A 144,179-nucleotide genomic window follows, 5' to 3' on the forward strand; every position below is an offset into this window, starting at 1 on the left:
TTTATTTATGATATATAATTTTGTTTTTGTTGTTATCTTCTTTTTTAAACAAAATTTTACTGTCTTTTGTTGTCTTTTTATCCTTTTTTGAATAAAATGCTCAGATTTTCTCTCTCTATTAAAGTGTATTTTAATAAATAAATAACTGGGACAAGCCAGGCAAAATTCAGATAGGCCCAGAAATAAGTGTTTTGGGAAATGCCTTGTCTTATTGCTAAGACACTCTGGCATGAATTGGGGTGGGGGATGGGGAATCTGTTGCTAGTTGTATTAAATCCCCAGAGTGACTGAAAATGTTCCTCAGGGTTTGGCAGTAACACCACTGTTTTTGTGCCACAGTTTTTGTGCCCCACTGGAACTTATGGTGTTAGGTTTTTGGCATAGAGACTAGGATAGGCCCCATGTGGTCCAGAAGTGAACTAATTTGTCACACTAAAACAACAAACCCCAGTTTCTACAAAACTGAGGACCGCAAGGAAATTATTCAAATCAACTTTATGTTATGGAACATGAGATCTAGACATGTATATTGCTCTTACAGTATTCACAAAATTGGAGGCACCATTTTTGTTTATCAAGGAGGACAGTGGTGGTCCAAGACAATTTTATGTGGGGGCAAATATTCACATATTCAGTGCCTGCTTCTGCCTATCTTCAATATCAAGTTGCCAAAAATAACAAGCAGCATGTTTTCAGAGCATCTTGAAAAGCATGTCTATTTTGTGGCTAAATTATGCAGAGATTGACTTTTTATTCATGATGGCAACAGCCCCATCAGAAGGCACAATTTTTTTTATTTATTTACATTTGATGAATGCTGAAAATCATAATGAAAATTATTGTGTAGCCCCTACTTGAATGGCATATGTGTTGTGTTACGTTAAGTAATGTTCACTCTGAACATAGGAAGTATTTGAGCAGCCACACCTAAACTGATAATGGAAATAGTGGGATGACATTAGTCACCAAGTGCAATCACTCAAAGAAGACCTCATTACACATAATAGTCCTTTTGCCGTATGGAACTATGAATAAATATTTTTTCCCTATTAGCGATTCAGCGGACACTGTAAATCTACCCAGCTGAGTACATATGCTAAGTAAATTTCCCTTGGGTAATAAGCAGATATTATTTCACTACTATGTCTTGAAAATTGCACTCAGAATGGCACAAATTTGAAGACAGGCTCATTGTCTTCCTGGTTTTTATTTTTATTTATTTGCTAATTTCCGTTGCTCAATAACTGTTAGCTTTCCCATATCGTTGGCCATGCAAAGCCTTGGTAACTGACTTACAAAACAAAAAAGAGAGAGGAAATGTTACTCTTTGTATTATTAGAGAGTAGCTGGATGTAATTTCAACTCCTAGCATTTCCACTCCTCCCCAATACAGTCTTATGGGGCACAATCCAGCCAAAATGAAACACTTTCCAGACCCATTGATTTCACCGGGAGAGAGTTAAGCATGTGTTTATCCCTCCCAGTGAAATCCATGACTTGTTGTACACTCTTATTCTCCCTTTTCCATTTTTGATCTTGCGCAGTCTGGGAACTTGGCATAATGTATGTAATTTATAACAAATCTGGCACACAGCTTGCCCGGTTTAAAGCAAATACGTGTCACAGTTTGTCAGGTTCTTAAATACCACAGCTAAATAATACACAAATGTGCATTAGTGAAAATGCCAACAACTGCGGTGAGAAAAATGGGGAAAAGAAGGTGGGCTAGCAATGTATTAAATGGGCTGAATTTTCAGTAAGGTCCTGAATTATACTGTAGGGGGTGTAATAAAATCTTTCTTCGATGTCCTTATTTATCATTATCTCAAATCCTCATCTATTTTTGTAGTTATCAAGCATTTCAGAGGACTGTGGAGGTTAAATAGTTCTACATATGAAGGACAGCAAGTTCTTCTCCACAAGTATTGGCAACAATCCTGTGGAAAATATCTTTTTTTCCTCAAGGACCCAGATGAGACCTTCATCTTCTGAATAGTTTGTAATTATGGAATCTCCAACTTTGTGGTCTCCTGCCAATGCTTCTTTACAAGAAAGGCATACACACCATACACTTTCTGCTGGAATGACAAAGAAAGAACATGTTGAGATTCAAAATAATTTGTTAAAAAAGAATACTGAAAACCAAAAAAGAGACAGTAGAGAATTATCTATTATGGATGAGGACTCTAAGATGATTTTCTAAGCAGAGACTAAAATCAATTCCTCAAGAAAAATGCTGAAAGTTTTCCCGCCTAGCAAGCAGGGGTGTGTGTGTGTCCTGTACCGCCCCTCCAACCGCCAAATATGGGCTTTCTGTCTTCCGTAAGAGAAAATAGATGAAAAACGCAAGTAACAAAGAAGCCCAACTCTTGTTATGTTCCCACTTAGAATGTAACATGTAAAGAAACAAAATGATTTCAAATGTGTGGGTAGGTATAGGTTGTCTTTTTTTCAGACTGAAAAAAATATGCATCCCCTCAAAAGAAAATCATATTTAAATGGTATGCACTTTGTAGACCATTTCTATGGATTTGTACTCTAAAAGACTATTTTCAAATGTTTTTAATGCACCCCCCATGTATGCATTTTTAAGTTAAATACACATTGTGGCGTACTTTTTTTGAGATGTGCATTATCCATCTGATAGCTGGATCTTGGATCAGGAATATTATGTTGTTTTGCTTTAAAGTTTGAACTGTGCAATTTTTCCCTCCATTTCTACTTCACTGAAGCAAACTGCCCGAAGATTTCGCTTTGGTAGATGAGATTGGTTTTCCTACTAAAGAAGGGTCAATAAAACTTTCAAGTTATGAAAAAAAATATGCACTCCCAACATCAGAATGGTCAGAGGGAGTCCTGTGCAGAACAACCACTGGATGGTTTTATGTGCTATAAGCATAGTTTTAGTAGTTCCAATCAGAGATGAATGATTTTTTCCTAGCAGATGTGCAATTATAAAGATGATTCACTGGGTTTAAGAATGTTTCTCTGTTTAATTTTTGCAGAGCACCAAAGACTCCCCAGAGCATGATAAAAATTTTAGATAGATCCTAGACATTTGTCAGACAAGTGAAATAATGTGCTTTTCAGCACCCACATGTACTCTTTACTTCAAATGTATTTGTGCAGGTTAATAAGGCATCAGCTCCATATTTTTACAGAGGTTTCTGATTCATAATATTTGTAGGTTTATTAGCTTTGAGTTGACTGTGAGGAAGCAAGAAAGAGAACACGGCTGCTGCAGACTTTCCTAGCATGATGGGGAAAACATCACGCACCAAATCGTTGTCTGTGGTGTGATTTTTAAAGCATAGTGGCTTTGTCAGGAACAAAGGCATGAGGGGCAGCTGAAGACGTAGAACAAAGAGGTCATCTATGGGTAGTCTTTATGACCCCAGTGGCAGTTACCTTACAGCAAGTAAACGTAGCACTTTCTAAATTGAAAGGCTTACTTGGATGTGTTGAGAACCATTCAAGGGTAATTGGAACCCCTGACAATATCAAAGTTTTGAAGTGAAAATGGTGGTCCAAAGGCCTTTCACACTAGTATTTCTTGACCTGGTTGCCCTCCAGATGTTTTTGTATTGTAGTCCATGAATTTAATCCTGTTAGCATAAGGACTCCCATCTGTAATGGGACTTCCTTTTCTTTTCTTTTCTTTTCTTTTCTTTTCTTTTCTTTTCTTTTCTTTTCTTTTCTTTTCTTTTCCTTTCCTTTCCTTTCCTCTCCCTGTGTGCACCCCACATACCATGCAACCGTCCCGTTTTGAGCAGGACATTTTGGATTGACAGAAACCACCCCAGCTTCTGATCCCAGTCCTGGACTTTTGGCTCCCATGCTCTGGCTATGCCGGTTTCTACATAGGCCGCGCTGACCAGCGCAGCTTCTCCCAAGGCTGTGGGAGAGGAAGGCCATGGGTGAGCGGGTGAGGGGGCAGTGAGTGAGCAGGTCAGTGAGGGAGGGGGTAGTGGCGAGGGGGCAAGGGAGGAGCAGAGAGCAGCAGCAGTGACAGGATGGGGTGCCTCAATTTACCCTCCCAAAATGTTGGATGGCATGTTCCCCATAGGCAGCAGGGCATGGTGGGGGCACAGGGAATGTACAGGGAGAGGAGGAGGGAAGGAACTCCTGTTATGCAGGCAGATCTACTTGCGCTAATGGGAAGACTTTGTTGGCTACAGCTCTGTGGACTTCAACTCCCATCATCCCTGACCGTTCAATACATTAGCTGGGGATGATGGGAGTTATAGTCCAAAACATCTGTAGGGCACCAGGTTGGGGGAAGCTCATCTACAACACCCCCGTTGCCTTCATAATGGGCATTCAAGCGATTCTTCATGTAGAATCTTTATCTTACCTCCTGGCATAGAGCAGGAGCAGGAGGAACAGGAACAACAACACCACCACCACCAACAACAACAACTTATTATTTGTACCCCACCCATCTGGCTAGGTTTCCCCAGCCACTCTGGGCGGCTTCCAACAAAGATTAAAAATATATTAAAACATCAGTCATTAAAAACTTCCCTAAACAAGGCTGCCTTCATATGTCTTCTAAACATCAGATAGTTGTTTATCTCTTTGACATCTGATCGGAGGGCATTCCACAGGGCAGGTGCCACTACCGAGGAGGCACTCTGCCTGGTTCCCTGTAGTTTGACTTCTCACAGTGAGGGAACCGCCAGAAGGCCCTCAGCGCTGGATCTCAGTGTCCGGGCTGAATGATGGGGGTGGAGATGCTCCTTCAGGTATACTGGGCTGAGGCCATTTAGGGCTTTAAAGTTCAGCACCAACACTTTGAATTGTGCCCGGAAATGTACTGGGAGCCAAAGTACCAGTGTTATGTGGTCTCGGCAGCTGCTCCCAGTCACCAGTTTGACTGCTGCATTCTGGAATAGTTGTAGTTTCTGGGTCACCTTCAAAGGGAGCCCCATGTAGAGCCCGTTGCAGTAGTCCAAGCGGGCGATAATTAGAGCATGCACTACTGTGGCGAGACAGTCTGCGGGCAGGTAGGGTCTCAGCCTGTGTACCAGATGGAGCTGGTAAACAGCTGCCCTGGACATAGAATTGACCTGCGCCTCCATGGAGAGCTGCGAGCCCAAAATTACTTCCAGGCTGCGCACCTGGTCCTTCAGGGGCACAGTTACCCCATTCAGGACCAGGGAGTCCTCCACACCTGCCCTCCCCCTTTCCCCCCAAAATAGTACTTCTGTCTTGTCAAGATTCAATCTCAATCCGTTAGCCGCCATCCATCCTCCAACCGCCTCCAGGCACTCATACAAGACCTTCATCGTCTTCACTGGTTCCGATTTGAAAGAGAGGTAGAGAGACTCAAGCCAATGGCCCATCTAGTCCAACATCTTTTTCTCACAGTGACCAACCAGATGCCTGTGGGATACCCACAAGTGGGACCTGAGCCCCAGAGCCCTCTCCCATCCTGCAGTTTCCAGCAACTGGTGTTCAGGAGCAGACTCCCTCCAACCAGGGTGAGGAGTCAGATTTTCCAAGGTTGCACCAAAAATGTGATGTCTCCATTAGCAAGGAGGAAGAAAACCAAGGACTGGGTAGAATTTCTAAAGAACCCCATTTAACGGTATCCATATTTATCTCCCTATAGGATTCCATTCCTGAGGGCCTCAAAGGGCATCTTCACTAGAGACAGATTCCTGAAATGTTAAGCAATTTGATGCAGTGCCAGCATTTTCTACCGTGCTATACAAAAGCATGTTTGGTGGTCAAATTTATGTGGTGTTTGAAAACTAAGTATTAGCCATTAGGGGATTACAAGCATATGCTTTCAGGGATTTAATAACACTAATATGAGTTATTATTGGAACAGCAATATTTTTTCATGACAGTCTGAAAAAAACCTCAGGTTTGGCATCTCATATAGAGGTGAAACAGCTTTTCACTCAAGCCAAGGTTAATCTGTGACTATAATTGTTTTTCTCTCCCTTAGCTTTGAGTGTTGCAATCAATGGTTGAATACAGATCTTTATATCTTGAGAACGGTAGCCAGGTTTATTATAAAAGATGGAATTCTATATATCTAGTGTAGGTGAAATTAGAACAACTGTCCTTGAAAGAATAAAAAAAATCCTTCCAGTAGCACCTTTAAGACCAACTAAGTTAGTTCTTGGTATGAGCTTTCGTGTGCAAGCACACTTCTTCAGATACACATGTGTGTATCTGAAGAAGTGTGCTTGCACACGAAAGCTCATACCAAGAACTAACTTAGTTGGTCTTAAAGGTGCTACTGGAAGGATTTTTTTTTATTTTGACTATGGCAGACCAACACGGCTACCTATCTGTAACTGTCCTTGAAAGGTTGGAGATGTCCTTCCTTTGTCCACCTTGCTTGCCTGCAGGAAGAGTTTGCTTTTTAATCAAATTAATTAAGGGGGGGAAGTGCCTTTTCTCTGTCTAATCAATGAGCAGAGGCTTGGTGTAGGGGATGTATCCCATCTCTGCAGTCTTTTCAGTGCTCCTCAGGGCTCTATTGAATTGCATTTAAAAAACTCATAATGGGGATCACTCTCAGTACACTGTCAACATAAACGGCATGTATGACTTTCATTCTCGTGTCCCCGATAATCCTTTGCAATATGAATGCTGGATGGCTTTCGAAAAATGTGATATATAGATAGATTTATTCCCGACTGTTTCCCTAACTGTGTTCCTCCCTGCAGTTCTTAACAAAACAAGCCAGTTTTTAAAATTTGTGTCTCATCCGTGGTTCTCATAAGTCAAGAGAGTTGCAGTAATGTGCAATTAAGGTAAGGGCAAGTGAAGTTGACTTCCCCCATGCATCTTAAGAAATGGATTGGAAGAGGCGCATCGAAAATGAAAGCCTGTCCTCTGCGTGTAATCACTTGCAAATCATTCCATTGCAATGTGTTTCTTCAGTATAGATGGCTGGCTAAAGTCTCCCTGGCTGCTAGCCACATGCCTTCTCAGCCCTTGCGAGGCTGTTTTAGTACACAGTGACAAGGAAGAGCTATGAAATGAAACAGGAGCACGATTAGTGGTGCCATTGCGTTTTATTATTATTAAAGATGCAAAGCCCTGGCACAATTTGATTCAAAAAAGAAAAATGTAAATCGACGTCTTCAGCTTTTTCCCTCTCTTTTCTTCAGCAGCGCTTTTGCTTTCTTTTTATTCATTTCCTCTTTGCCACTTAGGTTCCCTAATAATCCTCAGTGGAAATATTTTGTTCATAAGTATTGGAAATTAGACGTGATCCTGGAACAACCACTTAGTTAAAAAGCAGCTTTGTACATGTTTAAGTTGTTTTAAGAATGCATTACAAATAGGGAGTGGTTTTGCCTGGTGTTTGGTGGGTTGACGGGAAGGCGGGGACTGGAGAGAATCAGCTGAGGAGCCCAGAGCTTCCATTTGGGCTTACTCTCTTTCATTTTGCCAGTATAGGTTGCCATGATCCAGGGGTGGTGATGTATGGATGTGGGCAGCAGGAAGCTGTAATGGGGGCATCTTTTTAATTTTTTAAAAAAATCAGAATTGCAAAAATTCAGAGAATTCTAGAATGGATGACAGCAGGTCATCAAGGCTAAAGAGGAAATAATGTACATCAATATATACATACGACATCCATGGAAAAATATTGAAGAAAAGCAAATATCTATAATAAAAGTATAAATACATAATAGAAGAACAGGAAATAAGGAGCAACACAAACAGGTATAAATATAATTACGCCAAACAAATTATTTGGTTTGGGAACCCCTTGTACAGAGAACACTGTCAGCTTTGTCCCTTTGATAAAAGAAGCGAGAAAGCTTAGAATAATAGAATTGTAGAATTGTAAGGAGACACAAGGGTCATCTAGTCCAACCCTCTGCAGTGCATGAATCTTTTGCCCAATGTGGGGCTCTAACCTATGACCCTGAGATTATGAGTCTTATGTTCTACCAACTGAGCTAGCAGTCAAAGCAGATAGGTGTCAGAAGATAGGCATGTGCCTATACATCTATGCTGGATCTCTGGATAAAGCCATATGTGGACAGTCAAGGCCCAGACCACCCATTCTTAAGATATCCAACCCTAAGTGATTGTTAGTTTCCTGCATTGACAGAACAGTTATCAGTTCATGAACTTCATTGCCTTCATGGGTTGAAAACCTGCCATTTGCAGTCTGTTTCCCAGTATTGTACTACCTACAATAACCCTAAGTCAGTGATGGCCAAACCTGGCCCTCCAGCTGTTTTGGGACTACAACTCCCATCATCCCTAGCTAACAGGACCAGTGGTCAGGGATGATGGGAATTGTAGTCCCAAAACAGCTGGAGGGCCAAGTTTGGCCATCACTGCCCTAAGTGAAGGGAACCAACCTAATCTAGAGTGGCCACCTGAATTGAAAGATATCTAGGTATTCTGGTTCAACTGCTTTGTGGGTTTGGTTGTTGTCGAGGAGGAGAAAGAGCAGGGAGAAGAAATAATCACCGCATTGCCTCTACGGGTGAAATGGGAGGACTTGCAAAGTGGTCCTTATGACTTGAGCAGTTGCTGAGGTCAAGATCCTATCAAACAAGAGCTGCCACTACAAGTGCTATTCTTTTGTGGGTATAGCAGTGTCAAAGACAGCACATGGGACTACCAGCCTATGAGTCTTGCATCATTAGAGTGTGCCCAACCAATGGGCATCCAATTTCCACAATATCACTCCCCTCCCCTCCCCACTGTTATTTCCCCCAAGTCCAGTTAAGGAACCAAGTTGCTCAAGGGCCCTCAAAGAACTAGAACTAGCCTTTCTAATCTTAAGCATGCTTTCTCGCAAGTATGTTTCTCCAAAGTGTGCAGAGAATTGCAACTTCAGATTTCCACGCACGGTGTTGAGACTATACTCTATTCTCAAAGTTCTTTCCTGCCAGCATCCTGAACAACAAGTCCCTGCCTTTTAGTTGAGATGCTTATTTAGGATGTTAGTTTGAGGTCTCCCATGCTATTCTGCTTCCAATTTTAAGTTCTAGATAAAACTCGTACATTCCCTGAATATGCCTACATTTTAATTTCCAGAGCCAATTTTTAAAGATATGACATTGCAAATACTATCTCCTGGAAAGTTGAAGGAAGGCAGTAAACGAGCATTTGGCACCGGGGGCTGGATCTGAAGAAGTGCAACATGTCCCAATAAGGTTTGTTTCTCAAATGTTACTGCAGGGAATCTTTTGTGTATGGTTGTGTATTCTAGCTGGAAACATATGATGTCAGTTTGCTGGCAAACCCCAGCTGCAAGCAGTGATTGGCCTTTCTTTTGGCAAAGTCCCCTGTGTAAAATCAATCACATCTTGGAGATCAGAACACATGCAGATCTCATTAAGAGAAAATCCATGTATAGTCTACAGCTGTACACATCAGTATTCTCTTATGTGGTTTTAGATTAGCAATACGCATATGGCTGCATATGCGCCAGTCATGTTAAGGGAAGAGTTTTTCATATTGTTACACACTACCCCAATCCCCAAGCAGTGAGAGACTCCAGGGCTTCCAAGTGCTTTTCCCAGGGTTCGGTTTCCTTGGAATGAAGGTCAGCAGAGATGGTGGTGCTTTACGATATATGCTTTTACTTTCACATACATGCAATCTGATCATCAGAGGGAGAAGCATTAACACCACAACTGAATTTGCTTCTCCATTAGTTTTCTAGGGGAGCCCCAAACTTAGCTTTGGCTGCAGCACAGAGCAATACATGTCTTTCTATCTATAGCTTTCAGCATCAGCCCGACTCACATACACAAACTCACATAATTAACGCTGAACAACTTTTGCAATAACTGAACTTTGTAAACCTTTCGTGGAATAAGCATATTTTTTTTTTAGGAAAATGAAGTTGTAATGTTATTCTTAAAAAAACCACGGGCGAAGGCCAGGGCGGTCTCCCTCTTATATACCAGCTGGGTTTGACAAGGCATCTGACCCTTGCCTGAATCTCATAACTCTCCTGACAGGTGATTTGGTCTGCAGCTGCAGTGTGGAAATAAAGGATGAGAATGCCCACCAGACACCAGACACTCTACTATTCAAATTAGGCCCCAGTGTTTTTGTTACAATCCCCTTCTCAATTAAGTAATCAATTTTAATCTAGAATTTAAATTCTCAAAACTTTCTTATTTGTTAATTCGAGCAAGTAAACTACTGCTTTCACTTCCTTATAAACAGTATTTCTACCTGCAACATACTTGAGCAAATCTGCTCCTCTTCCTTTCACAGATATTTTGTTGCCATTTGCAAATGTAGCCATTTAACTCTTTGGGGAAATAATTAGCATCACACGTCATGTGCATGGAAGTTGTCAAACCAATTAACCAACTGGAAGGATTACTGTTAATAGGACCAATTTTCCTATAACTTGATATTGCTGGATAGTTTTGATGAACTGCAAAAACATTTTTAGTTTGCTTTCTGTTGCCACCCTGGAACTTTTCTTTATTAGTGCCACTTTGTTTTGTACAATTCCTTGCAAATGAAGGAAAACAACTTTTCTGTTTGTATATGTTGATAATATAATTTTGGTTACTGAGAACAAGCAAGATTGTACAAAAACAAGTGGGTGCAGGCCTGGTCAGGACATAGATGTCCTGACTGTGACAAAGGTGACCTGTGTGCTTGCTTGCTTAACAGCTGTTGGGAACTTCAAGTGAGTTCAACTCAGAAGTGAGTGTTCCAGTTTGTGAACGTTCTTTTGAACCGAACATCCAACGGGACTTCCGAGGCTTCCGATTGGCTGCAGGAGCTTCCTACAGCCAATCGGAAGCCACGCTTTGGTTTCCGAATGTTTTGGAAGTCGAACGGACTTCCGGAACGGATTCCATTCAACTTCCAAGGTACGACTGTATTTAACATTCCGGTATGTGGTGTCAATCACTGGGCTCTATGCAAGCAAGTTGTTGCCTTTTTACTACGGTTTAGGATTACTGTTGAGCAGTATAACCTTAAGTAATTCTAATTCTGAAAGAGACTTGCTCCCAAATGCATAGGATTGCAACCTGCAATCTGGCAAAAGTTGGGTTGTTGTTGTTGTTGTTGTTGTTATTACAGATGCACGAAATGAGAAGTGGTAACACTTTCACAAAATAAATGGAAAGCCTTGTTACTTCTTAACCCTCCATTCTTTATATGTTTCTCTAATACAATGACAGAACCGTGAGGAGGGGGGGAAATAATTCATCATGGCAGAGGCACCAATTCTATAGGGCTGAGGCCACCTCCAGACCTCCTGGTAGTGGCGGAGGGCCCTTCGCCTCCTCCCATTGTGTGTGGCCTCACACGTGTGTGTTGCATGTGTGACGTCACATGCACACAACTAGCCCTCCGCCCAATGTCTGGTGGAACTCGGCATCTCTGCATCATGGTTTGTTGTGCTCAGGTCTTGCTTGTGGGCTTCCAATGGGCATCTGGTTGGCCACTGTGAGAACAGGATACTGGATTGGATGGGCCGTTGGCCTAATCCAGCCTTTGAACTGATCCAATGAACTTTTCCTGTGTCCTTATATCACACTCCAGGACAGGAAGAGCAGCCGAGCTTCTGACCTGTGATGGTTGGAATCATTCAGCACTGAGTGGGAGAGGGGATGGGAAGGGAAGGCTATGTTGCCACCTGATGACACAGCAGCAGGTAATCTTCAGACTTTGGGTCTCTCATCCTGGACTCCTCCCATCCTCTTTTATTTCCCACAAATGCTGTGGCTTCTTGACTTTTCCCTCATCCTCCATATCTGTCCCCTTTCTCACTTTGATCCCTCCCTTCGTGGGCCAGACCTAGTCCAGAGTCCCCTTCCTCAGCCAGGCTCCAACTTGCTACCTCCTAAATGCCACCAGACTGGGACTCTCCCTTCAAACTGAGCAACTGCTTTACTCACCATTTCAGCAGTGAAGAGTCCCTGAAAATGCCTGGGGCAGGATGCAGTTAAGTGAAGGGCTACATCTGGCTCTCAGGCCAGAAGTTACGCACCTCTGCTGTAGTATTGTGAACTGGGCCAAAGAGATATTGCAGTGTGATTTTTTAAATCCAAACTTGCTTTCTTTCCCCCAGTTTATTTAGAAGGTATGGGGAGGATGATGGGACATCAATTAAACCATTCTACAGCTCAGACACATTCAGGTGTCTTGATATTTTTCAGCACTACCAATTAACTTTTATTATCTTTGAAAGACATGAATTTAATATTGCGGCTGTAACAATTTGCCTTTAATATACCTCTAAATTATATTTAAGCTATTATACATGGGACACATAGCACAGCAATCTAAATCTCAATAGATGGAACAGATTAATGTAAAGCCCAGGACTGAAGTTGTCTCCTTCACCTGTTGAAAATGTTTCCCACAGGGTCTCCCTAAGAGGAAGAAAAAAACCAAACTATTATTTCACATGTGCTCATAAAAATGTTATCCTTCATATCTTCATGGGGGAAAATGTCACTCTTGGGAAATTGTTTTTTTATAGTGTACCCTACAGAGGGAGATAATCTGTGTATTACTTCTGAAAGAGAGGAAAGATTGCTTGCCACGTCTCGATAGCTTGAGATACAAACCCTTTCTTGGAAATACAGAGACAGATAAAAAGAAAATAAACAGGTGGATAATGCAGCCTTCCTAAAATAGCAGAGCCATCTTGCATTTTGCTTTTTTTGCCCAAACAAGGAATTTTATAATATTTAACTGGAGTAAACATAATACTCTCTTATTAATGCTTCCCAGAATTACTGCTAGTGCACGAAAATAACTACGAGAACTACACAGAATGAATGAAAGATGAGCAGAAAATGGGAAGAGGGTTGGGGTGGATGAAAGACAATCTCAGCTTTCTTTGCCATCACTTGCTTGCTTTGGGCTGCGTAACATTTCTTTGCGTTGCATTTTAGTCTGCAATATTTTGTGGAATGGCCTCCCCCCCCCTTCTGCCTATCAAGATGTCCAACTCAGTTGATTTGCTTGCTAAAAACCATCAGTCCACACAAAACTAAAAACCATCATGTTCAGAGATACATTTTAACATACATGATCCCCACACATTGAGCCCCGTGTTGTGCGATATTCCCCCCCCCACCATTGAACTGAGAGAGAAAAGATAGAAACCTTACAGCTAACATATGTAGCCCTATCAACTGGTAAGTACAGGGGGTTGCATTCTGGGCCATAGTGTGAGACTGTGGAGCACACATAAGCCTCCTCTACCCCACTCCACCCCCTTTTCTGGCCACTTCTGGGTCACGCATCAATAGGACACATGTAAATTGGTCGTTGCCTGTAACACATGGTCTCCCTACTGTTCAAAGAGGAAACTGTCTGGAGAATTCTTTTCAAATTAGACCAGAGTACTCTGCACCTGTATATATTTGAATCTGAATATCATTCCCATTCTTATCAGTAGGTGCTTCCTTTGTGTCCCCCCAGCCTTTTAATTTGTTATTCTATTATGCCAATGAAGTATCAACAGGGCAGGCATGCAGATATCTGCATGCGCACCTCTCCCCGCCCTGGAAATGCGGAAAAGCACACAGGGGGCAATGATAGATTTGCTTGCGTAACTTTCTGGCTTTGCGCAAATCTGAGGGAAAGCTGTATAGCCAGGCTGCTTTGTTCAGGAGCTGATTGGAAACAGTTACAAGCATGGCTAGAAAAGAAATGAAAGCACTGAGGAAGTAGTAGGTATTGAGAGGGGAATAGAAAGTGATGATTGACCCACTCACACAAAAACATTAAAACCACAAATTGTCTGTGATTCTGAGCAGAGTGGTTTGGAGCCTGATCTCTCCCTGTGCATTGGACTACGCTCATTCAATTTACAGAGGGAAAGCATCAAGTTTGTGTTGTTTGAGGGTAATGTTATGAGGACTATGCAAACAACCGCAAACACGCAGTAAATTCCAGTGTGGAAAAGTCCGTTGTAAACTTAACAGAATTTGCAATGACAACATGTCGTGACCAAGAGAGGGCTATTGTCCTCTGTGAAGTGCCACTGGGACTTGCTCCACTTTCCTACATCCAGACTCAGATGTCAACCAAGGACATTGGCGAGAAGGGTGCCAAGCAGAAATGCCATCTCAGAGTGCTACTCTCCCACCTGCTGAGTAGGAAAATGAGCAGCAATTGGAACAAGGGGACTAGAGAGAAGAGAAAGGAGAGATGGTGGGGAAGAGAGGAAAGGGCAAAGCAAGGTAAATACAGAAAACAGACTGAATCTGAGAGATATATTACTTGAATATAAAGGCAAAACATAGGTTCTTTTGAATGCATGAAGAAGACTCTTGTCTTATCTATTTTTAATACTATAAATTCATCATGCAATGCACAAAGTAGTACTTTTGTTTAAGGAATGCTCCTGAGCTTACCCATGCAAATTTCAGTGGGGGACGTAAGGAACATGTCTGTATAAATAGATACAAACTACTTATGAATATGTGTGAATAGCTATTGTGGAGATGCAGAAGCAAGTATCCTGGCAGATAATTTTTTTCATACTCTTTCATTCTCAGAATGCATATGGTATACATTTTACTTTTAAGGAAAAATAATATTTTCATTGCTCTTACATGTTACAGACCATCAAAAACAGTAAAACAAACAAAATCACTACAGCACCCTCCACAGGATATGAAAATGGTATAAATATTACAGTGAGCCATTCCCATGACTAGATAGACTCTGATTCTATTTGATATATACAGGAAAGGAGAAGCAAAGTTAAGGCTGAAATCCTAACCCTACGGAACTAAGTCTAACTGAATTCAATAGGGCCAATTTCTCAGTAGACATGGATAGGATTATGCTGTAATTGGATGAAGGATGTGGGGAGCAACCCTTTCTTGGTCTTATTACCCTAGGCCATCTTAGAGTTTATGATTTTTATGGATGACATTTCTGGACATTCCCATTAGTCTTTTGGTGTCTGGGACCAACAGGGGCACAAATTCTCTGAGCAGGTACTAAGGGATTGCCGGCTCTTGACCATCCCAATCCAAGCTATTCAAAAAAAAGCATAGACTTCTCTTGCAGAGCCAGCAGATGTTCACTTGTGTGGCAGGAGAGTCTGAAACCAGATATGTTAGCTTTCTGAAACTTCAGGAAATTGAAATATTCTGAAACACTTGTTTAAACAAAGTTTACAGCAGCTGCCGCACAAGTGGTTACTGTAACGAATTACTGTTCCAAACTCCATCCTATGCACACAGCCACCCAGAGCTCCAGAAGGAGCCCACGAGGAGTTGGGAAACATTGGGAAGAGCAATTGGGTGGACAGAGAAAGTAGACCGAATATTCAAGCAAGAGGCAAGATGTAATGTGGCAAAAAATTCAGTGGACTTTATTTGTAGTGGTAGAAGCTATTTCCCATGAAAATCTAGAAAAGTCCCACAAAATTATCATGTGTTATTGGATCCATAAATGCATAATGTGGAATTGATTAGTTAGTCAAGGTTTGATCAATGGATCACTGACCCTTCCAGAAAAAAAGAAGCAGCAAGAGGGGAGTGAAAGGACTAATATGTCAGTGTACTGTGAGCTATTGACCACCGGGGCTTCACTTTATTATTATTATTATTATTATTATTATTATTATTATTATCATCAATATTTATTCACATGACACTCTCAAGGTAACTCAGCAACAACACAGAAGCTTACAATCTAAATACATGCTGGCAGAAAGCTGCAATTTGCAATCCATTCTGCTTTAAGGTCTGTAAGGGTTTGTTCTTCTAACTCACAAGGGGGCAGCCTATGGGTCACATGCACCCACTGGCCCAATTTAATGTGAGTGGCAAGGGAATGGCAGGAAGAGATGCACAAGGGGATGACCTCACCAACCTTTGGCTCTGTATCCATACACATCCATAATTTGACTGCGACCCAACCCAATATTGATTTCTGTCCCCTCCCCCACTATCAGTATGCAGCTCCCATCACATTGAGGGAATGCAGCCCTTTAAAAATAAACAACGAAGATGGTCCACCTCTGTGCCAATTAAAAATAAGAGGGGTGGTTAATGAGTCAAACCACCGGATGCAGGGATTTTGTAATGTGTAAAGAACATTTGTGCATAGGAACCTGTTTCCATGTGCAGAATGTTCTCATTAGCTTGGGGTTCAAGTGTAAGATGTGTTTCGAGGTGAGGCTGTGTGTGAAAGAAGAAACCAGAAACTTAGTACAATGATGCATGAGAAAAGCAACACTCATCTGAAAATAATATTGGGCAGAGGCTTCCTATGAATCCTATTAGTTTGCCATTATATTTCTCCCTCACCGCTGATTCAGCTCATCACACTTGAGCTAAGGGGATGCAATATCACCTTTACTTCTGACATTGATGACTTCACTGTGCTTCTCCCCACCGCAGTGTTATCTATCAACCAAACACGTCACTAAGAACAAGCAGAGTGTTCTTATACTGGCCATTAATTTAGCCATAATAGTTATGGAGCTCATATTAAAAACATGGCAGATGTCTTGCATTTAAATAATTACGTCTACTAATCATGTCTCTGGCACTTTTAATTTTCACATTGCAATCTGTCGTGTTTGCTCCCATTATAGCCATGGCAGGTCAGCTCAAATTAGTCCCGTTTGATGGGAAACTGAGAGTGAACGATAGCGACTTGCTCAAGTCCATAAAGTCAAGCCCACTGAAGAGGAAGGATATGAATCAAGATCCCCAAAGGCCGCCCAGGCTCACTGAAGAATGGTGGCAGAGTGACACTGCAAAAGGCTCAGGTGCTTGCAGACGGTTCTTTTTTTTTTTTTTAATGATATTTATTGAAAAAAAATTTAAATTACAGAGAAAAAACAAAGCAGAAAAGGGAAAAAAAAGAAACAAAGAGAAAACAAACCACATCAAACAATACAAATTCAAAAAACAAAAATACGCCGCAGACAGACAATAATAACTCCATCATTCTCAAATCCTCAACTTTCATTACCTTCTTTCTTTGACCTCCTCCTCCTCCCTTTTTTGCTATCCTAGTTAATAATTATCGCAGCAAATCCTTTCCATATTTCATAATATTCTGTCTTTACATTACCTTAATCTATTTTCATCTTATCTTATAGAAAACCTTAAAAACTTAAAACTTAAATCTTATTTTTACCGACTTCTCACAACCATAATATTCTTACCTAATTCTTTAAACATTTTTACTAGAGCCAAGTAATTTCATTCCAGCATTTTTCTAACATTCATCAGTTTTATAAAACAATCCTGGTAATAAAAAAAAGAGATAAAAATAATCGAGTCGACGGTTCTTAACTACCACACACACAAAATAAATAAAAGAAGTTCCACCTGTCCATACAACAAGAAGCTTACCTGCTTAAAATACTGTTGGACATTCTGTAGCATAAACACCGACAACTGGGAAACACTGGCCTGCGAGCGCTCCAGTTGGAGAACAACCTTTATCAAAGGTGTCATGGGTGTCAGGACGAAATGGAGAAATGTGCTAAGAGGAAGGCATGCTTGGCAAACCCTCACCATGATAAACTCCCACCCGAAAACCTATGTCCCCACCGTGGAAGGATGTGTGGATCCAGAATTGGCCTCCACAGTCACTTACGGACTCACTGTTAAAACCGTGTTCATGGAAGACAATCTTACTTGGCTACTAGTGATCACCAAAGGAGAAGAAGGGCGTTCCGATGCTAGCAATGGTGTGTGGATGCAGCAAAATATCTGCATGCATGAGGAACATCCGTCCAACAATAAAATTAAACACCCATCTGGAAGCGCCCAGAGAAAGACATTTTTATGTGGAATTTTTCCAGTCGTTCCCCTCCCCCCCTGGTCTCCCAACCATGTTAATTTGCTGGGAATCGCAAGTGGGGAGAGTGCTGCTCCACTCTGGTCCTGCTTTCCTCAGTATCACCACCCATACTAAAATCTCAGACCGGCTCTTTGCAACAGAATGCAGGCAGAATTATGAAGTGGAAGGGTGGACTGTACCATTTTGGGATACAGACACATTTTGAATCATCTCATCTCATTTTATTTTATTTTTAAATGATAACTCTCTACATGGTACCTCAATTAGAAGGCTTTAGCCTAGCCTGCTCCCAACTGCACTAGTTTTTACTTGTAGGAAGATCTTTATGTAGGAAAGCATTACAAATGTGACACACACACTCACACATCTGTAGTCTGAAGTGGTACGGTCTCTTCTATTGCCTCAGGGTTTCCTCGCTCATCTCACTCTCTCCTCATTCTGCTGCATGTGTAGACCAGGCCTTGGTGCGGTGCCTTAAGGGAGATTCCTTACCACCATCCCTTCGTCTACAGTAATCTGAATCTCCAGGGCGGCAAAAGCAAGCAAACAAATAGCAAACAAGAATCATGACCGCAAAACCAATACGTTGATTGCCTGTTTGGAAAGGAATTATGCACCTCAGGAAACACTGTGCCTTTCTTTCCCCTTTTCAAACCAAAATGTACTGTCAACAGCAGGTACCTTGGCCTAAGGGCATTCATGAGTCAGAGATGTCGGCTGCCTCGAAAACATAACATGGAATATGGAGAGAGAACACACAGAGGAAGTTTCAAGGCATTTTATTAAGCTATACTATAGCATCTCAGGAAAGGCAAGTTGTTTGCCAGACCTCACAGAAATAGTCACCTGTGCAGCAAACAACAAAGGCCTATACCTAGTTGCCAGGTTACCAGAAAGAACGGGCAGGAAAAATCTGTTTAATCACGAAAGACTTGTCTAGAAATGCTATTCTGCAGCTGTTTAAAAGTTCTGTGGCTGCTATTCTCAGACATTAGCAGAGGTTGCCTCAGAAGTTGCTGCTTGTACATCCTCTTCTCTTTCCTAGTGCAAATGGGTATTATTAATGGAATTTGGTATCAGTCAGGGTGTACCATGGTGCAACTCTAGAATGCACTTTCTGAGCTCAATCCAAAAGCAAAGGGTTCCTCTCTTGGAATGTACAGAGTGACTTTCTTACACAGATTTCAACTCTGAGGGAATGGCTTACAGGCAAGCCTGAGATCCAGTCTCTTCCCCATTATTAAATACCCTGCTGGTAAAATGTGCATGCACTAATGAATGGACTACTTCCCACACCACCTGCATGCTTCCATCAGGGCTCTGTTGGCACTGGTTCAGGAAGCAACAACATGAGCCAAGTAACTGCTCCTTCACACATGAACTCTTCCCATTCTGGGATCTCCTGGTGCTGCTTCACGTGGACAATGTACACAAATGTATCAATGATCTGGATGGGGCTGGTTGCACATCTGATCAGTGCCATCTTGGAAAAAGAAGTTGTGGAAGACCATGAAATTTACCTGTTCTTTGGACTGTAATTTCTTCTCTTTGAACTTGAGTCTCCCTAGCCCTAGTCTGACACTCTAACCACTACATCACACTCCCTTTCATATACATTCCACAGTGGCATAGGATTACACTGAGGGTGGGGGAATGGTTTGGTGGGGATGTGCAAAGAGGGGGATGTAATCTGTGTATGCTTAACTTGTGATATGGAGTGAAGGGGCTTTTTGTAGTGGTGGCTGTGTCCCATTAGTAAGGGATGACAAAGATTGTCTCACCACTTAACCAGGGGAGGAAAGTTTACCGCAACTAGCCTTCCTCAATACCTAGAGCTTGCTGCAGAAATACAAGGAGAGACTGTTTCCTATTTTTCTGCCACAAGTATGGCAAAATATTGAAGTTCAAATTCCATCTCCCCCCTCCTTTTAGTGGTGCACTTCCCAGCTTTCCAAACTCCTTCCTGTGTGTAGCCTGCACACAGCATGTGGTTTTCAATTTGTAATTATTCTTGTTAATTTTTTGTTTGTTATTCCCTTGCCAGGCCTCCCTCGCTCATGTTTGTCTCATTTTAACTTGGCAGAGGCAGGATTCACCACAAATATTAAAATGCATGTGTACATGCCTTTCACAATTGCTGCTGGCTTCAATCACACTGCAAGAGACAGAAATTAAGATTAAATGAAGTCAGACAGACAGGACAGACTGTTAAAAAACCGCAAAGTTCGGTTCACTAATATTTTACAGCACAAGTTGCTGTAACCTCCCAAGAAGTCATGATTAGAACATTTGTTCATCGTTCCCTCTTTTTGTATTCGCCTGCCAGTTCCTGAATCAGCTTTGCTGTATGAGAGCCTTAGTTGTTTGCACAGAGGCACATCTGCTGCCCCAACTGAAAAAATGAGGTTACCAAGGGCTAAACAAGATGGGATGGTAGTAAGAACTGTCATCTCCTCTTGAGAGCAAAGGACTACATAGGTGAAAAGTGCCAAAAGCTTGTGCTTCCTTTTCCTTTCGCAGGTAGTACTTAAAAGTTTGTGCTGTCTGCTCGTTTCTCCAGGTTTCATAGAATCACAGAACTGTAGAACTGGAAGGGACCATGAGGGTAATCTTGTCCAACCCCCTATAATACCGTCTCCTCCTTTAAATTCCTGGGAGTTTACCTTAGTGAGGACCTCACTTGGAAAATCAACATAACTCAGGTGGTCAGAGAGCCCCAACAGAGACTCCATTTCCTCAGGGTCTTGCGAAAGAATAATGTTAAACAACAATTGATGAACTCCTTTTACCGGTCCACAATAGAAAGTGTCCTTTCATATTGTATCACAGTGTGGTATGCTGGCTTGACAGCCATGGACAGAAAGCCTCTACAGAGGGTGGTGAATACAGCACATGATATCATGGGCTGTCCCTTGAGTCCGCTAGATGACATCGCAAGGGATCGTTGCCTTAGGAGAGCGAGAAAAATTCTCAGGGATGATTCACACCCTGGCCAGCACCTCTTTAATCTTCTATCCTCGGGCAGGAGATATAGAAATATAATCAGCCGTACCAACAGGCTAAAAAATAGCTTCTATCCATGGGCTGTTAGGCTGTTGAATGGAAAATAACACAGCACAATTGACTTGTGAAGTGATGTGTTGTTTGATAAGAGATTGAGTGTTCGGGGGGGGGGGAGGCTCAATTAATTTCATTGTACACAGGTTGTACAATGACAATAAAAGTATTAATATTATACAGGAATCTTTTGTCCAACCTGGGCTTGAACCCACAACCCTGAGATTAAGAGTCTTGTGTTCTACCAAACTGAGCTATCCCAGATTAAAGGTTCTTATATGAATTTACAAGGCCCTTAGCAACTTGGGTCCAGGATATCTGATTCCTTACAACCCTGCCCAATCACTGATATATTTGGGGGAGTCTCTTTTGGTTACTGTTGGGTACTGAAGTGTATACAGGATAACCTTTCATGCATTTAATGACAATCACCAATGAAAGTTTAGGTCATATGTGGGACATAAGTATACCTAAATTGCTGCGTTTACAGATCATATTCCAAACAGTGGTCAGGAGCTTGTGGGATTGGGTGCACAAAATTTGGTCAGATCATGGTTAGCACAAGCTGTCTCCCCTCCTCGCATAAGTGGCCATCATGTCGTGAAGTGACTATAGGAAAAGGGGCAAGACAGAGTTAAAATTAAATCTGGGGAACCAGGATTTGAATGATGCTGACCAATGTTCCACATTTTACCTTTTTAAGGTGTGCTTGTATAGTGTTTTACATGTACACATAAAGAAGCAACCAGAAACATGGTCTTGAATGCGAATTCCAGATCATCTACATTTACTGTAAGTGTTATGGCAGCTAGCATTAAATACTCTGCTTACTAAATCAGATATCTGAGCTAATACTGAAAAGTTAGTAGGAAAATGGTCCAAGTTATGGTAAGGTAAAGGTAAAGGTACCCCTGCCCGTACGGGCCAGTCGTGACCGACTCTAGGGTTGTGCGCTCATCTCACTTAAGAGGCCGGGAGCCGGCGCCGTCCGAAGACACTTCCGGGTCACGTGGCCAGCGTGACGAAGCTGCACTGGTGAGCCAGCACCAGTGCCGCACACGGAAACGCCGTTTACCTTCCCGCTATAAAGCGGTACCTATTTATCTACTTGCACTTAGGGGTGCTTTTGAACTGCTAGGTGGGCAGGAGCTGGGACCGAACGACGGGAGCTCACCCCGCCGTGGGGATTCGAACCGCCGACCTTACGATCAGCAAGTCCTAGGCACTGAGGTTTTACCCACAGCGCCACCCGCGTCCCTCCAAGTTATGGTAAGGGGTGCTAAAATACTTGCTAGAGCAATTCTGTCTACCTATTAGATCTATCAGCTACCCAGCACATCATCAACATGATATTGTTTAATAGGATTTGGAAATGCAGGATAATCCATCTCCCAATATAACATTTGGAATGACTTAGTATTTCCACATGTTGAGTGGAGCCAGGGTTTAAAATCCGGTATCATGCTTGCACATAGCACCACCACTGCTGAGCAGCCAAATGACTATTTACAATTGTACTGCCTCAGATGGAAAGATTTTGGATAAATTGCTTGCCCTGCGTACAGACAGATGAGCAGTTCGGAACAAAAACAAAGAGCTGAGCCAACATGCTTGCTGGGAAACCGTGTTGCAAGCTAGAAATGTCCAATACTACTTTTTCTACTGACAATTTTTTTCTGCTGAGAAAATTTAGTTTATGCATTCTTCCAGTATCAGGATTCTGAAACTGTGAGAGAAGGATCTGTGAAAGATAGACGAGGCAATATGAAAAACGACTTTCCCGGTCTCACAGTTTTTGCTGATATTACTCTTTCTTGGGCAAAGAATTTATTGCTTTAAATATTTTTTATTAATATATAATAAATCAATAAGATTTAACGTCATTGTGTCATGAAATATAACATCCTCCGCAATGTATTTAAAATAAAATATACAATTGAAAAAGGGGAGAATGGACATATCTATATCTTTCAAGTTCATGCCACTTTTTCCATGTGTTCGTTTATAAGCGTATTCTATCCCATTTCTTCATTAATCTCTGCATTCACACCCATGTGCATTTAAATATGTGTTTAAATGGCATTCTGAACATATTTTCTCACAATGTGTACACTTAGAAATGTATTCTCTCTCAAAACCCACGTTTCAAAGTGTATTCTGTCTCAAAATACACATTTTTAAAATGCACATTGACATAGCTTTTGAGCAAAGAACTGCATCACAAAATTCAAAGATGTGCATCACAGCAGACAGCTATGTCATTTTTCACCCTGTTTTCTGATCTGTACTGACAAGGGAGGAGGAAAATGGGTGGGGGGTTTTTTGGGTGGAGGACTTTGTGTTACAACTTTTGCCACCTCTGGACTGGCATAGCTCAAGGGTTGCACCCTCAGAGAGTCCATAAATCCAGTGAATCCAATTATCAGCAGTGTCCTGCCCCTACTCCACTCCCAAAACGCCCTGTTCCTACCTTCCACTCTCAGTGGGAGAACCATTAGCAATACCTTCTCCTACCCACCCCAAAACTAGTTGTCCAGTGCCATCACCATGGAGGAACAGAACTGCATTACTAATTATGCACTGTTGAATGAATTCCTTTTTAGGCACTTGAGAGTACTATTATTGGCACTGGATATTGTTAACTCACTTATTGGTGTGTTTGACACTCATTTAACCTTTCAGTATATCTTAAATAAACTGGATTTGTTAAACTTGCAATGCTATAATGTTGTAATCTGTCACAATTATGGTGATTGTCTTTAAATCACCTGTTCTGTTATCATCTTTGAGCACAACGCCTGTGCAGAAAATGCAGGATGTAAATAAATTAACTATGACTTCCAGATGTAGGAAATTGGAGTCAAACCCTGATTTATTTACTATTTGTGCAATTTCAAATTTCTGCTCAATTTCATTTCAGTTTTTTGTTGATCAGTAATCCAGCCATCTTGGGTAATAAATAAACAAATAGTCATGGCCTCATTCAGAGGCTACTAGAAAGAGGATAAATGCCAAGGATCCTGGAAATTCCTAAATCGTCCTGAATCCGTCCCCACCAACTAGATGGGAAAATGGTACATTTAAAAGCTATTATTAAGTAATTCTTAGCTGCTGTGGATTTTGAGAGGAAAAGCTACCTTCACTTTTTTTATTGAATGCAGAAGGCTAAGAAAAAATACTGTAACACAACATCAGATGACAAAAGCATACATATAGGAAATAAATAAAATGGAATATAGGAAAAATAATAGTATATAATTTAACTGCAGCTATACACAGCACCTGTCAGAAGCGTGAGGATCTTATATTTGGTCAAAAATGGCTACAGTCATTCATGAAATAGGTATAGCTAGGGACGGACCCACTCCAGTCAGATGATAAGCTAAGTTAGATGATAGATATTTAGTGGGTGGGCACTGTGAATCCATTAGCTTCAAAGCCTTCTGCATGTGCACATTAATATTTTGAAGCAATTGTAGCAGCACAGATATGTTATGCAAGAGGCTGGAGGATGTCTGCACCATACTTCAGTTGTCTGAAGAAGAAAGCAAGATTTAAGAGTCTGTTGAAATGTTGAAATGTACAAACCACATCTGCATAAAAGAAGGAAGGCAGAAATATAACAACTTGGAACTACATTAGTCTTCACTTATTGAGCTTTGGAAAAAACAAGCCCCATTCATCAGCTCAAGTGTCACATACTGTAGATTGTGCTGCAACCTTTAATCTATTGTGATTTTTTCAGATTTGGCTGCTGATGTAGAATGATTTAATATGGCAAGATAATATATTATGGCAATTTATGTCTTTGTTTACAAAGATAATTTTTGGTTTGTATAATATGACGTCTCTTTCTCTGTCCCTTACCCCTTCACCAATCTGTCTGGTAATGTTGGTATTTCACCAGTTGGCATAATACTTGAAAACTTGCTGCATTTATTGACTCAGTTCTGTACAACTCTCCATTTCTGTCCCTGTGCCGACAAGGATGTGTGACACTGACCTGGAGATTCTGCACATGAATGGCCCCATGAAAGTTTGGGGTTTCCAGATACTGTACTTGCTACATCACAGGTTTTCACATAAATGGTGGTGGTGATGATTGTGATGATTTATATATTGTCCTTCATCACAAGATCTCAGGGCGGCTCACAAGATAAAAATACAGTGGTACCTTGCTTCCCGAATGTCTTGGCTCCTGAATAAATTGGCTCCCAAACACAGCAAACCTGGAAGTAAGAGTTCCAGTTTGTGAACGTTTTTCAGATGCTGAACGTCCGACATGGCTTCCGCGGCTTCTGATTGGGTTCAGGAAGCTCCTGCCGCCAATCAAAAGCTGCGCCTTGGTTTTCAAATGGTTTCGGGAGTCGAACTGACTCTCGGAATGGATTAAGTTTGAGAACCAAGGTACCACTGTACAAGATAAAAGCACAAATTAAACAGAAACAGCAAAACAATACCACCCACCCCCCCTACAAACACAGGCTGTAGAATATTAATCAGCCAAAGTCCTGGTTAAAGAGGAACGTTTTTGCCTGGTGCCAAAAGAAGGTGCAAGGTGAGCCTCCCGGGAGTGAGCATTCCACAAACAAGGAGCCACTGTAGAAAAGGCCTGTTCTCATGTTGCCACTCTCCGGACCTCATGTGGAAGAGCCACACAGAGAAGGGCCTCAGATGATGAACACAGAGTCTGGATCAGTTTATATGTGGAGAGGCGGTTCTTGAGGTATTTAATTCCTAGGAAGCTGCAATTCACTGTGTCAAACCATTGCACCATCTCACCCAGGGGCTCTCCTAGGTTTCAGGCAGGAATCTTTCCAAGCCTTACACAGTGGTTGAACTTGGAGCTTTCAGTGTCCAGGGTATGGATGCTTCTACAAGTTAACTCTGGCCCTTCAGCTCTACGGATGACTTCAGAACCTTTCTACCACCTCAGTAGGCTCAGAATGTATTTTCCTGGAGACAGCCTTCTCGCACAATGGGGCCTTTCTTCCAGCTAAATTTCAGATTAATATTAGTAATTTCATAAATGAATCACAAATTGGTTCCAAAGAAGTGGTTAGCAGATACCATTTATATAGAGGGGGCATATTGGGTTTGGCATATGTTTGCTGCTCTCTATCAACACACCTGAAAGTATTTAGTGCTTTTTCTTCTCGGTGTGCCATATGCATCAACTCTAATTATTGCCGATAATTTGTCAGCTTTATTACAGCAAGAATTAATTATGCATCATAAATGTTTAACATTACAAATATGCCAAATGTATAAATAAATGTGGTTTTATTACCAGGCAATAAACATATAATGAAGAGTACGCAAATACATCAGTTCTTAATATACGAGTTCTGCCATTCCGTAATGACATCAAATGCAATAAAGCTATCAAAGAGCTCAAAATCTTAAAGTATAATAAGGCTTGACCAAAATATTTACGACACTTGCAGCTTCATATTTGTCCTGGATAATAGAGGTTTATGTTTTCTGTCCAATCTCTGCTCTAATCAGATTTTAATCATATGAACTAATCTGAAGATTCACCAGACATTTCTTTCCTATGATGGGATGTTCTGTGGGTCTGCCATAAAACATACATTTTGTTTGACATTATCTTGTGTTATTAATATCCACAAATCTGCCTTCAGCAGTTTTTTTTTCAAACCCTGAGGACTGAAGGGCAATAAATATACATCCTTTTCTTTATCGGTCAGCTTAATTACAAATAGATGCATGATCTGATCTTTGGTTTACAGACAAACCCTTTGCTAAAAGCACAGAAATGCTTTTATTTAAATGCTTTAAGAGCAGTAAACTGGACCAGAGTGGGGGCAGGACCTTTAGACAGCAAAGGTATGAAAAGATTAATGAAGGCAGACAAGGAGATCGAAAAAAGGCTAAGGAAGGGAACACAAATGAGAAATGGCCTGGTTCAGATTTTTAAAAAATGGTTTTCAACTGTGTGAGCCTCAAGATCATGCACACACCTGCTTTGTATAACAAAGACTGGAAGTATCTGCACCAGGTTTTACGCTAACCAATGTTTCCCATGATGTCAAAACTCTGGGAACTGTATCTTATTTAAACTATAGTTTCATGACAAGCCAGGATCTGAAAGAATTGTGTGATGTTGGCTGGGTCTCATTAACCATGTTTTAACCCAGGCTGGCTAACCATTTTTTTCAACCTGAGGGATTCATTATCACCATTGAAAGGCACATTCTAGCCTGGCAAAGGCACCTGAAGAGGGCATGGAGCTATATGGGGATGGGTGTGACCCGGGGAGACTCCTACAGCCCAGGTGGCGCAGTCTAGAGGGCTGCATTTGGCCCTCAGGTCCAAGGTTCCGTTCTCCTGATTTAAACGCAGAATAATTTACTTGGAAGGGCCTCGAGTATGGCATTCCACCCACAGGCATGCTATCCTTGGGCAAGCGGGTGCTTTCCATGGGTGCCAATCACAAAATGGCTTTGTATTAAACGCTGTCATGGGGTGTGTTGCAGAACACAAAATGGCTGCTACATCTAGAAGAGCAGAAAAAGAGACAGGGCCACAAAATGGTGCAAGTGTGCCTTCCTTCAGCTCCCCAACTGACTGCTACGCTCACTCACAGAGAGAAGCTATTTGTATCTCTCTTCAGTTTAGAAGGGAAGAAATGGTGGGTGTCCAATCCTGGTATCCAATGAAATGGAGGTGTGTGTGTGTGTGTGTGTGTGTGTGTGTGTGTGTGTGTGTTGGGTGCTGGGGGAAGGGTTGTTCAAAGTAAGAATGCTGAGCCAGTGGAAACAGGAAATGAGCAGGAAGAGCAAACACTGTCCTTTGCATTGCGGATTTTTGAGGTGATATTTCCTCAGACCTTTTGCCAGCACCATAGTGGCAGACACACCAATGCCTGTTAGTGCTACATTAGCAACCCCTATACACAGCAAGTGAGCCAAAAGCTCACAGGTTGTTGGTTAAAAGCCACCCTGTGCTTTACTTAAGTTTTTAAAGCAGGCAACTAATTCTTGCCAAATCCCTGTACTCTGTTACCTATTTTGATACAGCGTATTCTCCTTCATGGACAGCACGTGTTGCAGTGGGGGCTAACAAGATACCCACTGTTGCTGGGCAGGAAAAGAGTTTGGCCACCATTATCACTGAGCTTCCTGTTGCTGGGGAGATTTAAATGTTGCCATTTCGTGACTTGACAGCCATAGCCTTTAAATACCCTATGCGCAGCATTGAGCTTCCTCTTTTCGCTGCGTGCATCGGATCACCCACCCTCCCTTCCTATTTTCAGGTTGTTCGCTTGACCTTACTATGCCTGTCATGGGGTCGTCTGCTTTTAGGGAAGGGGCCCGGTAGGAATTTAGTCAATTTGGCTGATTGGCTGGTGCCATTTGGTTTTTGCCTACTGTGTAGCAAATCGTCACAATTTGTAAGGTTGCGGTTAGGCATTGGTTTAGGAATTGGTTGGTGGAGGGGTATGGATTGGCTCTGCCTGCCCCTCCAAAATGCTGCTGCTGCAAGGGTTTTCTGTTAAAGGAACCCAGGGGCTCGCCATGCTTTTTTCTGAACCCCTGTCAAGGGGCTAGGGCCATGCAAGAGCCCCTGGGAGCATTTGGGGAGAGGTGAGGCATGGTACCCAGTCCTGTCTCCCCAAAATTTTTCCCTTTTTGACTTCGAGGGCGTGCGAATGTCAGTCTGTCCCCATCCAGGGTCAGATAGTCACAACCAATGCCTAAGCAACCACTCACATTGCTTGTAATTTTAATAAAGTTGTGGCCAATATTATGCCAAAAACCTTAAACTAAAAATCATGTGTCAATTGTGTTTTATTGGGGAGTGTCTTGGGGACCTCGACACGCAACACATACCATGTTTCATTGTGATACAAGAGCTCTTTAAAACAACACCCACACTGTTTGTTGAATGAGATGTCTAGAATCATAAACAGGTTATAGATTTTAGCACAAAGCCAATGGCACAAAGCAGAAATATTTTTAAAAAAACTTCGTTTCATTGGTATGCATTTACCACCGTCTTGCTGGCTTGCATTCTAGCCTCCAATCAACTACAGAGGAGGTGATTGTGGGTAGAAATCAGAATGCAGAGATTGCATACTGATTAAGGTTTCCATACGATAGCATCTTATTGAAGAGGGAGTGTGAGAATCCAGGGAGTGATCTTTAATGCAAATCATTAGACTCTTGATATTTTATTTATCATACACTTCCAGCCAAGCAAAGGGGCTGGGGGTTTACTTCTGTTCAGGCTGCATTCTAACACTTGATGGAGCAAATTTGCCTGAATGTGAAGTTTGTTCACAAAGTTCCAAGGGATGTGATTATTAGCCATTAATGAAATTAAGATTCTGCACAAAGCTTTTTGTTCAAATCATGATAATGAAAGCACATTACTTACGAATAAAAGAATTATCCCTTGTTCAGCTGGTTTGAATGTGCCAACTCTAATGTTTTATGGGGAGAAACCAAGGATAGCTTGGGGCATTGACCTACATATCCCTGTTGGTTAATTTATTTGTTCACATCTATTATCTATTACTAGACATACACTGAGATCAGTACATCTGATATTAAAAATGTTGCACAATGCCAACTTCTGATAAATAATTACTTGGCTTTCAAACTGCTTTTCAAAGCCATCTCACAAAACAAAATTCCATAGGAGGAACCTTTGTATGGCTTGGCCAACTATGCAGTAACTTTTATCAGTTTCCTTGCAATGCTCATTTGTGGGGAACTGAATGGGTATTCACTGCACTTTTCCTTAAGATGTCCCTATTTTCATTAAAGAAATGCTGGAGGGTATGGCGTTATCCTTGCGGGAGGCAGTGGAAGACAGGAGTGCCTGGCGTGCTCTGTTCCATGGGGTCACGAAGAGTCGGACACGACTAAACAACTAAACAACAACAACAACAACAACAACAACAACAACATGGCATTATCCTACCCCTGTATAGGGAATTTTTTATGTTTAATGTTTTATTATGTTTTTATATATGTTGGAAACTGCCCAGATTGCACAGGGCAACCCAGTAAGATGTGTGGGGTATAAATAGTAAAATTATTACGGGATGTCCCTATTTTCATTGGAGAAACTTGGGAAGGTATCTCCCTGGCTCGAGGATCCCATAACTCCACACTCTACAACATTTCATCTGATGAAAATAGGGACATCCTAAGGAAAAGTGAAACATTCTGGGATCAAATCAGAAACCAGGACTGCTTCTGTAAATCTAGAAAATAGGGACACTTGGAGGGTCTGCTGCTCCAGACTATCACCCCTGATTAGGGGCAGAGGTCCTTCAGATCATAGGCAGGCTAGGGCTCCCCAGACATTCCCTGTGTGGGGGGAAAAGACCTCTAAAGGTCCAGTGAGGCATTGCCTCCCTAGTCAAATCTGTACTTCAGGGTAAATCAGGCTGGGGAAAAGGAGAGGGTAGGACAGGAGAAGGTGCAGGATAGGGCTGCCATACGTCCAGATTTTCCCAGACATTACCAGGATTTCAAAGGCAAAATTGATGTCCGGGGCGAATTTCTGAAATTTGCCTTTGTCAATCGAAAAATCGCAGGGTTTTTTGGCATCAACAACTTTTGGGCTGTTCTTTTTACTTGTTGAAATATGGCAACCCTAGTGCAGGAGAGCATGACAGCTCACCTCTGTCTTCCTCAGCTGAGCTCACTCTTTCTCAGCCTTAAGGGGTTGCTCCACCATTGCTGGAGGGGAGGAGCGCCAAATTTTGTCTTCACCCAGAGCACCATATTGCCTGTCTGCCCCTGTTGTAAGGAACAGGCAGTCTTTTGGATATTTGAGGCCTAAGTCATTGAGGGCCTTAAACACCAACATTTGAATTGAATTGGGTCTATAAACAAACTGGCAACCAGTGCAGCTGTTTTGAAACAGGGGTTATAAGATTTCTAAATGGAACCCCAGCCAGAAAATTGCCTTCTGGGCCAGCTGAAGTTGTCTTCGACGGCAGCCCTACACAGAGCCCGTTGCAATAATACAGTCTGGAAGCTACCAGAGCGTGGAGTGCTGTGGCCAAGTCATCTCCGAATGCCTTTACACTCTCAAGCAAATGCCTTTCAAATCTCTTCCTGTAATCATGATTCGATACAGCCCATGTTGAAGTTTTATCAAACCATGCCATCATGTGAACGAAACAGATGGATGGCTGAGAAATGGGCATGGGAACTGAGTGGGGTGTTGAAAGTCTCCGGCTTCACATATTTATAATATCAACTTCAAAATCGTTTACAGCATTGCAATGCACACCACAGCTGCCAAATTCATGAATTAATGTAGCATATATTTGCAGCTGGATGGCATGAATCTATTCAAATATTCACTACAAGCTGTACACATTCGCGGCACATAAGGATTTATAACTTGCTCAGAGAACTCCCCGGGCATGGCATTATCAAATGGGAAGACACTAATATTTACTAGTTTTTAGGCTGCAGTCCTTTACACATTTTCCAAGCAAGTTCCACGGAACATACTTGGATTTATTTCAAAGTCTACATGTATAGGATTGCCTTGAAATTGTGGCACTTCCAATATCCCAGACACAAGCTCTATTGCTTTTAATGCAGCATGCACAAAGATAGACGCAGTTCAACCTCTTGATCTGCATAGACTTAAACATACTTAGCTCTATATAAGATCATGGTGAGAAGTATGTTTTGGGCCTTTGTGCTTCATCCCAAACTTGTTAGGATTCCGGGGTTTGATCAGAGTGGATTTGTCCAATATTTCTCACCATAAAAGTCCCAAGTGTCAGAGATCTCCAACATGTGTTAGCTCTAGCAGCATTTGATACCTCTCTTCCAATAACCATAAATCTGGCTGTTGACCAGAAGGTTGGTGGTTCAAGCCCACCCAGGGACAGCTGTGGGCAGGATTACTGCATTGCAGGGGGTTGGACTAGATGGCCCTCAGGGTCCCTTCCAGCTCTACAGTTCTATGATATTGATCCTGCTTGCTGACTGCAGTAAGTTTTAATCGTTTTATTATTAGTTATTGAAATTTTCAAAACTCAACCTAATTGAACACAAGTGCGGCCACATACAGAATCACAAGGCATTATTGGCCTTGTTGATACAGTGGTACCTCGGGTTACATACGCTTCAGGTTACAGACGCTTCAGGTTACAGACGCTTCAGGTTACAGACTCTGCTAACCCAGAAATATTACCTCAGGTTAAGAACTTTGCTTCAGAATAAGAACAGAAATCGTGCAGCGGTGGTGCAGCGGCAGCAGGAGGCCCCATTAGCTAAAGTGGTACTTCAGGTTAAGAACAGTTTCAGGTTAAGAACGGACCTCCGGAACAAATTAAGTACTTAACCCGAGGTACCACTGTATACTGATACATTGTATATCTTAAAAAAAAAATCCTTGTAGGTATAACAGGGGTATTACCATGCTGTTCTGATAAAATAGTATAATAATAATAATAATAATAATAATAATAATAATAATAATAGTAAATGCCACCCATCTGATTGCTTTGCCCCAGCCACTGTGGGTGGCTCCCAACAAAATATTAAAAACACAATAAAACCTCAAACATTTAAATAATTCCCTTTAAAAGGCTGCCTTCAGGTGTTTTTTTAAAGTAGTAATAATAATTTCACAGTCATATAGTGCAAATCCTTGTATATGTTGTGTGTTTCTTTTCTTTAAGGTTTGGGTGTGCTTTCCACTTAAAGCCATTTGTCATCATTTGGCACAGGAATATTCCAAATCAGCACCCTTTCCAGTAACAAGTGACCGTGATTCTCACTGCCACTAGCATATGAGCATGTTGCAATTGTTTTTCATTTGGTTTGTAAGCACTGCAAAAGCCCCTTTAAGAGATGAGCTCTCTGAGATGATATGCTCTTATCTCTCCTGCAGCAATGTGTTCTGCATAATTTCCTTTCGGCTCCCATGTCTCACATTATTTACACATTTGGATTTTTCCCTTCTCCCCCCACCCCCAACCGCCCTACCCTAAAAACGTGAGCTACTATTTTGTCACCACCTGGAGAGAAAAAAACAACCCCTCCTGTATCCTCTGAAGAGATTGTGCAAATGACATGTGTTACTGGGATGACCTAGCTAAAGACCTCAGATGCATTCAAGAGTAGATAGACTGGCCAATCCAGTGTGTCTAACTGTCAAAACAATCTCTCAGCCCCAGCTGCAGAGCTGGGTGTGACCGTGACTTTAGGGAAATCTAGGTGGGACACTGGATCTTGCCCAGACAGGAATCCTTTTGTGAAACCACAGCAGAATCCCATTTCAACAAAGGCAGTCATGAGCATATCAGTGCCAGAGGGGCTGAAAAGTGTGAATTAAGTTATTGTTCTTGTGTGTGTGTTTAGTATAGCTGCTAATGTTCTGAATATTAAATATGGAGCAAGGTGCACACCAATGCTTTTGAATAAATGTAAAGAAGAAGAAAAACATTTGCATGTGCCAGAAAGATGTTTGCTGCATCCTATCCAACTGATACTACTTTTTGCACGAAGCATCATGCAACCCTATTCTCTTTTCTTGGTTCAATGTCTCAATGGAGCCACTTCTTAATAAGTGCCTTGGATTATAGCTTTCCAGTCCTTATCTCGTCGATTTTAAGGTGGTCCTGAGGCTGACCAGACACTGAAGTCCTTCTCCAAGAGCCTTCTGGAGGTTCCCTCACTGTGAGAAGTGAAGTTACAGGGAACCAGGCTGAGGGCCTTCTCGGCCATGGTGCCCTCCCATTGGATGTCAAGGAGATAAAGAACTACACAACTTTTAGAAGACATCTAAAGGCTGCCCTGTATCGGAAAGTTTTTAATGTGTGATTTTTTAAATGTTTTTTTATGTGTTGGAAACTGCCCAGATGGGCAGGGTATGAATAATATAATTGTTGTTGTTGTTGTAACATAAGAGGAGCCAAAGATCCCACTTCCTCCCTCCCCCTTGAGGTAAAACTCCACAGGCTTCTGCCATACCCCTTAGCACCCTTTCCCTTGGGCAGGAGTGCTTTCTAGGGATCCAGAGACAGCATCCAGCTTGCTTGCCCCACCCTGGAGGTCAGCACAACTTCCCTTTCTCTGGGACCACATCTTTCAGCTTATTGCAACCAGTGTACATGTCCCTCTCAGGAAACCAGCGCAGCCAGGTTTTCTCTGACAAGCCCACACTTGCACATAGAATCACAGAATGATAGAGTTGGAAGCAACCCTGAGGATCATCTAGTCCAACACCCTGCAATTCAGGAATAGGGAGCTGTCCCATACGGGGATTGAACCTGCCACCATGGCATTATCAGCAGCATGCTGTAACCAACTGAGCTATCCAGGCTGACACAGGAACATAGTATGGACCAAGTGACTTGGATCCCTTTAGCCCCCTAGAGATGGCACGTCTGTCAGTATCTGCTGGTTGGTGCCCTAAGGTCAGTGGGGGAAGCCTTGGACAGTAATCTACTGATGATTTCCACCAGGACAAAGATTTCTGCTTGTGCAACAGGAATTCCTCACTTCTCCCCCTGCACCAACCCTAAATCTGTTCCAGAGGCCTGGGAGCCATTTCCAGGCTATTTCCATTCTATTTCCCTTTCTGACCTAATTCAGGATTTTCCTCTCTGTCACTCAACTTTCCATGCCACTGCGTTCCAATGGGTCTCATTTTGGGGTGCCTCTCATCATAGCTGTCAACTTTTCTCTTTTTTAAAGGGAAAATCCCTTATTCCAAATAGGATTCCTTGCAAGAAAAGGGAAAAGTTGACAGCTATGCTCTTAGGGCTTTCCCCTACTTTTTATTTTTACTGATTTTGCTGATACCTCCCTCTTGTACATGGATGTCGTGGTTTTGGATACATAATGACAGTCGGAAGTTTGCAAATAGAGAATAAAATGAGGAGTATTACTTAATTAACTAATTAGTTATAGACCATAATTTTTATAAAAAATAGAGCAACATACAAAATTAGAGTAACTTTGATTAAAAAAAACAGTAAAAGCTACAAAGCATTACTCCCAATATATTCATTATTGTTCCTAAATGGAAATCATAAGTATGTTTTGTGATCTTACAAAGAACTCTCTACTTTTTAACCTTCCTTTTCAGACATGCATGAACAATTATCTCCTGCCTAAATTATATTATTTGCAAATTTTAGCAGCACATCAACAATAAACAAATTACCCCCTCATTTATATCTCTCATTAGTGTTTCCACCTCAAAAAGAAATATATTGAAATTCTGGAGTTCAGGCAGTTGTAAAGGGAAGCTTGAATAGAACAGCTTACCAAAATCTGTCAGCAGTTGAAAAACTTCCAGGCCTCTTTTCTTTGAAATAATCTGGCTCTCATTTTCTAATGAGAACAGCATTCCCATCGGAGCCTCATTGATGCAAATCTGTCAATTTAAAGTCTTGGAGCTATAGTGACAACAGAATCAACAAACAGCAAGTTGATACGGAGAAAGAAAATACACCTGTTTTACACTTGCCATGATAAACTGCTCAGTTGTTCGAGGGTTGACAGGTTATTTCTGATTATAGCATGGGGGGGGGGGACTGGAAAAAATGGGGTGCACACAAAAATACCAGTGCTAAGAGCTGTCAAAGCCTCCAATTACAGAATCACATTCAGGGGCTTGGAATGCAACCTTTCCAAAACAAATGAGTTGAGAAATAAATTCAGCTGTTTGTAGAGAAGCAAAGGATTGCTTTCTATTAGGGATGTGTGCACCGACCACAAGTTTCCATTTGGAGTCTGATTGGGGCCTTCTGTTCTGCTCCGAAGTGCTCCAGAGGCTGCCTGGTTCAGCTTGGAGTTCAAATCTGAACCGTGATTTGGAAAAAGCAGTTTCACACCTCCTCCAATCACTATTATGGGGAAATAAAAAACAGGGTCCCCCCCCCTTTTGACAGAATTGGACATCTGCAGGCACCATAGCCTTACCTGGATGGATAACACCTTACATATTCCAGGCAAATAGGTCCAAGGGTTTTGTACAAAGTACCATTATTCTTTCACTTCTTCAAAAAGGAATTGCCTTGAAATAAAAATAAAAATACTGATTCTTGGGGGGACACCACTTTCTACATCTGTCCATTGGAGAACTGTCCCATTATTCCTGCTCTCTGTGTCCTGCTTCTTAACCAGTTAATAATCCATAATAGGACCTCTCCTCTTATCCCATGACTACTAAGCTTACTCAGGAATCTTGGCAAGTGACTTTATCAAAAGCTTGTTAGAAGCAGGGCATTTTTTCCAGCCGGAACTCAGTTCTGGCACCTCTCAGGCGCCTTCCCATTCTTAGAGAACAAGGGAGGTGTTCGTGGTGAATTCCAGCACTTCCTTTTCTAGAAAAATAGCACTGGTTAGAAGTCCAAGTATACAATGTCAATTGAATCACTCTATATGTATGTTGATACGCTCAAAAAACTTTAAAATAGTTTGTTAGACAGGTTTGACCCTTGCAGAAATTCCCTTAATAGAACTTCTACTTACAATGGTGGAATACTAGTCTAATATTTCTTCCAAGGATTCTTCTAAAACACATTTTTTTAAAAAAATTCTACATAATGTATACATTTTCCAGGACTGTGCCACATATGAATGTACAGTGGTACCTTGGTTCTTGAACGGCTTGGCTCACGAACAAATCGGCTCCTGAATGCTGCAAACCTGGAAGTGAGTGTTGCGGTTTGCGAACGTTTTTCGGAAGCCGAACATCCGACGCGGTTTCTGATTGAGTGCAGGAAGCTCCAGCAGCCAATCGGAAGCTACGCCTTGGTTTCCAAATGGTTTCAGGAGTCTAATGGACTCCCAGAACGGATTAAGTTTGAGAACCAAGGTACCACTTAATGCCATTGGGAAGCAATCCAAACTCAATATCTGCTGGGGTAAAGAGGGTTTGGAATAGGTAGACATCTGGCTGAACAAGCTGAGCCTGGGCTGAGGCAGAGGCAGAGCCACACCAGCTGGCATCCTCCAGCCTCTCCTGAAAAAGAACATCCCAGGGACATGACAGGTGGGACAGGACAAGCAGAGACTTACCCCTGTTCCAAACTGTTTTCAGCTTGGTCACAAGACCTTGCAATCCAGCAGAAGTTACACTAGCAAAAGCTGTGTGAGTCAACCACTGTTATAAAGATTTGTTTTCCATCTGCTAGACTTAGGGCAACTCAGCCAGCCAACTCCTGACAGGCCTTTGGAATACATAGGTGTAAGTTACACCGTCCCAATTTACCCTAGTATAAATGATTCTGGCTTCCTACAGTTTGGGATCGCTCTGACAGACCTTCATCTGATATGCCGAAGGTTAACGATAAAAGACTCCTTATAACTGGAAGCGCTTTCATCCAAACCGAAACCAATTACTAATCACCAACGCATACTAGCATGCCTAATTACATGAACTATGAATGTGTGGGTAAAGGAAACTTGGGTTCAAATACCTGCTTGTCCATTAAGCTCGCTGGGTGGCCTTGGGCAAAAAACACGGTCTCATTGCCGAAACCTGCTGTACAAGATTGTGACGATTATGTTATCGAGGTAAATAAGAAATTAGGCAGCACCTTTTAATAGGAAAAACAATTGGCAGTAAGACATAATTAAAAAAAAGGAATCACTGTTGATTTAGGGAGAAATGTCTTCCACTGATCAATGTACTTTAAGATGCATACAAACAGCTTAAACATAGAGATGCCAGAGGAGTTTGAAATTCACACATTCTGAAGTGATCTGAGCTAATTGTGCAGATTGGAATGCAGCTATTTGCTGGATTTTGCACTGGATGTTGCTCGTGGCACAGTTTTCGGCTTGAGAAATGTATCAAAAAGTATCTAAAATGCATAATCTGAGGTAAAGAAAAGTTCAGGACTGCATTTTAAAAGTTTAAATACATTTAGACATGCATATCACAAGCGAATATACATTCAAAAATATATTCAAATGTATTAAATGTTTTTTTATTATTATTATTTAAAAATCCACAGATGAATGCAGAAATGGGACAGTCTTGTGAACGAAAACTGGCTAACGTGATAGGGAGTAGAAAGAGAATGATTTTCCCATCCCTAGTTAAAGAAAGGGAGAAAATTCGAGTTCCTCAAAGGTAGGACACCTGTGGTATATTTTTATACTTTGGTTCTATGTCTGTTTGCTAAAAGCAAATTTGCCAGATTTAATGGCTCACGGTATAGAGTGTACCAGTGTATTTAGCTTCTGGGTTAGAAAGCCAGAGGAAATGGTCACAGAGGATTTTGTTCAGAGCACTGGAAATCTCATACCAAACAACTGTACAATTGACTGTATCAATTTCAGATCTTCAGGCTTTGCAGCTAAGATATGTTGAGTCCCACCGCCCAGCAATGCTATGAATTGACCGCTTTTTCTGGGGTTTCCTTTTTTTTTTTTTTTTTTTTGGAAGCCACTAAATTACTGCAGGGGGGAAAAATATTCCAATTTGCCTCACATTTGGAAATGTATTTGCTTTAAATGATCTACACTGATATTTTTAAAAGGGTTCAGGAATGATAAAAGGAACTTCTGGGATGTAATTATGTTGCACCGAAAGCAGCTTCATAGAAATTACTTCTTATTGAACAAGAATGTCCCAGGGAGGTAGCAGCAATTTCCATCAAAATAAACCACAGCAACATTATAAATTGCATTGGCACAGAATGTAATGGCCAGACAAATAAGGTTTAGACTAACATTGGGTTTGGAGGGATTTTACAGATGCAGACACACTCAATTCTGGCCAAGGGAACGGATTCTGCTATATATACACCCGCTGTGTGCAACAGCTGCTGCTGAGTTATAGCAGACATGCTCAACCCAAGGTCGGATACAGAGAGATGCCACATAAATCAGAGACAGCCATCTTACTTGTTCTTTCCTTTTGGAAGAACAGCTGCACTATTTACTGTAGCATCGCTAGCAATCATGTATGTTAATCTCTCATTTCTGAATTGGGTTTTTTTTTAGCCACTAAAATGTGTGTAAATAAAGGTTGTGGGTTGCTGTGACAAAGTTGTGATGTTTCACTCCTTGCCCCTCCTAAGTGGTTACTTGGTTTAAGTGAGAAAATCTTTCTGTTTATACAGTCTATTGTCTATTGTCCCATGGCTTGGGGCTTTGTAATTTAGACGAGGGATGGCCAAGTGGGGCCTCATAGTCTTCATCTACCTGCCCCTGGCATTGATATTTTGGTCCCAACCTCTCAATGTACAGGGATCTCCAGGGCATCCATTCAGTTCCCCATGGGAAGGTTTCTGCCAGTTGCAAGTATGCTTTAGATATGGCATTGTAGCTTGTGCTGTGCTAACCCCTAGAGTTTCACTTGGGGAGGAAGATGCAAAAGAAGCTGGCTCCTGGCTTCTCTGAGTCCTGTGATTGAAAGTAGTGCTCTGTTGATAGTATATCAAAGCCTCCAGCATTCCTCAGATGAAAACAGGAACATTTCTCACTTGCCCCAACCGAGCTACCTCAAACCCCCCCACCCGCCACAGAGCATTTCCTATCAGAAGAAAGGCAAGGGACACCACCATTAGGTAAAAAAGGTAAAGGACCCCTGGACGGTTAAGTCCAGTCAAAGGCGATTATGGGCTTGTGGCGTTCATCTCGCTTCAGGACAAAGGAGCTGCTGTTAGTCATGTGGCCAGCATGACTAAACTGCTTCTGGCATGATGGAACACCATGATGGAAACCAGAGAGCACAAAAACACCGTTTACCTCCCCACTGCAGCAGTACCTATTTATCTACTTGCACTGGTGTGCTTTCAAACTGCTAGGTTGGCAGGAGCTGGGACAGAGCAACAGGAGCTCACCCCGTTGCAGGGATTCCAACCGCCGACCTTCTGATCGGCAAGCCCAAGAGGCTCAGTGGTTTAGACCACAGTGCCACCCGCGTCCTTTACCCTTCACCACCACTACACCAATGGGACACAGAACACATGTCCTCCCACACCAAGAAATAAATTTTAGAAAGTGGCAGGATTAGATGTGGATGCACAAAGCATTATTATTATTATTATTATTATTATTAAAAACAAGACTCCTCATGCTCCCCCTTTCTTCCTGCCTGTATTCTCCTACATGTAGGAGAACAGAAGCAAATGAAAGCAAACTACAAACTAGTTTCTATTACCCACAACTTGGTGTACTATTTTTCCTTCAGGTGGGGGTGGGGGTGGGGGTGGATTTTTATTTTTATTTTAGAAAAGGGGAGAAAAGAATCCCAAATCCCCTAACATCTGCTGCTCATCAGTTTCAGTCAAATATTTCTAATAGTGGAAATATAAAGATCCAGCTGTTAGTATTCATCATGTTTGCAATCTTGAGTACAATGAGGAAAGAAAAAAAAATCCTCAAGGAAATGCAGTTATTTCAGGAGGTTTGGGAAGATGGTTATTTCAGGCAGTTTCATCTGCTTAATTTAAGGCACAGGTGAAAGGAGGCTGTTGAAAATCTCTGTCCTTTAACAAGCAAAAAGAGACCAGACCAGGTCATTTTCTTGGTGTTCACTATTTCTTTGTTACTGCCCCCCCAACACAGATTCTATAATCAGATGCTTATATTCCAAAGACAAAGTAAGCATTTAGCAAGCAGTGAACCATGTTGTTTTTCATTACAGGAGATAATTACATGCAACTAGAATGCTTATTTGTTAGCTGTAACTGCTTGTGTTGCCATCTTTAAAGACTTCCTGCAAAAAAAGTTTCGGATAGTCATTAAAACATACAGCACAATAACATGTGATGAGACCCAATGGCAATCAGTGGGACCTCCTAAGTCTGGGGGGGGGGGGTGAGGGGGCAACCTAAGGCCCTGAGGCTGCATATAACCCTGAGAAGAGGAGAGCAGAGAAAGACACAGAAAAGGCTGTGCCTCACCCAATTTCGTCCCTGGCCTTGCCCACTATTGGTACCAGCTCTATTCAGTGTCAACATGCAGCCCCTGACAGATTTCCCCCCTGCTAAAATGCAACTTGAACAGAAAAAAATGCTTTTCCATCTCTGTCCTAAGTAAACATCTGAATTGAGATGTAGCTAGACTTCTCTAGCTCCTGGTTGTGAAAACATAGGAAGACAGAGAATAGAGAAATCTTGCTCATCAGAAATGAGATTCAGGTATATTGTCCTTTGTAGAGACTTACCGTAGTTGCAAGTTATTAGTGAGGGAAAGAGTTAAGCAGAATGGCATTAGGTATGCCAGTCACAGTTGACAATATGGATAGAGATAGAGGAATAGGAAGAGATGCTCTTCCTATCTAAGAAAGTATGACTTGTCTTCCTAGATTAGATCAATGGTTCGTCTAACTGAGGGTTTCTCAAACTTGGGTCTCCAGCTGTTTTTGCACTACAATTTCCATCAAACCCCAGCTAGCAGGACCAGTGGTCAGGGATGAAGAGAACTGTACAGTGGTACCTCGGGTTAAGAACTTAATTCGTTCTGGAGGTCTGTTCTTAACCTGAAACTATTCTTAACCTGAAGCACCACTTTAGCTAATGGGGCCTCCTGCTGCCACCACGCCACCACCGCACAATTTCTGTTCTCATCCTGAAGCAAAGTTCTTAACCCGAGGTACTATTTCTGGGTTAGCGGAGTCTGTAACCTGAAGGGTCTGTAACCTGAAGCGTCTGTAACCCAAGGTACCACTGTAGTCCAAAAAGAGCTGGAGACTCAAGTTTGGGAAACCCTGATCTAACTGGGAAGGCGGACTGTTGGCTCATCTATCCCACAAGGTTTGCTTGGGGAAATGTGCTTGGTCTGACTCAATTTAGAGAAGCTTCATATACCCATTTGAGAGCAGGTCTGTTGATGGTCAAGATTGCTAAAATAGGAAATCAGTATTGATCTACAGTGAGCTGCTTATTGAAAGAGGTTGGAATCATCTTCATCATACTTGCATTTTAGCTTTCCAATAGCTTCTTCACTGGCTATCCCTTAGCTATCATTCACTACAGTTGGAGACTGGATGATCGACTATTAGTCTGATCCAGCAAGACAATGCTCATGTTAATAATGGGAAATAAAAACATGGGAATTCTAACCAAGAAATAGTCAAATAGAAAAAGAATTGCTACATGTTAGGTAGCAATATTAGTAGTCAAGTTTAGCGAGGTGGCCATACCAGAAGCAAAACTGATTCACAAAACACATTGAAAATGCTGAGAGAGCTTTTCCTTCCCCATACAATCCTGGTGGCCCAAAAGGCAAATATAATCCTATTTTTAAAGGTTCAGAGGTGACCCACTGTTGAAACTTCCTGTCCATCACTGAATCTGTTCAAAGGTAAATTCCTGCCCACCACAGAGATGTATTTCAGTTCTTTTCCAACAGTATTACCCTTTATCTTCACGATAATTTTCACAAATCCAGCTATATGTAAACAGGTTGGGATGTCAGTAGAAGTCAAAGCCGAAATAGGAATCAGATGGTGGTGGCTCCCTTGGAAAGGGGCAGTCTTTCTGTCCAAAATTAAAAGGGGGAGTTGTTCAAGCTGTCTCCTTTTCATTATGTCTCGCACAGTAGGATGAACACTTTCTGCCATCCTAAAAGAGGGTGAGAGAGGGAGGGAAACAGGTGCCCTTTTGCCAAAGGAACAACTTACATTGCAGGGTGGGGGGAAGAAGCAGAAAGCTGCAGCCTGAATTCCCATTCCTCCAGCTTGAGTTCTGCTCCAGTCCTTCCCTGTGGAGAGCAAGCAATATACCACAAATTCACAGCAGGGGATCGAACAGCATATGCGTAGCTGCCTGAAAATCACTCAAACCCCACTAAGAAAAATACCATATGGGGATGCTTTCTTCATCTGCAACTCCAAAGGTTTTAGTTATGTGCAGATCTCAAAAAGTTTTTCTGTTCTGTTCTGTTCTTCTTTTTTTATTTAAAAAAATAGACTTCGTGATGACAGAGCCAGTGAGATGTTCTTTCCACTTGTTGTTGTTTAGTCGTGTCCGACTCTTCGTGACCCCATGGACCAGAGCATGCCAGGCACTCCTGTCTTCCACTGCCTCCCGCAGTTTGGTCAAACTCATGCTGGTAGCTTCAAGAACACTGCCCAACCATCTCGTCCTCTGTTGTCCCCTTCTCCTTGTGCTTTCCCAACATCAAGGTCTTTTCCAGGGAGTCTTCTCTTCTCATGAGGTGGCCAAAGTATTGGAGCCTCAGCTTCATGATCTGTCCTTCCAGTGAGTACTCAGGGCTGATTTCCTTAAAAATGGATACGTTTCATCTTCTTGCAGTCCATGGGACTCTCCAGAGTCTCCTCCAGCACCATAATTCAAAAGCATTGATTCTTTGGCGATCAGCCTTCTTTATGGTCCAGCTCTCACTTCCATACATCACTACTGGGAAAACCATAGCTTTAACTATATGGACCTTTGTTGGCAAGGTGATGGCTCTGCTTTTTAAGATGCTGTCTAGGTTTGTCATTGCTTTTCTCCCAAGAAGCAGGCGTCTTTTAATTTCATGGCTGCTGTCACCATCTGTAGTGATCATGGAGCCCGAGAAAGTAAAATCTCTCACTGCCTCCATTTCTTCCCCTTCTATTTGCCAGGAGGTGATGGGACCAGTGGCCATGATCTTCTTTTTTTTGATGTTGAGCTTCAGACCATATTTTGCGCTCTCCTCTTTCACCCTCATTAAAAGGTTCTTTAATTCCTCCTCATCAAGATTGTGTCATCTGCATATCTGATATTCTTTCCACTATACATTTACAATGTCCGCTTCATCCTGACAGTCACCTTCATCAACTGTATTGTTGCAGGCCACCCCAATCTCTGAGCAGTTATTTATTATTATTATTTATTGCATTAATATACTGTCTTATACCTGCAGGTCTCAGGGCAGTTCACAGTTCAAGATTCCAGGGGTTCCAGGAGCTTATCTAGGGTCCGTGTTTCTTTTTGGAAATGAAGCACAGTGAAGAATGTGGGCAGAGATTGCTCCATTTTTTTAAAAAAAATGCTTTTATTTTTTATCTATGTCATTTTAAATCGTAATTGATATTAATGCTGTATATTCTTAGTTTTAGATTTTATGATTTATGTGGAAATTGTTTTCCATTTGGTTGTGTACTTTTTGATGTGCTTTATTTATTGCTTATGACATGTTAGGTAGCAGTACAGTGATACCTCAGGTTACATACGCTTCAGGTTACATACGCTTCAGGTTACAGACTCCGCTAACCCAGAAATAGTGCTTCAGGTTAAGAACTTTGCTTCAGGTTGAGAACAGAAATCGTGCTCCGGCGGCATGGCAGCAGCAGGAGGCCCCATGAGCTAAAGAGGTGCTTCAGGTTAAGAACAGTTTCAGCTTAAGTATGGATCTCTGGAACGAATTAAGTACTTAACCCGAGGTACCACTGTAATTATGTAAATATTGTCATGTTGTAAGCCGCCTTGAGCATTGTTTTAACTGTGGAAAGGCGGCATACAAATAAAACAAGGATGATGATGATGATATTTATGATATATTGGTTATTTACACATGTATACAACCTGAGCCTATGATGGAGGGGTTCACTGCATAAATACCCCAAAGGGTCTTGTTTTTCCCATAGGCACAGCCTTGGAATCAATCAGAAATCAAACACCATGCTCAGCGTCTTTGACTTTCAAGCCTGCAGCTTTGCCTCTAGGTCACATCACAGCAAACTCTGCCCTCCAACTCAGGCTCTGTCCTTCTAACTATCTAAAAGCTAGAGGAGGGGTCCTGCCTAATTGTTGTCTGGTACAGATCCCCCTTTCCTTTATTCTCTTAATGGCTCATCACCCAGGCGATCACCTCAACGCAGGAAGCTAGCCTGGCTTATATTTGGACACTTGCTGGCTTGATTGGATTTTAACACTCACAAATTCATGACAGCATCGATGGCAAAAGACCAGCATGGTTTCCAGGCTTTCATCACTTATGAAAGATATTTGCGTGCTGAGGTCCCCCAAAACCCCTACCCCAATAACTCAGACATCACACGTAATTTTGTTTAAGGTTTTTGGCATAATTTTGGCCACAACTTTATTTTCATACAAATTGAGAGTGGTTGCTTAGGCATTGGTTATGACTACCTGTCCCCCCCCCCCGCCTTGGGGGGGGACAGCACTGACTCCCTAGTCAGTCCCGGAGGAAACATGGTCAGAGTCAGATGGAGCTGCGTCACAGGCCCTCATCTACTCCGCGCATGTTCCTTGAAGCTTACGCGGCCCGTACCCTGCCGTCAGGGTTTGGACGAAGGGGATGGTAAGCTTCAGAATTCCTTTAACGGAATACCCGTCAGCAGCAGCATTGGAGGGGCAGGCACAGCCAATCCATACCCCTCCACCAACCAATTTTAACCAATGCCTAACCGCCAACCTTACAAGTTGTGACGATTTGCTAAGCAGTAGGCAAAACCCAAAAGGCACGCACTAATCAGCCAATTGGACAAATTCCTACTGGGCCCCCGCACCAATGCGAACGACCCCATGACAGGCAGAGCAAGGTCAAAGCGCAAGCCCAATCAAGGGAGGGCGGGCGGGAGATCCGGTGTCCACAGCAAAAGAGAAAGAGAAAGCTGTGGACCCTGCTTAAATAAGTCCAATAACCCCACCCCTAAGATGGCAACATCAAATTTACCCCAGTAACACATCATCCAATCTGCTCCAGCCCATTGCCTTCAATGGCCTGGTCACTAACTGGGGGTTTTGTTCGGCCCCATCCGCAACACGTGCTCTCTCTTTTATGAGAACACGCTTTGCGTGCTGAGGTCCCCCAAAACCCCTACCCCAATAACTCAGACATCACACGTAATTTTGTTTAAGGTTTTTGGCATAATTTTGGCCACAACTTTATTTTCATACAAATTGAGAGTGGTTGCTTAGGCATTGGTTATGACTACCTGTCCCCCCCCCCGCCTTGGGGGGGGACAGCACTGACTCCCTAGTCAGTCCCGGAGGAAACATGGTCAGAGTCAGATGGAGCTGCGTCACAGGCCCTCATCTACTCCGCGCATGTTCCTTGAAGCTTACGCGGCCCGTACCCTGCCGTCAGGGTTTGGACGAAGGGGATGGTAAGCTTCAGAATTCCTTTAACGGAATACCCGTCAGCAGCAGCATTGGAGGGGCAGGCACAGCCAATCCATACCCCTCCACCAACCAATTTTAACCAATGCCTAACCGCCATTCGAGCCCTTACGCTCGCCGCCAACCACTCACAAACTAAGCCACACCCTCAGCCTGGACACCATAGCATCCAACCACACATCATTCCCAACTGGCGAGAGATGAACCCCGTCATCCCTATAAAATTCAATCGCCTTGAATGAAATGAGAGGGTGAGGGATCACAGACCCGCCCAGGTTCACCACCAGCTTGCTTGCCGCGGAATTAATCCGCTTCCTTACGCGTTCGGTGGCAGCTGGGCAAGGAGTACCTCGCCAAATGCGGCGTTGCAGAAGCTGCGACCAAAATAACTTAGTTGTCGGCACCAGTGCCGCCAGCTCTCCAAGGTCCTGTAATATGGCAGCACGCAGCCCGTAGCAGGAAGAGGAAACCATATCGTTCTCCCCAAGCTGCACCACGATCGCTGAAGGAGGGCCACACTGTAGGACACGCCTTCGCATGAGAGGTAAGAATTCCCTCCACAGCATCCCCCTTCTGGAGATCCAGGACACATGTACGTGCTGTGGGAATCCCAGGTCTTCACCCAGTCCGGACTGGCGAGCTCTGTCCGCAGCCCAGTGCACAATACTGTGCCCTACTATCCAGATACGGATAGCAGCCCGACCTAGGGTTAAAACACACACATGTAAGTACAACAACACATTATTTCCGCACGTAGACTTTGAATGCATCCGAACTCCACCGTCCCAGGTCCTTTATCCTCTTTACTGACAAACCCCAGTGGGCGGCAGTTGTAGCAGCTCCAATCCTAAATGAGTGAGGGGCAAACTCAGAAGCCGGAAGGCCGCAAGCCGCCACAGCTTTACGCAACACGCCAGTAAACTGGTGTCTCACCAGTGGGCGGCCATTTTCGTGAATGAACAGGGGCCCTTCACCGCCAGGACGCAAGGCTAAATACTTCGTAAGGTCTTTCACCGGGCAAGGGCCACTTCCGCCAGTCGCAGGGAGCTTAATAACAGCGCCCCTGCCTAGTTGGTCCGTCTTTGAATTCCTGACATTAACCTGCAGGTCCATTGAAGACACGCTAACGTCCTGCATAAGCAAGCCCCTTGAACCTCCGTCCCGTTTGGGCTCAAGGACCACCTCTCCGACTCTCAGGGCCCCAAAGAAAGCTAACGAAAAGGCTGCTGAAAATAGCCGAGCCTCAAATTTTGACCAACAGATGCTCCGCAGCTTAGACCGCATCTGCGCCAGCAATTCAAATGTAATGGGCCGTCTGGAAATGGGTCTGGAAGGAGTGAGTCGCCCCCATCCCTCCAGGGCCCTACGCACTACAAACTTCCCGCATGGATCTTTGTTAAAATATGCCTTATTAAAAAAGGAAATTGCTGCAGAATGCAGACGTAGGGTCCTAGCAGCCCGACGCATCTGGAATAGATGTGCCAGATACCGGAGCACCTGAGAGGTGGAATGGGAGGTGGTAACTTCCCCCGCAGACTGCCCGCTAAATAATAAAAAGTCCGCCCAGGCCTTTTTATAAGACCTCAAGGTAGAAGGTGCAACAGATGCAGCTACTCCCTGTAAGACTAAGTTCTGCCAAGGTTCCAGAGATGATCCGGGAAAATTTCCGGACGGTCTCGAGCCACTGGCACCAGGGACCTGAAACGCTCCATCTGAAAACGGGACAGAGCATCAGCAATTTCATTAGAAATTCCCGGGACAAAACGAGCAGAAAACACAATGTTAAAACGCAAGCAATGCAAAACGAAGGCCCGAAGAAGGGCAGATACCCTAGGGGATCGTGAAGACTGCTTGGCCAGTACATTCACTACCGCCTGGTTATCGGTCCAGAAACAAACTCGATGATCCCTGAACTGCTCGACCCACAAGTGCACTGCCACTACAATGGGAAAAAACTCAAGAAAGGTTAGGTCCCGAGTTATAGCCTGTCCCCGCCAAGCAGGAGGCCAGCGCTCAGCACACCACCTGCCGTCCCAGTACAAGCCAAACCCCAAGGACCCAGCAGCATCAGACTGCACCTGGAAGTCGTTGTGGAGGTTCAAAGTGTCCTGCCACAAGGACACCCCGTTGAATTCCTTCAAGAATTCCAACCAAATAGCAAGGTCAGCCCTTACCTGAGAAGGAAGGCGGACCCTGTGATGCGGGGCCTGTAAGCCCGAGGTAAGTCTGGCCAAGCGGGAGCAAAACGGTCGCCCTGGGGAGACCACCCTGCAAGCGAAATTCAAATGGCCCAGCAACGACTGAAGCTGCCGCAGGGAAACCTTCTTTAAGGGAATCATATCCTCAATAACCTTTCTCAGATTGATTATTTTTTCAGGCGGCAAGCTGGAGGTTTGAGCCACGGTATCTAACAAGATACCCAGATAAGTCAGCTGCGTAGAAGGACCCTCAGTCTTTTCAGCCGCTAAAGGGACACCCAGATCTTTCGTTAAGGAAGCAAAGGCCTGCAATAACCCTACGCAGTCCCCTGAATTGCCTGCCGAGGCGACCAAAAAATCATCGAGATAATGCGTGACTCCGCCTAGCCCGGTCTTATCACGCAAGGCCCACTCCAAAAATGAACTGAAACACTCAAAAGCTGCACAGGCAACTGAACAGCCCATGGGCATAGCCTTATCGAAGTAGAAACCTCCCTCAAACTGAAATCCCAGCAACCAAAAATCTTCGGGATGAATTGGAAGCAGCCGAAAAGCCGATTCAATGTCGCATTTCGCCATTAAGGCGCCCGGCCCAAATTTCCGAATCATCTTGATCGCGTGATCGAGAGAAGCATATTTTACTGAGCACAGCTCCGGGGGAATCACGTCATTTACTGACGTGCCTGTAGGATGAGAGAGGTTATGGATTAGGCGGAATTCCTCCGGTGCTTTTTTGGGAACTATACCCAAAGGTGAAATGTGTAAATTGGGGAAAGGGGGGGCAGCAAAGGGACCGGCCATACGACGTAAAGCCAATTCTTTTTCAATTTTCTTGCGCGCCACCTCTGGCATATCCTTAATCGATTTTTGGTTTGCAGGGTTCCTAGCCACCGGGGTAGAAACCACCGGGATTCTAAAACCTGAAGAAAAACCTTCACGCAAATAGGACGCCGATTTGGTATCAGGGTATGACTCTAACAATGACAATAACGGTTGTAACCTTACAGGGGTGAAGGCTAAAGAGGACAGGACACTACTTTCCTGCTCCAGCGGCAGGAACCTGGGCAGCGGCTTTTGGGGGCTGCTGAGAGCCCCCCCCTTTTCGAAAGGGCCGGCGGCCCCCTGCACACGTGGATGCAGAATGGTTCCCAGAACACTTCTCGCACACGTGCGCGTATTTACATGACTGCCGTGAGCAGGCACCCTTATTAAAGTCCCAGCAGGATGGCTTGCGGCCCAACCTTGCCGGGGCGGCCCTGAATTTCTGCGAGTCGGGGACCTTCTTATCAATGCGGGGGGCCACGTAAGTGGTCCATACATCCAAATCTTTCCGATCCCAGCGAGCTGAAGGGATCTTGGCTGCCCTACGTCTGAAATTCTGGTCGTAGGCCAGCGCAGCAGTCTCCCCGGCCATCGTGAAGGCCGAACGTACAATGGACAGATATACCCACAGATGCAGGGATCTCCTGGGATAAGCTGCAGACACAACTCCAGCAAAAACTTGGAAACTATCTAACCATCGTTCAAAAGTCCTATCTGCTTTTGACAAGACCGTCCGCTTCTTAGCCACAGGCAGACCCTTGTCTAAGGGCTCCTGACCCTCAAGCGGAGGGGCAAGGCAGAAAATATCAACATAGCGGCCATCCAAGATCCTGGACCGCAGTTTAGCAGACAGGTGGGCCCCCGGAATAATATCCCTGGCCGAATTGGTGGAGACTTTTACATCAGGCACCAGAACCCCATCACGACAATCTTGCACCGCCCCATACTTGGCCCGATGAGAATTGGCCCTCCGCTCCCACACCCATTTTGGGAGCCCCGAGGTCTCCCCGAACCCCCAATAGAGCTTAAGGGCCGTTTCTTCGTCACTACTAGAACTCTGGGAGGAAGTACCTGATGAAGAAGACGAGGTGCCTCTACGTCTCCTCTTGGCACGCCTCCTGGAGCTTTTCTTGCGGCGGCGGAGCCCACCAGAAGATGCCTTTGGAGGTAGAGGAAGGCTGTCCTCTACAGAAGACTCCGAAACATCACCTCGCTGCACAGCGCCTGGAAGTGACTGACAAGAAACAACCTGTGAATGACCCACAATAGAACGCGGCACCACGGAAGACTGCACAGGGGAACCTTGACCAACCTGGCTCCGCGTCGATGCCCTTCTCCTGGCCCCGACCCTAGTACGCCCCCGCCCCCTTTGTGTGACAACCTGTGGCCCGGGCAGGACAAGGGACGGGGCCGGTTGCGTGTCAGGTAATAAACCATCGGCTGACAAATATACTCTCTCGTCTTGACTGGATGACGATGCTGGAGAAGAGGCACCCGCAGGAGGAGCCGGCATCGCTGATGAGGTCGACGGGGTTGAGCAACGGTGCATCAAGCCATCCATTTCCGCCTCCACCCTCGCCAGTGCCAAGGGGTCGCCAGCCAAACTAGAAACCATGGACTGGATGCGTTTCAGCGACTGGCCAGGCTCGGGAGAACGTAAGGCCTGAGACGGGCCCTTAATAGGTCGCTTTGCAGAGGTGGTGGGACCAGGCCTCCTCGTTGCCTTCTTTGGAGCCATACCTACTACTGGAGTAGAATTAAAATAGAATAAAATTAAGATCAAATTGGAAAATTAAAGTTACAAATTAATCAAATTAATAACAGGAAGCAGGAACTAAAGTGCTGAAATAAAGATCGGACAAATAAAGTAATTAAATAATTAAATCTCCAGCAGTGATTGCAAACCGGTGAAAATATCACAACCACCAGGAGGCAGAGTGAATAATTTAAGAATTTAAGCGCTGCCTTTACCCACCGCAGCCACCAGAGGCCGCCAGTCGATTTCCAGCTAGGCCTGCAATTGCAAGGCCTGGCCACTAGATGCCAGCACTTGGCCTAACAAGGAGGCAAAATGGCGCTCCCGCCGAAAGCCACAGGCTGCAAGGCCTACAGGAGTGCGCAGGAGGAGGGAAAAGGGGCCAGAGAAGGCCCCAGCCAGGCCGGACCAGGCCGCGGGGCGATCCCCGGCGGCCGCGGGGCGACCCCCGGCACCAGCAGGCCCCCGAGTGGCGGGCCAGCGACTCTGGGTCAGCGCGACCCCCAGGGACCACCAGCACCGCGCGCGCACCGCGCACGGGGATCAGGGCCTCCTCCGGCGCCCCCGGAGGCCGAAATGAAGCGCGGGGGAGGCCGGGAGATAAGCAGGCCTCGGCCGGGCCCAACCAAGCCGCGGGGCTATCCCCAGCGTCCACGGGGCGATCTCCGACGCCCGCAGGCCCCCGGGCGGCAAGCCAGCGACTCCCGGTGCAGCGCGGTCACCGGGCCTACCAGGCCCGCGCGCGCACCGCGCCCGGGAATCGGGGCCTCCTCCGGCACCCCCGGAGTCCGGGGTGAAGCGCGGGGGAGGCCGGGGGGCAAGAAGGCCCCAGCCGGGCCCGACCAAGCCGCGGGGCGATCCCCAGCGGCCAAGGGTCGATCCCCAACCCCCGCAGGCCCCCACGCAGCAAGTCGACGACTCCCGGCGCAGCGCGGTCACCGGGCCTACCAGCCCCGCGCGCGCACCGCGCCCGGGAATCGGGGCCCCCCTCGGCACCACCGAGCCGGGGCGAAATGCCGGGGAGGCTAGGGGGGAAAATGAAGGCCCAGCCGGGCCAGGCCAGGCCGCGGGGCAGTCCCCAGCGGCCGCGGGACGATCCCCAGCACCCTCGGGCCCCCGAGCGGTGGGCCGGTGATTTCCGGCGCGGCGCGCCGCGGATCGGGGCCTCCCTGGAAGCTCAGTCGACCCGGGTGATATGCTGGGAGGCAGGAGGAAAAAGGAAGACCCCAGCCGGGCCAGACTAGGCCGCAGCGATCCCCGGTGCCCTCAGGTCCCTGGTGGGGAAGGAAAAGGGGGGCAAGGGGTGTTTCCCTGGCCCGCGTCCTCTGGCTCGGCCGAGAACCGGACCGTAAGCCGACCCTGGGCCAGGAGGGACTGGTGACCAATAGGAGGTAAGTAAATGAAAATTAGGATAAGGAAGAAAATAATTAATAAAACTGGGAGAAAAGAGAAATCAGGAAAGCTAGGAAAAGTATACGACCAACTCTTGCTGTATTCACTCCGGTGCAGATCCGGTGTCCACAGCAAAAGAGAAAGAGAAAGCTGTGGACCCTGCTTAAATAAGTCCAATAACCCCACCCCTAAGATGGCAACATCAAATTTACCCCAGTAACACATCATCCAATCTGCTCCAGCCCATTGCCTTCAATGGCCTGGTCACTAACTGGGGGTTTTGTTCGGCCCCATCCGCAACACGTGCTCTCTCTTTTATGAGAACACGCTTTCACAGCCACATCACATTACAACAGTTGTGTCTCACACCAAATGTAAACCAACTGTGAGAAATACTCTATTAATCAAATGGGGAGACGCTATATGTACTTTTCCTTGTTTATTTGTTTGTTTTGTAACACAAGAAAATCTTTAACAAAAACTAAATAAAAATAAAAATAAGAACATGGCAAAAAACAGCCACAGCACATAACTCGACTGCTGCACAGTGGCGGGATGGATCGATCTCTCACTTTTACTTTCTCTCAATTTCTCATTTTTCAGAACTTAAGTTCAATTTGCACATATTCACATCAGATTGCATTATAGTCTCACACTATAGGGCCAATGTGCATTTATCCTAATATACTTTTTTGTATGTAAAGGTAAAGATAAAGGGGCCCTGACCATTAGGTCCAGTTGTGGACGACTCTGGGGTTGCGGTGCTCATCTCGCTTTATTGGCTGAGGGAGCCGGCGTACAGCTTCCGGGTCATGTGGCCAGCATGACTAAGCCGCTTCTGGTGAACCAGAGCAGCGCACGGAAACACCGTTTACCTTCCCGCTGGAGCGGTACCTATTTATCTACTTGCACTTTGACGTGCTTTCGAACTGCTAGGTTGGCAGGAGCAGCGACCGAGCAACAGGAGCTCACCCCATCGTGGGGATTCAAACCACTGACCTTCTGATCGGCAAGTCCTAGGCTCTGTGGATTAATGCACAGCACCACCTGCATCCCTTTTTTGTATGTATTACCCCCTAAAATTCTTGTTTTTACAAGCAACTTCCCCTAATATAATGATTTTTTGGGTGACCTTTACATTAATATATACATTTTTAATTCCTGAACACATTTTTCTTTGGGGAAGAGGTGCACTGGAGAACTGCATCACAAAATCCAGAGAAGTGTAAATTTTTAAGGACGTTTGCTTTTTGGCTGGCATATTGTTTCGTGCGAATCGGGTAAGTTGGCGTTAAAATGTGAACTGAACCAAATTTCTCCCCCAATACAGAAAAGAAAAAGGGAAGGAATGTCTCTCACATGGAAACAAGCTAAGCTCAGCAACCCGTTGTTTAATGTTTGGGACTTTCTGGAAAATAAAACAAGCGGCCCAGGCTGGAGTGACAACAAAGACGCCTTGGACACAATCTACAGAGCAGGCTGTTCCTTTGCTTTGCTGAACTGATATTGTGTGACTCTTCGTCGTGTGTGGCCAGCTGACCACATCTCTGGCATCCCCACCTGTTCCTTCTCCACTGTGCATTCCAGAGACCCACCGCAAAGGACTCTGGAATGCACACAAGGTGAGATGTTGTCCTACAAGGTGAAATAGCTGTCGTTTTTGTACCACTGCTGCCAAGTGGTTCAGCCTTCTGTGCCTCCTGCATATCTGAATAGGAAAACTGAAGGATAAGGATCCGAGCGGAGGGCAGCTATCTCTAGGTGCCCGTTTCACATATGCTAATGGGAAAGGGGGGAGCTGGTGCAGCATGCCGCAAAGATAATGCCACCTGATGTGATGTGCCATCTAATATTTCAGAATGCATAGCCGTGATCTGATAGAGGATCAAGTTTACTAAATGTTGCTTTCCCTAAACTCTAGTTATTGAATTCTACTCTGTCTGTCAAGGAATACTCATGCCAGTGTAACTGCATTTAAATGACACTCCAGCTTATCCAAGCATCTGATTATTTCAACAGTCCCAAAGTCCTCTGAGCCGTTTAGATAGATGCAGCACTAATAATATTTTCTGTGTTGCTAAAATCCCAGTAGTTAGAAAATGTGCTGGGAAGTTAAAATGAATTCATTCAGAATTCTCCCTAAAGTGCAGTAGTAAATCTAAGCACCGCAGTACAACTACAGGAAGAGGAGTAGAAGCCTGTAAATATATAGATTTGAAGGATTCCTTTGCTCAAAATAACTTTTTGAAAATCCAAAACACATGCCAAGAGCGAGCCAATAAATGGTGGAAATTCCTGCATGCTAATGAATTTCTGGAGAGAAGTCATGTGTGTCATCCATCAAATGACTAGGAGTGGCTCACTCAGAGCTGCAGAAATCGCCTCCCAGCCAGAGTGGCACTGATGTTTAACCGGAAGGGTGAGGGAGCAGTGAGGCTGGGATTGTGGAGACACAGGACAGCCCTGATCTCACGGCCACCTAGCCCCTCCTGGTAGGGGCAATGATACCTTTGGTGGGAAGGTATTGCTGCAAGCCCTCTCCCCCCAAGGCAAGCTGATCCAACAAATGACAGACAGCAGGTTGAGTTTTTTATATTTTGGGGTCTTATTGAATTAATTAGAGAACACTTAAGCATAAGCTGCTGTCATTGAAAACCTGCTGGTAATGGCAAAGATTGCAATAACAAAAGACTGTAAAGCTACAGGTACGCTCCATGAGTCAAACTGGTTAAGGAGAGCATGAATAGTTGCAGAAATGAGTAGGGTGCCTGACATAAGACAATTTTCAGAAGTTTTCAGGACAACTTTTGTATTGTGTTTTTAATATTCAGTTGGGAGCCGCCCAGAGTGGCTGGGGAAACCCAGCCAGATGGGCTGGGTATAAATAAATTATTATTATTATTACTATTATTATTATTATTATTAACTTTCAGAGTAGCAATTGCATTAGTCTGCTGTAGTAAAAGCAATAGCTACACTTCTGGTAGCTTAGAGACTAACAGATATATTGTAACTGTGAATGCAGTTAACAGTGGTTATCTAGAATTCATCAAGCAACGACTGCAGTGAGAGTCATGCAATCTGCAAACATGGTCACGCTCACTTTAAAGCACATAGCTGCTGTATGCCCATCGGCACGTGGGCTCTCTAGAAATGTAGGGCATGTTCATCTATCCTGGATGTTATTCCTAGGTGAAAAGAAAGGTTTGTTGCCTAGATTTTTTGCATCCATGCTTGTCTGCTTGTTAAAGTGAGCAGTGTGCATTGTATGTGTTTTATAACTCCTGCATGGGCAGTGGCATAGCGTGGGTTGCCAGTGCCCAGGGCTGCAGGGGGAGGATGGAAGAGAGGGAATGGTGTATGCATGTGCATTCAACTGCCTAACAGCATCTGTGTCACCCAGAAGATCACAGCCACAGAGTTAAGAAAAGAAGAGTTGTGTTGTCTGAAGAGGTCGCTTCCTGGTTCGCATAGAGAAGCTGTTTTCAATGGAGCCCGATGACAGAAGCACACAGCACTGGGTGTTGAAATTTTGCACTCCCTAACAATTTTGCATCTGGGGCAACCGCCCCTGGGGTCCTCCCCCACCTGCGCCACTGTGCATGGGCGTAAAACTACTTTCGGAATGGTTACAATGCTCTGTCTCCTAATTTCATTTTCTGGTGAAATGGGTTGATCCTAAATGAATGTTCCAAATGTTCACATGAAGGAAGATGGACTTGAAGGCAGCATGTGTGGGATTGGCATCTCTTCCATCTGGCTTCTCAACACTGAGGAAAATAAGGTCATGCAGGTTTCTCCTCAACTGTATGGTGCACAGAGCCCTTTGATGGCAAAAGAAAAAGGAGCCATTCCCAGTGGCCAGCAAAGGACCACCCACGCAGCTTTAAAACACACGGACCACTGACTGATGTGTTTAATGAGTACACAGTAAATTTTTGAGCTGTACAGCTACATGAGCAGGTCTCTGAAAGAGTCCTGTGTTAACAGCATATATTTTTTTCAAATACTGCTCTGCTCAGCCTGTGCCTTCAGAAGAAAATCACCATGTGTTGGAATGGGAATAAAAAGACCAGGTAGAGAGGAATTGAGGACAGAAACTCTGGGTTTGAGTTCTTTTTTAAAAAGAAGAAGCTATAACTGAAACGCATATTACATCCTTTAGGCTACATTAACTGTATTTCTTACTTCAGTGCTTTAAGCTCCGTAAAATGCTTACTGGCAGAAGCATTCATCCGGTTTTAATTTAGGTTGCTTGGTTTAAAAACCAGTCTGCAGTCTTCTATACACTTGTCAGGAAGTAAGCCCCACAGAACTCAACAGAACTTTCCTCTGAGTTGACATGTATAGGATTGTACTGTAAGATGCTGTGTAAACTCTTCAAAAAAATCTACAGATTTGATGACATTGGTGATCTCTCAGTCTCTTTAGGCTGAGCACATCAAATCTGGAAAGTTAAATATTCAGGTTCATGTCATATTCAGTGTTCTGATATCAGAGGTATAGGATTTAGGCCCCACAATTCAGGATTGTGTAAACAAACATCACTGTAAATGTGAGTCAGGGGAAATATATTAGCAGATCAAATGCAGTATGGACTGCTTTTCCGTTTAGGAGTGTCATTTTAAGTTGGATTAAATTTGCAGAGTACAAAGATAAAATAACCCTTCCTGGAAGCCACGGTGGTATAATTAGAAAGAGTGACATTTTGGAGATATTTGCTGTTGGTTGCCACTGTTCAGAAGAACTTTGAAACCCCTCCAAAATAAACCTTCACAGCTCACTGCATGATGCTAAGCACTGCTGTCTTCTACTTATTGGGTTATGGATAGAAAAATCTCCGGTTGGCAGAACCTGAAAGTAGAATTTGGTCAGGAAATGGTGCAGTTTTAGTTTATAAGCATTTATATATTACCCAAATTAGGAGCAAGGAGTAAAGAAGGAAAATACTTTAATATATTAAGGGGAAAAGAAGTCCAGATTAATGATGGCCATAAATATGAAGCTATTGATATTCAAAGACATATCCAATTTTACGGTGACTTTTCAGGTATTAGCATCATTTGGATGAAGGTTTAATATTTCAACCATTGCTTTAGATTTATGTCAAAACATTCATAAAGCAATCAATGGTGCTAGCTCATAAATGTAACAGAGAAGATGGAGCACCTTGCGAAAAACATTCAGAAATCCGCATTTGGCTTTGGGGCGCATAGTTGTTCTTGACTCCCTGGCTGTTCATGGAAGTGGATTCAATTTTGTGTTTCAATTACAATGAGAAATGGCCAGACCAACGTTCATGTTTAAAATAACATCCATTCTACAAGTCCGTCATTCCAGTGGACTTGATTTTGTGGTACATATGTAATGCGGCAGACCAGTGTATGTTCATTACGGCAACCTCTTCCGTGCAATGGAAGAAACATGGTAATAGTTTCAGAATGGCTGTTATTACCATGCTTCAAGAGCTCTTACAGAAAACCCATTTCCCACTTCATCCATTAGAATAAATTGTGGAAACCTTTCTTTTGTTTCCTGAACTATTACCGCATGCTTTGGTTGGGCAATAAAAAGAACACAAACCCTCTGAATGCTTCTTATTCACTCTTTCAACTATATATTGGCCTGCTTAGTGCACGGGGAAAATAAAATGCAATATGGAACTTTAGAAAAGCCGTACCTATGTCCCAAATAGCAAATTGCACGCAAAGTAAATGTCAGGTGCTGTGGTTCATGTAACAGATTGTGCCTTCATTATTCCATATGGGCCCAATGGCCCGGTACTTCCTTTCATCTTTCATGTAAACCACCATATTATATATATTTATATGTATGTGTGTGTGTGTGTGTGTGTATATATATATATATATATATATATATATATATATATTCCATTTAACAATATACATTCACATCATTATTATCCACTTTACCTCCCAGGCTCTTTAGAGCCTATCAACTTCCTTCCCTCCCACCTCATGGCTTTCAAAATTAAGCTTTATATCATTGCATTTTGAATGTTTTCCAATTCTAATTACATTCATTACAAAATAACTCAAAATTTGAATATAGAAAGGTATAAAGCTTCTCCTTGCAAGTCTTCAGATAACGCTAGTGATGTTAATTCCTTACAATAATCTTTTAGGTATCATATAAATTTACTCCAGTCCTTTTGGAATACTTGATCATGCTGGTTTCAGATTTTTCCTGTCAGCTTCGCCAGTTCTGCAAAGTCCATCATCTTCTTCTGCCACTCTTCTTTTGTTGATACTTCTTGTTGTTTCCATTTGGGGGCTAAAAGAATTCTTGCTGCAGCTGCTGCATACATAAAGTCTTTTATCTTCCCTTGGTATCTCTTCACCCACCATACCCAATAAAAAGGCTTCTGGTTATGTAAACCACCACATAGACTTGTCCTGGAACTTAGACTCATGAAGAATCATAAGAGATTCAACCATTCTTCTCCAGTCATTTACAAATATGAACCCAAGCCAGAAGGTGATTGGTTAATTAGCTCTGAACTCAGCATGAATTGGCTGCTGTTATGCTCGCTTTACATTGTTAGGATGACAAACTATTGCCATGTCATAGGGTGTTCAACAGATTATATGATTCTTGACGTCTGTGGCAAAATTCCTTTTTTAAAAAAAACTCCAGAAGAATATTATGTCACATGGAGATGCTTTCAGTGTGTGCATTATAAATCCAGCACCCCATATCAGTCATAATAAAACATCATGAAAGTGGATAAAATTCAGTGCAACCTTTGTACTGAAAATCAGAGTGGCTGGAATTGGCACGGGGGAGACGGGGGACGGACAGCGATGGTTGTTGCTTTCCTCACCTGCTTGTGGTGAGAGACTGGAAGGAAGACAGAAGTCTGGAAACCTGGGGCAGAAACCTGCCCACCGCTTTTCCACTAAGTCTTCTAGGAGGATGGCAAATGAGAACAGCTTTGTGCCATGTGCTCTGGAAAGCAGCACTCTGCACTGAAGCTTATTCCATTTAAAATAGCAACAACTGCAGCAAAGTAATGTACAACTACAGGTAGGGCTGGAGTGTGGGGGGTAGAATTAATTCAGCTTGCATTTAAATGTGAATTTACCCTATCTGCACTTTCCCGAACAATATGTGAACCGAAACACTTGTCTGAATGCAAATTTTCACAATGCAAAATTATCCAGTCAAGCAATGTGTACAAAAATGCACATGCTGGGGTCAAGTGTGCATTGAAATGCATATGTTGGTGAAAACAACATACTGACACTAAGGAAAACTGCTTTGCAAAAATGTGTATATTAGGCAAAATTGCATACTGGGAAAAATTGCATACAAAGATTAGGAGAGATTCAAACTAAGATGCTGGTGAATTTTCATGAGGACTTAGAATTTTTCCGCAAACCTATGTGGAAATGTGGAGAACTGAATTTCAGATTGAATCATAGAATCATAGAATCATAGAATCATAGAATCATAGAGTTGGAAGAGACCACAAGGGCCATCGAGTCCAACCCCCTGCCAAGCAGGAAACACCATCAGAGCACTCCTGACATATGGTTGTCAAGCCTCTGCTTAAAGACCTCCAAAGAAGGAGACTCCACCACACTCCTTGGCAGCAAATTCCACTGTCGAACAGCTCTTACTGTCAGGAAGTTCTTCCTAATGTTTAGGTGGAATCTTCTTTCTTGTAGTTTGGATCCATTGCTCCGTGTCCGCTTCTCTGGAGCAGCAGAAAACAACCTTTCTCCCTCCTCTATGTGACATCCTTTTATATATTTGAACATGGCTATCATATCACCCCTTAACCTCCTCTTCTCCAGGCTAAACATGCCCAGCTCCCTTAGCCGTTCCTCATAAGGCATCGTTTCCAGGCCTTTGACCATTTTGGTTGCCCTCCTCTGGACACGTTCCAGTTTGTCAATGTCCTTCTTGAACTGTGGTGCCCAGAACTGGACACAGTACTCCAGGTGAGGTCTGACCAGAGCAGAATACAGTGGCACTATTACTTCCCTTGATCTAGATGCTATACTCCTATTGATGCAGCCCAGAATTGCATTGGCTTTTTTAGCTGCCGCGTCACACTGTTGGCTCATGTCAAGTTTGTGGTCAACCAAGACTCCTAGATCCTTTTCACATGTACTGCTCTCAAGCCAGGTGTCCCCCATCTTGTATTTGTGCCTCTCATTTTTTTTGCCCAAGTGCAATACTTTACATTTCTCCCTGTTAAAAATCATCTTGTTTGTTTTGGCCCAGTTCTCTAATCTGTCAAGGTCGTTTTGAAGTGTGATCCTGTCCTCTGGGGTGTTAGCCACCCCTCCCAATTTGGTGTCATCTGCAAATTTGATCAGGATGCCCTTGAGTCCATCATCCAAGTCGTTGATAAAGATGTTGAATAAGACCGGGCCCAAGACAGAACCCTGTGGCACCCCACTAGTCACTCTTCTCCAGGATGAAGAGGAACCATTGATGAGCACCCTTTGGGTTCGGTCAGTCAGCCAGTTACAAATCCACTGAGTGGTAGCATAGTCAAGACCGCATTTTACCAGCTTCTTTACAAGAATATCATGAGGCACCTTGTCAAATGCCTTGCTGAAATCAAGGTAGGCTACATCCACTGCGTTCCCTTCATCTACCAGGCTTGTAATTCTGTCAAAAAACGAGATCAGGTTAGTCTGACATGACTTATTTTTCAGAAATCCATGCTGACTATTGGTGATCACAGCATTCCTTTCTAGGTGCTCACAGACTGTTTGCTTAATGATCTGCTCCAGAATCTTCCCTGGTATTGATGTCAGACTGACTGGGCGGTAATTATTTGGGTCCTCTCTTTCCCCCTTTTTGAAAATAGGGACAACATTTGCCCTCCTCCAGTCTGCCGGGACTTCGCCTGTTCTCCAGGAATTCTCAAAGATGACTGCCAGTGGTTCTGAGATCACATCTGCCAGTTCTTTTAATACTCTTGGATGCAGTTCATCTGGCCCTGGAGACTTGAATACATCTAAACTAGCCAAGTATTCTTGTACTATCTCCTTAGTTATTCTGGGCTGTGTTTCCTTTGCTGAATCATTTGCTCCAAATTCTTCAGGTCGGGCATTGTTTTCTTTATCGGAGAAGACTGAGGCAAAGAAGGCATTGAGGAGTTCAGCTCTTTCTGTGTCCCCTGTTTGCATTTCACCATCTTCTCCTCTGAGTGACCCCACTGTTTCTTTGTTCTTCCTTTTGCTACGGACATACCCATAAAAGCCTTTTTTGTTGCTTTTAACCTCTCTAGCAAGCCTGAGTTCATTCTGTGCTTTAGCTTTTCTGACTTTGTGTCTACACGTGCTGGCTATTTGTTTGAATTCCTCTTTGGTGGTTTCCCCCCTTTTCCATTTTTTGTACACATCCTTTTTTAATCTTAACTCAGTTAAAAGTTCTTTAGATAGCCACCCTGGCTTCTTTAGGCACCTTCCATGTTTCTGTCTCATTGGTATTGCCTGACGTTGTGCTTTTAGTATCTCCCTCTTAACAAACTCCCAGCCATCATGAACTCCCTTTCCTTTTAGTATTACTGTCCATGGGATCTCACCCAGCACTTCCCTAAGTTTTATGAAGTCAGCTTTCTTAAAGTCAAGAAATTGAGTCCTAGATTGGAAAAATGAGAAATTAGAGGAAGCATGATCAATGTCCTGGAAGCCCTGATTGAGGACTGAATAGAATCTATTCCTTAGTATTCTTTGTAAACCAATTCAAACAACTTATTTGCTATACTGTAGTGTGTCTAAACCATGTGGGTGGTGCTGTGGTCTAAACCACAGAGCCTAGGGTTTGCCAGTCGGAAGGTCAGCGGTTCGAATCCCTGCGACAGGGTGCTCTCCCGTTGTTCGGTCCTAGCTTCTGCCAACCTAGCAGTTCGAAAGCACGTCAAAGTGCAAGTAGATAAATAGGTACCGCTCTGGCAGGAAGGTAAACGGCGTTTCTGTGCACTGCTCTGGTTCGCCAGAAGCGGCTTAGTCATGCTGGCCACATGACCCAGAAGCTGTACGCCTGCTCCCTCGGCCAATAAAGCGAGATGAGCGCCGCAACCCCAGAGTCGTCCGCGACTGGACCTAATGGTCAGGGGTCCCTTTACCTTTACCTAGTGTGTTTAAACAGTGGGGAAGCCTTAAAGATTGTTAAGCAAGAAAGTGGATGAAGATCACTGCCTCTTAGTAGGAAGCAGGATCATAACGGATTGGAGGAGGAAGTCAAGTCACATTCTTTGGGAAGCCTGTGAAGAAGGGCAAATCAGCATTTTAACACCATTGAGAGAGGAGAGAACCCAGGGGTGAACTTAGTATGGAGCAATTTCGTGACTGGGAAGAAGATTTTCACAGCATCTTTTTGGAGAGATGGAAGAAGGAAAGGGCATGGGGGCACTCAAGGCAGGATTCCAATGGTCACACAGAGAATATAAAGGCAACAGTTAGAGATTTCCAGAACAAAGAGCAAAGCACGAAAATGTTCAGTTGAGGTTTAAACACTGCCAGAAAACATCCATTGGAGAGCTCAGAGCATTGTCTGCTGCTGTTCCAGTAATATCTCTTTTATTCAGTAATGACCCAGCTGGGGACAGTGATTTTGGGGCAGCTCATCATTACCCACAGCAGGCACCGGCATTGCCGAGGCTTTTATTTCAGGCTGCTTTTTTGCTCCCTAAACACACAAAGGAGCTCATCTTTCTTCGGCAGCTAGACAATAGCTTGATGCCACTGCACTGACACGGAGTGGACAGAGGCACCCTGATCTTTGCTGATGCTTTGTTTTGTTTTGTTTTTTTCCTCTGGACTTTACCCAAACAGGCAGAGGGAAGGCAGAGGCATGCAGAGCAACTGAAATGAAATGTCAAGCGCTCTCTTGCTGGTTTGGTTTTGTACAGTCAATGCAGAAGTAAAAAAGAAAGAAAAAGGGGGAAGTTCACTACAATATGCAGACAGGGGTTGGAGCGTTTGCGTACAAATTGGCAATAGTACCCAACCCCCGCTCCGTAGAAAGATTCCTAGCTTCAAATGGAGAATGCAAAGCTGCCTCAAACTTCAAATAACCTGACTGTGAATTGAAGGGCATTCCACAGCTGGATCATGCCATGAAAGCATCCCCATTTGACTGCGCTGATCTCTCCACCAGGGACCCTAGCTTTCAGGACCTTTGATGGTTAATCTCTCCCCTTCAACTTGAGCCCCAAAGTCCACAGAAACTGACTATAGGTTATTCTCTATTGTGTTGATCCACCATCATTAAGATGCAGGTCACCATGTTATGCTTCCAGGGGGATGGTCAAGGACAGCCTAACCAGTAAGGATGATCTTATGCGGGCAGACACTTGGTTACCAAGGATAAATACAGAATCTTTTTTAATCACATACTGATATTTTAACTAGGTCTTATATATTTTAAGCTGCTCACATTTATCGCAGTGCAAATTTGCATATCGGATAGATGGGCATAAATTTAAATAGCAACGCTCAGTGAACAGAGGCATGAATATTGCTGGAGACAGATGAATACTGAGACCTGAACCTTGCTCTTGGCAAAATAATATGCCAAGGTCCTTCAGTCTCAACCAGTAAGAATGATATGTTCAGCCCAACTACAACATGCTTTTTGTAGCTCTGAAAAAAGAGAAAGGCAAAAAGGAAATGAGGAAATGGAATAATATTGCCAATTTTAATTCCACCTGCTCCAGCCAAGTGCGAGGTTCTGGAATACATGAAAAACATTTGATTTAAAAATTAAAAAAGATAATCCTACTGATCATCTCTGTGTGGGATGGGGTGTTTCTTTTGTTTATCTAGACCACACACTTCCACCATTAGGGATACTTAGGGTGGATTGCTCTCCTGTGATAATTCTCACCCTGTTTCTTTATGCACTGTTTATGGGAACACTCTGGAAGAAGCAACTATGTAGATGAGTAAGGAAGAAAACTGGATGCATCTGTGTCAAGGAATGCAATATTTACTGATGTAATTAATCCCCCCATTGCTTCCCCCCCCATTTAATTTTTGATAACCTGATGCTTTGACTCTGTAATTAATATATTATTTTCTTTTGCGCTAAATTCTTTTAAACTATCAAATGTTAATAACATAGGTGGACCTTAGAAGCAAATATCCACACACAATGCCTCCTTTGAAATGAGAAGTATTATCTTGCAGATCCTAACCCAGTTCCTAATCCATTTTACTAAAATGGAACCCGATAGACAAAACATAAGAAATGAAGTAGAGTGATGATACACCACTTTGTCTGGGGTGTGTGTGCAATTTTACAGTCCTTGTAATGATTTTTTAAAAATCGTTTTTTGTAGTTGTGGGTGATCAGTACACTATTTTGCTTTGGTTTACTAGGCAACAACTTCCATTACCAAAAAATTGACCTATTTCTAGGAAAGACAATGTTTTGGCTAGAAACCACAACTCATGCTCCTTCCACATGGGTCAGTGGTTCTCACATTACCCCCACAACACAGAAAGTATTAATATTAGTCACCTGCACAACATAGAAAATAGTACTAAAGTCTGTCAACCCTATCAAAAGTGAGGCTATGACAGGAAGAATGCTGGCCTAGTTGACATGTCTGCATTGCTTTCTTGCTTTACATGCATGCAGTAGGAGTAATACCAGTTTGTCCAGCCTCTTGCGATTAACTGAATTTGAGGGACGCGGGTGGCACTATAGTCTAAACCACCGAGCTTCTTGGGCTTGCCGACTGGAAGGTTGGCAGTTCAAATCCCTGTGATGGAGTGAGCTCCCATTGCTCTGTCCCAGCTCCTGCCAACCTAGCAGTTCAAAAGTACGCAAGTTCAAGTAGATAAATAGGTACCACTGTGAAATGGCATTTCAGTGCTCTCTGGTTTCTGTCATGGTGTTCCAATGTGCCAGAAGCTGTTTAGTCATGCTGGCCACATGACCCAGAAAGCTGTCTGTGGACAAACAGCGGCTCCCTCGGCCTGAAGCGAGATGAGCGTTGCAACTCCAGAGTCGCTTTTGACTGAACTTAACAGTCCCAGGGTCCTTTACCTGCCTTTACCATTTTTTATTGACTGAATATCTTTCATGAACCAGCTGTTTGCCTGAGACTTCCTCCATATGTAAAATTCAGGGTGAATGAAAGCCTTGTGCATTATGCCACCAAATTTGGAATGGAATAGAGCTTGGGCAGGGTGGTGGTGCTTGGAGAGATAGAAACAAAGCTAAGCAACTGAAGGAAGACTGATAAAGCAATCTGCTTGTAATAGAGGTGGCTGTGTATATCAGGCATAGCGCAGAAACAGAGAAGAGAGAGTATGTTATGATACAGAAGGAGAAAATGAAAGGGGTTTAACAGACTGGTGTGGATTGACACACAGGAAAAAAACATGCTATAAATAAGTCAGAAATTAAATCTTTGTAACAAGAGAAAAAACCCCTATGTAAAAACACTATAAAAAGGTTTTGTGCTCTCTGGTGCCATCTGCTGTTGCATGTTTATAACACATTCAAACCACTGTTTTTTTGCTTAATGTATCTGAGTCCTGGATCAAAAGAGACCTGTGGTTTTGCAGACAGAAAACAGAGAACATAATACAGAGCAAAGAAGGGGAGGTTAATACAGAATGGGTTAAACAGAATATCCCACTTTAAAATTGTAGCAAATCAAACATAACTTTCAGTCGTTAATATAGTGGTACAACACTCAGTTAATAAAAACGTAAAAAGTAACCCCACCGGGCCATTTGAGTTGTGCACCTGTGTGAGGTTTCTCTTCGCACTTGATGCTGGCAGGGAGCCAGCTCTTATCTAAACCACCATCTCTCTCTCTCTCTCTCTTTCCTCTCTCTCTCTCTCTCTCTCTCTCTCTCTCTCTCTCTCTCTCTCATTCCTAACTGACATCCCACAGAAATCCAAGTCTCCATGGTTTCTCTCAACTGAGCATGCTCTGCTTTCGCACAAACTCATTTCAATTAGCTGGTGACAGGCCTTTGGCGGCACTCGCCCTTCAGACCTTGTGTGGTTGATGATAGTAAGAGTTTGCCACACGCAGCGATTTTTCTTCCGACTATCTACAGAATGTGCACTTTCTCCTGAAACAGGCCAGTGTGATACCACTAAGAAGTTTAATATTGAAACCGCATGCTACCTGACAAGTTGGGAAATAGGTTTATAAATAACACACGTATCATCTTAATCAGAGAACCAAATAAACAATGTTATATTTTATCCTTGCTTTATTTGCATTATCGCTGTGTTTCATGCGACACTGTGAACCTTGGCATAAATATTACTTTGAACACTTTAGTATCCTTTTGCTTGCAGAGGGGAAAAAAGACTTAACCCCCCCCCCTTTTTTGAGGGGGTAGACTGACTAGAAGGCTTATGTAACCCTAGGGAAGGAAGAAAGGTTGTTGCTAGAATGATAAAAGTTACATTTATTGCTTATTCTTTTTCACAGTAAATCATACAATTTTCAAACTCACCTGAGAGTTTCTAGGCTCTGCAAAAACCTCTTCTCTCCTAGAAACTTCACAGGTCTAATACTTTTGGTATAAGCCAAACACCTCTATATAAAAGTCAAATAAAATTCTTCAGCATCAATAGATTTTTTTCTTCGAAGTTTTATCTTGATTGGAAACTCGATGCCCTTTTACTCTTCTCCCCAGTTATCTGCTCCCTTTGACCTTCCTAGTCAGTTCATCTATTAAGAATAATGCATGGAGAGAGCTTCACCTCTCTGCTTCTGCATACGATTCACAGGTAGTATATTTCAAAGTCCTCCGAGCACAGTTTCATTTAGTTATTTATTTAAGGAATTTATAAATTACTCTCCATCCTATTCATCTTAGAGGGATTTCTAAAAACTGTTGATTGATGTTTTAAACCATATTTTTTTTTTTACCCTGCTCTTCAGTGGCTTACAAAGAAAAATAAAACAGGCAGGGCAACCAACTTTTACACAAGTAGACCAACTGAAATCCATATTCATTAATTTCAATGTGCCCATTCTAAAGAACAGTTAGTGGGAAATGGACATTTTATGTTGTACTTTTATGTTGCGAACCTCCCCAAGATCTATGGGAATAGGGCAGTATACTACTACTACTACTGCTACTACTGATGATGATGATGATGATGATGATGATGTACCAAGCATGAAGGCTCTCACCTTCTGTAAGCAAAACCAAATTTCAGGGATTTACTTTCTTCTTTTTGCCAGCTACTTAGCAAATTGAACCCATTCCATAACAAGGACTTGGGCAGCTATCATACTGCTTCCAAGTTTCATGTCACTTTTAGGTGTCCAAACTTGATTACTGTCTTCATTTGTTAGAATATTTGCTGCACCCTTAATTCTGATTTGTACATAACATCATTCTTGGCCATCTTCCAAGAATAGGAGCCAGAAAAACCCCTCTTTTGTTGTATGGAGATGATGCAGCTATCCTCTCTCGCTCTCAACCTGGCCTGAAATGCCAACTAAGGAAGTTCTCAGATTATTGCTCTGCCAATGGGTTATCCATCAGTTATGAAAAATCAAAAATACTGGTTTTTGAGAAAAGATTTCCCACATGTAAATGGGCACTGAATGGCCATAACCTAGAGCAGACCAAATGCTTCCTGTATTTAGGGCTCTTATTTCATCACTCAAAGTCCTGAAACTGCCACAGGCAGACCGCCTATCAAAAGGTGGAGATAAGCAAACTCGCTATACTCTGATTCTTTTTTACAAGAGGAGGCCATGATGTTCCATCAGCCATAAGGGTTTTTAATGCAAAATCTGTTTCCCAACTTCTCTATGTTTCAAATGTCTGGTACAACGGTTCATTTCCCAAGTTAGATGGGTTCCAGGCAAAGTTTCTTCGGTTTCTATTACAGGTCCCAAACTGTGTCCCAAATTCAATTCTATTTCTGGAAACAGGTGAATGCCCACTCTCCAGCAAAGCATGGTGGGCTGCCTTGAGATATTGGCTCAAGATCTCAGTATTTGGCCTGGGGAAGGGATTATTAGTACATTTAACCAGCGAGAAGTTTGTCAGCCCATGGCTGAAAACTATGGCCAGAAAAGCCACCTCGATTGGACTGCCATCATCCCTCATATCATCTGGATTATGACATTGCCCTTGAATCACTGAGACAAAGGCTTTGGGACATCTCACATAGCGACCTGTGATCCCAATCTTATGTAATTTGTAGCCCAGTCACAAGTGGAATCCAATACGGGTACGACTTTCAGATATCCTCATACCTTAGGAATTTGTCTGTACATACCTATTGGCATTTATTTACCAAAGCCAGACTTTGTTCATGTTCCCAGGACGTTGATTGTATGAAGCATATCCTACTGCATTGTGGGCAATATGAGCAAGCAAGGGATCAACTGATCAAACCCTTATTGGCAAATTTGCCTGGAAAATCCAAAACCTCCCATATTAAATATCTTTTGGAAGACAGGTCAAATGATATTACACTGGCCATGGCAAAATTTCTTTTGGACGTTGTAAGAAACAAAGATCATTATGCCCTAGATAAAATAAAATGACTACCTTGGTTTGTTCCATCTGTCTGTCTGGTCGTTTTAACTGTATCTAGTTTTGGAATTGTTTTGTGGGTCTTTGGACAGCAATAAAGTTTTGATTTGATTTTTAAATATATATGCAGTATATAAATTTGAGTAGACTATGAAATTATGCATCATTACAGGGAGGGAGCAAGTGATTTCACAGATTATGAAGTTTTGAACTATCTCAGAGCTATAACATTCTTCAGAAGAAGTTTATTTCAGATCTTTAGCTCCTTTTTATGCCCAGTGTTTGGAGAAGTGGTCTCCTAGCCTTTGAAGTTTCCATTTCTGTTTCGGGGATGAATTTTTTAAGGGCTTCTCAAATGAAATCGCTAGTCTTCAAGAATTCTTTATGCATGTGATGTAATTAAATTGGGATTTCAATCACCCACATGACACTATATTCCATCATCTTTTTACAGAAGTCATTAACCTTCATTTCATCTGATGTGATCACTGAATGAGACCATATTACTTGGATTTTTTTTTAATTTTGTACCGGCAAGAGGACAAATGACATCAGCAAGGCAGTTTCACTCTTATAATATTTTTTTGGGGAATGTTTTATGGTATTTTGAAAGAATTAAAATAAATACTGCACTGCAGATCCATATGTGCTAACTATCCATCTGATTTCATTTATGATCTACAGTGTTTGGGGGTATTGCTCCCTGCCCCAATTTTCTTCCTGCATTATCTTTTTACTCAGCTTCAGGGATTTAAATCAATAGCATGCTATAAACATTTTTAACACACAGCATCCATGATCCATTCTTTTCTCCTGTTACTTATGCACACACACAGGAACATAAGCAGCTAGCACAATGGGATGTTAGGGAGAATGTGAGGTCCGTGCTGCACACAGGGATGGGGAATAAATTAGTTTGGTTTGCATTTTAATGTGAACATAGCAAAAAAATTTACTTTCCAAACTAATAGGTGAGCAGCCACCCTTTGAAATTTGCATGACTGCAATCTTCCAGCTAAATAGTGAATGCACATAATAATATTGGTATTACAGGGAAGTGAATCCAAAATTGTATATATTAGTAGAAATAACACAATTTTTTAATGGGGAAATTCCTTGCGAAATATGTATATTAGGCAAAATTGCGTATAAATAAGGACCCCTGACCATTAGGTCCAGTTGTGACCGACTCTGGGGTTGCGGTGCTCATCTCGCTTTATTGGACGTGGGAGCCGGTGTACAGCTTCCAGGTCATGTGGCCAGCATGACTAAGCTGCTCCTTGTGAACCAGAGCAGTGAACAGAAACGCCGTTTACCTTCCCACCGGAGCGGTACCTGTTTATCTACTTGCACTCTGACGTGCTTTCGAACTGCCAGGTTGGCAGGAGCAGGGACCGAGCAACGGGAGCTCACCCCATCACAGGGATTCGAACCGCCAACCTTCTGATCGGCAAGTCCTAGGCTCTGTGGTTTAACCCATAGCGCCACCCGTGCCACTGCATATAAAAAGACAGTGACAAAAGAGCAAGGAAACATTTTCGCTTGCTATTTAAAGGGCAACAGGGAACAAAACTTCTCAGTCTTTCTCGGGAGGGAACTGCAAAGAGCAGACATACTTTCCCAAAAAACAGGTCACTGAGAGCCTTCATACTTGAAATGTGATGCCAGAAGATTATTGAAGTTGATGAGGAGGTTTCATATGGGTGAAAGAGTCACTGACACCAGCTCTACCTCTCTTTGAAATCAGAACAAGTGAAGGTGGTGAAAGTCCTGCCTGGAGGCAGTTGGAGGATGGATGGCGGCTAATGGATTGAGGTTGAATCCTGACAAGACAGAAGTACTGTTTTGGGGGGGGCAGGGGGCAGGCGGGTGTGGGGGATTCCCTGGTCCTGAATGGGGCAACTGTGCCCCTGAAGGACCAGGTGTGTAGCCTGGGAGTCATTTTGGACTCACAGCTGTCCATGGAGGCACAGGTTAATTCTGTATCCAGGGCAGCTGTCTACCAGCTGATACACAGGCTGAGATCCTACCTGCCCACGAACTGTCTTACCAGAGTGTTGCATGCTCTAGTTATCTCCCGCTTGGACTACTGAAATGCACTGTACGTGGGGCTACCTTTGAAGGTGACCCAGAAACTACAACTAATCCAGAATGCGGCAGCTAGACTGGTGACTGGGAGCGGCAGCTGAGACCACATAACTCCGGTCTTGAAAGACCTACATTGGCTCCCAGTACGTTTCCAAGCACAATTCAAAGTGTTGGTGCTGACCTTTAAAGCCCTAAACGGCCTCGGCCCAGTATACCTGAAGGTGTGTCTCCACCCCCATCGTTCAACCCGGACACTGAGGTCCAGCACCGAGGACCTTCTGGCGGTTCCCTCACTGTGAGAAGCGAAGTTACAGGGAACCAGGCAGAGGGCCCTCATGGTAGTGGTGCCTGCCCTGTGGAATTCCCTCCCAGCAGATGTCAAAGAAATAAACAACAATCTGACATTTAGAAGACATCTGAAGGCAGCCCTGTTTAGGGAAGTTTTTAATGACTGATGTTTTAATGTATTTTTAATATTTTGTTGGAAGCCGCCCAGAGTGACTAGGGAAACCCAGACTGATGGGTGGGGTAGAAATAAAATTATTATTATTATTATTATTATTATACCTGAGAAAAATATTTGGGAAATAAATCCTAACAGCAGCTGAGGACTGAACATGGAACACCATTGAATCCTTAGTGTGTGTGGTTTTTGGGGTGGGGGTGGGTGGAAAGCTGTTGGGGAAGGGAAATGCATAGTGAATTTCAATGGATCAGAATGTAGTCAATTATCATTTGAATTTCATTCTTTGAATGTTGTGATACAGCTCTTGACTTCTTCCTTTTTAGCATGCCTTTAAAACTGCATATTTTGGGTGGGTGATAATGCTTTTAGAAATGCATTCTTTTTTTTGTTGGAATTATTTTCTAAAATACATGTTTAAATTATTGGTTGGCATCCATCTGTCTCGGGAGACTTTGCCTTCAGGGGCAAAGTCAAACCTCTGAAATGTAATTTAACTGAGGATTATTTTAAAAATTCAAGCATAAAGTTGAAATGAAACAGACTTTAAAATATACATAAATGAAGGTGGCGCAGAATGGAAATAAACTGATCTTATGCATTCCTAGGAAATGGAATGGAGTATCCAAGGGAAGGGAAGGGAAGGGAAGGGAAGGGAAGGGAAGGGAAGGGAAGGGAAGGGAAGGGAAGGGTGGCATCTTGAACAAGAGCACTCCACATTGATTGTTTAAAGTCACCCTCGTATAATGATACTGTAACTTAAAAAAACAAACCTGCATGATCACACAACATTAAAAACCAAGGTAGACATTCATGAACTGCACACCTTTTCCTGCCAAAATAAAATACACGTGGCTAACCCATTTGACTATAATTTCCACTTGTATCCAATCTTAGAATCTATTCAAAAATCCTTTATTTGAATGGCAAATATGATTCGTCTAAATTTACATTATGTCAAAAGTAGTAGAGAAGTCAAGACATTTAAACAGTAGAGAAATCAAGATGTTTAAACAGCCAGAAGTCTACCCGGATAAACCTTACACCTGGCTAGAGGAAATGTTTTAAGATAAATAATGTAAAGTAAAAGTTAAATTTGAACATAGCGATTTGGATATCTCCAACACTAAGCTTTCCTTTTTAGCTTTTGCTTGGCATAAAGCAATATGAATGATTTATTCTCCTGTACGTTTTCTCCTACCATCTCTTACTTTCCTCTTTATGATGTTGCCACCACAGAGGTAAACTTCATTCAACCTGATTTAAGGCACTAAAAATAAAGTGTTTGGAGTGGGGTTATATCAAGAATGAAGACCTCAAAGCTGTTGGATAAATTCTGTCCTGGGCTGCACTCCTGTATATGGAATTAAGAATCCTCCAATGGGTTCCTTAATCCATAATTTTGAGAGTCTACAGCAAACCACGACATAGTCAAAAAGTCAGGATTTTGGTATACATAAATAGTTTGCAGTGAAAACAGATAGACACGCCTGCACTTGTTGTTGTTTAGTCGTTTAGTCGTGTCCGACTCTTCGTGACCCCATGGACCAGAGCACACCAGGCACTTCTGTCTTCACACCTGCACATAGAAAATAGAAAATCCAATCTTAGTCAATTGGCATTCATTCTTTGGCCCTGATCCAATCAGAGTTAAACATTCAAACCCCACTGATTTCAATTCAAGTCTTAATCTTTTTCCCACTGAAACCAGTGGGACAAGGTTATAACCCTAAACTCACATTTTAGGCACATTTATGAAGGATTAAGCAATCAATGGCTACTTGTCACGATAACTGTATGTTACCTGAATACCAATGGCTGGGAAACAACAATGGGAGGCTATGGCCCTCGAATCCTGCTTGTAAGCTTCCCAAGAGGCATTTGTCCTTAGAGAGCAAGTCCCATTGAGCAGAAGAATTGAGTCCTGAGTAAATGCAGTTAGGATCACTCTGCACAGTACTTAACTCTGGGTAGGTCATACTCTTTATGAAGTCACACTCAGTCTTCCTGAATCAAGTAGAAAGGTCTGAAGGAGGGTGAAAGGTGTATCAGGTTGAACATACTTACATCACTTCCTGCAACCAGGAGCTCACACCTAGGGATGGGAAACTCTCTCATTTTCAATTTCTCTCCGTTTTGCGTTTTTCCCAATCTTAAATTCAGTTTGCCATAGTTCTTCATTAGTTTGATAACTTTTTAATAAAGCAATCCTTATGGAAATTCACCCTCATTTTAATGCAAATTTCTCCAAATATGCACATTTGTGTACAATGCCCCTAATATACACGTTCTCCTAATACACATAATATATCTATTTTTTTTGTATTTTACCCAAGTATATCCATTTTTGTACACATTACCAGGCAAGCAAAGTGCATTGCAAAATTCAGAGCAGTGCAAACTTCAAAGGATGACTGTGTTTCGATTCACTTCTTGTTTCAGAAAGGTGAATGAGGTTGGTTTGTTTTAAAATACAAACTCGATCAGATTTCTTCCCTATCCCTACCCACACCTCTTCCATTGATACAAATTCAGAATTCCCAAAAAGGACTAAGGGGAAAGCAGGCTATAACATAGCCTTCGTTCCCCTCTCGTTGGCCATCCTATTCCTCTTGGTCTGGAGGTCTGCAATCTTAGAAGCTCAGGTTTATTACTTAGCCTGTACACGTTGCTGCTTTGAAAACCTGTGGACATTACTTAACTTCCCACTGCCAATGTTTTGTCATCTCGAAATAGGAAAGTTAGTAATTATAATTATTAATAATAATAATTTCCAGTGTCGTCGATTAGGATTCATTAATGGGTTTTAAATACCTTGACAATCTATTTTGGTAAATGCCTTTGTGTAATTAGTGAGAATGACAGCAGTAGAGGAGCAATTCTTTTCGACAGTGTTTCCTCCAACATACACTATTAATTTTTCTTGTGCATCACACTCCAGAGAGGTTGCTGTTCTCCATTTTAGCCAAGGATGCCTGTGGCTGTAAAAAGAAAGGAAGGAAGGGTGAACTTTAAGCTCAGTCACATGGCAGTACCAAGGCAGTGGGGATCATAGGCCACAGTCTCCATGGATCGGGGCATCTGGCATGGGCAGATTTCAAATGAAGAATGCCACAGCGGTCTAGCCAGGCAGTCAGTCTAGCATATGGCAAGGGAGGGAAAGTGATGAAATTTCCAGGAACAGGCAAGCATGAGCCATGGAAAGGAGCCAAGCCATAGTGACTAGAGCCAAGCCTAGTCAGACCACAGCCTGATTGTTCAGAACAGAGAAGAGCAATCAGCTAATGCAACTAGGAAAGCCAGCTGTTTAAATTGCGTTAACTGATTTTAGTTCTTTCAGTACTGCATTTTTCATATTGTTGTAACTGGGAACGTTATGCTGAAGGACGGTCAAATCCAATAAAGAAATAGGATCTGTTAGTTGGTCATAGTTTGGTCACCAGCAGGCAATATTCAACCCAGGGTGCGTACTGCAGAGAGTTAGGGTGGAAGCAGATGATCAAGAACTGAATCTTCACTATTACAGCTGCTGTAACCACATTTGTTTAGGGGGTGGGGGAAGGCGGGTGTTGTCTGGCCACATAGAAAGGTCAGAATTACCACAACCCAACACTGTGGATATGAAGAGTGTTCCTTTAACACAGCACAGCCCCTCAGCCAGTCTGTGTAAAGTACATAGCTTCTGGCCATAGACCCAAGTTCAAATCTTTGTACACTTAGATTTCACTCATTATTATTATTATTTATTAAATTTGTCTTCATCCATAGGTCTCAGGGCAGTATATATTCTGTGCTTCATGAACGACACACTTGCTGGGGGGGGGGTAACATTCCAGTGTGTCTGATCACTATAGCCTCCCAGAGGAGTAAGTTTTTCAGTCAATTATACACACCTGGACATCTGTTCTACAAATTTGCTTTGTGCATCAGTGACAGAATTATACATGACAATAAAGGGTGCATTTGCAAAGTTCAAGTGCATTCCCAGGATAGATGTCTCTGCTTGCCTTATTTATTTATTATTTGGGGTCTTCTTTTTACCCCTTCATAAAATCTTGTCCCAGGGCAGGTTACAGTACTATTTAAGACACCCAGTAACAGCTAAAATAACCAAAAGACATAGGTGGAATCTACACAAATATAAAAAACATTTTTTTTAAAAAAGCGTTTCTAAAAATACCTTGAATTTTCCATAAGGCTCACCATCACATTGTATCTTGCAGTTAAAACACACTTAAAATGTTTTATTTTCAGCTGTATAGCTGAGTCCTATAGAATTGTACAGTCCAATTCAAAAACAGTAAAATGACCAAGTGGAAGAATTGGTAAGAACACAGAGCTTAAAATATATAACATTTCAACATATCTGAGAGAATAATCTTGGCTACGGGTCCTGGAAGACCTGCTCCTTGCCTTGCAGGCCTTTTCCGCCTGACCTGGGAGGGAGGGGCCCTTATTGACTCCAGCTACAAAAGCTGAGGCTGCTGGGCAGACTTTGGGCTGAAGTGTTTTGTTGGCTGGGTTGTCGTTGCTGCCGTTGGTTTTTTGTATCTTTATTTTAGATCTTGTGATTGATGTGGAAATCGTTCTGTTTGGTTGTGCATTTTTTGATGTTTTATTTATCACTACTTTTGTTATGTTCCAGTTACGTACTTTTTATGTGATAAGTTGCCTTGAGCATGGCTTGAGCTTTGGAAAGTTGGCGTACAAATAAAATTGTATGCATGTAATAAAATAAAAAAATATTGTAAAGTTTGCACCAGACCAGCTTCTTTGGTGAGAGTGTTCCACAACCAAAGTGAAACAGATAAAAAATGCATTTTATTTGTTGCCACCTACCTTATCCCTGAAGACAGGAGTGCCTGGCATGCTCTGGTCCATGGGGTCACGAAGAGTCGGACACGACTAAACGACTAAACAACAACAACCTTATCCCTGAAGTTGAAAGCACTTTAAAAAGGACCTCCATTGTAGATATCAACTTTTAGGGAAGTTGATGTGGGAGTTGATGTTTCTTAAAGTATCTGGTCCCAAGCCACGAAGATCTTTACAGATCAGTTCATTGAACTGAGCTCAGAATTAACTGGTTGACAGTGATGCATATCTGTCATATATATTACTAATGATATTTTGTTCCTAGTGAGCCTTTCCTATTAAAGTCCTGGCTGCTGCATTTTGAAAAACTTGTAGCTTCTGAACCACCTTCAAAGGCAGCTACACACACAACCCATTGTTGTTGTTGTTTAGTCGTTTAGTTGTGTCTGACTCTTTGTGCCCCCTTGGACCAGAGCACGCCAGGCACTCCTGTCTTCCACTGCCTCCCGCAGTTTGGTCAAACTCATGTTAGTAGCTTCAAGAACACTGTCCAACCATCTCGTCCTCTGTCATCCCCTTCTCCTTGTGCCCTCCATCTTTCCCAACATCAGGGTCTTTTCCAGGGAGTCTTCTCTTCTCATGAGGTGGCCAAAGTATTGGAGCCTCAGCTTCAGGATCTGTCCTTCCAGTGAGCACTCGGGGCTGATTTCCTGAAGAATGGATACGTTTCATCTTCTTGCAGTCCATGGGACTCTCCAGAGTCTCCTCCAGCACCATAATTCAAAAGCATTGATTCTTTGGTGATCAGCCTTCTTTATGGTCCAGCTCTCACTTCCATACATCACAACCCGTTACAGTAATCTAACCAAGATGCTACCAGAGCATGGACTGTCTTTGCTACAATGATGCATTGATCACTGTATTAAGGTATTGCTATGTGCTAATACTGTAAAACACACTTCCACTCACTTTATCCAGCCACGTTAAATGTGGGGATCTGCTTTGGATCTTTATGTAACGACATCATTCCACACTCATATTCTTTGAGCCATATTTAAGTGCTGCAGGAGAGCCACACTTATATACAATTTCTTCTTCTTCTCTCCTCTTCTTCACACTTGCATTCCAGGAGACTAATCAGTCTCCATCCCTCAAGGAATCAGAGTTTCCAGAATGTTTCCTTCGCAAGCCTTCCTTTCTTTCATTTCCCTTTAGAACAACCCCCGGGTACAAGCAATTGCATGCCTTATTTTAACACTACTCCATTTGAACAGAAAGAGCTCTGCATTCTTGTTGTCGACACCAAAGTCTACAGAGATTTTCAAACCAAATGGTGTTACGTACAACAAAACTTGCTTATATTTCCCAAGCCACATACAGCTATTAAGGAATAGAACATGAACTAATGAATATGACTCGCATTTTCAAAGTTCAGGTCAGAGCACTTGCCAAGAACTGAAGTGCTATGGTGCTTGCTATTTTTAAGGACATTGTCCTGGATTTCCCTTGTTCTCTTCTTAAGAAATCATTGAGCTGAGTAGGAGTGGCTCTATAGTTAAATTCTGGGGCATCTACCCCTTACAAAATCAGGATGTTTTGTCCCATCAGCCTTTGGTCTGGATGATGAGGGAGAAAGCTGGTCAACATTCAAACCCATTGGATGATAAATGGCTGAATAGCAGCTTGTTAGAGGCAGATCAAAAGGGCTTTAATTAGCTTTCTGCACCATTTTTGTTGACTAAACTTACTCGTCTGAAGGTGTAGATTTTTAAAAAATTCTTTTGTGTGTCCCAGGTTTGCTTTTTGTGTAATGTTTGAAATCCTTTGCATACTTTTGAAATTATGGTGTGTTTCTGTTCCTGTGTCATTCAGTAGAAAGAGATGGATGTGCAACTTTGATCACACAGGCTCATTGGTGGGTACTATGGATGTAAGTAATTAAGGAAGCAGCACCACTACCTCTTCCATTTTGGTGGAGCAGGTACAGAATAAAGAGTGGACCTCTCCCCACCAACTTCTCCCAGTGCACAGGAGAACTGCTGTCTTACATTCATTTCAGTGTAAAGGAAACCTCAAACAGTGTGTGTGTGTGTGTGTGTGTGTGTGTGTGTAATTATGAATGATTTACGAATTACAAATGACTTAAAAATGATGGTGGCAATGTGAATGAATAGTGACTATATTCGTATGACTGAATTCTGTTCCAGAATGCAGATGAACATGTGACCTGCAGCGACTTCTGTTTCCTTTTCTGTATTTGTCGGAATTTTCTGACATCCAGAGCTGGGAACATCATATCTGCCAAATTCCAGTATCAGTATAACCAATTAAGACAGGCTGTTCAACCATACATTTTCTGAGCTGCACACACACACCTCAGTCATCTGGGTGCTTATCTTGGAAACACCATGTACATCACCAAAAAGGGGGTGGTATCAAGCTTTTGGGTGGCCATTATACATTATGACTAACCTGACTTGTATTGGGGTGAAGAATGAAGCTGATAGAGCTGCCTCAAGAAAAGAAAAAAGAAACCTTAAGCATTCAGGATTGAATAATCCCTAACACAAAGACAGCAAAACAAAATCAGTGACCCTGGTGTGTTTCACTTACATGTGATTTTCAGCCCTTCTAGAGTTGCCCTTAAGACAAGAACTGTCAGAGCATTCTTTCATGTACTTCCAATCTTCCTCTCTTTCCTGAGAACAAACATTTGCTTTCTGCCATGAGGAGGTTTTTACATATCCGATCTGCAATCAAGTCAGTTCTTCAGACAGAATAATTAAGAGAGAAACAGGGGTGTGGGAAACCAGAGCTTCATCAGTAAACAAATGTTGAGCATCAAAGGGAATTATTGCATGAAATTGGTGTGGCGAAGGGTGTCTAAAGAACAATTCACAATGGAGGAGAGGCTTCTGGTGGGCAGAAAGATAGTTGTAAAATGATCTAAAACAGGAAGACTTAGAGTGCATTTCTATACTAAAGAGCCTGGCTGAGGGCTACAGGCTTTATGAGATTAGTGGCAGGGAACCTGTGGTCCTCTAGGTTTTGTTGGACTCTGCCTCCTATCAGGCCCAGTCAGCATGGCTAGTGATCAGGAGTGATGGAAGCTGGAGTCCAGAAACCTCTGGAGGGTAAATGTTTAGCCACCTCTGCTACAGACAACACACTATGGACCACTTCTTTCTAGCCATTTCATGGCTTGCTTTCATGTACTGGAATGTCCCCAAACTGCTCAGAATGGACATCTGAGAGTGACGTAGAAGGTCACATTTGGCTGGGACAAATGCTGACACAAGGCCTAGGAACTGGAGGAGCTGTTTGATGTAGGGATCAGGAAAAAGGAGACATGGAGAACTATTGGAGCGAGGGCAATGGAAAGAGGTGGGGGGGGGGACCTCCGGACTAGGGAAACACTTTCTTTTGTGATGTATAGAGGGTGGGCAGATATGGCAACTAGGGTGGCTGTGGTATAATGCCAAAAAAAGTAATGGGCGGTAGTTATGGGTGGGGGAGAAATTCAACTCTAATTCACATTTTCCGAAACAAGATGTAAACCCAAACACAGCTAATCCTTCAAAATCCCCATTTCTCTATATTGTGCAATGTGCTCTTTATCCAAGTAACATGTACATGAAATATGCATATAAATGCAAATATTAGGGGAGGCATGCATAAATGTGTTATATGAATGGAAACTGCTTTTCAAAAATGTCCGTTTTAGGAACAACTGCATACAAAAAATGTCTAAATTAGTAAAAAAAAATGCACTAGGATGCTGATGAAGGAGTATATATATATATATATATATATATATAAAATGTAAACTGATGTGGAGATGCGATTGGAAAAATGAGAAACCGAGAGAAACCAAAACTGACAGATTTGCTCATCCCTAGTGGTAGGAAAGAAAAACCTCTCGCCAGTTGCAGAAATAGGAAGGCCAAGGATAGACAAACAGGAGGAGAGTTCTCAAATATTGTTTCAAAGTAAACCAAGTAAGTCTCTATTCACTGTTCTCTAGTTTTGTTTCAATTATATCTAGAGACCTCATTCAGATTTTGGAGCCGATATGAAACATGTCAACATTCACTCCCATACACAAATAAATTCTTGCACATCCTACATTTTTTTCTTTCTCATTTATGGATTAAGTGTCATGCCTATCTTACTTAAAGGTAAACAGGGTTACATGCTACGAAGCACATAGTACGACGTGCACATTTGTTCCTGTAAAGCCTTCTAAAAGATCTCACCTTCTTCAGAGGAAGTTATTTCCAGCTACCTAAGCTCTTTAAATATTGCCTCTTTCAAATCCCTGTGCTTCGTTCTCCTCACCAACCTAAACACAGGGATTACGATGGCTGTAATCCTGGATCCTTTTGTATACCGCAAACACAGCCTTCTAATCCTCGCTCTGTTTTTGCAAATATGAGTTAAATTCCATTGTAAGCTTTAGATGAGGAGGGCAGCTGAACAGGCTGTCTTCAAGATGTGCTGAGGTGAACTTGCCGTGCGTTATATTTTAATGGGAACACTTGGGAAGGCCGCACCTAAAGTCTTGGCCAGGGCGCCACATAACGTAATGCCTGGATGTTTGCAATGCACTCTGCAAAGGACGTCTTATGCCTCTGAGACTGCAGGAAGGTAGAGTGGTGCTGTGCTCATATCCAACTTGCAGGCATCCCACAGGCATCCGGTCAGCCACTGTGAAAAGAGAGATCAGGGATGATCACTTTTGTGCCCTTTGGGCCAAACACAATTAACAGCTCAGTTTTTATCTGACCTTTGAAAGTTCGGTGAAACTTTCAAAGGTGTGGCAGCAAATGCCTTCATTCATTTATTCATTGTGAAATATGAATATTCAATATTACGCATGTTTACTTGGATGGAAGTCCCACTGAGTTATTCTTCGTGTGTGTATAATTGCTGCCCTTTGAGACGGCAAGAATCTTATAGGATTAGTCTTTTTTCCAGGATTAGTTATTTCTTTTCTTCTTTTTTTGTCTTCAGGTTGCTAAATGTTGGGTGGCCTGGACAGTGTCCTTCACAGCGGCCTGCCTGCAATTGGCCAATTTGCAGGCAGGCTACAATCCGACCAGGCCCGATACCCAGGGCTGCCATGCGATTGTGCCAAGTCACAACACTGCCTGCCCAATAGGGGGCAAGAGGACTTATAAGATTAGTTAGTTAGTTTTTTACGGGACGATGACGAGGACGATGATAATGATGATTTATTAAATTTGTATACCCCCCTCTATACCCGCAGGACTCAAGGCGGTTACAACATAAAAATACAATATATATATATATATTAAAAATACATAATAAAAACAAAAACAACCCAATAAACCCCCTCCCCACTAGATTTTAAAAGGGCATTGGGACATTTTTGCATGGCTCCTAAAGATGTACAGTTGTACCTTGGAAGTCGAACAGAATCTGTTTCGGAAGTCTGTTCAACTTCCAAAATGTTGGGAAACCAAAGCACAGCTTCTGATTGTCTGCAGGAAGCTCCTGCAGCCAAACGGAAGCCAAGTCGGCTGTTCGGATTCCAAAGAACGTTCACAAATTGGAACACTCACTTCCGAGGCTGCAGCATTCAGGAGCCAAAACGTCCGAGTACTAAGGCGTTCAGGATCCAAGGTACGACTGTAAAATGAAGCCGCCAGTCGATTAGTTGTCTTTATGTCTTCATGTTGCTAGATGTTGGGGAAAGCCTGTAGCTCACTGGTAAACACATTATTTGCATAATAAAGGTCCCAGGTTCAGTTGCCAACATCTCCACTAGGACTGGAAAGAACTCCTGTATGAAACCAGGGAGACTCACTGCCAGACAGTGTAGACAGTACCAAACTAGATGGGATAATGGTCTGACTCTGTACAAAGCAGCTTCCTAAAGTATTCTGTGGCCTGGCACATAAATCATTGACAGCAGCATACCTACACATATACCAGTGCATTAACGAGGACCACACTGATTTAAGAGAAGGCAACACCGTATTAAGCACGCTTATTATAAACACATTTGGGCTGACAATCATGCCGTGCAGGTATGTCACTTTAAGCAATTTGCACATCACACGAGGCAGCACGCTATTGCCGAAAGCCGACAGGCAGTGCAGGAGCGAGAAATGGCAAAGCAATCTGTAAACAACAGCAGAGGGGGGAAAGTATAGTCGGCCAGTGGTTGTACTGAAAAACTTATTCATCATTTTGTGCATGTGCGTGTGTATGATGGAACTGTTTGAGCCTGGCTGATTAAATTGCGATGAAATAGCTAGAACAACGGTGAAATGCTGTTTGATTTCCTAATTATTACTGGCTCCTGAGCCCAACCTCTGCTGCTCTTCCTTCTGAATTGTTGGCAGCTCGTGCTGCTTCTCATGCATTATACATTAAACCCATATGGCAGTTTGAGGTGGACGGTCTCGGGAGGAAAGATCCATACTGCTCTTTTCACTGCAGAGATGGAAGGGAGAAAGGCAAGGGGGGGAGAGAGAAGGAAAGGGTTGAGTAGGGGGAGCCTATATAGGAAGCAGCCCAGCTAACCTCTGACATAAAGAAAAGGGAAGCAGACGAAATTATACCACAGACACTTCTAGGAAGAAGGTGCTGCGGTCTGCGAATTGTGCTGCACCGACCGCACTCTTGTGACCCGTGCCAATCACAAATAATAAATCAAAAACCTTCCTCTCCAGCTGCCAGAAGTAGAGACTTAGGTCTGAAATAGCCTCCGTTGGCGCATGGGTCAAACGAAAGGAGAGTAAGCTATATGTACTGATATGGATCAGTCTATCTTCAGTCTGTATCCATTTTACACAGGTTTATTCCTAAACCGATTTTGTCCCATTTTTCCTTTGAAAATGTTGTTCTCATTTAAAAAAACAACAACTGTACTTCTTTTGTTCCAACACATATTTAAATATGCACTCAAAGACCTATTTTGTTCCAAAATATGCCTAATTACATGTGCATTGTATTTCATCGTTACACATAGTTTATCCGAAAACATGCACTTCTTATTTATTACATTCATTTGCTGTGTACTACATAAAATGTCTCAACGTGACTTACAGTTGTAAAAAAGAAAACCATACAAATACAAAAAAATAATAATTCAAATGAACATCAAAAGAATAAAACCTTATTTACTAAATGTGCCCACCCTGCGATTCAGTGGTACCTCTGGTTTAGAACTTAATTCGTTCTGGAGGTCTGTTCTTAACCTGAAACTGTTCTTAACCTGAGGTACCACTTTAGCTAATGGGGCCTCCTGCTGCTGCCGCGCAATTTCTGTTCTCATCCTGAAGCAAAGTTCTTAATCTGAGGTACTATTTCTGGGTTAGCGGAGTCTGTAACTTGAAGCATCTGTAACCTGAAGCGTCTGTAACCCGAGGTACCAATGTATTGTAAAAAGGATGATTCCTACCCCACCCTACTTAAATATGAACACAGCAACATTATTTAGTAAAAGTGCTTGTCTTGCGATATGATAAAAAGGAGGAATCCAGCCCATTGAATTAAAAGATGAGCACCATAACAGGTTAGGGTAACTTAATACCATAGAATCCCAGTTAAGAACCAAATCCCTGGGTAAATAGCAACTTCCTCACTTGTTGCCTAAAAGTTGATAATGATGGTGCCAGGTACATCTCTGGACACATCTTCAAGGGCAGCCCCACATAGAGGACATTTCAGTAGTCCAGGCCAGGAAGTCACCAGAGCATGGACAACTGAGGCCAGGCTATCCCAAGTCACCAATGTCAGGGTGATAGGGCTGTCTCAGGCAAATGATGCTGGGTGGGGTGAGGAAGAGACGTAATAGAACAGAACTGTTCTGTGCTGTCCTCTCAGCTAGCTTACAATCACCAAGTGCAGCGAAGGATGCAGCCACGACTGAAGCAAGAGTCAACTGTCAATACAAGGACCTGGAGCCTTCCAGAGAAACTGACTAGCAGAAGATTCAGGACAGGAGTTGGAACGGTGTATTGTTAAACTACGAAATTCACTCTTATAAGATGCAATGATGGCTACCCAATGGGATGGATGTTTTTAGTCTTATGGGATTTTCAGAACAACCTGGCCACTATAAGGAAATTCTGCCCTTGGTATGTTCAGTTTCCACCTCTCCATTTTGATTCTCTGGCCCCATATTTGCACAAACCTATTATCCCAAAATACAGAAATGCTTTTTCACTTGCAAGACTGGATGTTTTGCCATCTGCTACCGCAGATTGACTTGAGGGTCAATTCCAAAAGATCCTTCCTGAGAAACGTTTTTGCCCATGTGGAGATGGTAGCACCGAAACAGCAGCACACGTCCTCCTGTCCTGTACTCCTGAGGAATGAGATCACCATCCCACTCATACTAACCATCCCAGGGTGCTCAACCACTGCCACAACGTTCTTTCTTCTATCAGATCAAAATGAGCAGATAACGGGGGGCCGCTAGGGGCGCATTGGAAAATGGCCGACAATACCATCTCTCCGGCTCACACAAAGTAATTAAGAGGCTGATATGGGAGTATGCAGCCTCCCTTGTTACCCCAAGGGAATGGGGAACACTGCCTCGCCTGCGGTTGCCATAAATCACCCCCGAGTTTGAAAGAAGGGGGTGAGGGCACAAGGTGCACAGCACCCGTGTGGGACGGCTCTCCCAGACGCTGTCTCTGATCGCGCGGCCTGGTTGCAGAAGCTCAAAATAAACAATTAGAGAGAAGCAAATGCACATATTTCGAGTGAAGAATGGGAGTTAAGACTGCTAATGGAAGTGACCTCTGTGAAGTGGAGCGACGGGTTGGATTCAACAGGATAATATAACAAGAAGAAGATACATCAAAGGGTCGGTATGTCGGAACGGGACGGAATGGGGGAAAAAACTTTCCTTTTTTTATCTTATGTGATTACCTAACAATCCTCCCCCCAAGAAGAATCGTTGCAATTACTGATTATAAGTGGGATGATTAAGAACTGTGTGAAAATGAATTACTAATCAAAGACATGGCTTGTGTAATATCTGGAAAGGAATGAAAGGCCTTTGGAATGACACAGTTATAAAAAGAGACTCGTTAAGAAGCAGGCCTGGCTGAAGGTTTTATGATCGAGGGGGAGGAGACCATTATATCAGACTATGAGCTTGACCTGGCAGAACCCCCTAAGAAGATTGAGGAGACAGGCCTGCGAAGATCAACGGGCAGACCTTAAGAATGTTTTGTACGGAAGTGTTGAAATGGCGTCTGCCTGTTTGAATATGGCTCTTGGAGGAATCGATAATTCACACAGGATATAACGTTTGTTTTTAACCCACTTGTGGACACTATCAGAGGTCACAAAGAAAGGAATATATGATAACAACAAGAAGATGAGGAAAATAATAAAGTGAAGATTGGACAGAACTGTGAATATTATTTGGACAGAACTGTGAATATCAAAGCAGCAGCAAGAGAGATGTTTGGATCCCTTTCGGAGCTCGAAGCATGGGTACCCCCAACAAAAATTTAAAAATTTGGCTTTGTAATTTGGAATTAATGTGATTTGACTGGTTTGTTAATAAAAATTATATTAAAAAAAACAACAAAATGAGCAGATAACAGCAAAGGTTGCTGGTTCATAGCAGGGTCAATCAGAATAAGGGCCACTAACTGACTGCTGATTCAGGACTTTAAATTGTGCTTTTATATCAAATTTCCTTTTCTGCGTATACTGTAATGTTTTACTGTTGCTATGGCCATTGGCTAATGTGAATAAAGTTTTATCTCTCTTGTGGGATTTTATAGGAAAGTGTTTATAAATATTCAAAGAAAGAAATACAAATTCATGGAGGATAAGGCTATCGGTAGCTACTAGCCATGTTGGCTATGTTCTGCCTCCCAGTTGCTAAGAATCACAAATGGTGAGACTGGTGTTTGTGGACAGGACATCTTTTTGACCGCTGTGAGAACAGGGTGCTGAACTAGACTGGCCTATCATCTTCTCCAGCAGATTCATGCATTCTCCTTGATGGGAATTTCTTCTAAATAACTGCAGATATAACCTTTTTATGGTTGAACATAACCAACAGTGAGATTTTTAAGAAGTGGCAAAATAAGAAAAGGTTGCATCTATAAAGCCAGCTCATATTGTATACAGCCCTCTGTATACAATAGAAAAAGAAATATAGATTATTAATGGAAGCCATGTAAAAAAACAACAGAAGTAAGCAAATATTTCAGAACAAGGTTAGCAGGGATTTAACACCCTTTAAAATGGAGTTTCAGAAACTGCTTCCTTAGCTTACCTCAGAAAGATAATGGCTTCATAAGGGATGCCCAAGTCTCCAAATTGCTTCAAATTTGGCAGAAAATAAAATACTCTTCACTGGGGGGGAAAAATGAACATAAAAGGTGCCTTGTACAAATCTACCTAGATGTACCTGCCTACAATCTGGCAGGTTTAATCCATTTTGAAGAGCTCCTATGCATGCAGTTCTCATCCAGCTGTGAAAAGAGAGAGAGAAAAGTTATAGCTATTTTTAGATTCCCCATTATTGTGGAAGGGGGAAAACAGAACTTCACATTTAACAGATCTTATTTGGTCCCCAATAACAAGTCCAATTGAAAAGACACAGAGCAGTTCTGAAACAGATCAGGCTATGTTCAAAAGCTACAGATACAGGTCAAATCCTGTGTACTCCTTGCATTGGGCATTAGGAAAATAATGTGAAAGGTTTTTATTACTAATTTACGGCACACAAAAAATAGTATGCACTTTGATGCATTATTTATTTCAAGCTGCTTTGAGACTCTGTAGGGAGAAAAGCACGGTTTAAAAATGTTGTAATGAAAGAAAGAAATGCAGCCTGGGAAGGCAATAGGGATGACATGGGAAGGCAGGGAAGCATAGACAAGGCCGGCCCTACCTTTAGGGAGAGAGAGAGAATGTTGCTTCAGGCAGCAGATGTTGAGTGTCATGAAAGGGCAACAAATCATTAGCTGGTTGGTTTTATTATTGTTGCATTTCTGCTGCCAGGGAGCTGAGGGAGAGTGGCTTGTGGAATTTTCTGCTTCACGAGACAAAATAACTTGGCTGGCCTTGGGAACTCCACACCTTGACTTATGGGAAGCGGGTGACATTTGCTACTCTGCCAAAGACAGCAAAATGTTTTGGGTTAGTCCTAAGCCCAGGTGGGAACCAATTATCTTTTGAATCCTTTTGGAGGTTCAGATCCGGGACTCAGATTGTCCACAACTCTGTCTCTATTGGTCTAATCCAGAACCCAGTGCACAACCCTAATAACCCTTCCACACCAGCAGGGGGCACCATAGCACACATCCACATATGCCTTGCTTTCTATTGCATTGCATTGCATTGCATTGTTCAGGATGGTTGTTATAGTTGATGCACATAAGAACACTTCCAGACTGAGCTGCAGGTCAGATAAGTTGGCATGCCTGACACTTGGAAGATCTCCAAGCAAGGCCAAAGACCAGACCAAGGACACAACAATGAGCCAAAGCTGTTGCCTGGGGCAGAAATATTTCCAAAGGCACCAGTCCACATTCTTCAGTCCAGGATCTTGTCATTTCTACTTAGGGAAAGGAATGTAGGTCAGTCCATATGACTTGCGTGCAGAAGGCCCCAGTTTCAACCTCTTCAAGTCTGCATATATGGCTGGTAAGGTCCACTGTCCCCCAGGGAGCTTTTGCCAGTCATTGTAGACGATACTGAGCTACAGTAGGTGGACCAACACTCTGGTTTGGTATATGGCAGCTTTGTAAAGCACATTGTACAGAATTCTGGGGCACAATTTTGGGCGACACAACTGAAAACAGTGTCTAGTGCCTGTGCACTGTCTTGCCAGAGTGGTACATTAGGGTTGCCATATTTCAATTTGTGAAAATCCAGACACAAAAGTTGTTGAGCTATTTTTGAGGAAATTCACCAAGATCTACCCTTTCGATATAGGTGTTGCCATTGTTGTTGTTTTTTGTTTAGTTGTTTAGTCATGTCTGACTCTTCGTGACCCCATGGACCAGAGCATGCCAGGCACTCCTGTCTTCCACTGCCTCCCACAGTTTGGTCAAACTCATATTCGAGAACACTGTCCAACCATCTCATCCTCTCTCATCCCCTTCTCCTTGTGCCCTCCATCTTTCCCAACATCAAGGTCTTTTCCAGGGAGTCTTCTCTTCTCATGAGGTGGCCAAAGTATTGGAGCCTCAGCTTCAGCATCTGTCCTTCCAGTGAGCGCTCAGGGCTGATTTCCTTCAGAATGGATAGGTTTGATCTTCTCGAAGTCCATGGGACTCTCAAGAGTCTCCTCCAGCACCATAATTCAAAAGCATCAATTCTTTGGTGATCAGCCTTTTTTATGGTCCAGCTCTCACTTCCATACATCACTACTGGGAAAACCATAGCTTTTACTATACGGACCTTTGTTGGCAGGGTGATGTCTCTACTTTTTAAGATGCTGTCTAGGTTTGTCATTGCATTTCTCCCAAGAAGCAGGCGTCTTTTAATTTCATGACTGCTGTCACCATCTGCAGTGATCATGGAGCCCAAAAAAGTAAAATCTCTCACTGCCTCCATTTCTTCCCCTTCTATTTGCCAGGAGGTCATGGGAGGTGTTGACTGGATTTTCCCAGACATTTCAGCGATTACTACCCAAACAATGAATCCCAGCTATGTTTGGGAAATTCCAGACGTATGACAGCCCTATAAAGCTCTGGTTATCTCCTGCTTGGACTACTGCAATATGCTCTATGTGGGACTACCTTTGAAGGGGACTTGGAAACTACAAATAATCCAGAATGCAGCAGCTAGACTGGTGACTGGAAGCAGCTGCTGGGACCATATAACTCTGATCCTAAACTCTGGTCCTCTAACTTCCAGTACATTTCTGTGCACAAAAGTGTTGGTGTTAAACCTTTAAAGCCATAAATGGCCTTGACCCTATATATGTGAAGGAGCGTCTACACCCCCGTTGTCCAGCCCATACACTGAGGTCCAGCTCTGACGGCCTTCTGGTGGTTCCCTCACTGTGAGAGGTGAGGTTACAGAGAACCAGTCAGAGAGCCTTCTCAGTAAGTGGTGCCCACCCTTCTATCAGATGTCAAGGAGATAAATAAGTATACAACTTTTAGAAGACATCTGAAGGCAGCCCTGTATAGGGAAGTTTGTAAGGTTTGATATTTTACTATACTTTTATATTATATAACCATGCCCAGAGTGGTTGGAACAACCTAGTCAGATGGACAGATATAATAATAATGATTTCCTTTGTTTATTGATACATATTTCCCCTGTGGTTTCTTTTCCCTTTACTTTACATTTAGCACTATAACCAATAAATCAGCTATGGGTGAAGATGTCATTTTGATACAACTTAAAAGAGTGAGGTGGGTGGGTAAGACTAAGAGGCTTTTGGGTCCACACTTTTAAATACAAATAGATCTGATGTGGTGTGAATTTGTCAGGTTACTAGGTAGCACCATTTTTAAAAACACCCACTCAAGCCTAGAAATATAAATGTTGCCAATGTGCCAAATTATTTTATTTGGATTTCTTTCTTTTTTTTCTTAAAACAACAACTGGTAATGCTTGAAATATTAATGGCATTTAGGTCAAAGTGCTTCTTAGAGCTATTCTAGCCAAACTTTAATTATTCAGTGCTTCAGGGATATATTATTCATCCTTTTAATGTTTCTTTCCCCCTGCTTCTCCTGCGTTTCATGCATTTAATGTTCATGAGAAACATGCTTGTTTTTATTGACATACATGTGTGTCCATGTACACAGTCACATACACAACCCATAATGGTCAAGCATGCCAGGGAAGGAGTGGAATGGAGGAAATGGAAGGATGGCTTGTGATCAAGACCAAATAATTGGTTAAATTAATGAAGTTCTCAGCATCCACAATAGCAGCTATGAGCCTAACCACATGGTCTGATGAATGCCAATTATTGGGGTACAAAAGAAGGTCATCTGATCAAAATACAACAAATGGAGAAAGCATTTCAGGATAAGGATACCTGACTCATCATCACAAACAAGCATTTTAAGCAGTCAAGTTACATGAAGAAGTCTTTACTTGCAAAATCCATCAGTTTAAAGGTGTCACAGACAGGGCCGTCTTTACCCGAGGGTGAAAGGGGTGCGGGGTACCCAGGCACTAAATTCTGGGGGGCGCCAGGCACCCGCCGCTGAAGCCACCTAAGCGTATTGTATTGAACTGCTATGCGGCAGCAGGGTCAGCGGCACCTTTGACCTGACTGACGGGGAGTGACAGGAAAGAGGGAGAGACAGACAGTCTAGCGACGGGAGTGTGCACAGACTCCAGAACCTTCCCAAGAAGAACTCATATATGCATGCTCGCAAGGGCCCTCCCAGCTCATCTAGAAATAAGGTTGCTCCCACAATGAAAGGCTGCCTGAGATGGCTCTCCAACGCATGCGCACAATGGCCGCCCATCTCATCTTTCAGATACCTCCCTACGACCATAAGCGCATGTGTGGAGTCTTTACACCAACTCCCAATGTGTTCTTTGTCTTCTTTAGAAAAGCTGGTTTTAAACAAAACACACACACACACAAAACTCCTTTTGGAGCCGCACAGGCATGAGCGCTATTTATCAAATGATAATAGTGACATAAGCACGATAAAAGTTAATTTCTGGGCGGCTAAACTAAATTTGGGGACGTTGGGCGGATCTTTGTATCCCAGCAGCGCATATGCTATAGATGGCCCTGGTCACAAAACACTTTTTGTTGTGACAGCTAGCTCTTTGGAAATTATTACTACAGTAGCCTTTCATGTATGCAAAGCTTTTAAAGGGACTGTTCCCTCTTTATATTTTAAAGAAAACACAATACTTGTTTTCCACACAGCCTGTATCACAGAGCTAAAGTGATCCAATTTCAACCATCCTCTTTCACACCACCAGACATCTGTGAAATACAACGATGTTTTAAAGGTGCCAAGAATTAGCTTCTTGTAATTCCATAGTAGTAAATTGGGCATATCATAATTAGAGACGAAAAACAAACCTATTAATTGGAGGCTCAACTCTAATGACAATTTTATTAATCAAATGCTGAAAATTACTGCAAACAGAATGGTGAGGTTTCGAAAGAAGACAGGGAAGCACCTGAGAGATATGATGTGAAAGGTGTAATAAGGAGAAAATAAAAAACGACTGGGGCATGTTTAATCTGTAGAAGGAGAATCGTGGAAAGCTAGAATAAAGAAGAATGAATGAATCATGCTTCCTAGTCAGTGGGAGAAAATCAAGAATCAGTCTCAGTTCCATTAAACTTTATATAAATTGGATATTCTGGAACAACATATGTAGGAACAGCATGGAAGGGCAGGTTGAACCCACATCCTGTTCCTCCGAGAAACTCGTAATGCAAAAACATTTTAAAGTTCCCTTAGCAACATGTTAAGAAGTAACTTTTGAAAGCAGAACGGGAAATGTTCACATTGTATATAACACCATGATTCAATAAAATAATGTCACCAGAAAGAACTGCCACGAAACCTATGACAACGTTAATTGCAGTGTGTGACACTGAAATCTGTAGCTCTGATCCGCTGTATGAGATTTGAAATCTGTTCCCTGGAAATCTAATGACTCAAAATCGAAATTCACTTTATGGCACTCAGCAGTCTGTAACACCCACCAGCTCGTCCCTGCTGTGTCTTAGCACTCCCCTTTCATACCACTGTGAATCTGATTAACAACTTTCATTAATCCTTCTGTTGCATGCTACCACCTGTTTTTGATGATTATTATTAACCAAAAGAATTGCTTCTGATTGCCTTGTCTAAAGGTAATTTCAGCTCAGAAGGCATATGTTCAACATCGCCAGCAAGGCACTTCATCGACTGGGGGGGACGACACCCCCCCAACAACAAAAAACAACTGCTCTGAGCCCAGGAGTTTTGTGAGAGAGCTGGCAGATATCACTTACCGTAACTACATTTCCTACAATCTGTTACTGTATTTCAAAAAAGTGGCAGCACATTTTCATATCACATTTGTTGTGCTTCATTCTGAAGGCTCTTTTTCAATATGCACTGCCTATACAGAGTACACCTTCATTTTTGTTAAGGAAAATGGCAGCCCAGATCTCAAACTGTTACATTGACATGAGCTAATTGAAGCTAAGTGGATATTGAATTAGTGTCCTGTTGTCAGGCACAGAATTGATACTTGGAGGATGTTAAGTGTGGCTCTGTGAGGTGGGAAAAGGCAATACCTTCTGAATTGGGGGTGGGGGTGGTGGAGACATTCAACTGTGGTTTAGTATTTTTTTGATAAGTATGGAACTCTGCCTAATTAGAAACTGTTGAGACAATTTAGGACTTGAGTAGCTTAAGATGATGTGCTCCATTATCTGAATTTTATAGCCCTCCATTGTATGGAAGCAACTGGTATATTATTAGATTCCTTGGCCCAACTTTGTACATGCATAGCCTTGATCAGATACTCTGAATAGGAAGATAGAATAAGAGGAACTTATCACAATGGAATATCCAGCCTCATATAACCAATATGTTTAACTGTAATTAATGCATGAAGGAGTTAAAACCATAAAGTAAGCTGTCCTACCAGGCTTAGCTAGGCCACTCCCCCTTACTCCTCAAGCCTATGTTCTTCTCATTTCACCATGTGAACCCTACCAGCAATGAGGTCTAAGCTGGATGCTCCAAGCTTAGACCACATGGCTTCAGCAAGCCATCTTTGTGTTTCTATACAAATTATTAGAAACATTTTGGAACCTAAGTAATACTCCTTGTGTTTTCTTGCAGTGGGCAAGAGCAACACTAAAGAGGATAAGGGATCATACTTTATCTTATTATGGGTTGGGATGGTGCTGTGGAGCACTGACTCCACATGTTCACCTGATAGTAGCACTTCTGGGGCAAGCCTTGAGTGCCCTTCCTCTTCAGGTTCAGAGCCCTGCCCTTCTTCAACCAGTGAAGAGAAATCTGACTCCTGGTCCCTGACACTCAATAGTTTTCAGTCTTCTCAAATAGTCCCAGGAGCTGGAAAATCTGGGAACCTCTGGTTTGCTAGAAAGACATATGCAAATGTCTTTCTAGCAAGCAACAAAATGCCATTCCCTTACAGAGCTGGATGGATGTCAAACATGCCCACTCATTTACAGTGAGGAAATTCAAACACCAAGTAGGCTAATTCCTCACATTCTACCGAAGTCACAAAAGACAGACATTGAGATATTCCTCTGTTTAGTAACTTGCCCAGTCCTACTTCCTCTCCCCCTTGCGCAGCTATTCAGCAAAGAAATTCTTTTCACAGGGAGCCTATTCAGACTCCATGTGGGTGTCACATGAATTTCTTGAGGTGGGTCATTGTAATTCTGCCATATTTCAGAGTGCAACTTCATTTTTAAGTGTCTATTAACTAATTATAATGAATGCCGGGTGAAAATGAAACTCCTAAAGAGAGATACGCATGACAGCCACATGAATATAAAATGCATTCTTTGTGATTACACTGAATAGTAAAACAACAAATAAATCCTAAGTAATTGAACATTTCGAATGCAGCATTAGTTAAATGACTTACATTTCCTATTGCACAAGCCCATTAACTAGCAGGGTTAGAACAACACAGTGTTTTAGATATTGGAACAGACTCAGTGCTGTGATTACAGTTCTAGAGGCTTCTAGAGTAGGACCAAAAAGCTTCTTCCATGAAAACATGCATGAACACACCTCAATTTTATCACATTGTGGAGACAGTGTAAATGCTGATGCTGTCGGATGACATTCTCTCTCTTCATCCTCCTCTAATGGCAAAGAAGGAAGGGTACCAGAGTTTGCTCACACTGTTTTGTAAAGAACAGTAGGCCAGGATTCAGAAGAGTATTGATGACTCCCGTCAAACTGGAGCCACTACCAAGAAGCTGCTGTTGTGTGCTCTAAAGGTTTTTACACAGCCACCAGTGGAATCTGCAACAGGGCATCCTTTGCTGCACTTAATATGCAAAAGAGCACACATGGAGGAGTCTAAAAACTGAAATGCTTTTCATTGATTCTTTGCAATATTTCAATAGATTAACATGTCAAATGCTATTTCAGACTAGGGCCCTTGCCAATAGAATACAATCAGCACAAATGTAACTGTTATTTCAGTACCGGGTATTTGCCCAGACATTTAAACAAATTAAATTGGTTTTATAATCTGCTTTGGTTGTTTTTTATCTGCCTCCATACGTAAGTTTATTGTGCTTTCGTTTTTATAATATCATATCTTTGGTATGTTGTGCATTGGTTATGTCTTCTGTAGATCACCATAGTATCTATGCAAGCAATTTAAAATATAAAGGTATCTGTATTCTAAATTTTGATAGCGTGGGGGCATGCTCTGCCTCTGTGGCTGGAAACAGGAATGCTCTGGAATACAAGTTGCTGGAAACTGCAGGTGGGGGAAATGTTCTTGTGCTGCTGCTGAATTTCCCACAGGCATTTGGTTGGCCAGTGTGAGAACAAGATGCTGGACTAGATGGGCCTTTGGCCTGATCCAGCATGGCTTCTTATGATTTTAATGGGATTGCATGTAGTAAAAAGGTAAAGGTGTGCTGCTCTGGTTCGCCAGAAGCGGCTTAGTCATGCTGGCCACATGACCCGGAAGCTGTACGCCAGCTCCCTCGGCCAATAAAGCGAGATGAGTGACGCAACCCCATAGTCGTCCAGGACTGGACCTAATGATCAGGGGTCCCTTTACCTTTTTTAAGGACCCTTGGGCAGTGAAGTCCAGTCAAAGGCGACTAGGATGTTGCGGCGCTCATCTCTCTTTCAGGCCAAGGGAGCCAGCATTTGTCCACAGACAGCTTTCCAGGTCATGTGGCCAGCATGACTAAACTGCTTCTGGTGCAACGGAACACCATGACGGAAACCAGAGCGCACGGAAACACCGTTTACCTTCCCGCCTAAGTGGTACCTATTTATCTACTTGCACTGGCATGCTTTCAAACTGCTAGGTTGGCAGGAGCTGGGACAGAGCAATGGGAGCTTACCCTGCTGCAGGGATTTGAACCGCCAACCTTCTGATCAGCAAGCCCAAGAGGCTCAGTGGTTAAGATCACAGCACTGGGTGATATTCAACTAAGTTTTACTCAGACCAGAGGCACCAGTTTCTCCGTATGATTGAGGAGCCAGGGGGCAGAGCCAAATGCCCTCTGAACATTCAGAGGGACCGGTCCCCTGAAAAAAATACATGGGGGGGGGCGAGTGCTTCTGCCCCAGGAGCCAGCAGCTGTGACTCAGACTATATCTATTGAAATTAAAACACCTAACATAGTCGTGCTCACTAATTTTAATGATTCTACTCTGAGTTTAACTTAGTTAAACACCACTCTATGGATTTGTGTCACTGACAGATGTGCAAAACCAGGACCACCAAAATCAGGGATCTCATGTGAGCCAGAACTGTATGCTATGAATTCATGTGGCTTATTTTTCATGCTAGAACTAACACCAGAGCAGGCCAAAAGGCAGCCAATCATGGAGGCAGCATATCTTAATAACTCCGCAGCTGCCATGTTTGTGATAGACCATTCCCCAGATAAAGTCCCCTCTATTGCTAGCAATGGACCACAATCTCGCCATAAATGCCTGATAAAGAGCAGCCAGTGTAGCTGTTCTCTTGAACTAATGGGCTACATTTTTCACTCTGAAACCAAGTTCAAATGCCATTTTAGCCACTGGGACTCTGACAACAAATCTACAAGTCAAGTACGTTCAGCCAGAGCCACAATGAACTTTTCAGACACTTACAAATTGTGCAAAAGATGGCTTGTGCTGCTCAGCTCAGCCGTGTGTGAAACAAACAGCTAGGCAAATGGAGAGCTTGCTGTTCCATTGCTTTCTCCCAAGCCAACCAGGACGAGCAAAAAGGGCACAGGAATTAATCTTGAGATGCCCTCATTTTGTAACAGCTGACAGCTGCTTCAGGAAGTAGCACTTAGTGTCCTTATCAGCCTCATAGGTGATGGAGAGAAGCTCTAAATCACATTGAGAAAGTCATGGAACTGAAGAAGAAGAAAGTGAGCGCATTGGAACACATCGCAGCTATGAACAAAAGTAGTGTTCAGACTTTAAGGGACGCCTTTCACACTGCCTTTTGTTCTTTCCTTCACATGCCAAAGTACAAAACGTACACAGATTGCAGTGGTGGATGTGTGCATTCCCATTCATAATATACGTGAGCAGCATTGGGGAAAGATGTGGGCATCACCTGCGAGTGTTCAGAAGGAGAACATGGTGAATGATACCTAAGCTGTGCTCTTAATTCTTGACACAGCCCATCTGTGTTTCCTTTGAAGGTACTATTTGCCGCTATTCACGGTACGTTCTTGTACAACCTGCAAGAAAGACAGATGGTGCCCTGTCACTGTAAGCACCACTATTGATTCTCCAACAGAATCTTCACTTGTGGTTTTAGGAATCTGGGGAATCTCCTAATTCATTACTACCCGCCAGCACACAACTGCCCTCCTGTCTCCAAGGAGCTCAGGGTGGTGCATGTGGTTCCTCCCTTTACATTTTATGCGTGCATCAACCATAATGTGAGCACATGTGACATGAGGTGGTAGATTATGACTGGGCCAAGATCACCCAGTAAATTTCACAGCTGATGCCTGTGTGTACCCAGACCTATTCAGACAACTAATCGCCACAAAGGAATGGCTCTCTAAAACATAAAATGAGATTACAGGCAACCCTTGATTGGTGCTGGGGTTTGGTTCTGGGTCATTGCATACTTGAATGAAATTGCATGCAATTGATACCCACCGTTCCGCCCCCATTCTGCCCTGTTCTGTCCCCACTCCACCCCCTTTTATGAGGTTTGTGGGTCACTTCCAGTTTCGGCACTGTGCGTGTGTGCGTAATTTCACCCATATGGGTTACGTCTAAAATGGGGCTTGCCTGTACTGTACTGTTCTCCTGTTTAATGAAGATTTCAAAACATCCAAATCCCAGAAGGCCTCATAGTTCAGTAACAATGTAGTATTACACTTATAATCAATTAAAACTCTACCACCTTCCCAAAAGAATGTTCTGTACTCTACCTCTTCTATTAAGCACTGCTGCAAGCAAACTTATTTTTTCCAAAATGGGAAAAAGTTCCACAAGGGGCCTGGTGACTAACTCTATATTTTGAACAAACAATGCACCCTAGAGCATCTTTAATCAGACCATTTCTTTTGAAAGTTCACAACATATAGTAAGGCTGTCTTTTATTCCCTATTAAACTTTCTGAGGTAATTTCTTTTCTTTTCCCCCACAATTGCTCTGCTACCCAAAACTGGGCAGCCATTTTGACATCTAAGTCCAGAGTCATAGAAGAGATGGGAGAAACCTCTAAGCAAATTTCCACAGTGGCCACAGAGACCACTGACGTCAGAGAACTGTACCTCATCAATGGACAAAACAAAAACTGTCACCATTGAGGGATAGACTTCTAATGATCTCTGCTTCGTATTTTAAAAATGGTGAAGCATCGCTTTAGTATTTTGTCTTCCTTGTACCATCTAATCAGGAGTCCAAAGATTCTATCTTTCCAACCAATCATTCCCCTTGCAAGGAACTTAGTTTGCACTTGTTCTGAAACCCAAGTCTCTGATCCAGTAGGTACCATATAGCTAACTTAGTTAGAGCGACCTTTAAATATAATTTTACATTTCTCTGTGTGATTATTGCCTTCCTTTTTTCTGTCTGCCCTTCTTTCCCATACAAAATTCACTATCCTTGAATATTTGGCTTCTTTGGTTTAAAAAGCATCTCTCACCAAAATCTGATGATTAAGGACACAAGATTTCATTAAGGGTATTTGGGGAAATATTCCACCCCCCACCCCAGGGGCAGACCTTGTTAATATGAAGATTTGTGTAAGGCCAAAAATTGACACACACCCCAAAGTCACCTTACCAAAGCTGGATAAGGGAGACAATGGGCTTTGAGAAGGAGGCACAATACTCTGGCAGGGTCCTATAACCCTCCTGCCTTCTTCCGAAAGCTGGGCAAGCACTAACTAGGCTTTGGGAAGGAGGCAGAAGGATTCTGGGACCCTTTCAGAGTGCTCACGTCTCCTTCTCAAAGTAGATTCTGACTAGGCTTTAGGAAGGTGCCCTATTGGCCTGGTGCCATGTGGGGGAAACTAGTCTTGCTGCCCTAAATCTGCCTCTGTCCTTCCCTAGAACTGAGCCAAAAGATGGGGTCCTTGGTGGTAGGGCTTAGAAACAGCAGCATGTCAGAAGGGTGTGATTATTCATACTGTAGCCAAACACTTGGGGAGAAACTCTTATGCAAAAAGGGGGTCCACCAGTAGAAAAAGTCTCTTAGCCCTCCCCATGTCCATCACAGGCCCTGATTGCATAATCTCCAAGTCCAAAAGCAAGTTGGGGACTTTGCTATTGGGCCAGCATATAAGCACACATTACCAAATTTCTTCATGTTTTTCCAGTGAGCCCTGAGACCAAGGCTCAGGCAAGGATTATACGAGAGTTGATAGCAACAGTGATGATGGATCCTGCCCATTCCAGACATTGGTGATGCAGATCTCTACTTCTACCCCTTGTTTTTTGTTTCAGTGATAAAATCACTTATGGTGCATGTGTGCTTCTGGCCAAAGCAAATAGCCATTTAATTTATTGTAAACCCCAGTCTGGTTTTCTACATCAGAAGATGAATCACAATAATTGGAATGGAATCACTGCAGATATTTAATATCTATTCAAATTGAAATGTTGATACAAAATGCACGAGAAGCCACCTGAATTTCCGTACAAAATGCAATCCCTTTATTTATTGCTTCCTAAGGAAATGTTTGACATTTTTTCTGTTGGATTGATAAAAAGAATGCTTTCAAAGGGAGGCAATTCCACAATCTGGGAGCAGCCACAGAAAAGCCTCTCTTGTGTGTCATCATTAGCTGGGAGAATGAGGATCTTAGCACCTGGGTAGGGTTGTAAAGGGGAATACAATCTTTCAGGTAACACCTTTCAGATATGATCTATTCTCTAAGCATACCTGAATTTCATATATTCGTGCAAATGGTATTTGTCTGGGGTTTTTTTGAAAATGGGACATGGGCCGATCATCCACCTCTTAGACATTTACAAAGTTCAGCTTAATTCCTTGACTGTATCTTCTTTCCTTATATTTTCTTCATAAAAACAGACTCTGCAGCAGTGAAACAGCAGCTGCTTAAGCACAGGAAGCTCTTTCCTCATTATTTGAGGTTAGGATTGTACCCTAAAGCAGAGGCAATATTCTGTTCCCTGGACTGATGTGTTGGACTGCTAAAAAAATATCATACCTAAATGATATTCACTTTCTATAATAATGGAGGCTGGAGTCTCTGTTTTCCCATAATTCAAAGCTGGATAATGGACAGAAGAAGAGGCAACCATGTTATCATTTTGAGATCATGCATGAGATGCATCCCTCTGGAATCTCTTGGTCGACATTTACCTTGCAGTTATCTGCTCAGTTTTGTTGTTGTTGTTGTTAAGTCTGAAATGCCGCATTACCTAAATAGAAATGCCAGACATAACAGTCCAAAAGGAGGGTGATTATGTCTGGCGAATTGTAAGGCATTAAACTTTGTCTGTTAACACATGCGAAAAGTACTGGGAGACAACTGAATGATGGTTCAGTCACAGCAGGTGAATGCTTAAAAATGTTCCCAGATTCTTCCGAACCAGCAGGCTTAGGAGGAAAGGACACATGAAAGGTACTGTACACATCATTGCATATTCTAATAATGTGCAAGATTCTTGGATATTCCATGGGGACAATAGCTACCTTTTGTTCATGGTTAATTTCCCAACCACATTTACAGCTGTGACTCAACCCAATCTTTTAACTCCAGCTTCTGCCCATGAAAGGCACTTGTCAGCTTAGCTGAATCCCATAGGTATTCACAAATTCTTTCTGATTCCTGCAAGCTTTGATAGATGACTAGAACTCCCCTCCTCAGAAAAAATAAAATAAAAATACTGAGGAGGATGGAGAGAAGAAAGGAACCCTTTCAAGGGACTGCAGAGAGGAGAGTTCTGACAATAATGCAACCCTATAAAAACCACACTTGGTCAGGGAAGAAGAATTCGGCCCCAAAATGAGATAAACAGCAGATGCTGTAGAATGAGGAAGTCATATGTAAGCATTTAGGGGGAAAGTGAAGGCTGGAACAGTTCTCCATCAGCCAGATGTCTGAAATGGACACAGTTGAGCCATTTCTCTGAAATCCAACAACAGAGTCAGCTGAAAAAGCAGAGACGTTCCCACCAAGGGTCACTTGCTGAAATTGTTGACTGCAAATCAATGTTCTGCTTTTGAGATCATTCAGAACTGTAAAGATGTGGCTGGGATGGGGGGAGGGGTCCTAAAAACACCAATCTGTAAAATATCCTTTTAGAGATTCAGTATCCTGGGTTGCAAAATGTCTATGATTGCATGAGAAATGTCCTGATGATGCATGCTAATAATCAAGGCATAGCACAGAATTGGAAAGGGCAGCAGAAACATCCCCAGCATCTCATCACAAGTTTATCAGGCGAAAGAAAGAAAGAGTGGAATGTGCACACCCTTAGACAAAAAGTAAATAGGAAATAATCTCCCACCATCCATAGTGGGAGTAGAGTTGCAGTGATCAAAATATTGAGTAGGACCCAGACTGTGGAACTCTCTCCTTGGGGAAACCCAGCCAGCACCCTCTCTTTCTGAGATTAATTGTGCTTTGAAAACACTTTCATTTCAGATTCATTTTATGAGTCACAAGGGACGCGGGTGGCGCTGTGGGTTAAACCACAGAGTCTAGGACTTGCAGATCAGAAGGTCGGCGGTTCGAATCCCTGCGATGGGGTGAGCTCCCGTTGCTCGGTCCCTGCTCCTGCCAACCTAGCAGTTCAAAAGCATGTCAAAGTGCAAGTAGATGAATGCCTCCAGCGGGAAGGTAAACGGCAATTCCGTGTGCTGCTCTGGTTTGCCAGAAGCGGCTTAGTCATGCTGGCCACATGACCTGGAAGCTGTACGCCAGCTCCCTCAGCCAATAAAGCGAGATGAGCGCCACAACCCCAGAGTCGGCCACGATTGGACCTAATGGTCAGGGGTCCCTTTACCTTTTACTAATCTGGGTGTACTGGCATGACTTTTAAGAAGATCTCATTGAGCTGTGCTGTTTTGCTTTGTTTTTTGTGATCTTACAGTTTTAGTTGGTTTAACTTTTTGCAAGCTGTATTGTAAAGACTTTTCCTAAAAGGAGGTGTATAAATATATCAGATAATAAATGCCCAAGAACAGCCTTCCTATATGGCCTTGTTCAGAACTAGCAACTCCTGGGATCATTGGTTTGGATCCTCACTTCTCTTCCATGAACAGAACAGAGTTCACAGAATGATGCTTCCCCCTACCCTCTACAGTCCATATATGTATTATTATCGATGCCGTTGTGGTTGCATTTCCACAACAAAAGTCTCAACTCCCTAGAATACAAAAAAAAAAAAAAAGGCCAAGAGATCAGTGAAAAACTAGATAACAAGCAAGCAAGCAAGCAAACAAAAAACCCAAAAAAACCTGGCAGTGGCGTAGTGTAGGGGGTGCAGGGGGGGGCTGTCCGCACCGGGCGCAACATCTGGGGGTTAGGGTTAGGGGGCGCAAATCCACGGGTTAGGGGGCGCAAATTACTTGCCTTGCCCCGGGTGCTGACAACCCACGCTATGCCACTGAAACCTGGCAAGAAACACATGGACTTCCTGGGTGTTCCTCTAGCAATACTATAAAAATGCCAAATCCCATCTAACTCAAATAAATGATTAGCACAGGAAAAGAGGCCATAATCATACAAGGGCATGATGCAGTTTAAGAGCCAATAGCCGGGCAAAGAAGAATGACAGCCTGACACTGAAAAGCTTTCAGACGTGTTCACTGGGAAAGCCTGTTGTCACATTGCGATGTGAGGTGTATAGTGTGAATGTGGCCTAGAGAACCTTCCTTTACTGCTTTTATTTTATTTTTTTAATGTATTTTTATTAAAGATTTTCTTGGTTTACAAAAGTATGTGCAATGTCTCTCTCTTTTTCCCCCCAAGTAACATTTTTTACAGATCAGTTTCATTTGTTGAGACATTAGGAAGAAAAGGGGGAAAGAGGTGGAGGGGGGGAGGTGAGTGGGGGTGGGGTCGGGTGACGATGTTTCTATTTTACTTAATATATGTGGGGTTTTGTGTCAGTGTCACTTCCGCAGGTTCTGTGCTATTCACTTGTCTTCCTTTGGTGGTGAGAGAGGTTGGGGTTGGCCTAGGATGTGGTTGTTCATTTGTGATTGGCTGTGGTGATCTTTGTTTTCGTGTGAGAGTGGGGTGGGTGGGTGTTTTGGATCAGGTTAGCCATATTGGTTTGTATGCTGTTGGTGGATTTTTGTCATTGTCTTGTTGGGCTATGTATGTGATAAAGGGGAGCCATACCGGGGCGAAGGAGTCTTCTTCTATTTGTCCCCGTGTCAGTTTCAGTTTATTGGTTAATTTTTCTAGTAAGGCTGTTTCCCATACTATTTGGTACCATTGGTCCATGCTTACTCCTGACAGGTCTCTCCAGTGTCTGGTTCTGATGTTTCTGGCTGCTGAACGTAGGTGGATTATGAGTTCTTTGTGGTGCAAATGGGCATTATTATCTTGGAAGATGTTTAGTAGGGCCAATTCTGGGGTGCTTTTATTAAAAAATTATAACTAAAACACATCTGTGTGCCTAAGATCTTACCTAAGTTTTTACTGAATGATGTCTGGTGAGGGGTGTCCCAACCTTTCTAGATACCAGTTTCTGGGATATTGTCCTCTTAAAGCCTGTACAAAAAAATTACTGCAGCTCCTGCCATAATAGTAATGCTCTAGCCTGGATCGATATATATCTGACGTTTGTGTGTGGCCTCAGAATACTGCTTTGAACAGCACAAATCTCTCCCAGCCCATTCTGCTCAATTAGCCATTTTCCCAGGGATGCTGTACAGCTTTGCCAGAGTCGCTGTCAAGTAGCTAGAGGAGCCTGACAATCTAAACGAGGTTGGTAGAGGCTTCTTGAACATGGCAATGAGCGTCTTTCAAATGAGCGTCTCAGGTGAGATCACAAAGCAGCCTCCAGCGCAGTCCTGACATGAACCTACCACAGCGGGGGAAAGAAGCCCTTCCCTATCAGCCAGTACTTAAAAAGAGAGATTTTTAAACATTTCAGAAATGAGGTTGCCAGCTGCGTAGAGACAGGAGCACAGGTTAAATGATGAACGACTCTCCCTCACCAGTCACAGTGTCCTTGTTTGGGGAATAAGAAGAATTGATTCATTACCTTCCTTAATTAACTCGGACTATCCTGCTGAATCAAAGAGACGAGTGTTACTTATTGGATTAAATGAGATATTCTTGACGTTCTATAGTACTCAAGTATATCTTTTTAAAAAATTTTTTAAAAAAATCTAATTAATTGATATTTCTCTGGCAATAAAGACTTCTGGAGTGAAAGTGAAGAAGAACTCTGAATAATTTATTTCACACAGGATACCTAAAAGATTGTCTCACCCCTTTTATATCCGAGTGAAAATTGCAGATACAGTCGTACCTTGAATCTCAAATGCCTTGGCTCCTGAACAAATCGGCTCCTGAACGATCAAAACCCGGAAGTGAGTGTTCCTGTTTTCAAATATTCTTTTGGAAGCCAAACATCTGACTGGGCTTCTGTGGCTTCCGATTGGCTGTGGGAGCTTCCTGCAGCCAAAGAGAAGCCGTGCTTTGGTTTCCAAACATTTTGGAAGTCGAACGGACTTCCCCGGAACGGATTCCATTAGACTTCCATGGTGCGACTGTACTTTGGAAGCTCCATTTTGTACAATGAAAGGATGGGACTTCAGTGTTGTGGGACTGTCTCCCACTGCATCGCTATTGCCTTTTTAACACCTACTGAAGAACTTCCATTTTCAACAAGCCTTTTAAGTGGTCATTTCTACCCCAGTCTGTACCTGTATCCGATCTGGAATTGTTTTACAGATGTTTTTATTGCTTTTACTGTTAAATAGCTTCAAGATGTTTCCCGGGAAACATTTCATAGAGGGAAGTAGTAATGATAATATAATGGTACCTTTTTCAACTCTGTAATTTCAGCTCTGGGTTGCTAAGCCTGAATGGACAGCAAGGTCAGCATTGGGGCCAATTCACACAATGTCATATGCCCAAATTAGGCTGAGCTGGAATAATCTTAACACGTGCCAGAAAACCCATGCCAACAGAATACCACCCACCTTCCAGGGCTTGTATAGATAGATAGATACAGATGATCTAAGCAGATGAGCCAAGTCTCAAACTGCCAGGATAGAACAGGCTAGACTCAAATCTCCACCCAGTTTAAAGATGGGAATGCTCACATTACCTTCTCTCTTCTTGCCCATTTTATTTGTGTTTATTATTCTTATTCTTATTCTTATTATTAGACTTTATATTCCGCCCTGTACCCGGAGATCTCAGGGCAGTTCACAGAACAAAATCAAAATATAAAACCACAAAATATATAATCAAAATAAAAACAACAACCCAATAAACCCCCCCAAAAAAAACCCCCACATTTTAAAACAGCATAGGATGTCAATAAAATCAACCAAAGGCCTGGTTAAAAAGGAACATCTTTGTCTGGTGCCTAAAGGTGTACAGTCATGCCTCATGTTACATTTGCTTCATGTTACGTTCTTTCAGGTTACATCCTGTGGCGACCCGGAAGTACCAGAAAGGGTTACTTCCGGGTTTTGCCACTCGCGCATGCGCAGAAGCACAAAATGATGTCACACGCATGCACAGAAGCAGCAAATCTCAACCTGTGCATGCTCAGACGTGCCGCTGCAGGTTGTGTTTTTTTCATGTTGCGAAAGGACCTCTGGAATGGATCCCGTTCGCAATCAGAGGTACCACTGTATAAGCAAGGTGCCAGATGAACTTTCCTTGGGAGAGAATTTCACAGGCGGGGAGCTATTGCAGAAAAGGCCCATTCTCGTGTTGCTGCAAGAACGGACCTTGTTGTTGTTCCATTTTATCACACAGAAAGCAAGTCAAGCATGTCATATTATGATTTATTTATAACGGTGTTACGATTAGCGCCGTGCAAAAGTTCCTCTTGCATTTCCTCCCCAACCATTCATGAAAAAAAGAAATTGCATTCAAAGGGGAGATAAAATTTCAGTGCATTGCTCAGGGATTGGGCGTCAGTTTGTTTATATGACGCTTACCTGATTCCTGAGGTGGCCAAGGGGTATTTCTGAGTGTCCCTTTCTTTCATCCTACAAACCACCTCATCAATGGTCTGCACTCTGCAGTATTCCCAGGTGCCCAGACTTCAATTAAAGCCCAAGGGAAAGCATCATGAGGTAACTTCTCCCATGGTACCTTTTCATATCAGGAAGCCTGGGCAGCCAGGGAGGCTGCAGAGTGCTAGAAAAATGCAGGAATGAAAAATGCATGCTTCTGTTGGTTTCTGCTTTCCTTCACTGTGCAGCGAAAGGGCTTGTCACGAGACAGGTGTTTACATTCCACAGTCTGTACTGTTGGAGTTTCTCACGGGAAAGGGAGACTGGATGTGACGTACACTGGTTTCCTGTTTTTCACTGTGTGATTCTCTCCGAGCTGTCGAGGAGAGAGGATGCATTTTCTGCTCCGGCAGAGGCAAGATGTCTTTCTGTAATATAACAGCTTTGAACTATAAATAAAGCAATTTAGAGTATGCAGCACGTACTCCTCATCCTTCCGCTGGGCACGGGACTCTGCTTTAAACCAACACGTGGTTATGGGCCCAGAAGTCGAATCGGAGTGCCGGCAAAGGATCGGAATGCAGAGGGACAGATCGGAACGGAATCTGCTCTGCGCGTAAAAGTGATTGATGAGGTATGTGCTACTGCTCCGGGCAGCCTGCCAGCTTCTAGTTAATGGCTTTATGGCTTTATGGCTGGACTTTGAACTTTCAAAGCCGTTTTGCCGGGAATAGGCAAAAGGCTCCCAGGCACAAGTTACTATGCTGGGGAAATCGAAAGTAACTTTTAAGTGCGCTTTTGGAATAAAGCAGCTGCAGCAGTGACGCAGCAAGATTTAAAGCAGCATATATGACGCTGAAGGCTAATGCCAGAGTCATGATGGCCCTTCAGGATGCTTGTGGGATTCCTAAGCTCAACAAGAAAAATTACGCGGACTGGGTTCTGTATGCAGAGGCAATTCTGCGGAAAGAGGGTTTGTTTGAGGTGATTACAGAAACCCCCCCAGTTCCAGTTACAGATGCATGGGAAGCTAAGGATTCCAAAGCAAGGGGAACTCTTACATTGATAGTATCCCCAGAAGAGCTCTGTCTATTGCGTGATAAGACCTCAGCCAGAGAAATTTGGGACGCTTTGAGAGAGGCTCACTTAAGGACAGAAGCTGGATCCACTATGTTTTACTTTAACAAGCTGCATAATATGGTTCTTGCTGAAGGTGGAGATGTGCGTTTACATCTGATGGAGATGCAAAATCTGAGACATGAGCTGCAACAGAGAGGACTCAACTTTCCAGAGGCTGTGTATTCTTTCATGATACTACAATCTTTGGGTTCAGGTTGGGAGTCTGTTGCAACCCAGATTGCTGTGCAGCCAACCGCTCAGCTAACAGTGGACTATGTAACTGCCGTGATTTTAAATGAAGCAGATCGCCGGGGTGCTAGCTGCATGGGCAAGGGGGAGTCTTCACAGACGTCGTCCCATAGTGCAGTGGAACCACCAGATGGCGCCAAAGCTTTGAAGGCAGTGAAATGCTACTCGTGTGGACGTCTAGGCCATATGAAGAGGGAATGCAGATATCCCAGGGCCAAGACAGAACAGCGCAGCGATAGCTCATCGCGCGGAAAAGGCCGAGGCAAAGGCAAAGGTCCGGTGTCTAAGACAACGCAGCACAAGGCTATGGTTTCACGCTTCACTCCAAAGGTTGCAGAGGTCCAGAAGACGTCTAGATCTTTCTTCGTTGTTGATTCAGCGGCGACCCACCACATGTGCAACGATAAGAGACTGTTTGTGTCTTTTACACCGCAGGAAGGTGCGATTCACCAGGCGGATGACCACACTATTCCCAGTAAAGGCTACGGAACTGTTGTTCTTCACAGTTTGGACTTATCGATACAGAATGTGCTTTACGTGCCAGACGCCAAACATAATCTGCTCAGCGTTGGACAGCTGAATGAGCGGAACATTGACGTGTCATTCAAGAACAAGAAGTGCATCATCACAAAGAAAAATGATTATGTATTGCATGCTGAATATGTTGATCGTTTGTTTGTTTTGTATTATGATGATGTTGAAAAGGATGACACTTGTTGCATTGCAGGTTCTAACAAAAGTTTGCATGCAGAATGTATTCATGATTTTCACCGAAAATTTGGTCATTTGCATTTTGAGGCAGTATCTCAATGCCTGCCTTGGTTGAAGGTATGACTATTAAACCCTGCAGGTACCACATGAAGTGCAAAGCATGCGCAGCAAACAAGGTGAAAATGGCTGCGAAAGGTAAGGTGTCTAGTAGGCAACCTACAGAACCATACCAGGTTGTTCATGCTGATTTAGTTGGACCACTAGCGCCCTCTTTGGGTGGCAATAGATACTTCATGGTTCTCATTGATGCATTTTCTAGATATATTTTTGTGTACAATCTCAAGCACAAATCAGAGGCTTTTCCTAGGTTCAAGGAATTCTGTGCTTGGTTGGAAAATGTGCATGGTAAGAACATAAAGACTCTTTTCACTGATCGCGGGGGGGAATTCACTTCTCAGCAGTTTGAAGCTTTTCTGACTGAGAAAGGAATTCAACACGATTTGTCTAGTCCTCGCTCGCCATGGCAGAATGGACTTGCGGAACGGGCAAATCAGACATTGCTTCAAGGGTTAAAAACCTTGCTGCATGATGCCAATCTTCCAGAGAGTTATTGGGCCGAATCTCTCTCGTGTTTTGTTTACAGTTACAATCGCAGGTTATCTTCAGCGATTGGTTGTACCCCCTATGAGAAGATGTTTGGCAAGAAGCCATACATCAAACACATGAAGATTTTTGGTTCTGACATGTGGGTTCACTCACCACAAAATTCCAAGTTAGACAATCGTGGATTGCATGGTATCTTTCTAGGTTATCAGAAAGGGTCTTACAGAATAATGATGACTGACTCTAAGACAATTAAGCTCACGAGAAGTGTTGAGTACAATGCAAAGTGGGGGGAGAATGTGGGAATTTTCCAATGTTATCCTGATGACAGTGATGAGACTGAGGATAGTCAAAAGCAACCACAACAACCCACACCCACTGATGAAGGTTCTGAGTCTGAATCTGAAACTGAATCGGGTGATTCAGGGGATTTCAAGAGTGCGAAAGCCTCTATGCGACCCTCTGAAAGCTCTGATCAAGAATTGGAGGAACCATTGTTTACAGTAGGTCGTTTTTCTCCTAAGAAGGAAGAGGAGAGTGTTGAAGACTTAAGGCTAATTCGTAGGTCACAGAGAGCCACAAAAGGCAGACCTCCAAAGAGATTTGCTGATGAGTTTGCTACGATAGCAGTAACAGCTGTTAAAAGCTCCAAGAAGGTATTTGAACCTTCAAGTTTCCAAGACATCCAGGGTTTGGATTCAAAGGAAGCTGAGCCATGGTTAAATGCCATGAAGGCTGAGCTTGATTCCTTAGAAAGGAACAAAACATGGGAGCTAGTTCCAGTAGTTCCAGGAATGAAACTGCTTGGAAGCAAATGGGTCTTCAAAGCGAAGACAGATCAAAATGGCAAGATAGTCAGACACAAAGCCAGATTGGTAGCCAGAGGTTTTGCACAGGTACCAGGTGAAGACTATCACGAGACCTACTCACCGACAGTGAGATATGAAAGCATTAGGCTTATGCTCAAGCTAGCTGCAGAGGAAAATCTACACATTAGTCACCATGATATTAACACAGCTTTTCTGTACGGATCTCTGGATGAATCACTTTATATGCTTCCACCTGATGGCGTACAGGTAAAACAGGGATTTGTTTGTGCTCTGAAAAAATCCCTTTATGGTCTCAAACAAAGTGCACGGTGTTGGCACACAAAACTCACTGAAGTATTGTTTTCTCTAGGTTTTCAGCAAGGGAAAGCTGATCCATGTGTATTTGTCAAAGAGGAGGGGCAAAAGAAACTGTACTGTTTGTTTTATGTTGATGATTTATTATTCTTTTGGAAAGATGTCGCAATGTACAATAACGCCCTAGCTCAACTGAAAGAGCACTTTGACATGAAAGATCTTGGTGAGGTAAACAACTACCTATCTCTGGAAATAGAGAGAGATCAAGATGGTAACATTCTAGTACACCAGTCATGGAAAATTGCTGATGTGTTAAGCAAACTAAATCTGATGGATGCTAACCCTGTAGACACACCGATGACAACAGGTTATCAGGTAGATGACACTGAAGAAGCATTTTCTGACACTACACTGTACAGAAGTGTGCTAGGCAAGCTAAACTTCATTGCCAGATGTTCAAGACCAGACATTGCTGTTAGCTGTAATTTGCTAAGCAGACAAGTCAACAATCCTAGTGTCAAGGATTGGAAAGCTCTGAAACGCATAGCGCGGTATTTGAAAGGCACTATGCATTACAGACTGAGATTTAACAATCAGAAGTCTGGTGGTCTTGAGATATTTGCAGATGCAAGTTTTGGAAGTGACACTACAGACAGGAAAAGTACGTCTGGAGTTTGCTACATGTACAATCAGGGTCTGTTTGATTGGTCATGCAAGAAGCAAACAACAGTTAGCTTAAGTACTTGTGAAGCCGAACTGAATGCACTGTCTTATTCACTTAAGGATTGTGAATGGTTAGTACAATTGTGCAAAGATATGAAAATTCCTGTCAAATGTCCAATCCAGGTTTACCAGGACAACAAAGCATGTTTGGCTTTGCTGAAGTCTGAAGGTTGTAAGCAAAGCACAAAGCACTTGCAATTAAAGTTGCAGCATGCTAGGGAATGTATTCAGAAGGGACTCGTAACGGTGTCCTATATGCCAGGTAATGAAATTCCTGCTGATGTATTGTCCAAGATTGTATCGAGGGATCAACACTGTACCTATGTGCAGAAGTTGGGTTTGTACTGATATTGTACGAACACGCTGCCCAGTGATGTTCACAAAAAGGGGGAGGATGTTGGTTTCTGCTTTCCTTCACTGTGCAGCGAAAGGGCTTGTCACGAGACAGGTGTTTACATTCCACAGTCTGTACTGTTGGAGTTTCTCACGGGAAAGGGAGACTGGATGTGACGTACACTGGTTTCCTGTTTTTCACTGTGTGATTCTATCCGAGCTGTCGAGGAGAGAGGATGCATTTTCTGCTCCGGCAGAGGCAAGATGTCTTTCTGTAATATAACAGCTTTGAACTATAAATAAAGCAATTTAGAGTATGCAGCACGTACTCCTCATCCTTCCGCTGGGCACGGGACTCTGCTTTAAACCAACAGCTTCATCCTTGGTCACCCTGCAGCAATCAGGTAAGCTGAAAAGCCATTGAGAGTGTAGTGTAGTGTAGTGTAGTGTAGTGTAGTGTAGTGTAGTGGTTAGCGTATCAGACAAGGAGGTGGGAGTGCAGGCTTCGAATATCCTCTTGGCCATGAAACTCACTGGGTGACCTTGGGCCAGTCACTGCCCTCAGCCTAACTTATCTCACAGGCTTGTTGTGGGTCTTAACTGAGGAGGGGGAGAACCACGTATGCCACCTTGAGCTTATTGGAGAAAAGGTGGGCTATTAACACAATAAATAAATTCATAAACAAACAAACAAACTCACCACCACCAAAATTCTCTAGAAATTCTCAAGTGCTTTGAGAATTCCAGCTGAAAAACAGAAACCTCTTTCACGGAGGAGGAAAACATTTGAGAAATTGGAAGACGGATTTCGGCACAGCACTAGTTAAGATCCCTTTGTGACCGTAAATGTTTCTATCTGCCATGAAATAATATCTGGTCTTCATGACAGGACATGATATCATGTAACTGCTCTTAGAGCTGCAGAACTTTTTTTTTTTTTTAAGCCCAAAGCCAAACCAACAGAACACTTGGCTTATTGCCAGTTCTATTTCCCGCACTGGGGTGTGTGTTTTTTTGGCTCGGTAAACCAATTTGGGTGGAAATATTACCTTCTTTCCCTGGGCTGCAAATAACTTTTTCAATGTGATTTAAAAAATTAAAAGACATGGAGCTTGTTGACCTTATATGTGAGGGGTGGGGAATGAGTAACATTCAGTAGCATTTCTTTAAAAAACCGCCAAAAGAAACAACAACAAGCAAGCAAGTAAATGAAACTATTTCCTCCTAGAAAGATCACACATATTCAGATAAATTATTCTGTGCCTCCCAATGCCATGGAATTGTATTTTCAGAACTGCACTTGCTGGATAAGTTTCTCCTGCATGAGAAAACTTTATAAACTTATGATAGCTTTGCAATATGGTATGTTTTCTAGCAATATGTTAGCTGCACATGTACCTGTGTGGCAGACCTGTAAGGGGTGCAGAAAATAGCACACAAGCAGAAAGTTGGAAAGCAACATCAGCCCTAAAATCAAAGAAGTATTTTTTACATTAAAAACTTTTTACAGTGCTTTAAGATTACCTGTAATAATATATATACACTCTCTCTCTCTCTCTCTCTCTGCCCATCTGGCTGGGTTTCCCCAGCCACTCTGGGCGGCTCCCAACAGAATTAAAAGCACAGTAAAACATCAGACATTAAAAAACAGGGCTGCCTTCAGATGTCTTCTAAAAGTCAGATAGTTGTTTATTTCCTTGACATGTGATGGGAGGGTGTTCTCTTGATTGCAAGGGAGATTAGACAACATTGGCCGTATAATAAGCATTTGGTATGATTTGTTTTGCAAGTGTGTTTGTGTTTGTGGGGGGGGGGGAGAGGGAGGCTCAGTTAATTTCATTGTACACAAGTTGTACATTGACAATAAAGGTATTATTATTAGTATTATCCAGAGCATATCCCCAACACATCTTTGGGGGAAATGGCCTATTGCGCAAGATCTCCCAATCAACTATAATTTCTCAACCACAATCTGCTGGTGTGAGATGGAATCCCACCTGAAAATAGGACACACTGACTTTTCCCTAGACCAGGTAGAAATTTTTCCAACCATCACTCTGGCAGGAGGTCCTCAAAGTCCATTGCATGCCTTGATTTCTCTGCACACTAGTACCCTATGCTAACCAGGCTGTGCCCAAGCCCAGCGGGAATGTCACTTTGTATAACAGAGCAGTATGGCTCATGGCAATATTCTTGCATCCGTCCCGGCTGCTTTGTTAATGGTTCTTTGGCTTCGTAGTAGCCTAATGATGCCAGGGGCTTATTTTTATAGTTTACAAAATGAGAACAGAGTTCTGCCTATAATGAAATATTTGTATTAGCGCCTGACATGGCCAGCTGAGATAAGCTTAGCACAGCTTTCAAACGATCAGCTAGGGAGCCCTCCTGCCAATCAGCTATGGCTATTCAGTGGGGCAGGGCCTCAGCTGTAGCGGCAGTCAGCTCAAACATTACATGCCCAGATTATGGACTGGTTATTCTGTTAATTGTGGGGCTCCATTGCTTTCTTTGGCCAGCTGTCACCAACCAAAGATATAACATTTTTGGGAGCCCAGGGAGGACAGATCAACAGATGAAAGAATGAGTAGTTGCAGACGGCGAATCAAATACCCTGGAGATATTCCAGTTCAATACGGCTAGGATGGGTGGTTTAATGTTGCAATACAGGAGTCGTGCCAATAGTTCCCCCAAAATACGAGCCAGGCTTCCTCCAGGGAAATATGGACAGTTGCATGCTCCTGTCTGGGCTACTTCTGCCAATCTATAGTGTTTTTGTGCACGGATCCATGTCACCCATTCAGGATGCTGAGGCTTATTGGGAGAGAAAGGGCACAAAAGCAGTCTTCTGTTGTTAGCAGCTTTATTTATTACATGCATCTCGCATCTGTCCCCCAAGGAGCCCAAGGTGGCTTACATAATTCTCTCACAGAGAGAGCCAGTGTGGTGTAGTGGTTAAGAGCGGTAGACTAATAATCTGGGGAACCGGGTTCGTGTCTCCGCTCCTCCACATGCAGCTGCTGGGTGACCTTGGGCTAGTCACACTTCTCTGAAGTCTCTCAGCCCCACTCACCTCACAGAGTGTTTGTTGTGGGGGAGGAAGGGAAAGGAGAATGTTAGCTGCTTTGAGACTCCTTCGGGTAGTGATAAAGCGGGATATCAAATCCAAACACACGGCTCACTATTGTATCTTCACAACAACCCTGCGAGGTAAGTCAAACTGAGAGAGCGGGGGGAGGAGGGAGGGAGAAACTACCTGCCCCAAAGTCATTTAAGCCACATCCATGTCATACATTTAAAGCATTATTATACCACTTTACCAGTCATAGTTCCCCCAAGGAATCCCCCAAGGTAACTGTAGTTTGTTAAGGGTGCTAAATGCCCAGAGTGGTTTAGCAAACAATCCCTTTTCCCAGGGTCCTGTAGCTTTGCGAGGGGAATAGGTGCTTCTCCTGACACTTCTCATCAGCCTTAAAAAACTACAATTCCCAGAATTCTTTGGGAGAAGCTGCGATTGTTAATGTGGTGTAATAATGCTTTAAATAAATGGTGAGGATGTGGCCCCAGTGAGCTTTGTAGACGTGGGGATTTGAACCCTGTTCTCCCCAGTCTTCCATGAGTATATATATATACACAGACAGACAGGGGTGGCGCTGTGGGTTAAACCACAGAGCCTAGGACTTGCCGATCAGAAGGTCGGCGGTTCGAATCCCCGCGATGGGGTGAGCTCCCATTGCTCGGTCCCTGCTCCTGCCAACCTAGCAGTTCGAAAGCACGTCAAAGTGCAAGTAGATAAATAGGTACTGCTCCGGAGGGAAGGTAAACGGCATTTCCGTGCACTGCTCTGGTTCGCCACATGACCTGGAAGCTGTACACCGGCTCCCTCGGCCTATAGAGTGAGATGAGCGCTGCAGCCCCAGAGTCGGCCATGACTGGACCTAATGGTCAGGGGTGCCTTTACCTTTTTTATACCATGCTGGCTCTCTTCTGCTACACTTTCCTGAGGGTCAACAGTGGTACGTTCACACATCTTCTGTGTGCTTCGCAGGATACCTTTGGAAACAGCCCCATATTTTAGAACAAAATCGATTATTCCACAGCAGCACTGCATTTCTGATTATGAAGTAGCCAGTGCAGATGCTTCTAATGCCTGGGCTTTTATTCTCCCACCCTATTTATGGACTTCTGCTGCCTTTTGAGCGTTCCTACAAATCTCCCCCTCCACCATCGCAATCTCTTTTCTTTTTCACCGCCTCCTTGGCAACCTGAGATGCCACCTCTGCTGTTTCCCCACCCCCACCCCTTCCACCCTTGAAGAGAGTGAATGCTTCCAGATGAAGAGTCTCCTCGTTTTGTCTCCGCAACACGTCTTTGGAAGGGGCAGGGCCAATTTGTGCGACCACTTTGGGTTTCATTTCCCATCTGTGGCAATTTTTCTTGTCAGGTTTAATGCAGGGGTGGTGAACCTGATCTCTGATCTGCACCGTGAGGATTGTTCCAAATTGTTCAAAAAAGATGCCATAGCAGCAGGCTGAATCCATGATGCTTTTCGCAGGATTACTTCGTTACTCCATGTAGGCTGAAATACAAATCCATTACAGATGGAAATAGAAGACAAATAATAGCTGTGTGAAAATGATGTATCCAGATTAGCAGAGGATTTTTAAAAAAATAGTTGCAGGAGGAAATGTGCATATCACACTATGATATGTCACGGCTTGCACCCCACTTCCTGCAGTTTTCTTTTCCCATGCAAAAGCATGTACTCAAGGAATACAAGATTTTGTGTGGTCTGACTAAAAAGCACTTGCTGTTCCTATCCTTTTGCTTTGGAACAGCACTGTCAGATTTTGTTTTTGTACAGTATTTACCCCAGTTGCAGTGAATAAGCTTATTCTTATGCACTTTGCATTCAGGCTACTGGGATCTGATCCTGTCTCATAACTTTTTATGCAGCTTAATTGCAGCTTCAGTATTAGGACCACTCCCTACTGCCAAGATTGAGCAGACATGAAGGTCTGCCTGAGGAGAATGAAGATCTACCTGCTTACTCCGTAATCTCTGCTGTCAGTGATTTGACCTTGTAGTTCAAACAAGAACATCTCCCCCCTTTTTTAAGTTACCAAACTAAACAAGAAAACATTTGGCATTCAGTTTCAGATCAAAAGCGAAAGAAAACATTGCTCACTCTCAGACTGAAGTCCGGGTTCAGTAAGCATTGTTGTTTCAGGTGTCCTGGGCAAAAGTTCCTCCTTCTGCTATTTTATTTGAATATTTTATATTTAACCCTCTAAAGTTAAATTATTCTTATTTTTTTGGCATGAAGAAGGATAGGTTTATAGTGCTTCTTTTATAAATGAAATGCATTGCTGTTTTGCCAGTACCAAGAAAAACGTTGTGCAACAAGGATGTGATAGTGTTATATATATTGTTAGCTGGAGATGGGCAAAATTGAAAGAAGCAGAAATTGCTGCAGTTTCTGTGTCCTTCTGTGGTCAGCAATGTAGATCAGTTAAGTAAATACCATTGGTATTAATTCACATCATTCTTCCTGAAAATGAAACAGAGTTAATGACATTTTTAAACAATGTTTTGATGTTTCCTTTTAATAATAATAATAATAATTGAATGAATGTAAGTTGCATAAGTTATGTAAATAGTCACACAAGCTATGTATCAACATGTTAAATAGCATGCAGCACAACAAATAAAGTAGTTGGGAGAAACTGAACTGCAGCAGAATGGAAACTGCGCTGATTGTGATGCACACAGGTCAGAGCAGAAATCACAGCCTTCATACATTTTTATCTCCATTGAGTCTTACCCAGCACAAGTCTTGCACAGCCTAATTTTATGCATATGATCTAGAAGGAAGTGCTACTGCATTCAACTGCTGCAGAACTGACGCAGTTAGAGGTGCCTCAGAATATCCATCCCACGTTTGTAAGAAATCAATATTTTAGTGTGGCAGCACCCACACTTTGGCACACCTTGCCTACTGCCATTGGGCAGGTGCTTTCTCTTAACTTTTTTTGGTGCCTGCTAAAAAAAGTTTGTTGGGACAAGCCTCCCCAGATATGAAGAATGTAGATGTGGATTTTAATCTGGTTTACATTTATCACTAGTTTTATTTTTTGAATGTTTCAAATAGTTGTCCTTAACTGTTTTTACTGATGATTTTATTGTTTCATTCTTCTTGTAAAAACCTTTTATGGGTTGTTGTTTTTTTAAAAAACCAAGTACTTAATGAATGTTCATGAGATAAATAAATAATAAGTAAAATAAATAAGTAATAAAATGGCTGTGGGGAGAGGGAGGGGGGAGTGCACAAAACAAAGGAAAAGGACACCTACATCAGCCACTGTTGCACTCACAGATCTCATAGAGAGATCCTTACAATTTTGCGGTTCTTAAATTTTGTTTTCCCTATTTCGACATCAGTTTGCCTTTTTCATTTTTTCATTTTATAGGGCCTCATGAAACATCACCAGCATTTTAGCACATATTTCTCTTAATATATGCAATTTTGCAACATTTCTTGCAAAGTCGTTTCCCCTAATACTGCACATTTTATGATATTTTCATAAATATTTGCATTTTCAAGCAGGCTTCACACTAGCGTGTGCACTTTGTGCATTTTAGTCGCCTGGAGAACTGTGTTGAATAATCCAAAGCAGTGCGAATTTTGAAGGACGGCTGCATATTGCTTTCCGAATTGCTTCAGAAAATGTCATTTAGATAGACCCATCATTAAATGCAAATGAAATCAAATTCCTCCTCCATCCCTAGTGGTGGGTGTCCAATCCTCTCATCCAACAAAATGTGGGGATCGTATAAGGTTACGTCCAATGTGGAGAGGCTGAGCCAGTTACACCATGGACAAAGGACCACTTGTAGAATGGATTTCATCCCAAGGTATATGGCTGCTGATATGTACGCTTTCTGAAGTCCCATATTCTCCAGCAGTCATGTGAACCTAGACTTTGGCTTTTAATTTTTTTTTAAAATAATATTTATTAATAGTTTCAAAATTATAGAAAATAAAAAATATATGAAAAACAACACAATAATACATAAAAAAGAGAAAAAAGAAAACGCAAAAACCAGTACAACAGTACAGCAAAAAGATAAAAAGAAAAAAGGAAGACTGAAAAAAAACACACAAATCCCAAATTACATATCTATAGCTTCCATTTGCTTGTTTCATTGACCTCCTCACACCTCCCTTCTTGCATTCCAGTTCAACTAGTTATTTCAGCAAATTCTTTCCATCTTTCTCAATTTTTGTTACAAAATTTATCTTAACAATTTAACCTAATAATTAGCTCAACAGATCCTTTCCATCTTTCCCCATATTCTGTTATTCAAATTACCTTAGTTTATTTAACCTTATCTTACCCTAAAATACCTTAAAGCTTAAATCTTAGTTTTCAAATATACATAACTCCTGATATCATTTCTGCTAGAGTCATATAGTTTCATTCCAACATTTTCCCTAATATTCATTAATTTTAAGCTAATTCCCCAAATAGACAGTTTTTATTTATAATTTTTTCCACTCTTCATCCAACGTCTCTTCTTCCTGGTCTCGGATCGTGTCAGTCCTTACTGTCTATTCCATCTAGTCCATCAACCTGGAAGCCTTATGTCCAAGGCCCTTAAGTCTCTTCCATGTCCCTTCTGCAGTTCTTCTTCTTGTTGTTTATACTTGCCCTTTTCCTTGTCTTTTGTTGGTCTCTTTCTTAATTTCTTTCCTTTCTCATTGAGGAGTAGGTCTCTGGGGAATTCCAACCCAAAATTGTCTGCATCTCTCTTCATCAAACCCGCCCATTCCCCACAGACCCACTCCCCACAGTCATCGCTATAGTCCAAAAAGTATTTAAAAGCATATTTCCAGGTCTCTCCAAAGTTAGGAACCTCCTCAGCTCCAAACTCCCCCTGGCCCACTCCAACTTCAATCTTCAATGACAGCGGCTTATGCTCCTGTAGGGCCTCGGGTCTCTCCATTTGTATTATTTGAGGTGCAACCGCATCCTCCTCCATTATCTTCTGCACTTGCCCAGACAGTGCAGGTTCATGAGTTGGTTCCTGAATGATTTCTGTATCAATGTTCGCTGTTTGTCCACAGTTATTAACCACAACAGTCATCAAATCAATTTTCTCATTCATCAAATCCATCTTCTCATGCATCTGTTCCAGCAAGGCACTTGTCTTGCATAGAGCAAGCACCCAATCTTCCTCCCAGCTCATCTTTAGTCAAGGTCAGAGGAGACTGGTCCCACGATCTTAATCTCACAGCTGTTGAGTCCTCAAGTATACTGCAGCAACAATTTAACAAGCTCCCTCTAGAGGAGACAATTTCTATTTGTATCCATTTTTTTTTTTAAAGGCAAGTTCAACAAAGGAAAATTACTTTCATTTTTCAGATATTTTTCAGATATTTTGTTTCTTTAGAATGCAAAAGGCAACATTGGAATCAGTTTGTTTCTCTTCTTTAGCTATCTGTCAAAGTGTTCCATTCACAGTCGTTGGACCTCTCCAACAATTTCTATCTCTGACACCCTGTTCCCAGGTTAGAGACGGTGGAAACTTATCCTTCTTCACTCCCTCTCCTGCTAGGGTTGAACAAAGTCCCCCCCCCCTTTCTCCTGCTTCCAAGGGGGTTTCAGTAATTCTTTGGCTTTTAAAGGGGTGAGGCTGACAATATTGATTTCTTGGAATGTAATGGGACAATTCAATTACAAACAGTTTTTCACTTTATTCGCTCAAATTGTTCTATTAAATTTGTTGCAGACCTAAGTATTTAATGGCTCAGTGGACAATACTTCGCAGCAGGGGCGCATGTATCTGTGTAGAGAATGTACAAGATTTGCTGCAGCATGGGCAAGTGTTTGCTCTGCTGTATTATGCTAACACACAGCACTTTAAGAAATGCCAAAAAGGCACTTATACTTTGGGATGAGATCCATTCTACTCTTCATTCCGCTTTTATGCTTACAAGGTGACAGCTTTAATGCATCTTCGATTTTATGCTCTAACAGCAGATGAATTTTTTTTAAGTGTCACAGGGATAGGAGGTGTGCAGTTAATTTTTAATTTAACCTGTGATTAAGTCCAGCGGGACTAATTCATCGCTGGTGAATCTACACTAACATAAATTAAGTTACACTTGGGATAATTTAGACCTCAGGAAAATCAGAGATAAATGGATTACAGCAAGCACTGTTAACGCGGGACTATATGTGCTATCTTATTATCTAAATTCAATTTGTATATTGAAAATAGATAGGGGGGCAAATCTAAACTCTGAGGGAGGACAACTGAGGAGCTGCTGGATGCTGCAAACTGCCCTCTTTTCTGGTAGAGAGGAAGATCAACAGGTGGAGAGAAAGGTCCATAGGTGGAAAGAAAGGTCCACTGCTGAAAGTCTTCGCACTGTGATGGTGGAAAGTTCTGCCACCATTGCTGGTCCACTGGAGATGCTTTAAGAACATGAGAAAATCATCTGGACCAGGAAAACAGCCTATCTAGTCCAGCATCCTGTTCTTACAGTGGTTAACCAGATGTCCATGGGAAGCCTGAGCACAGGACCTGAACAAAACAGCACTCTCCCCACTTGGGGTTCCCACCAACACCAGAGCTGTACTTTTTGCTGTTATTGTTACAGCACACTAACAAAGCTACCCCACAAGAAATCCATGGAGAAATTCAGGTAAGAACAATTCTGGAAGCTTTCTTACACTGGAACTCCACTGGCTAAACTAGTTCCTCTCATAGTAAGCATGGCTTTGATATACCCTGTGTTTGTGCCAACATATGCAGCTGATCATGGGCACATTTGCTTAGAAGCCCCGTTCCATGCCCAATAAGCACAGGACACCTTTGTCCATCAGTGCTGTGGCCCATGGATTGCAGCAAAATACTGGGCAATGCTTTTGCCCAGGATCTTCCCTGTGTGATGGGCTCATGGGGAAAAGCTGTCCCATGAGCCCTTGCTGCAGAGGGCAAGGAAAAAGACTGGAGCTCACAACCATTTTGCTTTGAGAACTTCCCGCCTGCCCACTTTCGGGTTAGAGCCTTCACTGAGCCTTGATAGGCCAGAATGGATTCTTCCCCCTCAACCCGATTGGCACTTGGTTAGGGTTTTTTTCACTTTTCCCTCAGTGAAATTATGGTTTTCTTTTGTTAGGTGGAAGAACATTGTATGAGGGCAGAAATGGCATTGGTCAGGATCAGCATAGTATAGTATAGGGGGGCCTATGGGGGCCTGAGGGGAGGATTGGCCATGGGAAACCCAAACGAGGGTTCAATATCGGCCTGGTTGGAATCTGCACCCTGGTCCCCCAGTGAGACCTTGCTTGCTTGGCTTGCACCACGACAAGGTTCAACACTGGCCGACTCCCATTGTAGAGGCTTGGAGTGATCCAAGCCCAGTGGATCCATTTCATCAATATGGGGCTTGTGGAATGATGAGTGGATTCTGGGACCCAATGCCATGCCAACCCTTGCCCTGCCTGCTGCTGTCAATAAAGATTTGGTCTGATTTTATCCCATCACCATTGTACAGTCTGGTTATTTTGCTGCTCTCATGGGTCACATAATGCACCTGCCTGGGCAACTAATTCCCTCTAAGTTTATTGGGAAATGCCTCCACCTAGGTTTGTACAGGGTTCCAATCTTTGAACCAGTTTCTTTTCAAAATGCAACCATATTACCCTATGCATATATCCCAAGCAAACAGGATTTGAATTATTTAAATCCTTCGTATAGTTCCTGGAATCTCAATTTATATATGAGAATTCCAAAGGATAGTAATGCAATATTTCAAACTTTGGAAGTGTGGGTTGAAGAGACAGGCTACAGATCCTCAAAAGCCTGGATTAACAAGCTGTTGAAAGAGAAATATTTTCTAATATTCCTTGGATGAGAAACTGATATTTGTGAATTTGCAAATAAGCAATTTAAAGGACCTCTTGTTCTTCTTAAATTGTTACAGGTGCAAAAAAAGAAGAAGAAGAAGAAGAAGACATCTTCCACCCTTTCAGAAGCAAACACCACCTTGATTTTAAAAGAAATAAAATCTAAGACTTTGCACATTGAGTATCTGCTGAAAATGTTATTCCTCCACCAGCTTGCTGGAATACGCTTTTAAAGAATCCATTGCTATAGCAACCATTTCCTAGCACGCATGTTGTCTTGAGATAATATGGGTAACTTCTTCAAATAAGTCAGTGCTGGGCAACAATACAACATATCAGCTCCTACCTAAAGAAATAACTCTGTATTGCTACTGTAATATCCTGGCTTATAAAAAAGAATGGTTAAGCCTATTTTATTTCTTAATCAAAAATAAGCTACGCATGTAAGTGTGGTCCCAGAGCCCCTTTAATTATCTATGCCCGATTGTATAATTAAAAAGCAATCGTGTAAATATGAGTAATATGTGGAGAGTAATGTCCAATTTAAAAAATTGTCCACTCAGTCTTCTTTTGCATTGTGGCGAAATTTATGCGGCCATATTTCAAGGAGAGCGGGGTGGGGAATTTGTGGCCCTCCAGATGTAGAGATGCAACGCCCCTCATTCCTGGCTGTTGGCCATGCTGGCTGGACTTGTGAGCTGGAGTCCAGCAACATCTGGGGGTCCACATGTTCTCCACCCCTGCAAGCTTTGTGGTAATTCGTTGTTCTGGCAAAAAAAAACCACCCCACCTTTCTGTGGTTTCCATAAAATGTGGCAAAAAGTTTTATTAGCAGTTCTTCAACCAGAAGTGATATTTTCCTTCTTCCAGAGGAAAAAAAAGCATTCCAGCAGAACCAGTAAGTGATGGAGAAAGCCAGTAGGGAAACCTCGACATGCCTCTAAAATAGTTTATGCGCTAATTGATGTAACAAACTTTGAACACTTTTAGAAATCATGCATTCTGGTGAGACGGACAGCATCGGATGCATGTATTCTGGACCCGTAATGTATTCCTGGATAATTACAAAGTGATGCTTCATAAAATTCTTGGCAGTTGAGTCGTTTAAGCAGCAACAGATGTGTTAGAGTGAGTAATAAACTTCCACATAATTCCCCCTAAAGGCAACTGAAGTTCAAATAATCACAGTGAAGGAAAAAGGTGAATTGACAGCATTTAATTAAATGTGCATGCCAAAAGATGCTTTTGCACCATATCTAAAGACAAATTCTGCATGCAACAGTATTCATATAAATCAGACATTAATTCCACTTCAACGGGGTGCTTGGACATAGCTACACTGTGTGTATATGCATGCTAGTTTAAAGATTCATGGCTTCCCCCAAAGAATCCTGGGAACTGTAGTTTGGTAGGGAATGCTGGCAATTTTCTGTTAAAGAGCTCTAGCCTCTCTCATAGAACAACTGTTTCCAGAGTTCTCTGGAATAGTGCACCGGTGGTAGAATTATCCTGGACCATCCATCCATCACTCTTCTTCATTAGTTGTTCTGTGGTGCCATTGCCATCTGGAGGGAAACTCGTGCACTATAATAGCTCAACAGAAAACAAACCGGAACATCTGCAGCGGAAATTTTGGACAGGCAGTGGGTACCTATATAGAACCCACTCAGGAATTAATCCAGGAATGTGCTTTGACAGATCAGATGAGGGAGGAGGTTGTTGCTGGACCTCGGGTGGCAGAGATGGAGGGAGCTGTGGCCCAGCAGGAACATGAGTTGTTGAATTTGACGAACGAACCTGGAAAAAGTCAGATTTGGAGAGATGGAGTTCTGTTTGGCTTGGAGATGGGGGGCTGGATAGACCCCCCTATGCAGGGATGTTTTGACCTTTCAAGTCTGGCTTTGGGCTGGGGGGAGCTCGGAGTTGTGGGGGCCCTTAACTTTGGAGGGACCTTGAAACATGCCTTTAAATACCACATGGATTTCAGTGTTGACTATGGAAAAGGGGCTGAATTGTCGAGAAGGGACAAAAATATTGTCAAGCTGGAGTCTCCCCGAGTGAAAGGAGCAGAAGACAAAGCAAAGTACAGGTATAAACATGAAGAAGACCTGCGAAAGGGACATGGAAAAGACTTAAGAGCCTCGGATATAAGGTCACCAGGTTGATGGACTAGATGGATGGGATAAAAAGGACTGACAAAACCCGAGACCAGGAAGAAGAGACGATGGATGAAGAAAGATTGCAAGAAAGTTTTAAAAATTTATTTAGAAAAGTATCGTAAAATTAATGAGTATTAGAAAAATGTTGGAATGAAATTATTTGGCTTTAGTAGAAATGTTAAAAAGAATTATGTAAGAATATGTTATGGTTAAAAGAATTTGGTATAAATAAGATTTAAGTTTTAAGTTTTAGGGTTTTTTATGGTAAAATAAGGTTAAAATAGATTAAGGCAATTTAATGACAGAATATTGTGAAAGATGGAAAGGATTTGCTGAGATAATTAACAACTAGAATACAAAAAAGGGAGGTGTGAGGAGGTCGATGAAATAAGTTAATGAAAGTTAAGGATTTGGGAATATTGGATTTGTTTTTAAATTTTTTGTTTATTTTTGCTTTTTGATTTTGATGCATTGTGTGTTTTGTTTTTTCTTTTTGACTTTGGTTTTTATTGATTTGTATTGTTTAATTGTTACTTTTATCTACTTTTTTCTTTCTTTTTCTCTTTCTCTTGTTTTTTCCTTCTTTTTTCTGTGTAATTTTAAAATTCTCAATAAATATATTTTAAAAAATAAATAAATAAAAAGTTGCAGGATTTCAGCAGGAAGTTACAGTGCATGCAGTGCAGAAAGTAGTATAGTGGTACTTCGGGTTAAGTACTTAATTCGTTCCGGAGTTCCGTACTTAACCTGAAACTGTTCTTAACCTGAAGCACCACTTTAGCTAATGGGGCCTCCCGCTGCCGCCAGAGCATGATTTCTGTTCTCATCCTGAAGCAAAGTTCTTAACCCGAGGTACTATTTCTGGGTTAGCGGAGTCTGTAACCTGAAACGTATGTAACCTGAAGCGTACGTAATCCGAGGTACAACTGTATATCCATCGAAAAATGTCTGCAGACTCAAAGGGTATTGAAAGCAGAATGCACAGCAAAAAAAAGATGTCCGGAGGGGGGCTTATTTTTGCTATGATAAAACAATATCAACAATACACTTCAGTGACTATGAGCAAGAGATACACTGCCTATGCCATGAAACATCTAAGAAATAAGCATGACCTGGCCAGCCAAACATGATGATAAGCCTAGTTTGCTGCAATTGTCTTCAAGTCAAAACACAGCTGATGAATAGCATTGGATGATATCTCAATCCTATACTTTGTAAGTCCTACTGAAATAAATTTCTTTCGCTTTATTTGTCCACTGAATTTTTTCAATAAAATATAAATCTTTTAAAAATAGTACTGGGCAGACCTGTTAGCAAACATCCAGCTGTCACTCCATATACAATATTCTAGGCTACAGCTTTCCTTCAAATTTATCAAACTCTCTCCCTGTTGAAACATGATTGTTCCAAACATTACTACTATTTGGACATAATATTAAAACATTTTTGTCCATTCAAGTACTCAGAAAGTTGTTTCAGCAACTTGGAAAGCATTGTATGTTCTGAAATGTGTTTTACGTGCTTTAACTGTATAATGTTTTCATTGTGTGATTTTTCTGGATAGTGTTGCATGACTACCCTGAGCTCAAGCAGGAGAAAGGGCATCATAAAACCTGAAATAACAGCAGCCACAATATAAACTATTCTCCTTAGATCCTCCTGTACATTTTTTTATATATATTTACAATGTTCATTGTTTTAATTGTCACTGCTACTGGCACCATTTGATTTTAAAGAACAAAAAACACAACACAATGGACATTATGAAAAATTAGCATTATATATTGCCACAGCTATTTTGACTGAGCAGAAACATACCCTGATGTGTGTAAAAGTGGATTGCAATAAATATAGGCTTTAAAAATCCAGCAGTGTTCCTTGTGGATGGGAACAGATGTTCCAGCATTCAGGCTAGATAATGTAACCCTACAGGTTTAGAATTTAGTGGCATGTCTGAGGGAGTCTGAAAACATTTTGGACAGCTGAAAATGTCCAGTTTCTCAACATTGTGCAAACATTACAGTGTTGACACCTCTTTGACTCATTCTTCCTGTCCACTAGACTGACTATTTGCATGGCTAATGGAAATAATTGCATATTGATAGGGAAGTGTCACAGACCTCAGTCACGTGTTTCTTTTATCACATTTCAGCCTGTCATTGGGAAGGCTCCATCACGAATTCAGTCACTAAAAATGTTTTCTCCAGTAGTTTTATTCACATGTTACTTTATTTATTAAATTTATATCTCACACCTTCCACCGAAGGCAAACATGTCAATACAATTAAAATTTCTAAAAACAGTTAAAAGTGACCTTCTATAAACAACTAAAAACTCCTAAAAACAACCACTTCCTCTCAAATGAATAATTTCAGGGTTGCCAGGTGCAGTAACTTATAGCCACCAGGTGCCCAGGTAAGCAGGAATGTTTTAAAATCTCTCCTAAAAGTTAATAGTGTGGGAAAGTGATTCATCTCATTAGGGAGGACATTCCACAAATGGAGAACTGGCTTTCAGAAGGCCTAGTTACAGGACCTGCCAACTGGGTATAAGCCCCAGTGATGACATCAACAACAGAGCCTTCCTGCTATCATGGGGGTTCAGATGGTTGATACTGGAGAAAGCACTCTTTCAGATACCCGAGTCCCAATCAATTTAGGGCTTTGTATGCTACTACTAATATCTTGAATTTGGCCCATTAGCTGACTGGCAACCCCTGCAGTGTTCTAAGAACTGATGCTCATGTCTAGAGGGCAAACAGGGCCATATGGGTTGTTGGACCACACATTTAACCTTACCCTCAAAGTTGTACTCCTCCTTCTGTCCCCATCACTGTCATGTTAAGCATCACATCTGGAGGGGAGAAACTTCCCTGTGCATGGAGGCTCCCCACACTGTTTAGAAATCAGGGCAATCAGGATTTTCAATTGTAAAGGGAACCTCCATTTATATAGAAGACTTCCTATTGCTCAACATGGCAATGGCAACATTGTGCATAAAAGAAGCAATACAACTTAGGGACATAGGTAAGCACATGGCTCCACATCTGCTTTCACCACCCTGGTCCTCTACTGGAGAGTAATGTATGAAAAGGACTATTTTTTGTTGCTACTGATTCTTCTAAGAATCAAATGGTTTACAGGTATCCATCAACCATTCTAAGATCTGACTGTCTTAATGGCTGCTGGTGCTACCTGACCTATAGCAGATTGAAAAACAAGTGCTTTTCCAGGTACAGTGGTACCTCGGGTTACATACGCTTCAGGTTACAGACACTTCAGATTACAGACTCCACTAACCCAGAAATAGTACCTCGGGTTAAGAACTTTGCTTCAGGATGAGAACAGAAATTGTGCTCCGGTGGAGCGGCAGCAGCAGCGGGAGGCCCTATTAGCTAAAGTGGTGCTTCAGGTTAAGAACAGTTTCAGGTTAAGAATGGACCTCCGGAACGAATTAAGTACTTAACCCGAGGTACCACTGTATATAACATGTCGTGGAGAGCAAGACAAGGCTAACTAGGGAAGACGGATTGAGAACACTTTGGTAACATTCCTCTATTAATGAACTTACATAAAAAGAACTGTGAGAAAATAAGAAAAGACTGCTAGATCACACCAACGGCCCATCTAGTGTAGCATCCTCTTTTTGCAGTGGCCAACCAGATGCTCCTGGGAAACGTGCAAGTAGGAATTTAGCACTCCTGTGGTTTCTAGCAACTGGTATTGTGACTCTTTACTGCCACCAACAATGAAGGCAGAGCACAGTCATCATGGTGAGAGGCTAGATATAAATAATATTATCAGGATAATATTTAAAACAGGCAATAGCTTTTCTTGACCTGAATAACAGATGCACATGATTTATTCATTATCCAAACATAATATTCCCTGATTGTTCAACAAACGCATATAAATAAATTTGTGAATATTCTGCTGTGCTCTGCATTCACTACTATTCCGATCTTTTTACAGAAGGACTTCTTCATTAATGCTGCAATTCCATGCATGTTCACTCTGTTTGCCTATGTTCAGTGGAGTTAGGTAAACATGCATAAGGCTGCTTCCTAAAACATTTTTTTGAATCCATGATTAAGGACCTATTAATAGATAGTACTGGTAATTTAATGGAATTAGTCATGCTATGTAACAGATCAAAACCAAATATGCTGATTTACAAGAACATATTTATTTCCTTCTTCAATTCCTTCTGGTTGTAATTGTTTGCCTTGTACATAAATGCCCGTTTTTCTGTTATGATTTAATTCACAAGGTCTACTCATTTCAATTCTTAAAGAAGGGCTGGATTATGAAGATACATAGCAGATTTGGAGTCCTCCATCACTAAAGCTTTGACAAAAGTATTCAGTAATCCATAATTGCCACACTTCTCCTTAACCTCATAACTATTAAAGGCACCAGAACTGAATGTGATAACTCTACGACATAGGCTAGAACATGCTCACTTCATCTACCTGAAAAAAAAAGTTATCAGTGCCTTTGGAGGAATGAGAAGCTTGATTTGATAACCAGCAAGATGTAGCAAAAATAGCAATTGCTTTCTTACACATGAATCCATGTAGCAGTTCAAAAGCACGTCAAAGTGCAAGTAGATAAATAGGTACCGCTCTGGCGGGAAGGTAAACGGCGTTTTCGTGCGCTGCTCTGGTTCGCCAGAAGCGGCTTAGTCATGCTGGCCACATGACCTGGAAGCTGTACGCTGGCTCCCTTGGCCAATAAAGCGAGATGAGCGCCACAACCCCAGAGTCGGCCACGACTGGACCTAATGGTCGGGGTCCCTTTACCTTTACCTTTACTACTACTACTACTGAAGGTGGAAAATCAAAATTTCAAATATTCCTCTAGAATGAGAAGCTCTCATATGTGGACAACTAGCACAGCAGGGAGTGGACTGGATTAGAACTTTCATTCCTGATGTGCAAGGTTTTTGTGGGAGAGGGGAGCGCTCGAGTATTGGATAATGCCATCTTCCGCAAATTACCTAAAGTGGGTTGGTCTGCTACAAGAATAGCCAATGTGGTTGCCTTCAGATGCTGAGCACTACAATTCCCATCAGCCCCAGACAGCCGGGCCAGAGGTCAGAGATGATGCAGATTGGAAGTCCAGAACATCTGGAGGGTATCCCTGCTCTGCTATATACTTCCTCTGGCTCTTACCACCTCATTCTGATGCAAGCGGAGACCAAGCCTTCAACCCACACTGGATCTGGAATGACACTAAAAAGCAGCTTTCTTTTTAAAGAAAGGAATAATAGGTGTTTTGCCAGTAGGTATTTCAACCCTTTGTCATGTGGAAGTCAGCCTATCTCTCACACATGCCTAGCAGAGCTGCCAAATGCCTTTGACACGCACTGAGCTGTCCACATTAGCTCTGTTTTCTTGAAGGACAGTGACTCATAGAAAACCAGAGTCTTTTATTTTTTTTATTTTTATTTTTTTAAAAAAACCCTCTGAAGGGAAGTTTGAGAATGCATGGAGTAAAATATTGCTGGCAACATAATGGCCTTCTTGAGATGTTTATCCTGTTCATGAGAAGCCCTAATTGTGCTGACAGCTAAAGAGCTCTTATTTGGTTTTATTTTTTTATAATAAAAAATCTTTAAAATGCCACATGTAACTAGAACCAATCTAATATATTTTGTCTTCCTATCCAGACATAAATCTATCTGAACTCTTGTAGCAAAATAAATGCAGGGCAAATTAAATCTTCCCTGTGAAATGACAAATGGAAGCTTTGGAAATGGAAGGAGATGCTGAAAAATAAACATATCTCTCAGGATTTTATTTCTGTAGCAAGAGGAAACATACCCAAGCAGCAGGGAGGGACACAGAGATTTCCTCTTATATTTGATCCACAGTTGTCTTTTCGGCCTGGATGTGCTATGGGGAAGAGTTTCTTGCAAGCACAGGACGGCAATACATCCTTGAGCTGGCCTTAACTTCCAGAGGACAATTGCTCTCCTCAAGGTTAGCCAGCAATAATACCAATGTTCAGATTGTTAAGAACACAACGCCTTGAAAAGATTGCACATGCAGCATCTAATCAAGAGGTGAAAATTTAACTGTGTGCTATTCTTGATAACGAAAAGGCTGAGAGATAAAGTTTTTAGAAGTCCCAAAAGATCTACAGCTAAGTTTGGCTTGTATCTAATTTCTCCATGTAGATTCCGAATCCATAATTTGCCTATCTACTCCCTTCTACTGAGCAGAAAAGGTCAAGTGCATTCAAAGGCAAATCTCCCAAACATTTACATACAGACCCACAGAACACATATGATTTTCCAGCATCCAATACTAAATCACCTGTCTCAATAGTTAGCTGGGAAGAGACAGGGCTGCCAAATCCCTTTATTTGCAGGCTGTACAGCTCTATTGCTCAGGATAGCTGTCAAGGAGTGACTGCTGCTGCAATAACCTGCAGTGTAGCTGTTTAAGTGATAAAGGTTTGCTAGGAGGCTTCATCCATACATTGCATCATATTCATGCTAACAAAAGCCTTATCTGAATTGGTTTATTTTAGTATCCTGGTTTTTTTTACATGTATCTCCCTGGGTAGAGGAGCTAGAAAATAGACCCCAAAGACACACGTTGCCCTCTACATATGCTTTCTATGCAACTAAAGAACAATAACACTATTGTTCTGAACTGTGAAAAGGAATCTCATACTTTACCCTATGAAAGGAAGCATGGATTTCTGCCCTAAGATATAATATTGCATGTGTGCTTAAAGCACTGCTCTGGGCTCCTTTGAGAGGGAAGTTGGGATAGAAATTTAATGAATGAATGAATGAATGAATGAATGAATGAATTAACCACCCGATCAATAAAGTAACTATGTATGTTTGAAGCAGAGATGAGGAACCTGTGATCTCCCAGTTGTTGTTGGATTCCAAATCCCATAAGTCACAGCGAATATTGATAATGGGATGATAGGAGTTGTGCTGGTTTTTAAACAATGTCTGGAGGACCACTGGTTTCTCATTCCTGGCTTAAAAGTTGATTTTCTCTTTCCCTCCCTCTCACACACCTTGTGGTATCTTGCCCAGACTGACCATGTCTGCTGGCAGAGGCACCATCTGGGGGGGGGGGACACACCGAGGTCTCCCCCCCTTACTTGGCTAGAGAACTTACATTGCAAAATTCATGGAAGTGCGAATTTTGAAGGCTGGCTGGGTTTCAGTTTGTGTTTTGTTTCATAAAGTCGGAATTTAACAGATTCACCTTTAAATGTAAACTGACTTGAACTTCTCCCCCATCTCTAGCTATGGAATATTTCGCTGTCAAGGATTCCAAAGTGTAACGGGGTCTTCCAAATGGGTCACTGAGATCTTGTGAATGAATCGACAGCAACAGGTATTTTTAACTTACTAGCTTTCCCCTGGAAATTGTGAATCTAGACAGTTGAGGGAAATGTGTTGCTGACAACTCATTCATGATATTTCAACGCTCCATTTTCCCTGGAAATTGTGACTGTCTTAAATGGTGGGGGGGATGTGGGCTGGTGTTTTGATGGCAATGGTGTTGTGTGGATGTTGGGAAGGAAAAAGAAATCCTTGCATGCGTGAGAAGCACCAATCTCATAATACAGTGGTTTTCAACCATTGTGCGGTGACACTCTGGGGTGCCCTGAATGATGGTCGGGGTGCCACGAGCAACACTGGCCTCTGTCCCTCTTTCCTTTTCTCCCTCCTCTGATCCACTCTCATGTGTCTGCCTCCCAAAGGCTTGAATAGCTGTTTGTTGCAGCAGCTGTGGCTTCAAGCTCCAGGTGAATGGTGCCTCTGAGGCTGCCAGGGTGTGCTGGTTGCCAAGAGCTAAGAAGGCCAACAAAGGTCCGTATAGTTAAAGCTATGGTTTTCCCAGTAGTGATGTATGGAAGTAAGAGCTGGACCATAAAGAAGGCTGATCGCCGAAGAATTGATGCTTCTGAATTATGGTGCTGGAGGAGACTCTTGAGAGTCCCATGGACTGCAAGAAGATCAAACCTATCCATTCTTCAGGAAATCAGCCCTGAGTGCTCACTGGAAGGACAGATCCTGAAGCTAAGACTCCAATACTTTGGCCACCTCATGAGAAGAGAAGACTCCCTGGAAAAGACCCTGATGTTGGGAAAGATTGAGGGCACCAGGAGAAGGGGACAACAGAGGACAAGATGGTTGGACAGTGTTCTCGAAGCTACCAGCATGAGTTTGACCAAACTGCGGGAGGCAGTGGAAGACAGGAGTGCCTGGCGTGCTCTGGTAAATGGGGTCATGAAGAGTCGGACACGACTAAACAGCAACAACAAAGAAGGCCTCAGAGTAAGCAAGCAAGCAGGAAGGTGAGGGAGCCCTGCCAGCCAGTCCACCAGCCCTTGCTGTTGGGGATGGACAAGTAGGAGGCCAGGCAGGCAGGCAGTCGCTGCACTGGCCTTCTTGTGCTTGCAAGGTTTGCCTGTGAGCTGAGTGCCCAGTGCCAAAGGGGAATCTTTCTGCCATGCAGGCCTGGCAGCGCCTTCTGCTGCCACTGCTACCTCCCAAGTCACTATTGGGCCACTAAGGCTGGGGGCATGCTCTTCCCAGGCCCCTGTGGGGCAGTGTGAGGAGACACCTCTCTTTGGGGCTCAGAGATCAGGGACAGCAGCCCAGAGAACCCCCAAGGTGAAGGGAGAAGAGAGGAGGCTGAGGGAACGCTCCACAAGGGAGGGTGTTCAAAAAAAGGGTGAGAGGCTGCCAGCTCTGCAGGCAAGGGGTGACATAACTGGATTCCTGAGCCCCACAGGGGTGCTGCAGGTGGTCAAGGGAGCTGTGGACTCAAAAAGCTTGAAAACCTCCACCATAATAGGATATGCCTGTCTGGAAGGACCCCATGTGATCTGGCAACACTCACTCCCATCTCCTGCCTACTAATATATGGTAAGATTTAAATTAGATCATCCATGAACATCTTCCAAACCTTAATAAATGTGATTAAAAGCAGAACTGTGATCAGTGTCTGTTGTTTATCATCGTCCCAACTGTTATTTATGTCAGTATTTCACATCTTCACGTCTAAATCTTACCCTGAAATGCAATAATAATAAAAACGAGAGCCTGCAGAGAATGGAAGGAAGTGAGTTTGGCTGCCTCTGAACACCTGCGAATACCTTCCTTCCTGCTCAGCAGCTGCAAAGGAATACCAAAACTAAAATCATAGCATGGATTGATCCTGTTTCCCTTTGCATACTTGGCTCAGCAAATGAATGCAGATGGCTGCAACACTCTTCCAGGAAATTGCTCTGAGCTGTTATGTATATCTTCGATGTATTGCTCTAACAGACCAAACAAGAGAAATATCCTCTACAAGAGGTTCAGGCCTGCCAGCAGAATTGACCCTATGCATGTTTTCTCATGCTCTAACTTGGGATACATTCAGACATGCACTTAGCAGAACCACCATTTCCACTGTGTCAGGTCACCTTATCAAAACCAGATGTACAGTGTAAAAGCAGCAAAAAGTATTGCGGCACCTTAAAGCAGGACAGCCAAAGTGATGCCCTTCGGCTTGGCCACAACTTCAGAAGGGCACCATGCCTTAAAGTCTAACACATTTACTATGCCATAATAAATTTGTAAGACTGCAGTTCTAACCCCACTCGCCTGGGAGTTGTTGGCATCTGTCTTTCCTGGAAGACAATGGAGGAATGTGCTTTTGGGAGAGAAGTCAAACCATTGGAGAGTTACAGCAGCTCCTGCGGCTGAAGAGACCGATATGGGAGAGACATGTTTTCTTGCAGCTGGGGTTTTCTCTGCGGTCATTCCTCCTCTGGTCACTGCTCAATCACATGGGTGGGGTACAATTATGATGATGGCGATGATGCAGAAGGTCTCTGGTTCATTAAATTTGCCAAATTGCTACTGAGCTAAAGCCCTATACCTTTCTGGACCTGAGCATTTGAGAATCCCTTACATCCTGCCCCAGTCACTTAGATCTGCAGGTGAAAATTTGTGGATGGTCCTACTCATCCCTGGAGTAAAGCATGCTGTGGCTTATTTCTACCCCTTTCCATTGGTTTAAGCAAAAAACTGAATAGCAGCTTCCCTGAAGCAGCCTTCCCCAACCTAGTGCCCTCCAGATCAGGTGCACTAGCTCACCCTCGGGATTATGGGGGCCCTCTGCCACAACACGGACGTGTGTCCATGTTGTAGCCGGTGGTGGCTCCTCTTCCTCCTTCTCTCCACAGTGAGGCACCCTTTTCCAGGCGGTGGGGTTCAAACAAGCCCCTCCCCATGGAGGGGAGGGCTTGCTCACTGGTTACAGAGGACAGGGCTGAACTGCTTCTCGCTCGGAGGCGGCGCCACTGCCACCTGCCAGTTTTTCCTATTGGCTCTGTGGGTGGCTGGCCCCCACAATTATATTATTGTGGGTGCCCAAGCACCCACAGCCCCCTGGAGTTGGCACCTATGTTCCAGATGTTGTTGGACTGCCACTCCCATCAACTCCCTGACCAGTGACCATGCTGGCCAGAGCTGATGGGATTTGTTATCCAACATCAGCTGGCAAGTACATAACTGGGGAGGGTTGTCCACATGAGTCTGCCCAAGTTATTCTATTGAGGTGTGTTATTCAATGCCAGCGCACATGCTTTGACTCCAGAAGGTCCCAGCTTCAGTTTTTGCCAACTCAAGGTAGGGCTGAAGAAGATCCTTGTCTGAAACCCTGGAGAGCAGCTGTCAAGTGGAGCTAGAAAGTTCCATTGTTTGATTCAGGATAAGGTCACTTTCCATGTTCCAGACACTTATCCAAATCTCATGCACTCTGAAGTGAGGTAGAAAGTGACCTCAGAGAGTGATATTTTCAGTTCATGTCAAATGCCCTCCTCAGGGAGACTCTCCTGAAACCAATTCTGATATCTTTTTTTGGCACTTGGCAAGGACCTTTGTATTTATTCAGGCCTCTGTGCAATTATTATTATTTTTTACCTCTGGACTTAGCATGCTACTCATGCTTTCGAACAAGGTTTCTGCTTGGTGACTTTTTACTGGTGCTGCTGGTTTTTATTATGCTACCTGAGTACTCTTCCGCTGCGTTAATCAGTAAGTTTTATTTGATGCTGTTTTTACGACTGTTGTGAGCTGCCTTGGGAGTTTTATTGTGCTGAAGGGTGGCATAAAAATGATACAAATAAATAAGTCCAACTATATATTGTTCCCTTAAGTGAGCACAGTTAAGAAAATGTTTCATATGCATCAACTGAAATCAATGGGTAGAATACATTAATGCGGCAAGAGTTGATGCTTATCAGTCAGGCAAAGGCTTCCCTACCCCATTTGAAGACATGCTTTTTCGTCATTAAAAAAATGTAAAATAGGCAATTTTAGATCAACTTCAATTTTTCAGTTTTGGCCTTGTTTTCAAAATCATAGCCCATAATCCAAGATCTCACTCCTGGGCTGTCAATCTCTTATGTAGGGTGTCTTATTGCTAATTCCAATGAAAATGCAACAGGAAAAGTATGGTATACGTGTTTCCTGTCTGTGCATATTTTCTATGTATTTTTTTAAAAGACACATTGTTGATTTCTTGTTTGCTACACTTAGGTCATTCGGTCCCTTCTTCTCCCCCACCCTCTGAGCTTGAAAGCCAAGAGACAAAGCAATATATTGTATCCATGTGACATGCCCACTCCCCAAAACCAAGTGAGCTCATCTGAAGTGTCACAATTAGCTGAGTTTCTTCAAGTTATATGTGTAAAAACAAGAGCCTCAGTTGTTGCCCCAGTCACATGTTGCCCCGTGATGCCTGCACTCTTAGCCATTTCTAATAGCTTTAGCAACCATGTCCAAAACTGCATTAGGAGGATAATATCTAAAGTCCACATTAGAAGAAAATTGCAGGTTTTCAATAGCTTTGGGGTGTGTTCAAGGTCAATGACTGTGGTTCCTTCCCATGATGTCATTCTAAGCATGTGAGTTCAAGCTCACTTTTTAAAAAATAGCATCCTGGAGGGGTTTAATTTTTTCCCCTCTCATCTCCACCACCCACCACCTGAGGAGTCTGGGAAGATAACAGAAGTCAAGGTTGACAATAAAGAGGCAAAACTGACGATGACAGAAAAATAAGAAAAAACAGAAATGAACATGTGGTAGAGCTGTGACCAACATCCTCCATTTCCCTCAACTTTCCCCAGAGTTTTAGACAGGAATCTTGCCCTGCCCTGCCTGGAGATGCCAAGTCTCAAACCCAGGACATTCTGTATGCAAAGCAATTGCTCTAGCACTGACGTATGGTCTTTAGGTCCAGTATTCCTGAAGGAGCGTCTCCACCCCCATCATTCTGCCCAGACACTGAGGTCCAGCGCCGAGGGCCTTCTGGTGGTTCCCTCGCTGTGAGAAGCCAAGTTACAGGGAAACAGGCAGAGGGCTTTCTTGGTAGTGGCACCTGCCCTGTGAAACGCCCTCCCACCAGATGTCAAAGAGAAAAACAACTACCAGACTTTTAGAAGACATCTGAAGGCAGTCCTGTTTAGGGAAGCTTTTAATGTTTGACGGACTATTGCATTTTAATATTTTGTTGGAAGTTGCCCAGAGTGGCTGGGGAAACTCAGCCAGATGGGTGGGGTATAAATAATAAATTGTTGTTGTTGTTGTTATTTATTAATTTCCCAAATTGCCATTACTTGTTAGGGACAACTGCTTACTATTATCATTATTATATTATTTCAGTGAACAGCTTTCATAGGGTTGTACCCAACTCAATTTTACTCAGGACAGACCCACTGAAATTAACGGACTGAAGCTATTCACGTCCATTAATTTTGGTGGGTCTGCTCTTGAGTGTGACTAACACTGGATACAACCCATAGCATTTTAACCAAACACATTCTCTGTGCATCAAAGGGTACATTAGATACCAGCGATTAGGATCAATTTATCATTTCATAAGTGTTCTTGTGCACTTAGCAGGAGCTTCCGATGCTTCAAAGGATGGTAGCAATGCATTAGAATGATAATGTACAATAAAAGGAAAATAATAATATTCCAGTGCTAAATACATTTGTCTAACTGGGTGCAATAATCAAATTTGAACATAGATGAAGTCAAAAGATGCACAAGCAACAACAGCTACTCCTATCTGAAATCTCCTTCAATCTGTTCTTATCTCTTTGCAGCCAGCCTTTTCAGATTTGCCTTTGCAGAGAACAAAAGGGATCCTGTATTGCATACTGTTGTTAAAGTACTTAGCTATAATTTGTTTTTTGTCAAACAATAGCATAGATAGAATGTAGGAAGCTGTAAACCAGCCATTCCTCTTTCCGTTTCAGTTGAACAAACTTTTTTACAGTATCTTCTTGCACTGCATGAGATTCTGTTTCTATAATACGTGACCGTATTAGCAAATTTTACTATATAATAAAAATGTAAGCATGTCATCATGCAGACCCCATTGGAGGCTTTTTAGTGTTGTATCACAATCCTTGATTTGCATGAAGTCAGGGTTGGGTCAGGGAGTATAAATGAAGGCAGGTTGCACAACAGCAGTGACACGGGAACTAGGAGGAAAGGATGCTGAGAGCATCAAGTGGTGGGAGATGTCTGGATAGACTAAGAAGGGGGTTGGTTGGTGTTTTAAAAAAAAATTAAGAAGGAGAAGCACAGTGGGCTCAGCAGCCAAAAGTTGACAGAGGTACTTCTAGTCACTTGCAGATTTCCTATATCATCCTTTCTTCTGCATCCCTTTGCAGCACCCTCCAATCAATCTGGTCAGAGGACCTTCAGAAAGAGTGCATAATGTCACACTGTTCGGGTGCCCAGAGGCAGATTTAGGTCAATATAACCAGTTCTCACACACTGGGTGCCGAGCTGGGCGGGCGCGCTGCAGGGAGTCGCAGCTATGATATAGTGCACATGCAGAACAGAAAGTGAGAGGCGGGGGCACCAAATTTTGGCCTTGCACAGAGCTCCACTGAAATATGAAAGGCTAAAGTCTGCCCTTGAGGTGCCAGTAGGTGAAAATTGGATAACTGCTGCCATTTTACTTGCAGAAGTACGTTCCACTCCTTTAGGGGACTCCCTGGCCTGGAATAAAGCTCTAAAGCAGAGATTCACCAAGAGAGATGATCATAAACAAGCTTCAAGGCAAATAAGCAGCATTCTACATATGTCGACTTGCCAGTGCCAATTTCCATCTAAATACACTTCCCAGTTCACAATGGAGTTCTCATTTGACCCTTATTAAAAGGTTGAGATATATTATTTTATGCGAATGGGAATGCACAGCCACATCTAAGGTTACATATGACCAGTTGGCCACAGCAATACCAACATCCCTGACCACTGGTTAAACTAGCTGGAGCTGATGGGAGTTTGACTCCAAAACATCGGGAAGGCACAAGGTTGGGGAAAGTTGATGGAAGAAATATCGAAAACCAAAATGTAACAGTCATTATAAGGAATTCGTTTATTGTCTCATATGCAGAATGAAATCACATCTAAAGGATTGTGTAAATATTATTCTGTTTTCCGTAATGCTTACACATTGCTATTGTTTATCTACGTTGCTTTAACACATTTTCAGATGTGTTAATGAGTCTCAAACTCAAAGAGGGTACGATGTGAAAATAGAGTTCAAGCCTTCAAAACAAACCCATTTTTTCTGCTGTCATCTCAATGAATGTCAAACCCACCGTTGCTGTGAACTAAGGATCCCTATTCTTTAATTAACTTTCTGACACTGTGTAAAAAGATGTTCCACACTCCCATCTTTTATGTTAGGTAGAACAAATTGAAAGGTGTTTCCTGCTTTAATACTAAAGAGCTGCCACTACCATGTTCATTATTCTAAATATGAGCATGTGGAAATCCAGAACTGAGTATTTTTTAAGGAAGATATAAACCTGAGCAAAACTCTTTCTAGTATGTAGTAGCATACACAAAGATGATGACACAGGGAAATGGTTATTAGTTAAATAACTTCAGTTTTCCGAATCAATATATTTATTAAGTGACGTCACCAGCACTCCACTGGTGATGCATTGGTGACCACACACTTGAGGTGGTAGACAGTTTTGTCTGCCTGGGCTCCACCATAGCCAGCAACCTTTCAATTAACACTGAGCTGGACAGGCATATTGCAAGGCAGCTAAAGCAATGGCTCACCTCTCCAAAAGGTTATGGGAGAATGTGATGCTAATGACCAAGATAAAGTTCTACCAGGTATGCATGTTAAACACACTGCTTTATGGAAGTGAGTTATGGGTAACTTACAACTGCCAGGAGCAATGACTCAATGCCTTCCACATATTCCGCATCAGGAAGAATTTGGGCATCACATGGCATGATAGAAATCCAAAGATCTGCTCTCCCAAGTCCACATTCCAAGTGTGTTCATACTTCTGCCTCAATGATGCCTATGTTGGCTCGGTCATGTACACAGAATGGAAAATGGCAGGATCCCCCAAGGACATGCTCTACAGGGAGCTGGCTTCTGGCACTAGGCCTGTTAGCAGACCAACTCTGTGTTACAAATATATCTGCACATGGGACATGAAGGCTGGCAACATTAACCCCGCCACGTGGGAATCCCTTGCAGGCAACCACAGTGCCTGGAGACAGACAGGTTGTGCATCCATAGCAGTGACCAGAGGAGGAATGACTGCTGGGAGGAGTGCAGAGAGAAGAAACGCCATGGTGCACCTGCAGCAGCACAACCAGATGCTTCCATCTGCCCCAACTGCAGTAAAACATGTTATCTCCCGTATTGGTCTCTACAGCCACAGCAGGTGCTGTAACTCTCCAACGGTTTGACTTCACTTCCAAAGATGTGCTCTTCCATTGTCTCCTGAGATGCCAACAGCAACAGATTCAAGATAAAGGACTATGAGAAAAGGGAATTCCATAAAAAGAAAATAGAAGCAGTAAATTGCAGCTAATTTTATGAATGCAGCTTGCGATTTGTCTGGATGAGACAAGCCAAGAGCCTTGGCTTGGAGAACATGCTAAGCCAAACCATGGTTTATCTCTGCACAGCAGGAGGAGGATTACAGGAAGTACAACACGGACATGATCCCCTCTCCAAGAGCCCATACATTCCTGCCAAGTCATGGTTTGGCTTAGCATCAGTGCTATTTTTCTAGAAAAAGAGGTGCAGGAACTCACCATGAACACCTCCCTTGTTCTCTTATAATGACAATGGCGCCCACCTGAGAAGTGAAAAAAACTCTGCTTAGCATTATGTGCAAACTGTGGCAATTTTTGCTGCAACTTTTCATTCCTTTCGTTCATTTGCAACTTTTCATCTGTGTTGCTGATAAACACACACACGCAGCTAAAACACTGCAAAAAAGCATTATGTATCATATGTACAGCATTTTTGTGCAGTGCTCAACAATTCGCCCCTGCACACTACTGAAACATTACACAGGCAGTATTTTGATACAACCATGATACAACCATGCACACAATCTTATCAAGGTGTACATAATCCTGAGATTATTAAAAATAATAATAATAATTACCCACCTTTGGTCCTAAGCTTCCAAGGCAGGTTAATATTAATACAGGTTAATATTAAAACATAGCATTAATGCATGTGCACATTAGTAAACCACTGCACTAAAACAATGTGCACATGTGTTTTTGTGCTAGAGTGGGGGAGAAGACAGGAATAAACTGAAAAGGTTGGATAAACTGTGTACACACAACAAAAGCAGTTGCAGATAGAGGCTCACACATGCAGAGGAAAAATCAAGGCTGTAGAAATGGTAATTGCATATCTAAAAATACCCAAGGAAGACCACCATCAACAATACAAATAGCAAGAAAGGGAAATAGGGTAGCTGGTCTTGGTAAAGGATTCGCCTGAGGCCAAAAATAGAATCAATTTCACCAAAGCATTAGGGAAGTGCTTATTATTAATAAACTAACATCACCTACATGCTCTGTTTTCAACTCTCCGCTGACTTCTACTTTTGTATTTCCTTGAGAATCAGCAAAATAAGCAGTATTAACTGTACCAGACCGGTAGGGCACATCTGGCAGCCCAGAAAGTGTATTTTGCCAGATGTTAGATATTAGGTGGAGGTCATTCAGTTAATAATAGTACTCTCACTTGCATTCCAATTTAAGTGAATTATTCTAAAGGCTTTTAGATTATATGCAGAATATAAGTAAAATGCTTATCATCAGGGCATGTGAGTCTCAGCACTATATCTGTTACTCATCCCAGTTTTTGTTACAAAATTCTGCTATTTTGAGTTCCATCTATATTTGGGAAGCACTGTTAGCTGGTGGTCAAAAGCTCGTTGTCGATGGATTGTGGAGAAGAAAAAGATATTTACAGATCTCTTTACTTCTTTGGGAATGCTGGAAGATCTGTCTAAGAAGAAATCGTTTTCTCTTATAGATGCAAAGACACATTTTTCCTCAGGTGATTTTTCAGGCTCATTTTTGTGTGTGTGAAAATTGTAGATAAATACAATACAGCCTAAAAGCATGCAAAGATGTTGTTTGGTTGCCAATACATATCCCTACATAGACAGCAGTTAGCCACAATCTCTCTCTCTTGATGCATATGCATTGAATGTAAGGAAGCTGAGACAAGAATTTTTCTATCTCTTGAAAATCTGAACTGAGTACTTCTCTGAGCATGAACATGACACAATAGACTAGCCATTGTTGACCAATTCTTCTTTCTCAGAATTTATTTTTATTGTAGAAATTGTAAATATCACCCATCATGACATACTGGGGATGCTTGGGGAATTTGTACTTTGTGAATTCTGGTGCTAATTGATCCAATCTGCACCTCCCAGACTAATGTGAGGATTGGAAGACATTTCACCCCCAGAATTTCCTGGGAAGAGGGATTGACTGTTAAATGATTATAGGAAATGTAGCTCCGTAGCTCTGTGAGGAGAATAGGTATCTCCTAGCAACTCTCAGTCCCCTAATCAAACTACAGTTCCCTGGATTCTTTGGGTGAAACAATGACTGTTTAAAGTACAGTGGTACCTCGGGTTACATACGCTTCAGGTTACATATGCTTCAGGTTACAGACTCTGCTAACCCAGAAATATTACCTCGGGTTAAGAACTTTGCTTCAGGATGAGAACAGAAATCGTGCGGCGGCAGTGTGGCAGCAGCAGGAGGCCCCATTAGCTATAGTGGTACCTCAGGTTAAGAACAGTTTCAGGTTAAGAACAGACCTCCAGAACAAATTAAGTTCTTAACCCGAGGTACCACTGTAGTACGGTACTACTTTAAATGAATAGTTCAGATAGGGGTTGACATGGGCTGAAAATATACTTAACTATGAATCCCAGCTCCATTTTCCTCCAGTTGTCTGTCCTGTGGAACAAACTGGTCCTTTTAAGTCTCATTGGTTTTGGCGGGAAAGGGTTAAACTTGTGCCTACCATCTCTCCCAGTCAAATCTATTGGATGCAGAACAACTTAAATCTTGCTAGTTAGTGTCAACTGAGTGCACACATACTAATTGGATTCAAGCATTTCTACTCTTACGCATATTTATGTAGTGAATAACCTAACTTGGAGGGCTCTTGTAGAGTCCTTCATTACGCTAAAATATTTGATTGCATAGATGAGCACTCAACAAAAATAGGTTTTCCTATGTGCCAGACTTAAAATATTTATTAGTTGAACTCAACAATAATGTTTATTTATAGCTTCATCTCAAAAGATTTGCAAAGCTCGCAGTATTACAATAGAGCCCACACCAAGTTATCATTGCTACTCAGAATACATAATTTCCCCCTGCTTAGCTTCTTTGTGCATATCCATTTTTAGGCTAAAAGACTCCTAATGGCTTCTAGAAACTTCAGCTCCTTTTCAGACAAACAACTTGGGAATTGAGGATGTAATAAATCACTCTGATTGACAGCTCTGGCATTTCACTGAGGTGAATCTCTAGCAAGCAACTGTGGGACTGCAATTTTTTTGATGCATACTAGGAAAGCTGTCAGAAAACATGTTTTCTATCCCTTCAAACAAAAACACCAGACCACGTCTCGTCCACAAGTTTCCCCTCAGTTATTTTACAAGGGCAGCAAGACTCTGGTGACGTATGGAGAAGGCTTACAGCGGAGAATTGCTATTCCTTGTGTAACAAACAACAACAGCAACCCTACCCTAAAGCTAAAAACCAGCTTGATAGTTTAATTATAAGTCAGTATATCCAGAAATGTTACCCACAGCAAACTCTGCAGCTATTCAGCCAAAACAACATACACATAAAAGCAGATATCATTTTCTTCCTTTCCTGCTTCTTCGCCAATCACCTGTGATCTACTAAGATGACATTGCTTCTATTGCATCTTTCCTGCTGTAGAAGAATAGGTCTCAAGAGTTCTGGGTCAAAGCACTGCCAGTCATATGCATATGTTAGGAAATACGCTATCACATTCACCTCGCTTTTATAGAATTTCCACATCAGGAATAGTAGGTTGGGTTGCCAATCTGGGATTTCAAAATTTCTGGTACTAAGGAGCTGGAGGTATTACCGAGCTATGGCCCTGGCCTAGATTTTATAGGTGACAACTTTCCTAGCAAGAAGTCCCATTGAATTCAATGCGCCTTACTTCTGAGTAGACCTCAATACCTTAGGGATCACCACTCCCCATATGTATCAACCCAGGCTTGCACTTTTCCAGCCTTCTGAGGCCCTTCTGTATGTATGTCCACCATCCCAGAGAGGTTCGAAGGGTGTCAACAAAAGAACAGGCTCTTTCTGTGGTGGCTCCCCAATTGCGGAATGCTTTCCCCAGAGAGGCTCACCCGGCGCCATCATTACATGTCTTTAGGCACCAGGCAAAAACATTCCCATGGTTATTAAATAACCTATGGGCTGTGAAAGAGTAGGGGATAGGACTGTTATTAAGATGACTGTTTTATTTAAATTAGGCTGTCTGCCAGTATGTTTTTTTTATTATGCTTTTATCATTGATGTTCTGTAATGTGTTTGTAATGTTGTACACCGCTCTGGGATCTTTTGATAACAGGCAGTATATATATTAAGTAATTTGAAAGAAGAAGAAGAAGAAGAAGAAGAAGAAGAAGAAGAAGAAGAAGAAGAAGAAGAAATGTATAGGTCTTCCCTGGTATGCTCTTAAAATAAGCTAAGCACATTACAGTCCCATTTATTTTGATGAAAGAGAGCTAACCATGTCTCCCATTGGATTCTATTGTATTAAAGATGCTTGTCTTTCACTCAGTTGTGAATAATTACCTCAGTTGTGTAGCCCAAATCAAAGAAATACCTCAGCTGTGTAGCCCAAATCTGAGGGGAAGGCACAGTCACCAATGCTGTGAGTAGAATTTCTTTTTCTCAGATTCATCGTAAGCATGTGGAGAACAGCAATGAAAAGAGCTTGGGAGAATTGGAGGTGGGACTTGGGAAAGTATGGATATTATTTACCCATAACCACTCTAACTACCAGTGTCTTTTCATGTGTTCTGTCTATAGCCATGAGCACTAGAAACTTGCTTCTAAAAATAAACGGGCAATTGCCTCCTTTCATAACATATTTGCAGCCATGTAAATTCTTGGTTTTAATTTATTTTGTTTAATGGCAGGTTGTGCAAACATAGAATATTTTTGTCCTGTTTCCACTGGTGGAAATAACTATGCTCCAGTTAAATCCCAGTTAAATACCATGGGGGACAGGGACAGGATGCTTAATATTGATTATATTCCCTTAGTCAGTGAGTCAGTGGCATAGCGTGGGTAGGCACGGGCTGTTTCCCTGGGCGCAAAATTATTAGGCATGCAAAATTTCAACACCCAGAATAAAGCACTTCCATCGCTGAGTTCCATTGAAAATGGCTTCTTCATGTGAACCAGGAAGTGACCTCTCCAGACAATGAAACAACTCTTCTTTTCTTATCTCTGTGGCTGTGATCTCCTGTGTGATGCAGACGCCATTAGGCAGTTGAATGTGCATGTATGCTCCATCAGTTTCCCTCCCTCCCAACCCCGCCTCTCCGTGTGGCTCTGGGCGTTGGCAACCCACGATA

The 144,179-nt window shown here is 42.7% G+C and overlaps 1 protein-coding gene and 1 long non-coding RNA gene across 3 annotated transcripts; one reads left to right on the forward strand and one right to left on the reverse strand.

Annotated features, from left to right (window-relative positions):
- Positions 1-13,944: 13,944 nt before the first annotated feature.
- Positions 13,945-69,143, forward strand: LOC308458533. 2 transcript variants are annotated; one of them, XR_013977527.1, is made up of 3 exons: positions 13,945-14,174; positions 37,814-37,932; positions 69,035-69,143. It is a non-coding gene; the product is annotated as an uncharacterized lncRNA (long non-coding RNA). The 2 variants fall into 2 exon arrangements; XR_013977528.1 differs by lacking the exon at positions 13,945-14,174 and adding an exon at positions 37,277-37,370.
- LOC308457890 (uncharacterized protein) lies at positions 46,015-50,645 on the reverse strand (the record flags this gene model as incomplete). Its single annotated transcript, XM_080972114.1, has 2 exons — positions 49,978-50,645; positions 46,015-46,589 (listed from the first exon to the last, which is right to left on the reverse strand). The coding sequence occupies exons 1-2, from the start codon at positions 50,642-50,644 to the stop codon at positions 46,015-46,017; spliced, it is 1,242 nt and encodes a 413-aa protein (XP_080828240.1). The 5' UTR covers position 50,645.
- Positions 69,144-144,179: the final 75,036 nt, after the last annotated feature.

Source organism: Podarcis pityusensis (genome assembly GCF_964106645.2).
Source record: "Podarcis pityusensis genome assembly, chromosome: 11".
Taxonomy (NCBI): domain Eukaryota; kingdom Metazoa; phylum Chordata; class Lepidosauria; order Squamata; family Lacertidae; genus Podarcis; species Podarcis pityusensis.